Source organism: Cupressus sempervirens, chromosome 8, assembly GCF_028749045.1.
Source record: "Cupressus sempervirens isolate cs-2001-9-10 chromosome 8, ASM2874904v1, whole genome shotgun sequence".
NCBI lineage: Eukaryota > Viridiplantae > Streptophyta > Pinopsida > Cupressales > Cupressaceae > Cupressus > Cupressus sempervirens.
The window spans coordinates 86,209,870-86,354,048 of NC_143125.1; the positions used below are offsets into that span (position 1 = coordinate 86,209,870).

Genomic DNA, 144,179 nt, shown 5'->3' on the forward strand with positions numbered 1-144,179 from the left:
GATATACCTCTACTTGAGACAAAAAATATAGCCCTTTACGAAGGCTTCCGAATAATGTTTCTCTCAGTTGTATTATTTTTGGTGAATTTGAAGGTTATGAATGGTTTATGCAACATAACAATGGCATGTATGCTAAGGTTTATATATATATATATATAGATAGATAGATAGATAGATAGATAGATAGATAGATAGATATATGTATATGTATATACATATACATATATGTATATACATATACATATACATATATGTATATGTATATGCATATGTATATACATATCTATATGTACATAAATATGTATATATATACATATGTATCTACATACATATTTATATACATATGTATGTACATACATATATATATACATATGTATGTACATACATACATATATATATATATACATATGTATATATATATATAATCAATAAAGGATGAAACATGTACCATTAATATTATTTATATTAACAACTTATACTTTTTGTTGTAGATTGATTGGTGGATTTCTGTTACCACTGTCAAATATTCTCCCTTGCTCATACAAGGAATTATGTGCCACTATGAAATATATTGGAATGGAGTATCAAGCAATAGATGCTTGTCCCAATGACCATATTATTTACCATAAAGAACATGAATTTGCAACAAAAATCCCTAAATGTCATATAAGGAGGTATTGACCAAATAAAGTAACAAAAAATGTGTCTCGCAAGGTTCTTCAATACATCCCCATTATTCCATGTTTGCAACAATTATTTAGGTGTAGTAGCTTGACACAATTTAAGGATTATCATGCACGCAATAGAAGTCAAGATGACATTATTTGAATTCCTATGGATGGTTCAACATTTATAAACATAGAGGAAAAGTGGCTGCAATTTAAAGAAGAACCTCAAAATATCAGGCTTTCATTGGCAGCAGATGATGTCAATCCTTTTGGAGAGACAAGATTTGTTTGCTAAATGTGGCCTATTTTATTATCAACAATAATATTCCTCCATGGATGTTAATAAAGAGGGAGAACATTGTGTTGAAAATCATTCTTCCAAGTATTTTATCATTTTATATTTTTCTACATGTAATTGTAAGTCTTGCAGCAAAATGATCACAATAATTATATAATATTTTTATTTTTTATTGAACTAGGTAAGTACCAGGTTAAAGATTTGAATGTATACATTGAGCCTCTTATAAATGAGTTGCTAGAGTTATAGAATGGTGTCACTATGTATGATATTTCTAAACCAATTGGACAGAGACATATTTTTAATTCCATGCAATGCTTGTATGGACAATACATGATGTCTTTGGGCTAACACGTTTTTGTGGTATGTTATGGTGAATTCAAGTTGTACATGATAATTAATCCAATTGTATCAATATCTTGTAGATCTTCAAACAAAGGGAAGTCCATTTTGTGGTCTCGTCATTCAAAAAGTTTAGGGAAACAGGTGTTTAATGAGTATAGGCACTTCCTCCACAGAAGTCATAAGTATCAAACTACCAAAAAACATATTTTCAATGGGAAAGAAGAGACAACATCAAAGTCATGAATAATGAAACCTCACTTATGGAAGTTGGAATACAATAGAATAAATTCTTGAGGTAATGTCATTTCATTTGATGATTTTTGTTTGTAATTTATATTTTGATATTGCCTTTTGTTTACTAATGATGTAATTGATGCTCATGAAGGTCGTCAAGGTATTACTATGAACCTTCCAAAGGGACTAAAAAACTTATCCTAGATAATTTGGAAGGTTTCCCTATTACAAGGACCTGCAAATCATGCATTTGTTTGATACAATGCATATTAGAAAGAATATAATAGAGACACTATGGAAAATATTGGATGAAAGGTGTGACAGAAAAAATTGTCAAAATTTGTAATGACATTCATGAATCCAATCATGCACTGAAAATTTTCATTTAATCAAATAGCAATGGAGATTGGATTAATATTAGTGCCATTCCTTGGTCATTAATGGAGCAAAAAATTGATTCCACGAAAGAAGTTATATGAAAAACTCAACTTTCCGTAGGATTTTCTACAAACATTAGTAGTCTCATATCAAAGAAAGGCAATTTTGGGTCAGGGTTGAAAATTCATGATTGACATACCTTCATCAAGGTAACTCATGTTCTTTTCTATTTACAATATATTTATAAAAATGTGTACTTTTTATTGTATTATGTTATAAAAAAATGAAAGCACCAAATCCCTTGAAAGATTGCATAGACCACATAATCAGAAAAGATAAAAGTAAAATGTTTGTAAAACATGGTAGAGACATATAATATCAATCGTCAGAAGTAATAAAAGAAATCATCTTTCAACAGTTGCCTGACATTAATCTTTATGACATCGCTCAAAAGATGAAGGACCTAAAAACTTAGTAAATTGTTGTTAAAAGATTAATAAATTATTGCAAGTGACCTCCTCCACTATGATCAAAGACCAAATTGATATATATGAAAATGACATCAGAAAACACCGTGCATTAAAAAAAATTAAGTGGCACGGAGAGATATAACTGACGGAATAAAAATAGCAAACGAAGCAAGAATCTGGACATAACTACCAACAAGGTTAGAAATTAATAACCACACAAATTCATAATCATTATAGCTGCAAAAAAAAAAAAAAATGATGTATATAATAAATATACAAGCATAAATAATAAAGGAAGCCCTCGAAGAAAAGAAACGGTGAACGATGGATGCCAAGTCATAATTTAAAATAAATAAAATAATCACCGCTACCACATTACCATATGCAAAGAACATAGAAGGAATGACAGCATCCAAGTTTCTATGAATCCTTTTAATGGGACGATTGTCACTGGAGGAAAAAAAAAAGACCTCTACTTTGAGACACGTGACTCCACTAGCTGAAGGAGAGATGCCACAATATTATCAAAACCAAGAATAATAGAGCATGAGATATTGTCTAGTTGAGCCAATCTTATGCCAAAAAGCCCATCAAGACTCACTTTGATAACTTCAAAAGATGCCTAAAATCTAGATAGAAGGATAACTAATATAGTTTGTTTCTAGAATCATCACAAGAGAAGGCAATGATCGGGTGTTTATCCTGGTGATGTCATCTGATTTATTCATTACTAGCAACAATAATCTCAAGAAAATAAAACACATACATCAGTGGCACAATATAAAACAGTGAAGTTTTAGACAAAGATTAATTATTGGGAAGCCCGATAAAGGACAAAAACACCATATAAGTGAACAATTGAAAATATTCCACATCATTGTCGAAAAGAATAGTCAATGATCATTTTCAGCATTTATACGAAGCACTATCGCAAGAGATATGATATGAATACATGTATATTTTGAAGCATCGTTGACAAAAGAGTCTTATATATCCTATGGAAAACACAAGTACCTCAAAAAAGAGAGACAACAATGAGAAACAAAACATTATTGGGAGTATTGAGTCACAATGAGAATGTTTTATCATATGTGCATAAAAATTAGATATAACGGCAGCAAACAAATCATTACAAGATATATTTGAAAAGGAAAAACACCCCAACATATCATTGTATGTGGAAGATGACCCATTGAAATGCAACGATCAAGTCTACATATTCATTTCAACAAGTGGAAGGCATTACTAGTATCTTCATTGAAGGAGCTTTCAAATCTTGTAGATGTTATCGAGAGGATTTTTTGACATACGCATGATCTAAAGAAATATTGATTCATTCGTAAGGATACTACATTAATCACTAGCATATCAAGAGGAAGGAAAATAGGCAAAAACATGATCTTCATTAAAAATAGACCCACTAACAAGAACAATCTCACATACAAAAAACATATAATATCCTAATTGATATTATCAACCAAGCTTTGACACCATGTTAAAACTTGAGCCTAGAAATTAGTGATGATCAACAGCAACAAGAAAAGAGCTCAAATCTAAAACAACAAACACTAGAAATATCTTGGGAAAGCCCTTTGAGAGTGAAGGGAAAAACCCAGCCACATGACAAAAGTCATTTTATTGAGAATAAAATTCAAGTGTACAATACCTATTGCTTGATGTGATATAAATAACTTAAGAAGAGACTATTCACATTCCAACTGAAGGTCTCTCCAAATTTCCCAAAATGTGACTTTTAATTACAATTACAACTCTTTGTATTTCCATGCCTTAACGCATTTTGAATGACACATCATTATACTTTAATATTATAATTTAAACATAAGTGTCCTTTTTAGCTAAAGGTAACTATAACAGTAATAACATCCATATTTCTAGAGATAAAGATCTCTATGGAAACTATCATCTTCAATAGGGAAAGGTAGAGTAATGAGACTGAGAGGTAGTAAATTATAAGATTTTATTATTGTTAATTATTTCTTAATCTTCTAAATAAATCGGTTATAAGTCATATACTTATTGTTTTGTATAGTTTCTCGAGAGTGGGATGCACTACATTTGTATATTGTAAACAATCAAAATTAGATGATGGTATGGATTGAATGATGTTGATAATTTTTTTCCATATAAATATGGGAATGTGTGTGCTCATTGGTTAAAGAAGCTCATTGTAATGGAGATTCCATTGTTACACAAAGAAAAATAGATTTAGCAAATGGTTTAAGAGATTTGTAGTTATGTTAAAATTTGTTAATCACATGCATGTTTGTCAACTCATAATACACTAATTTTAAGATGATTGACATATTATTGCAGGTGAAATGCCACAAGGCTATGTTATGCAAAGGTTATAAATTTTGCATCAAGAAGTTGGATGACACTAAGAAAACATGTGATTCTGTGATAAGTGTAGTATTTCAGGTCACTAATATTTCTTCTAGAAATGACTTACATCCTACCGAGTCTAAAAATTGATACTAAGGCATCTTGGATGATATACTTGAGTGTGACTTTAATTCTTTCAAATTAGTTCTTTTCATTGTCAAATGGTAAAGGTTGTGACTTAATCAAAATGATCCTGATAGAATTGTTGTTGAACATGACAATGGATTTCCAATGATTACTACAAGGTTGTTTAAGAAAGTTGGGGATTAGCTCTATGTTATTCCAAGTCAATGTGAGCATGTATTTTACTCAGAGGTTCGACATAAACTGGGTTGGTCATTTGTTGTTAGGCATGAATTAAGAGGAAGGTCGATAAAGTATAATGTGATGGAAGAAGAAGATGTCAAAGAAGAAGGAGGAGATGCTGTAGATGATGGTCACGATCGAGAGTTAGTCACTCATGATCTTCTTGATGCAAATTTTCTTGAAGATGATGATGATGATGATGATGTTGCACTTGTTGATTACGAGGATATTGATGGTAATGGCGATGGTGATGACGATGGTCATGGTCATGGTCATGTTGATGATGACGATGATGATGATGATGTTGTTGATGATGATGAGATGGATGAAGATGATCAATGCTTATGTGATTTAATATTGATTTCTTTATAGAAATGAATAGTTATGTGATCAGTACTTAATCTAATTAATTTGTGATGTACCTTTTATTTTTTTTAATTCATATGTGACTCTTATGGTAGATGTGATACATTTGGACTTATTGTTGGTGTTGATTTCATGTTTATGTTTTGTATGATGATTCCACCCTCAATCGAAACAAGTAATGGACTACAAACATTGTCAAACCAACTTCTCTTGAGAGTCCTTTACACACATCATAAAGTAAAGGTAAGGAATACAAAAAAAATACATAATGATTATGTTGACCACATATTGTACTTCATGTTGTCTACTATGCATTTTTGAGTATATGTATCATGAATTTTTTTGTTTAAAAGAATATAGTTGAATTACATATGTAGGAACTTGAACCATTTTGATCACGAGCATCCCACAGTCTCATGGATCATCAAGTATAATTCAACACAACCTATACAAATTGATGTATTTTATCATTTCAAAATATCTCTCTCATAGCTAGATATCTCTCTCATTTCATTGAGTGTAGATACTAGAAAACAGGTATTTGTTAGATGCGTCTTCCTCGAGTGAGGGAAATATAAGACTGGAAGAAGAAAGTGACACATTTAGTACATCTAAATTAAAGAGATCAACTAGAGGCAAAAAGATCAAAACTAAATTCAATGAATGCATTAAATATTTCCTTTCTCAAGGGGGCTCATGTTCTTTTGATGATAAGCGGAAAAAGCAACTCGGAGGTGCCCTTTAGGTACCAATATCTATGGAGACAGTGGATCCCCAAGGAACTTCCTCCAATAAACACTGATCTTTGTATTGGAGAGAGAATATATCGCATAGCACCGTCATCATTACATGATTTGGGACTATTTTCCATGAATGACATAAAGGTCTCTTACAACAAAATTTGTCAAATTAATGAAGTATGTTAAACCTTCTTACAATTATAGTAGTTCGATGCAGATTGTTAGATATTAAAAAAAGTGTGTAGGTATGCACTCTCAGCAAATTGTATACAATAGAAAGAGAATGGACAAAGTAAAAAATATCTATATAAATTGACGGAAGGCCAAAAGCATCAAGGAATATTCCAAGTTTTATAAATAGTATGTGACTTGTGTCAACTATTAAGCAACCCAATTGCATATTTGAGGCGCGCGAGGGAAATCTTGTATTTCTATGTGCAATAAAATCAATACGTGTGAGAAAAGAGTTTCTTGTTGATTAAAATTTGAATTGCATATATACAAACAAATCCACTATCATGGTCAAGGTGGTACATACTATGCACCATTTAAATTAACCTCGAATCATTGACTTCAACGCACCATTAAATTATTATTTTGTTGCTAACGTTTGTACTAATATATGTCATTGGCTTTCTAGATGTAAACTATTAGTACTATTCAAGATAGTTGAGCATAATTATCACCATTGTTTTCATAAATAATTGGATTTGTTTATAGACTCACATTTTGGTATTAATTTAATTGTAAGATGAACTTGTGCATGATTTAAGATCTTTAAAAAAAAAATTAAAATGAGTTATAAAGAATTATTGTGTTGTCTAATTATATCTTCTTGTAATTGAAGCTCTCTTATAATTGATAATCATTCAACATAAGTTAGAATAAAAAACATGTGTTTTAACATTTCTTAATGAATCTTTGTTGAAATACAGTACTACATTACGGATCAACAGCCACATAGACATCATGATGATGATCCTCATGGCACTTCTTCTTCCTAATAGGTAAAACTCATTGTTATTTGTTATCATGTTTTTTTCGTCACTACTATTTTGGAGTAATTTTAAATATAGTGTTAATTTTATTGTTGTCACAAACGAGTGTGATCGTAGTAAGGGAAAGGAACATGCAGTCCCTGAGGACTCAGTCCACTTATCAGTAGGACCCATTTTCTATTGATTTTACATCAGCCCCTAATATTGTGGTTGTTGTTCAAAAGGTCTTCCATTCTATTTAAATGATCTAGATTTTGGGACCCTTTAGACCAATTCAATGATCTAGATTTGGTTCCTCACACTTGGAATAATCCTCAGACTATTGTTCTATTTTCTTTACCACCTTCTCAACATGTGCTTCCTCAAGTACCTCAATTACTTGCTTTTTCTAAGGAATATGATTTAGTTGAACTTTGTGAGCTACTCCTTCTAAGATCTCTCTTTGGGAACTACTTCAAACCTCACCTACCTATCATGAAGATTTGTAAAAGACTTTGTCTACTCTTCCCATTGATTTGCCTAATTTGGATATTATTAAATCCTTCTTCTAATTTATGCATACTATGTCATTTGTTCCTCCTATTTTTTCACTCATGGTAGCATTTTCTATTAATATGATCTTCCCTCTCCTGAAGTTAACAATAGATATAATGGTCTCATGGTAGCATTGTCTATTAATAATAATACCATACACAACTTTGACTGATAATAGATCGGGATTGAACGTTTTTAGTATGGATATGTTAAAGGCTATAAATGATGATGTTTATACTATTTAGCCAAATAATATTCCTATTCATAGATTTGATAATTGAATCTCCAACACATGAGTATAATCAACCATGCAAAATGACATCTCAAGTGAAGTGTGAGACTTAGTCAATTATAAGTAGACATGGTACTTTCAAAATTTAGTCTCATTTTGGCCTATTGGGTACCTATACTTTATAGATCCTTTAGAGATCTTGTGTCCTAATTGTATTGAATTTGATATAGCTTCCTTCTTCTTGTTATACTAATCAAAATTACAAGTCCACTTTGGCCAAATTGAGCTAGTTACAATTGTACTTGCACTACATATAAAGTTCCAAAATCACATATTTAGGTGGGGTTTCTTTAATTCATTGTATTTTTGGGGTAGATTATTAAGGCAATCATGAAACATCCTGCTATCATATAATTAACTAGGGATAATTATGCATCATGGGCAAAAGGCATCATTACACTTTGTAGATGGCTTAATATTTTGCCTAATTTGTATGGACTCATACCTAAACCAAAAACATATTGGAAGAGATATGCTTGGGAGATTAAAAATGAACATATTAGAGGTGTCATTGGATAGAGCCTCCAATCCTTTAGATATCATAAAATCTATTGTTTCACATTGCTACATTTGGACCCGAATTGCGACGAGGGACTATTGCAATTACGACGTCCACCCATCGCCCAAGCGATAGAACCATGAATTGGCTCTCGTTGGCTATGCATCAAACTTTTGTTGTCGCAAATTGTGATAGCAAGAGTATTTTTCGTAATAGCGATGAACAAAACTATTGTAACTTGGAAGAAGGAAGGGACAAGATTTCATCCTCGTGACATCGATGCGACAGTTGTGTTGTGGAAGTGACATCCATTTGTCAGGACTAAGCATCGTAGTTGTGACACAGTTGCCACAGTTGTGTTGTACAAGTGACAACTAGTCGTCAGAACAGGTCATTGCAATTGCGACGGCTAGTTGTAGTTAGTAAGAAGCTAATTACGCATTTAATTATTTAATAAACTAATAAATTTTAATAGCAAAAAAAGAAAAATTTATGAGATACAATGGGTGAAATTTTGAAATATAACATAAGGGTTGTTATAAACTAACCCTATTACTAAAACCAAAGAAAATAAATAGAAATTCCTTAAGGAAAACAAATTTAGGATTTGTAAAACTACAAGAAATTTTTTACTAGTAAGAGCTTGAGGCTAGAAAAAAATTCTTCTACACTGTGTTATGTTTGCTTGTGTCTTTGTGATTTTCGTTGTCATGTTCACTGGTGCAAACATTTCTATTGTGTTTTTAGTTAATCTCTTGTTAATATTCATATTGCAAAGTAATACAAGAACTTCAAATTTTATTTTACCTCTCTAATAAAAAAACATAATGTTGATAAATCTCCATTAGCTTTCAATCTCATAGCCTAATTATTCACAACATGTAATATCAATTAGAAGCAACTCAAAACTTCTTGTTTTATGTACTCCAACGATTGCGACTTTGATGCATTCACATTAGAAAAACATAATCTTTAATGAAAGACTGGGGACCCAAATGGTCTCAATGAATCTTAAGTTTCTTGTCAAAGCATTACCTATCGTGTTTAGATAAATATTGATGTCTTATGGACCCGTGTCTATCCAATTTGAATGGATGTGTGTCTCATATAAACAAGACACACTAAGTAAGAAGCTAATTGCACACATAATTGTTTAATAAACTAATAAATTTGAATAGTAACAAAAGACGATTTTATGAGATACAATGGGTGAAATTCTGTAATGGGCACCCTTGGATGTCCCAAAAAAACTAAACCAAATTGCTGAAAGGAATTATGTCAAACAGTTTGCATTCAACTTCTTAAAACCCCTTATAACTCTGGAAATCAAACGTTTTTATGGAATTGGTATCATATAACATAAACAAGAAAGAAACTATAATAATATGCAAAGTGGAAATGAATTGCTGCTAATAAAATTTTATTTTCAGAATTCATAAAACCAAATACATGGCAGATTTATCAACTCACTAATTACTTCAGCAATATTGTCATAACACTCCAGCCCATGCTTACGAACTTGCTGCTACAATACTTTGTCCTCCAATCAGTCCACTACCTTCATAATACCATTCCCTCCAAGCGGCATAAGCGACGGACAAGTAGTGAAGAAGATATGAGCAAAATATCAAATCTGCCTGTAGCCGGAAATGCAACTAAACTGCCTGATAATGAAGCCAATAAGAAAGAATTCCAAAGGCCAAACCCCAAGGGAATGACGTCTAGAATGCTACAAGAGAGGATAGACGTCCTCAAATGCCAAGAACGGAGCTGCAACTCACACACCAATTTCTTCTCATATTCAACTTGTCTAATGAAGCCACAAATGCTTCCTTTTATTCTATTCCCACGGGTCCCCTCAACTCATATGGGCAATGTGGGATAAAAGATGTGTAATATAAAACATATATTAAAATACCCCTTATGTCTCCCTTGGGTACACATCACCATAAAATATATATTAAAGTAACACTTTAATATTTTACAATTAAATTAGACGTTACTTTAATAAAACTTCAGGCATTAAAATGTATTAGCAATCGGACTCCGAATAATGCGAGTGATAGCTCATCGGAAAGCTCTCACCGAGGAGTATCGAGTCCAATCACCAAAATTGACCTGCACTGTGTCCTGCCGACTTACTAAAAATAGTAAGTATGCCTGAAACTAAGTAAATCAACTTCGTTTTGGCCCAAACTGGAAATGACTAGGCCAAAACACTCCAAGATCCCATTAAACCCTTCGTTAGCCCTCGGGACCATGTAGAACAAGGCTAACGCGCACACACTTGGTCAACTGCTAAAATGGGAACATTACAAATTCTAAAATACAACATAAGGGTTGTTATATACCGGCCCTATTACTAAAACCTAAGAAAATAAATAGAAATTCCTCGAGGAAAACAAATAAAGGATTTGTAAAATTGCAAGAAAAATTTTACTAGTAAGGGCTTGGGGCTAGAAAAACCTTCTTCTACATTGTGTTATGTTTGCTTGTGTCTTTGTGTTTGTCGTTGTCAGGTCTGTTGCGTTTTTAATTAATCTCTTGTTGTTAATATTCATATTGCAAAGTATTACAAGAACATTAAAACTTGTTTTACCTCTAATAAAAAAACATAATATTGATAAATCTCCATTAGCTTTTAGTCTCATGGCCTATTTACATTTCCATTTTCGTCATACAAAGCAAATATTAGCTATTTGGTTCATGATCTCCAACTTATTATTATAATAAGAGTTCTAAGAGAACTTGGGTCCCTACCTTGCGCATAAGTCAAGAAGTAAATGAAATAGATGGTAGTTGCAATTCAATAATCAAAAGACTATTTTTGGGTATAATAGGCTTCATCCCTGTATAAATTGTATCATTGCCAAATATATTTTATCAAAGGAAACTATATTAGTAATATAATAATATATATATATATATATATATATATATATATATATATATATATATATATATATATATATATATATATATATATATATATATATATATGATTTTTTCTTTGTTAATATACTTTGAGATTGTATATTTGATGAGGATTGTCAATTGTGTAAATAATTTGTTGGGGTCTTTAATTTTTGTGTGGAGGTTCAAAATTCAACTTTTTGTTAGGATATTTTAGTATGGTAAAGTATGTTGAATAGAGTCTTGGTATTTAACATATACAAGTACATGTTATCGTGATAAGGTGAATTGAATAGAATGTTTGTAGACAAACATTTTCTAAAATGTTCAATATTTTTGAACTTTATGAGAAAATTTAGTCTAGAATCATTACTCTTTTTACAACTAAAAACTTCAAAAAAAAATGATATAAACATGATTTAGGTATGACTTTAAGCTCTCCATAAAAGTATTACTAAATAAAGATAATATATACAAGATTTGTAAATTATTATTAATAGTATTTTACAAAGAAAAATAAATTAGATAACAATATACAATTTATTGTAGGCTAAAAATTATTAAAAATAGATGTTACAAAAATATAATATCAAATGATCACTTTCAATATAAATAAATAATAATAAAGAAACACAATGGTAATTTGTGAACCTCTCATCTCAAAAGTCTTGGATTTGAATTTATTTGAATTTAACACATCATAATAATTAACTTTAACAAATAATAATAATTAATCTAGACTTCAGCACATTACCTATCAAAAAATAACAATAAAGAATAATAAATTATATAAATAGCAAAAAATTGAAACTTAAAAAGTTAGTCATCAACTTCTATACTTTTGAAATTTTTAATGATTGAAATATTTGTTCTCTACTTTATAAAGTTTTTAAAGTAAATAATTATTGAATTAAAAATATTTATTTTAATTTATTTTAAAATTTAAAATCATTAATTTATATAATTTTCAAAATTTTAAAAGATTAAGTATTTATTGTCAAAGTTTTTAAAACAAATAATTGTTGAATTAAAAATCTTGAATATAATTTCATTTCAAATAATATTGTAATAATTAATAATTTATATTTTGTGAACTAGTTAAAGTAAATAAATAAATAAATTTCTAAGCAAGTCATAAATTTTAAAAGAATGGGAGAAATAAAAATATTTGAAATTGTTAATTTTTATACTTAAAATTTTGAAAATTAATAATTTAGTTTAATTTCAAATAATTTATTAATATCTAATTAATTTTATTGTTGTCAAATATTGTACTACATATATATTATTTTCTAATCAAACTTTTTTTTTTTAAAAACAATAATAAAATTCTAAACAAATTACAAATTTTCATGGAAATTGTTAGAATTTGGAATATCTATCATTTGCGGAAATGAACATTTTATCAAATTTGCAAAACTGCTTGAACAAACTTGCTACCCAAGTTTTTAGGAGCACAACAAGGTCCCGTGAGAATTTTTTGAGGGGCCTAAAGGTTTATTTGGAATCTTCCCCTACAAAATAAGAGCTTCACTTTTTAACCCTCACAATTTGAACCGGTGAAAATAGGATGGGGCAGAAAATAGCCCCACCAACTTGGAGGAAATTTGTAGCAATTTGTTGCACATGTCACCAACTAATGTGTTTCAAAATAAATCACACCATAAATAATGACAACATAAATTTAAAAATTTAAGTTGATTTCCAATAAACAACTTCCTTAAATTTAGGAGCTAAAATTTGTAAACTGAAACATATTATAAAATTCATGGAACTGCTCATCTTTAAATACTCTTAAAATATCGAAGTAGTCGCCCCCTCTATTTTTTAGGAAGCCCCCTCCATTAGACCCAGCCTGGAACACAGAAAACAAAGAGTGGCCCAACACAAGGAGATCGGAAATCAAAATAGTCCTCAACTTTAATTGCTCACATGGGAAATCCAGGGGGATTTAACAGAAAATATACCACCCCGGGGCTTAATAGGTACACGGAAACAGCAGGTGGGAGAATGCACAATAAGGATTGGAGGATGATCTTCCCAAAATCGTCATTCTGCAAAACTTTAGGGATTTGTCTGACGAAGTCATGCGAAAAATATTGATAATTTTTTCCCATTTGATGGAGAAATTCCTGAAACCCTTGCTTGCTTTTTGGGAAGGATTTGATTTTAGTGCATTGGAGCTCGCCAAGCTAATAAGCTCACGGTCTGCAGTACTCTTCTTTGATGCAGGAGAAAGCATTTGAGAGGAGTGTGATCAAGAGAGATGGGAAAAGATAACTGCAAAAGGTACTGGAAAAAATGCAATAGAAATAAAAAATCATCATGAACTTGTGATTGAAGATGTCGAGTCTATTGATTTTGGAATGGTGTTTCTGAAATCTGATTAAGGATTTGAAGGCTCGAGCCTAGTGTGCCACTACAATCTTTGTTCACTGTGCTCCTCGTGCTTCTGAAGATGTGATGCAGACCCGCCCCAGAGTTTACTGAAACTTTTCAGAAATTATAGATATTTTACTTTTGATATTTTTGAATTAGAAAAACAATAATATCCCTAGAAAAAATAAGACGAGCCAATTGAAAAAGAGAAATTATTGATTAAAAATTAATATAAAAATAAATCTATTAAAAATTAATTGAGGCAACTCAAACATTTATTCCCTGCCTGAGAAATTATTGATTAAAAATTAATATAAAAAATTAATCTATTAAAAATTAATTGAGGCAACTCAAATATTTATTCCCTGCCTAGGCAGGGCCTAATAATGTAAAATTATAATTAGATCGTTCGACTAAAATTATAGATATAGTATTTTTTAATTGATTTGCAAATATTTTAATTTCTGAATTCTCATTGGCCCAAGGCCAATTTCCTGGGCTTAAATCATATTTTTTGGAATTTAAAAAAATTGAAAAAGAATGTATTAAATATCTGATAAGCATCTTAAAAAAATGTCAAACATATTGCACATCACATTAAAACCAAATAATTTTCCCACATAGGACAAGCATGCTACCATTGCCTACGGTTACTCTGCTCACAAGTGCACGCCCAATTACCTACGAGATTATGGATAAAGTTTAAGTCAAATAGTTTAAATGACACTTCACTTTTTTTTTAAAGAGGGGTAAACACTTTGACCTAGAGCTATGAACCAGTGAGGCCACAAACGGGGACCTCATCCCCATTGGATTTGAACCTTGATGGCAAAGATAACAACTTAACAACTTAACCATCACAACATGCCACTATTAGCAATGACACTTTACTTTTATTACATAAGACAAGAATTGATTTGATAAACTCATATTCAAATTTCTAAATATATTATTATTATTATATTTGATATCTTTATTCTAGACAATTGAAGCTTCTTTGATAATAATTAGAATAATATTTATTGTATCTATCTTTAAATTAAAATTTCAATAAAATAATATTAACTTCACAAACCTTTTTTAACTTTTAGAAAAAATATTAAGAATATTTTTATTAAGTTTTACTAATAATTTATTTAATTTTCAATGTCATAATGAATTAATCTATTAGTAGTAATTATATCTTTAAAAGCTATTTATATGTATTATCTTTTCAATTTTAACTATTTTAATAAACATAATATTTAAATACACAATAATACTAATCATATCTAATTAAACTTTTAGTAATTTTTAATTAAACTTCTATACAACAAAAAAATTGAACTATAGCACAACATAACTAATTTGATAGATAATTGATTAGAGGTCAATATTTTTTTTTTAAATAATCAAATCTAAACTTCATATTTTAACAATAATATATTTTAGTTTTTTAATTATTATTTTTTGAAGTTTGTGTATTATATTATAAGTTTGAAAAATAACTCAACAATTAAATCATAATTATATTGAAACCAACAAAGACTCAATTTACACATTTAAAAATTGAATCCATCTCAATTTGCACCATATGCTTGCCGAGCTGATTTCATTTTTGAAAAACACATGCACCTGTCTAATCTGTCTAATCTCTTTCCCAAAAGGCAGGGACTTTAGCTTGAATAGAGCTCTTGTTTAACTTAAACTATGGTTTTACCAACTTCTAAAATGATCTAAAATGATGTTACATACTCTTGCATGATCCATTTGAAAAGCTGTCACGTTTATTAGCTGCTACAATCTCTAACGTGTATTTTCTTTTGGTAAGTTGTAATCAATGATCATAGCTAGTTTTAGCTATAATTTAAGCTACATGTTTCCTCCTCCACAAGAATATACAAAATAAATATGCTATAAATGTTTTCCTTGTAACAAGAGACCTGCAGAAAATCAAACCCCGTATTTTCTTCTTTTTTAATTAACATAAACTATCATGAACGACATTTTTGGAGATTACTGGAGTTACCGAAATCCCAAATGGTAGCCTTTTAATAAATAAATTATGCAATTGGACCCTCACCCTTTATATTAAAATAATAATATCAACAAGCCATCGTTATCAGCAAAAGGTAATGGAAAGTTTTAAATGAACCCATACGCCCCAGTCTAACTGATCGAAACTACCTGTAGTAATTGGTTCCATCCATTCATTTTCAGGACAATTGACTTGTACACAACCTTACAAATTCTTTCTTTCTGAAGTTTTTGTTTGATATCAAAATTGGTACATCTGATTCTACAGATGAAAAATTAGTGGTTGCAGATAAACAAATAACATGCATCAATCGCCATTACTAAAATAAATTAACACTATTTTTTAATGTCTGTTCAATCAAAAGTCTCACCTCACCATAAGATATGGCTGAGAACAATGCTTTTACTGCTTCAAAAAGAGAACCTACCAGTAGCACTTGCTATAGCTCAACCTGCACCAAGGATGATATAACAGAAATAACTGTTGAACTCTCACTCCTCTCTTCCAGGAAGCAAGGAGGACAATAGTACCATTCAAAAGCCCTATCAACAATCTTCATGGAGAAAAACAGTAACATTAGTTAGGACTGTAATGTTCCAACTTTTCGCTTGACTGATTTAATTAGCGATGAAAGTTCAGTTTTCCTCTTTTTAGTTGAAGCATCGTCAACTATAGATTCCTTTTGTACAGAAGGCTTTAAATCATCCGTTGTTTTATCTGCAAACTTCTTCTGCTGCTTTTGAACTATGCTACGACTGTAAGTTGCTGACCTGCAAGAATAAGTTAACAAAGAAACTGTTTAGTATTATTTGCTTGGGATACCGTATAAGAGACCACCTATTTTTATACAATACAGTAAGAACATTAAATTATGGCCATAAGCTTTCAAATCATTCAATCTTAAGTCAATATATTCCTATTATTCTCAAAACATACCTCTTAAACTGTGGATTTGTTGGATCTATGGCAAAATGGTGAGATGTGAATAGAGCTGAAAATCTTGGATCATCAGTATCAACAGTGGGTAGTTTGTCCTCAATTGCAGATTCCTTGACCTTTTGGAATTTGGATTTATTTGATTTTAAATTATATCCTCGAACAGAATTTTCTAAACCGTGATCATCAGCAAGCAATAGCTCTAGCTCAGCTTTACTTGCATCTTCTTCACTTTTTATTTCACTTGACGAAGCTTTTGATTTTGAATGCTTTTTAGAAGCCTTCCCTACCTTGGACCCAGAAATAATCTTCTCTCCATTATCTCCAGAGTCATCATCTAAAAAGAAATCATCAGACTGATTATCCCGATCTATATTACTTGCATCCTCTCCATCAGAACTACCAGTTTCTTCTTCCAAAGATTTTGTTGTGATGTTTTTCCTTGCCTTTCTCTTTTCACTTCTCTTTCTCAAATAAGCCTCCCAAACTGTCTCTTCTGAGCTGTTTTTCTTATTCCTTTCAAGAATCTGCTTGCTTAGTTTCTCTAGACCAGTGTTGAAAGTTATTTCCATATCTTTGTCATCGTTATCTTCCCTGCCTTCTGAAGGATCTCCAGAATCAAGAAGCAGGGATCTATACTTTTCTCTCACATCTTTCTTCTTCTCATCATCTGCTCCATCCTCTCCCTCTTCATCCTCGTCACTGTCAGATACATCATCATCTGATGCCAGATACGCCTTAAAGTCCATTTCATTTAGCTACAAAACAAAAGTAAACAAAAAACAAACCAAAATGATTACCCATCTTTCTTTTCATCCCGACCCTATACCACAGTAAATTTAACCTTCAGACTTCATCTAAAACCATAAGAGGACATCTACAAGAACATTGATAGTGACATGAAGATTTTATTTGTGCATACTTGTGGGCCCTTACTTTCTTCTGGAGGGAACAGATACACGTTTTTTTGAGAGCAGGTGCACTTTTAATATGCCATAAGTACTTTAATATGAAATTGCATTCAGTAATTTTACTTGGTTATGAATCATTTGATAAAAGATCACATATATATACACTCTCAAAGGAGCTTACTATTCCAAATATTTTATGTTTTTATTGAAATGGTTAAATCAACCGAATCCCTTCTCATATAGGGTATTTCAATCAGTTTGATAAATTATGTTGAATGATCTTTCCTTATTTATTTGCATGCCCTTTCCTTCAACCATTGGGATTGCAAGTTGACTGAACTACCTTCCTATGAAGGTCACTATGGCCATTGACTAACCAGGCGACCAATATAATGGCATCCTTCACAAAAACCAAAGGGTCATATTAACTATGGACATGCATATTACAATTAGGTAGAAGTAGATAAAAGGTTACAAGGATCGCCTTTGCAAGCTTACATTTATAAATAGGTTTGTGCATCAGATTCAATCGTATTCTATAAATTGGACTAGTAAAGCTTCCAAATAAATAGTCCAGAATAGATTCATTCGATATAAAATTATACGAGTCATTTTACTTGGTAAAGAATCATTTAATACAAGATCCTTATTTATACTCTCAAAGGAGTTCAATATTTTATTTTTCTATTGTACAGGTTGAATCAACCAAATCCCATCTCATAAAGGTGTTTTGTGTCTTGATCATGTAGATATGTCACATTGAATGATCTTTATTTATGTATTTAAGTCCACATTCCTTCCACTTTGGGATGGTGACTTGTAAATTAAGTAGCTTCCTAGAAGGATCCTTGCTGACATTACCTATCCTCTGAGGCCTATATGATGAAATTCTTTGCAAAACCAAAATGTTTAACTTACCTAAGCAAATCCATCTTACAATAAGTTATAAGTAAATAAAAAGGTTACAAGGCCCTCTCTATCAGTCATATCCATAAATAGGGAATGAATGCATCACACACCATTTTCATTCTTGAAATTGGACTAATAAAGCTTCCAAATAAACAGTCCAGAATGGAAAACCCTATACAACGAAATCCTTTGCAAAACCAAATTGTTGTACTTACCTAAGGAAAGCCATCCTACAATTAGGTATAAGTAGATGAAAGGTCATGAGGCCCTCTCTATCAGCTCATATCCATTAATGGGGGATGATGCATCATATGCCATTTTCATTCTTGAAATTGGACTAATAAAGCTTCCAAATAAACAGTTCAGAATGACAAAGCCTTCCAACTAACCAAAAAATAATGTTAAAAGTAAATGTTTCCCAACCTGTTTTGGACCATACTTCCGATTTAATGTCTTAACACGAAGTGGTTCATCATCATCCCAAGAAATATTCACTCTGCTATGCTGCAATGCACGAGTGTGGAAGTCTGGAGCTTCATACCCAATTGGAACCTGAAACGCAAAATAAAAGAGCATAAAAATTGAACTTTGCAGAAACAATAACGAGTACAAAAATGAATATTTTTCATCCCTATTTAATCATTGCTTCCAAAAAACCAACATAGTTAACTCAGAAGATAAGGCTTTAGCTGAGGCCTCTGAGATACTTCTAATGCTAGCATCATATAAAATTAGAGATACGCATATTAGTTGATTCCATGTAAGAATTTATATTTGTATTATCGTCCAATAAGAATTACTTTGAAGAGCTCAATTGCTACATCATTTGCATTCAAGAAGTTAAATTTTAATAGATCTTCCGATAAAAAACTAATGCAAGTTCCTAAGTGATTATCAGTGAATCACATCACAAATCTGAGTTAAGTCCAACATTCGAGGGAACCTTGGGTCTGTCTTGATTGATCACACACTGTCATAAGTTTAGCATCTAAGGTTCCTTATTCAAGAAAGGATTCAATATTTGGTGTTCTATCTTAGGATACTAAGTGTTTCATCCTGCATGTTAGTGTAGTTGCAAAACACGCATCAACAATACTCAAGAATAAAAAGTCCTCCCTAAGATAATTGAAGGATATCTGGTCATTCCTGGCAATCCCAGAGATGGCTAACATACCCAGAGGTCCCCTAAAATTATTTTTACATCCTAGGAATGTTTTGGATTTTTTGTTTGCAAAATAGGGGCATGTGTGGATGTTTCGTACTTGTCCCATAGTGTCCCAAAGACATCCCCTATGAGAGCAAGGGTCATTTTTGGCAAAGGGCAAATCCCTGGGTAGCATATAATTTTCCATAATCTTGGGTTTGAACTCATAAACATTAGACAATATGCATTTCACATTGAAGATAAAATGTTCACACAAACAAGAGACAATTTTGAAAAATGACATCAAGTGTTCTATTACAGAGATTCCTTAAAAAGATTTTCAAATTTAACAAACAATATTTGAGATATTTGTTCCTGAACACAACATTGACATTCAAAGTAAAGACTATTTGACCATATTGCACTTGGCTATATTTTAAAAAAGTGAATAGCATTCCTTTGGATAAAGAATCACCTCAGTTGCAACATCTCGAGGACGATGACTGAATTCCATATCATCCGGAATGAAACGCAAGTCCATAACATTTGATGTTCTTTCAAACTCTGCTCCATCACATGCTTTGTAAAGATAATCTGCCGTTGCTGAGCTATCACAATTAATAACAGCATAATAATATCTGTCAACACAGCATACAACATAGGTCGCTGTAAGTTCTAAGCACTTTAATTTTAATATAAAATGCACTGGCAAAATGCAGTGCCCTATCTTCACAACTACAAATAATTATTCTTAGAAGTTTTTTTATAGAAGAATGAAATCCTGAACTAGGGGACATGCCACAATGTTCACAAACTACCTGTAAATTAGAAACACAAAAATTGTATCAAACAATAATGAACACAAGCTAGACAAGATTTGCGAGGTATTACTCTTAAACCAATAGCAATGTTAGAAACTCAAAGAATGCTAACACATCAACCCAAAGAATTTCACCCCAAAGCTATGCTTCCGTCTTGGTGATAACTATGGTGTCAATAATGCACTACAGACATCATCTTTCCTACAACTATAATACATGCAATATAACTGATACACCCAACCATTGCAAATTTTGAATTTGGAGTAGTGTACCTAAACGGAATCCTCAACTAGTGGGATATGCCCACTTTGTGTGGTGAGCCATAATCTTATAACTCAGACTGCAGAAACTCAGTAACAATTCATTAAATGAAGTCAAATAACATGCAAAAAATATTGAAAAAAAGAAAACTGAGTTTAGAGAATGCATGGGTATATTTTCAATTAATTTTGGAACAAAATGGAGTGTAATGCACATGATTGATCCTTGTCATAGAAAATTACAAATAGGAATGCAATGCACATGGTGTCATATCATGATTGATCCTCATCGTAGAAAATTAAAACCATAAAATAGCATTTAAATCTCTCCTCTCACTAAAGTTCATCATTGACTGCAGCTTTTAACTGGATGCTAAAGATTCCTCCTCTTATGCTTCCAGATTTCTATTTCCAATAGTGCTCCACTGGGATGCGTCCCCCAGAAAAAGTAAAAAAACCTTGCATCCCCTGTTCACTAATGTTTTTGAGACTTGAGCACTTGGTGGAAACATCCCCCACAAGATAGTAACCTTTGCCACCTCCACCAAGGATGCTAGTGGGTCACCTACTATGTGGCACATGCCATTGTATACTGATTGCAACCTTTATCTTTGTGCAAAGTAGTCATTGGGATCTTGCTCTTTCTCATTTATGATGGTTCTACTTCTAATATCCTCAATCATGGAGTCTGCCATTATATACCTCACCCAAGCAAGGCCTATCCATGTCAGTGTATCGGATCATGCCAAATATACACTCAGTGAACATCAGATGGTACTCAACACAATCCCACCAAGCATCTTTTAGTATCCTTGCCTTAATGACAATTGCCTTTTCACTATTAGATTGCCTCCATATGCTCCAATTAGCACCAGTTACCATTCTAGACAATGCCTCTTTAACTTTGACAATGTCATGTCCCCTTTCTAGCGACATAATTCCCCCATAGTAGATTTGCCTATATCATTGACTCTCGTAGGCAAATGATTTTGGAGAGAGAGTCGTAATTGAGCCTACATCCAGTAAAGTGGGGCCTACATGTTCTAATTTTGAATTGAGATTGCACTTTTAATTTTATAAAGTTATTTAATAATAAAGTGCATTATAATAAGATTTTATAAAAGATGTTTCTAGAAGTTCCTAGTGACTTCTTAGAAAGGTGAATAAATAGAGGGCGGGAGGCATCCATTTGAGCAAGCGATTTTGTGGATTCAACTTCTATTCATATTGGAGCAATTTGTAGTCTTTGGTCTGCAAATTTCCATTAGGTCTTTGGGAACGAAAACTCCCTTGAATCTGCATAACTGAGGAAGTGAGATATCTTCTGAAGGGTTGCTCATTGGAGATGGTATTTAGCCATTTCATGATGGATTATTCTGAGAATTGATTGTAAGGATTGAAAGCTATTTGCAAGGATTTGAAAATTCATTATTTTTTTTGCAGAAGCAGTGCATTTTCTGATAGTTCATACAGGGCCTAAACTCACATTTGTACTCATTACTTCCCACTCCATTGGAATTGGAATTCTTGCATTGAAGGGGTTATATATTAACCCTAGGCGGTTCAGAATATATAATTTGTGCATCCAATACCAAGCAGGATTAATTTATAACAGGGCCGTACTAGGGCTCGAATCACAAATTTGCTTATATCTCCCAAAATATTCAGCGGCTCATTTAATGCTTTTAAGGGACTACCAAGCAACCCTAGGCGTCCCTGTTTGGGGTAATTTCGGTTGCCATCACTGAGTATAATTTTCAGTACAGGTGCCGTACTGTACGGCCTGTATCAGGAGACTGTACAACAAGGTGCAGAGGTGTAAATTTTGGGGTGCAGATTGCCAACAGTGCTTCATACAGGTGTCAACAGCAGAGGCAACGAATTTCAGGTTCTTGATATTAATTTGGGTGCAAAAATTAAGTACAAATTATAGATGTTCAGTCCAAGTGATAACAGTCCAGTTTATGTTTGAATCAGATGTTGTTATTCATTAACTTCAATTGGATTGTTATACAATTTTGTGAAAGCTAGCTATTACCATAAGTACTTATATTAGAAATTGTAACAGCTCAATCTGATTTCCTGAATATTGTGGTACTGTTATTATTATATTGTATCCATTGCATTTGTTACATAAATCATATGTGGTGAATTTGTTGCTACAACCCTGAAACACTTCATCTCTACCCAATAAGCAGTTGCTTCAAAGCGTTTGACGAAATGTCAAACAACTGAAGTATAAAAAATTTTGGTATTTAACCTATTGGAGGTTATTACAGACAAGGCATCTCAAAACAATAGTGTTGGAGGCAAAGTGGGTCTCAGCAACCTATTTTAAGATCAAAACAATAGTAGATAAAAAATTTAAAATCAAGCATTCTATTTATTTTAAAAACATTAGAAGTTTACTAAACTAATGTGACTAGATTTCTAAACAAGTTTAAATTTTAAACAATTTAACTTACCTCCATCTTGAAATGAAACTGGATTTGAATTCTGAGTTTTTCCTGTGTTTAAACTTGTGACTTTCAAGTAATGCAATGGTTGGGGCTCTCAAGGTCCACAGTTGGGTGGCAGAGGAAGGCCGTCTTCTTTTTTCTGGAACCTCCTTGGAAAGGCTGCCACTGAGTCATCACTGAGAAGATTCCTCCTTGCAGCAGAATCACATCTTTTGGTGTTATCTTCCAAAGACTATGAAGAGTCTTCTTCATCTGTAGATGAAAACTCTTGGCATAACTTGTGAAGTGTTGGACAGTGGAAGCTTTTTCACTTCTTGTATTGACAGGCAAATTGCTAAGTGTCTTTCTTTCTTATCAATATTTAGAATTGAAGGTATTTATTTTTGGGTAGCATTTAAAGTTCGAAGAGTTTCATGTTGGTTGTCAAAGAGATATTTTTGTGTATCTGAAAAGTCATTATGTGACTGCTTGACTCAATTTAGGTAATGAATCATGTCCACCTTATAACTGGCAAGTTTTCTGGTTGTATTGTGCATTCTGTTCCTTTACAGCTAACTCACATTTATTTGGTAACCACTGTGAAATCTGTATGTCTCTTCAATTCATGCTTAGTGTATGCCATTTAAATTTCTGGGTGGTTGAGTTGGTACCTGTCTATCATTTATGATCACATGCTCGTGATGGTAGAAGGTAAAATATTTTCAATGTGCCATGTCACTTCTTAGCGCACGATGAAGTGTTCTTCAGTTACGATTGCTTGTAATTTTATACCAGTGTTGAGGCCTGTGTATGAGGCAATTCTATAGTTAAAGTGTTTAATTATTCAAAAGATGATTTTGATAAGTTACTAATTCAAGCGCCACGAAGCGAAGTTTATCAAACTGTTATTTTTCTTGAGGACTTTTGTCTCTATGTAAGTTCATTAAAGCACATTTCCTTGTGTCAAGCGATTGATATCTTTCTCCTTGACCATCATTGTTTGGGAGCAGATAGGATCTTCAGTGCATCTGGAAGTATTCATTATTGTGATATTGTCGTGTATGTTGGGGCTGTAACAAGTCACAGATATTGGGTGTTCATGGTAGAGCGTCTTTGGTGTGTATTGAGAATATCTATTTCTAAGTCATTCTGGAAGGTTTTGAAAGCGTGAGAGAGCTACAATACCTCTAACTAAAACCGATTTTCAATTGGAAAAGGACATATAGATGCTTCTATCCATGCAAGCATGCTGTTGCAGCCTTCAATTACATCAGAATTAAGGACAGCTATTTTGTTCCTTGTCTTCTATAAATTCATTCTTCATTCTTACAAGTTGGGTTTGCTGCAAAGGAATATTTTTAAAGAGCTGCATGGAAATTTCTGAAGCTATTTACTGCTGCACTCAACTCAAGTTTGGACCTGTGCAGTGGAAGTTATTAGGCCTGGGATCTTGGTCTTATTATTGAGCAAACATCAATGAAATCTCAGCTATCCAATTCGGTATTCAGGGCTGGCATTTTTGGGTGTATGGAATGCCCTCACTTCTGTTGGAGATATTTGTGACTTCCTGATTGAATCTAGTGTTCTACAGCAGGGGTGAGGGTGATCATTTGTTCTTCCCGGGACTGCAATTGCATTTACAGGCAATATAGTATTCACTGAAGAATTTGGTTTAGTTTACTGGGAAGCATCCTGAGGAACAGAAGGCTCCTCAGGATATGGACATTCAAGAAGTTGCCCCTGCTGAGAGGGAGTCTTACTGAGATGGAGTCTTAGCATTCAGCTGTTCTTTCTGAGCTTAATGCATTCTTCTCTGTTACAGAAGTTTGAGGTGCAAGCCCTTCTTAATGCATTCTGCTCTACAGCAGGGGTAAGGGTGATCATTTGTTCTTCCCGGGACTGCAATTGCATTTACAGGCAATATAGTATTCACTGAAGAATTTGGTTTAGTTTACTGGGAAGCATCCTGAGGAACAGAAGGCTCCTCAGGATATGGACATTCAAGAAGTTGCCCCTGCTGAGAGGGAGTCTTACTGAGATGGAGTCTTAGCATTCAGCTGTTCTTTCTGAGCTTAATGCATTCTTCTCTGTTACAGAAGTTTGAGGTGCAAGCCCTTGTTAATGCATTCTTCTCTGCAAGAGAAATTTGAGGTGCAGGCCCTTGTTTATGCATTCTTCTCTATGACAAAAGTTTGAGGTGCAAGCCCTTGTTAATGCATTCTTCTCTGCAAGAGAAGTATGAGCTGAAAGCCTTTGTTTCACCCTCTAAGAGTAACATTCTATCCATATTGGAGTCATGTATATCAGGCTGTAATGTCCCATTTTTGGGACATTAGAAAAATTAAAAGACACATTTATATGATACTAAAATTGACTTTGAAAGCATGGACTCGCATTATAAAAGGTTAATTTAATATTCAAAGTGGGCTAAAGATGACAAGGAGAGATAAGACGAAAAGCCAGGAGAAGAGTCAAAGAGTCACAGCTGTGAGGATAAAAAGAGAAGAGACTCTTTCATTTGGTATGCTTGATTTATGATCCAGATTTCAATTTCTCCCTTGCAAGAGTTATTTAGAAAGCTTCAACATTCAGCCAGTGTAAGGACATAGCCCCTCGTACCAGCAGACAGTGGATGCAAACCCATTATCAATGGAGAAGTCACTTCAGGTGTCTCGTATGTGCTTACAGGTTCTTCTCTTAGTGTTCCAATATGACTATAAAACTGTGTTTAAGATTGGATTTTGAATGCTGGTTATTGTATTACTGTTGTATAGTGCAATAACATGTTTTAGGAAATTTTATGAGAGTTTACTGGTTTTTGTAACACATTTTCATATGCTTGAATCTTGAATATTATTTTGAAAAGAACGGGTTAATATCTTTTGGAGAATCTACTGGTTTTCTATTGTTGTTTTGTAATACATCTGCCTATGGTTTGAGTCTGAATATCAGTTTTCAGAAAACAACCACGTAAATATCTACTGGGGATCTTTCCTAGGGTTTATATTACTGGTTTTGTAATGCAACTTCACATGTTTATGTTCTGAATGTTATCTAGAGAACGAAAACTCAGGTCAATATCCGTTTGGGATATTTCAGTTGTATCAGAGCTGGTGTATTTCTGCCAGCCTGTGACGCTTAAAGAATAACATTAATCAAGGGTTTTGTGATCTTGAAGTAATCATCAAACTTGAAGAAATTTTAGTCTGATAATATCAGTTCTGAGTTGAATAGCCGTGGGGGAATAAAAGATTTCTTTTAAGTAACAAAGTGAAGTATTATGTACTGTTTTGTTGTCAGAAGCAGAATTATTATCGGGAATGTATTGATTCATCTCCAGGGATAAACTTTGCTGAGGAATTGCAGTGTTTTGAAAGGCAAGTAGCTAGGCAACTGAATATAACATTCTATATGCTGGGTGCACCAAAATTCAAACACGGTATATTTGATCAAATGTATTAGCCAAGATTGTTATCGGGCCCTCTTTATTAGCAGAGGAAAAATGAATTTACTTTGATAGAAGTATTTATTGTAATGAGTGATTACTATGGTGAAATAATTTTGGCCACACGAAAACAAGATTCAGAGTAGCTATAATTTTTTGACAGGAGCGAGAAACTTTCATTGCAAATGGAATGGTGAATTGTGGAGTTGGGAATTCTAGAATAGACAAATGGAGAGCACAGCATCAGAAATAGGCATCGAGAAAGTCCAAGGATTTGGACATAAGGTTGGATCTGAGATCAGTTTCCATGTTGGCCTTTAGGACAGAATTGAAAAATTAGCTTCAGTGTGGCTTAGGAGGCTTATGCTTTTAGATAGCCTTGGAAATGCTCTCTGATTGTGTGCATCCATAGAATATTGTGTGCAAGCCAGACACCCCGCACTCTTGCTATGAACCGCATTCAACCAATCGCACGAGCATACAACTTGGTATTTAACGAGCCCACGCCGTCCGTATTAGTTAAGGACCTTCAAATATCAGCAGAGCCACCGGTAACAGTGGAGACTGCCAGCAACAACGACTCCTAACGCGGGCTTGGGAGATGTCATTGTTACACACCCTCACCACAGAGCATATTCTCCTACGTGGGTAGAAATGCTTATTGAGTATTCTACTTTTGCAAGCACGGGGGACAAACCCATCAAAGATTATTATGATGGAAGTATTTGGTGTTATCAAAAAAGCCATCACATTTTGGGTAGCATTAGAAATAACTAAAGCTACACATCGATAGAGATAATCAGGAGGATTGAAGGAGTTTGGAACAGGTCTTTGGAAGGTGGTACAACTAACTAAGGCAACATCAACCCCAGCTTATCACCTTGCGGTCACTCACTAATCACGTTAGTTGGGTTAATCAAACGCAGACATAACAGAGGGCAGATTTAATTTTTGTTATCGGGTTGTTTTGAAGGATCCAAAACTTTAGTCGAGCGGAATATTTGTGTTCATTTGGTGGATAGTATTTTGTTGACGTTAGAGGTGCATGGTTTAATCTATTCTCGAAAGGAAAATGTTTAATTTTACCATCAGCAGCCTTTAAATTGGAAACCCAAACATTACATGGTACCAGGAGTCACAGTCTAAGGGACTAGCTATAGTCGGAAGCAGGAACTCAGCCAACTAATCATTCGTATTGGGGAGTTGCTGGTTTTATGTTAACAACATTTGAGTCAAAGGGAATCCAACATATAGAGGCGACAAGGAAGAAGTGATGGCTTTTGAGTTGGATATTCAGTAACATTTAAGTTTTCCCTATCTTGTCATTCTAAGAACATTTATCGCACAATACGACTATCTTTGAAAGATGTGGATGTTGAGATGCACGATATTCATTTTCTAAAGGCTGTAATAGAGAATAATTTGACAAAAAACATGACCAATACGAGGAATGCAGCTCGTAGGAATGCAGCTCATCATGGATCACAGAGGAAGAATAGAGGAAGATAGACTAAGAAGCGAATATTAACGCATATCAATTCCATTATTTAGAATCTATAATTGAGCAGTGGGAGACAATTGAATGTATAGCTGGAATCGTAAACAATTAATTCTGAGCATTACCATCAGATTCAAGGAAAGAATATTTCCACTAGAGGACTAAATGATTTTCAATCAGTCCCACATCACAGTTTAAAAGGAAACGACAAAATCAAGGTTGGTACATTCACTTTCGTCAATTTCTAGGCGCTTCAAAAGCTCTTGCGGTTCGGAATTTGGCAGCCATTTCATATTTCCCTTTGATAGTTGGTGACATCTAGCCATGGGACAAATAATGAAACCGATACATTTTTGCATATTTCAGAAAGACAATTCATATGGTTCTCTTTTTTTGACATTTCATAGAGAAAACAACAACATTTGAATAATGGTTGGAAATTTTGTATGCCTACTCTTTGGGATAGTGTTGTTACTCTGACCTACAATGTTAATTTTGGCATACCATTGGGGTATCGTGTGACTTACTGGTGCTAGTCCAGGAGCATCTACTAGTAGTTATAATTTTCTAAGGTCTTTTGAAAGTGAGTACAACCAAAAGTCAACACTTGAAGTCTCTCAAGTAGCCTCCAAGAGCAAGAGTGAACAGTTCAATTTGCAGTAGGAGGATAGTGTTGTGGGCTTTCATCTTGAACCTCCAAGGGCAATGAATCTTTCAGTTAAAGCTTGTAGTAATGCTCAAACCCACATCCTGCAAAATGGAATCCGCTCTTCTAACTCAATGTGAAATCCAAGAGAAAGTATTTTGCTACAGGCAAAGAATCAAAATGAGGATGATGCTCAGATGGATTCTATGTGGGCACCAAGTAGGGCTGCAAAGTCATTAACCAAACATGAGCCGAGATTGCAGAGTGCACACAGATCACTAGCGAGAGGAAATTTGTCAAATATTTCAATTTCATTGGCAGCCACATTTACTCACAAAAATGGCAAAAATTTGCAGCAATGTGATGATGGTGATAAAATAGGGAAGGTAGGAAAAGAAAAGCATCAACTATCACAACTTCCTGAGCATTCAACAATAAAGGAATCAATTCCTTTTCAGCCACCAGTGTCAGATTATTTGAATAAATTTCTATTGCAAGATGTCTCTGAGTAATTACAAAAGGCATGAAATGCGAGTCAATAGGCAACTCTTCATGGGTTATAGCCATCCTGATGAAAGTTGAAAATTCTGGATCGTGGGTGACACAATGAGCAAATATAAGAACAGAAATACTCTTGACATTTATAGAGAGTATAACAAACTTTCTACCTGAGTTCAGAATAACTTACCATTCGGTGATTACATGGATTTTCATCCAAAGCAGCAAAATAAGACTGATATGGAAAAAAGGAAGTATTTAGAATAGGTTCAAGATCTCCTTGCAAAGAACCAAGGCAAAAATGTGTATGAGGAATTTCCAGCAAACCAAAATCATCGAATAGAGGTTCTTCAAAAAGAAGAGCAGTCAACTACCATTGATTTGCAACCTCCTAGCGATCACGTAAAGACATTACATAGGGTGCAAGTTTCTATGTTGGTGAATTGGAGGTTAGTTTTGACAAGTAGGTTGATGAGGTCGATTGCACACAAGGTAATAACAGGTGGGGATCTTTGTATGATGAGCCTTGCTATACAAACGATAACATGGCAACACTTTGGTCTTTGCATAGAAATCAAGAGAATAGGGGAAAGAAGGCCTATGATTTTGAGAGGAGTGATGAACCACATATCTCTACTGCCCGTGACTTGAATTCAGAGGAACAATCCAAGGTGACACTGCAAGACAATGAACCACTTCAACATGTCAACAATGAAATGCATACCTTAGAGAACCAACTGAATGTTAGTAGAGACATGGTTGTGGGATCCTTGGTACGTCATGACAGCACTCAAAGGATGGTTGAGGATCTCTATAGGAAGGCTCAAAAGGGAGTGGAAAGAGATTGGCTTGTTGCTGATTTGCAAGTGATCAAAACAGCTCTTGAAACTATGAAATCAGATTATTTACGTTTGTTTTCCTACAGAGATTACATTCTTAAGGTTGCTGGAATATATATTGATTAGACAAATAAAGAAAAGAATAAGATTATGGAGCTCAACAGTGAGCTTAGGATGTGCATAAGGCATTGGATGATACTCAATTTTCTCTTTTGCAAGCAGAAAATCAGATCAGGATCACGAATCATTTTCAGGAATATGAGGGAAAAAGGGAGGCAAGAGTTCTTCCAAGAGGTAATTAATGAACTTGATAGCACTCAACAAACTTACGACTTGGACAGCTGTCCCAAAAGACCAAGTACCAAATCATCAGATCACATTCAGCTTATAGAAAACCCCATGTTTAAAGTGGATGCTGATTGGACTTTCGATAATCCCCTTTTTAAGATAAACGAGGACAATCCTTTTGATTGTCATGAAGAAGATGATTTTGATTTCAGGATATGGAATCCTGGTACAGTTCTTAGCAGTGAATCTTGGTCACAGGATGGCAGTAGTGATTTGACTATTGTCGCTTGTCACTAGATTAGTCCAAATATGGTTTCCTATTTCACCCCATACAGGAGTTGGATGGATTTCCTACATCAGGCATTGGATAGATTTTGGTAGAGTATTGATGAGATTTATGTTTCAATCACAAGGAACAGTTTTTTAGCTTCACACTTATTCATAGTACCTATGTACCCGGAGGTTCTCCAGATTGATGATGACAATATGGTATTTGATGCACCCATGGTGTTATTTTCAGTTTTTGAACAGCTTGTTTCTTACATATCTATTTAGGTCAAGCTGTCACCATCTACTAGGTTATGCATAGCTCATTGATACATTTCTACCTCATTATATCAGTTGGTTATGACAACAGGGTTTGGGATCCAGGTGTTGACCGTATGTATCTATGGCTTGTTGAGGACTTTGTTGTAGTTCTATTCAGTTTGAGGCTGGATCCAATAATGATCAGAGTTGTACAGTTTACGGGTGCAACGTTATTTCATAGATTTATATGGGATCCAAGGATCCGATTAAGATTGCAGAGTTACACCTTGCTTCACAATATGGCCGAATTTGTTTTCAAAGTGGGTTGCAAAGCTACTTGTAGATTCATATGGGATCCTGGAACTAATTACTTGAGGACAAGCAATTTCAAAAGGGGGAGATTTGTAATGTCCCCTTTCTGGGACATTAGAAAAAATAAAGGACACATTTATATGATATTAAAATTGACTTTGAAAGTGTGGACTCACATTTTAAAAAGTCAATTTAATATTCAAAGTGGGCTAATGATGACAAGTAGAGATGAGACGAAAAGCTAGGAGAGGAGTCGAAGAGTCACAGCTATGAGGAGAAAAGGAGAAGAGACTCTTTCATTTGGTATGCTTGATTTATGATTCAGATTTCAGTTTCTCTCTTGCGAGAGTTATTTGGAAAGCTTCAGCTTTCAGCCAGTGTGAGGACATAGCCCCTCGTGCCGGCAGATAGTGGACACAAACCCATTGTTCGTAGAGACATCACTTTAAGTGTCTCGTATGCGCTTACAGGTTCTTCTCTCAGTGTTCCAATCTAACTATATAGCTATGTATAAGATTGGATTTTGAATATTCGTTATTATATTGCTATTGTATAATGCAATAACATATTTTAGGGAATTTTATGAGAGTTTACTGGTTTTATACTGTAGTTTGTAACCCATTTTCATATGTTTGAATCTTGAATATTATTTTGGAAAGAACGAGTTAATATCTTTTGGAAAATCTACTGGTTTTCTATTGTTGTTGCATAATACATCTGCCTATGGTTTAAGTTTGAATATCAGTTTTGAGGAAACAACCGCATAAATATCTATTGGAAATATTTCCTAAGGTTTATATTACTGGTTTTATAATGCAACTTCACATGTTTATGTTATGAATGTTATCTAGAGAAAGAAAAATCAGGTCAATATCCGTTTGAGATATTTCACAAGCCATATCATTAAACAGTTTACTAGTTAGTATTTAATATTTAATATTTAATTGTTTAATGATTTAGTTTTACTTTAAGTTATATTATTTTATATTTAAGTTTTGACTCAAATTTTTGTTTTATTTTATATGCAGGTCACTAAGCCCCTTGTATCTCTCCTACGATATGCTAATGAGGAGAAGCCCTATATGGGCTACATTTATGAGGGCATAGATAGGGGCAAAGAGACCATTATAGCCCAGTAAGCAGGGGTGCAAGAGAAGTATGCCCCTATTTGAGATATCATTGACAAGAGATGGCAGAATCAACACCACCGACCCATCTATGCAGCAGCTTGCTTTTTGAATCTGGCATTTTGTTTCCGTCCTGACTTCAAGGTGGATGAAGAGGTTCTCACCAGCTTATATACAATGATCCAGAGGTTGAGTAGTGATGAGGATAGCACAGCTACAATCATTGAGCTCGACAAGTTCAATAATAAAGAAGGGCCACTTTTCTCTAACAGGATAGCCATAGATGCTCAGACAACAATACAGCCAGATAAAAATTAAATAACATATTCATGAATCTAAAGTTTGACTTATAAATTGTGCATTTTAAATTTTAATTGTTGTTTATGTAATTTTAAAGTTGTAAATGAGACTAATTGTTTTTGTTTTCCCTTATTTTAGAGAGATGGTGGCAAATGTTTGGGCCCACAACCCCAAAACTTCAAAAATTTGCCATCTGTATTCTGGGTCAGCCAAGCAGCTCTTATGGATGTGAGCACAGTTGGTACATGTCCAAGCACATCCACTCGAAGAGGAGAAATAGGTTGACTATGCAAAGGTTGAATGATCTTGTCTTTGTTCATTACAACCTTCTGGATGTGAGCATAGTTGGTCCATGTCCAAGCACATCCACTCGAAGAGGAGAAATAGGTTGACTATGCAAAGATTGAATGATCTTGTCTTTGTTCATTACAACCTTTGTCTTAGGATCAAACAGATTTTCGGCGCTAACTCCTCTTCGATCATTCTGGAGGAGATTCATCCAAAATCAGATTGGCTCACTGAGGCTGTGGATCCAGTTTTCACTGAGGAAGACCATAAGTCAGTTGACCAGGTGGATATAGAGGCTGATGCTATGGCCATGGTAGAGGAGGCAGCTAGAGCACGTTCAGGCACTGGTAGACACACATGCGCACACACAAACACAAGTCGTAGTCATGTTGTTCGTGAGCCCATCTTACATGCTGGGGATATGGCTCGGCGGTCCTTTAGGACCTACCTTAGACGCCTTTCTAATAGGTAGATTGGATACTCAGAGGCTGAGGTTGAGGTTGCAACCGAGCTTAAGGATGATGATGAGGCTTGAGCTGGAGCCTTTTTTTTTCATTTTGTTTACAGATATTGATACTGATAGACATACGTTTCATGGATCTTCATCTTAGATTCTTACATATATTTATGATTTGATGTCTTATGCATCTTCATCTTACATACATTCTATGATTTGAATCATTATGAATTTATGATCATGTGATTTATATTTACTTCAGCTAGCCTACAATTTACATTTTACATGTAACATAGTTATGTATGTGATGGATTTATCATTTATGTTCCATGTTTACGTATGTTAAGTTTTAAATTCTATTTGATGATGTTATAGTGTGTTTCAATTATATTCAATAAAGGGTGCATGAAATACATTTTAAATTGTTAAAATCTCTAAATTTAAAGGGTTTTTTTAAATTTGTCGATTCATAGCCGATTCATGGCCGATTCACGATTCGATTCAGTCTTGCCGATTCTGATTCTCATTACTTTGATCCTAACTAACTCGCTCTCTCTCCTAGATGTATTTCCTCCTACCTGAGACACTGGTAATGACTCCTAATCGTCCTCCTCCTCAATGTCATCCACTATGAAATCCAATCCAGCCCCCTCCTCCATGGCATGCCTCTCCATTTCAGCAATGTCATCCTTTGAAAACAATGGACTTGGCTCTAGTGCCATCCAATCAAAATAAGATTGCAATCACCTAACAAGGGCTTGGAAGCCTTTTTTTCTCCACTAGTCCAAGTACACGAAGTATCAACCGAACTGGTAATAAAAGGCTCTTTTCTGCCTTTAAATGCAGATGCTGATGAGCAAAAAAAAGTTGATCAAGCTGACAGAAAGGCAAAATTGGTCATTTTGTTTAGCATGTCTGATGAAGTTTGGCCCTTTATCCCTGACTCGTCCATAGCCAAAGATGCATGAGACAAGCTCAAATGGTGTATGAGACAAAGAATCATAATCAAATCCTGAATTTTCAGAATCAGTGACTCAGCTTGAAGATGAAGAATGGAGAACAGTTAAAATCCATTCTCAAAAGGATTGTTGAGTTGAGGGCTTCCCTACAAACATAGGGGAAAACAATTGATTGTGCATTATTAGTGTCCATTGTTCTAGGGCACTATCATCCAAATACAAGATATTTGTGACAACTTTGAATGTAACTAAGGCAACACACACATTTGAGAAGCTAGTTAAATCTCCTCTAAACAGAGAGTCTATAAGCCAGGAACATGGTGAGGAGGATCATGCCATGACTACACATCATAAAGGAAAAAAGCCTATGAAGCAGTTCAATGGACCTTGCAGATCTGGTAATTCATCCAGACCACAGAAGAAGTGTCCAATCTGTGACAGAGTTGAACGTGATGTGAAAAATTGTTGGTACAACTCCTTCAACAAAGGCTTATCCAAGAAACCACCTTCAAAGAAGCCATTTCAAAGTGACAAACCACAATTGTAGCAAAAAGACAAGCAGAAACAACAAAGCAATGTTACTAAACAAGAAGATTCTTTGGATGAGTAATATGTACTTTCACCTCATAATTCAGAAGATGGTTCACAATCCAACTCTATATAGTATGTGGACTCAAGTGCTACAAAGCACATGACTAGACAAAAGCAGTGGTTTCCGATATTGAAACATCGTCGTGGTATAGTCACTCTTGGAAATGATACCATCCACAACATCAAAGGTATTTATGACATATCTTTGCAGTTTGGCATACATCATTGTAGGCTTAATGGAGATTTTTATGTTGCGGGACTTGCAAAAAATCTGCTTTCTATTAAGTAGTTTCTTGATCATTACCTTAGAATTGAATTTGATACAAACTAGGATAAAAAAATGTCTTGTTATTAGTGCTATTGCGATTGGTAGAATGTTTAGGCTTGATATAGTTACTAATCATTAGGCCTTAATCGACTAAGGACAATAATCTTGCTATGCTTTGGCATCCTAGATTTGGTCATTTGACCAATACTTATTTGTAATAATGTAATCAAAAACACATAGTCGAAGCGATTCCATCACTTGAGAAGTCCATTGTTGTTTGTTCTAGTTGTCTTACAAGAAAACAACATAGAGCACCCTTCTATTCCAATGAGCATTGTGCCAACCAACCTTTGTAGATGATGCATACCTATATGTGTGGCCCTATAACACCTCGTCATAAAGGATTCAGGTATTTTCAATTGTTTGTTGATGATCACACTCGGAAAATGTGGGCATATAATTTGCGACACAAAGATGAAGCCTTCTACTTCAAAGACTTTTACACTCTTGTGGGGAAAGACATAAATCATCACATTTGTGTATTCTGCTCAAATTGAGGGGAGGAATACACTAACAAAGAATTCTCCACGTGCTTGAAAGAAAATGGAATTCGGTTCCAATTGACTGCAGCATACACACCTCAGCAAAATGGAGTTGTTGAATGGAGAAATTGCATCATCATGGAGATGGTCCGACGAATGTCGAAAGATTCCCAACTAGAGCATGCATACTGGTCTGAAGCTATTCACACAGTAGTTTATCTTTTGAACCATGCACCAACCAAAGCCCTTGATGGCATCACTCAAGAAGAAGCATAGAAAGGAATAAAGCCTTCTATCTTACATCAAGTATTTAGATTTACTGCCTATATGCATATTCCTGAGCAAAACAGAAAAATCTAGATGAAAAATCATTGCAATGTAATGCTATTCTTCTTAGCTATAGTAATGAATCTAAGGCATATCACCTTAAGTTCTAAGACAAAGAAAACCAACACTAGTAGAGATGTAATTTTTTACTGCAAGAGTGAGCCAGGTTCTCATCCCAAATCATCATCTATTTCAAATAGTGCTCCTCTATTCAACATGGATGGTAAAAATGATGGGAATGTTGATAGTTAGTCAAACCCACCAATGTCACAAAACCATTACCAAAGTGGCATACTAGTACCATCCGAGATGCAAAACTTGATGGAGTTTCAAAAACTTTCACTTCAGGTCCAAGGAGTCACAGCATGGCTGCTGATGAGGTAAACTCTGCACTAATGACTTTAGTTGTTGATAACTTTGACCCATGCACTGTTCAGGAAGCACTAGAGTCAAAGCCTTGGAAAGAGGGTATGGATGCAGAGTATCACTCTATGATAAAGAACAACACTTGGGAACTTGTTTATCTACCACCTGATAAGAAAGAAATTGGTGTAAACAGATATTTAAGACTAAGCATAAAGCATATGGTAGCATAGATGAACATAAAACAAGACTTGTAGCCAAGGGTTATGCACGAAAAGAGGGAATTGACTATGAAAAAACATTTGCTCCCACTGCAAAAAGTAAAACCATTAGAATGATATTTGTTTTAGCTAACCCAATTTGGCTGGAAACTTTACCAAATTGATGTAAAATGTGCTTTTCTCAAAGTAGGCCTTAAGAGATCTATATAACACAACCAAAGAGATATGTTGCACTTGGAAAAGATGAAAAGGTATGCAATCTAGTCAAGTCCTTGTATGGTCTCAAACAAGCTCCTAGACTTTGGAATATAAAATTTGATGAAAATTTGCTACAACATGGCTTTACTAGGCATCCTTATGAGCCCAATCTCTATCTCAAGGATCAAAGGAGGGATATAGTGATCATTAATGCATATGTTAATGACTTGGTTATCACAAGCAGTTCAGAGGCATTGGTTGAAACAACCAAAAATGATCTCAAGAAAGCTTTTGATATGACAGATCTCAGGCTATTGCACTATTGTCTAGGCTTAGAGGTATAGCAAATAAATCACCATATCTTTGTATCTCAAAGAAAATATGACAAGACATTGCTCGAGAAGTTCAGAATGATGGATTCCAAACCTATGTCTACTCCTATGGAATCAGGATTACAATTATCTACCTTTGGTACATCTCCCATGTGAATGTAACTCTCTATTGACAAATGATTGGAGGTTTGATAAATCTGAAATATACTAGACCAGATATTAGTTTTGTTGTTAATTATCTTTCAAGATACCTTGATAAATCTGAAATATACTAGACCAGATATTAGTTTTGTTGTTAATTATCTTTCAAGATTCATGCAGGAACCAATAATGTCTCATTAGAAAGCAGAAAAACGAGTACTAAGGTATATCCAGGGTACCGTACATCATGGTTTGGAATATCAAAGGAGTGATCAAATCTTCTTGACAGGATATACAGAATGCTATACCAAGTTTTTGGATTAGTTTGTGTCAAAAAAATGCCATCAACGTTTCAAATCACACTACGCGATCCATCTTCTTAGGCTCTCTTGCATTCTGATGATGGATCACATAGTGTGATTCAAAACATTGATGGAAAACAATTTGACACAATCTAATCCAGAATCTTGTATAGCATTCTAATGGATTGTGGAAATCTGATAGTTCTAAAGGATATGCAAATTCATATTATGCAGGTTCAATTGATGATATGAAATCCACATCTGAATTTGTTTTCTTCCTAGGTTCAGGAAAAATTCCTTGCGGAAGTAAGAAGCAAGCCACAATTGCCCATTCCTCAATAGAAGCAAAGCATCGTGCAGAAAGTGCAACAGCTTGCAAAGCAGTTTAGTTATGGCGCATATTGGAAGGATTAGGGGTACCTCAAAACCAACCTACAGTCCTCTATTGTGATAATCAGAGTATTCTCAAGCTTGTTTGTAATCCAGCGTTTCATGAACAGACCAAGCATATTGAGGTTGATTGTCACTTCATACAAGAACATGTTCAACAAAACAATATTCAGCTTCAATTCTGCTCTACACAGGATCAACATGCACCTATCTTTACCAAGCCTCTTGCACGTGTAAAGTTTGAAAGTTTCAGAATTCTCTTATTAATACTTGAAAGAAATGAAAAAGGGGGGAATATTGAGCATTCCATCATTCTTTCCAAGTAGATAGGCTGTTGAGATTGATTGTTAGTTTGTTTATGTTTTGCTATGATTTTAGTTTGATAGCTTATTTAAGCTAATTGTTGCACACGTGTATAAACAGTTGATCACTGCTTCCATGTATAAATATGCTCCATAATGTAAATCAATTCAAGTGATTGCTTCACAAAATCTGATAATTTCAGAAAGAGGACATTACAAAACAGTAATTTTCTCCCAATGTTTCTGCAATTTTTAAAAATCAGATTTTCTCAATTAAATTCAAAACTTTTGCAAAAAAAAAAAAAAAACCCTTTGGTTTCTGATTGATTCCCAATAATATATTTTGTTGCAATGGTACATGGTATATAAAACCTCTAAAGAAATATCCTTCAAGACAATTTAAACTAGAAGATCAAACCAGCCCAAGCATTTCTAGGGAAAAGTAGTTACCAATTAATAGAGTACTTTATGAAAATTCATTTCGATCGCTGAGTTCGAGAAAAACTAGACTATATCTACTTATTAGAGGAAAAATAGTGAATGGATTCAAGCAAAATAATCCTGAATACAAGGATTCTATCTGGAATCAGCATATATAAAATATACAATTGCAACATTCAAGGGTTGCAAAACTTAACTTATTGTTGACATATTTTGCATATTGTCTCCTTTCAACTTAAGGGATCTGCCGGCAAATGGAATACTTGCTGTGAAAAAAATTGTGCAGAGGAGAAAAGTACCAATTGTGAAGGATAGTTTCTAAAACTTCTTTTCTCTAAACAGAAGTGTATGAATGGGCAGGCTTGAAATATAGAAGATGGTACTAATAAATCTCTTGCAACGAGCAAATTCATAAGGCATATCTGATTGCAATAATGGTCCCAAACCTCCTAAGAAGCCAAAAAGGTTACCCAAATCTTTTAACTCTGATTATATTGCAAGAAACCCGGAATAAATAAGATGCAATGGATGATTAACTTCAGTGACTTCATCATATTGAAGATATTCGGTGTTACATGGGGATGCTTCCCTGCCCCTGGACCCCTCTGTTTCCAGGAAGAGAGGACCCCATTCCCACGGACATCCCCAGGAAGAGGGGACCCCATTCCCACATTCCCCACCGCCAGAACATGGGAATGCCCAGGAGTTTCCCAAAGACTTCTGGAAGTCCCCTGTCCCTAGACATTTAAAAAGAATATTTTTTAATATTTATTTTTATATTCGCAAGCAAATCAGCTATATATTTATACATATATTTTTTGCTGATTGAAGATCATTTTTAGATCCTCTGTAAACCTAAGATATTTAAACGATAAGCTGATTGAACGAAATTTTGTACTTGTTTTTATATCATGCTAGTCATTGTAATCAATAATATATTTTGTTGCTACAGTACATAGTATATAAAACCTCTAAACAAAAATCCTTCAAGACAATTTAAACAAGATCAAACCAGCCCAAGCACTTCTAGGGAAAAGTAGACGCCAATTAATGGAGTACTTTATGAAAATTCATTTCAATTGCTGAGTTTGAGAAAAACAAGACTATATCTACTTATTAAAGGAAAAATGGTGAATGGATTCGAGCAAAATAATCCTGAATACAAGGATTCTATCTGGAATCAGCATATTTAAAATATGCAATTGAAATATTCAAGGGTTGCAAAACTTAACTTATTGTTGACATATTTTGCATATAGTCTCCTTTCAACTTAAGGGATCTGCCAGCAAATGGAATACGTGCTGTGAAAAAAATTGTGCAAAGGAGAAAAGTACCAATTGTGAAGGATAGCTTCTAAAACTTATTTTATTTAAACAGAAGTGTATGAATGGGCAGGCTTGAAATATAGAAGATGGTACTAATAAATCTCTTGCAACAAATTCATAAGGCATATTTGATTGCAATAATGGTCCCAAACCTCCTAAGAATCCAAAGAGTTTACCCAAAACTTTTACCTCTAATTATATTGCAAGAAACCCGGAATAAATAAGATGCAATGGATGATTAACTTCAGTGACTTGCATCATATTGAAGATGTTCAGTGTTACATGGGGATGCTTCCCCACCCCTGGACCCCTCTTTTCCCAGGACAGGGACATCCCCAGGAAGAGGGGACCCCATTCCCACATTCCCCACCGACAGAATGTGGGAATGCCCAGGAGTTTCCCAAAGACTTCTGGAAGTCTCCTGTCCTAAGACATTTAAAAATAATAATTTTTAAAATTTATGTTTATATTTGCAAGAAAACAGCTATTCATAAGGCATATCTGATTGCAATAATGGTCCCAAACCTCCTAAGAATCCAAAAAGTTTACCCAAAACTTTTACCTCTAATTATATTGCAAGAAACCCGGAATAAATAAGATGCAATGGATGATTAACTTCAGTGACTTGCATCATATTGAAGATGTTCAGTGTTACATGGGGATGCTTCCCCGCCCCTGGACCCCTCTTTTCCCAGGACAGGGACATCCCCAGGAAGAGGGGACCCCATTCCCACATTCCCCACCGACAGAACGTGGGAATGCCCAGGAGTTTCCCAAAGACTTCTGGAAGTCTCCTGTCCTAAGACATTTAAAAAGAATAATTTTTAAAATTTATGTTTATATTTGCAAGCAAACAGCTATATATTTATACATATATTTTTGGCTGATTGAAGATCATTTTTAGATCCTCTGCCAACCTAAGACATTTAAATGATAACCTGATTGAAGGAAATTTTGTACTTGTTTTTATATCATGCTAGTCATTGTAATCAATAATATATTTTGCTGCTACGGTACATAGTATATAAAACCTCTAAAGAAATATCCTTCAAGACAAATTTAAACAAGAAGATCAAACCAGCCCAAGCACTTCTAGAGAGAAGTAGATACCAATTAATGGAGTACTTTATGAAAATTCATTTCGATTGCTGAGTTTGAGAAAAACAAGGCTATATCTACTTATTAGAGGATAAATAGTGAATGGATTCAAGCAAAATAATCCTGAATACAAGGATTCTATCTGGAATCAGCATATATAAAATATGCAATTGCAACATTCAAGGGTTGCAAAACTTAACTTATTGTTGACATATTTTGCATATTGTCTCCTTTCAACTTAAGGGATCTGCCAGCAAATGCAATACTTTCTGTGAAAAAAATCGTGCGAAGGAGAAAAGTACCAATTGTGAAGGATATCTTCTAAAACTTCTTTTCTTTAAACAGAAGTGTATGAATGGGCAGGCTTGAAATATAGAAGATGGTACTAATAAATCTCTTGCAACAAATTCATAAGGTATATCTGATTGCAATAATGGTCCCAAACCTCCTAAGATGCCAAAGAGGCTACCCAAATCTTCTACCTCTAATTATATTGCAAGAAACCTGAAATAAATAAGATGCAATGGATGACTAACTTCAGTGACTTGCATCATATTGAAGATGTTCGGTGTTACATGGGGATGCTTCCCCGCCCCTGGACCCCTCTGTTCCCAGGAAAGGGGCATCGCCAAGAAGAGGGGACTCCATTCCCACATTCCCCACCACCAGAACGTGGGAATGCCCAGGAGTTTCCCAAAGACTTCTGGAAGTCTCCTGTCCCTGGACATTTAAAAAGAATGTTTTTTTTTTAAAAAAATTATTTGCAAGCAAATCAGCTATATATTTATTAATTTATACATATATTTTTGGCTGATTGAAAATCATTTTCAGATCCTCTGCAAACCTAAGACATTTAAACAATAAGCTGATTGAAGGAAATTTTGTACTTCTTTTAATATAATGCTAGTCATTGTAATCATCTTTATGATATTTTTGATAAAACAGAAATCTTTTGTTTGCCAAATGCTAGTCCCTCTAATCATCTTTATAATATTTTTGATAAAATAGAAATCATTGGTTTGCCAATTTGAAAATTTATTTAGTTTTATAATTTCTAATTAGAAATTTGATATTCAATATTCATTGTTCAAGTATTTAATATTGAGCATTTGCAGTTTTGCTATTTTACTTTATACATCTTTTCATAACTAGCATTTTAAGTACTATATCAATATGTATAGTCTATACAACACCCCGCCCCCCACCGGGCATCCCCAAATCCCCCCGTCCCACTATCCCCAACAAGTGGGGTAACTGTGAATATACTTTAATCCAATAACGAATTCTCTCTCAATAAGGAAACCCATTTGGTTGCAGGCATAGTTATTGAAAATTAGAATTGAAAATAGGAATGAGAATTGGAATGGGGAATGGGAATAGAAAATTGTAATTCCAATCATGTTTGGTTCACCTGGAATTTGATTGGAAATACGTTAATCTCTTGTTTGGTTGTATAAAATTAGAATTGAAATTGGAATAGGAATGAAAAAATAGTTAGATTCAGATTCAGATTCAGATGAAGACCTTCTGAATATGAAATGAAAACTTATGATATTGATGTAGGAAATCAATGATCATTGATATCAGATGTTTGACAGAGAGACATGTTTGAATGCGAGGCAAGAACTGAAGTTTTGGCATCATTCTCCACCTACGAACTCCTCTGTAAAAGGAATGTTGGATATTAAAAACACTGGAGGTGTCTACTTGTTCGCAGGGACCACTTTTGACTTGGCATCTGAGGGGAAAATAGGCCAATCACTGACCACAAACTGCAAGGAAATCAAGGAAATTATTTCTGTTTTCTTCCTGGACATCAGTTAGAAGCATTGACTGTATGTGCCGCTTTCCAAATCATTATGGCTCCACCCATCTCTGCAGATTCAAAGCTCTACTACCCATGCAGGCCTGATTCGAAACTCATATGGAGGCTCACTCACAAAACCGCTGCTGCCACATCATCCAGCAGCGCTAGCAGCCCCTTGGAGAGTCATCCAAGCATGTGAACGCAGAGGGATTTGGTCAACATTGCAGCATACAGATTGAATGAGAATCACAGCATTGTGACAGACCCTTGGCAGCTTACTTAAAATCCCCATTGTGCAAAGCGCTGAAAATAAAGTCCAAAAGTGACACATTACAAAATATTCATCGGAAAGTCTCTCGTTGTTAGGTTTTACACTAATACTGGTGCAGATGATGTATAATACACCTGCTATGCATTCTGTGACCCAAATGAGCTTATAGGATACCTATTTCCATGGATTTTCTGAAATACTGCCCCTCTTATTGCCTGTGGAGCATGCCACATACATTTCAGCAGCAGATCGAATCCTCAAGGCAGCTACAACATTGGCCCAACAATGAGGCTGAGAATGGGCAGTAAAGGTGAAGAGGACTTGCACAAGAGATAAAGAATGGCAGATTCCACTCACCAATCTGCACATTCACAAGAGCTACCCACACAGCAAAGAACAAGACCCCATTGATAGTCTTCCCATTGACAACTCAATCATGGACAGCCACGGACATCAAAATAGAATGCAATATGAGACAGTTAGATTGGGAACAGGAATGGCCTATTCCAATAACAGATATTTTTTGGCATAGAGATATGCTCATTTTAGGGATAAAATGGGAAATGTCTTCCTATACTCGATTCTGATTTGGTGCACCAAACAAAGAATATAAAACATATTCTAATTTTCTCTTCATATTCCGATTGTATTCCAGCAACCAAACAGACCCTAAAAGTAAAACCTCAAATATGGAAAACATACAGTTCATCTTGTCCGTCTGAATCCTTTTTACTGCTATATCTAAATGTGCTTGTAATTTGCTTGGCCTTTGAACGTAGTCAACCAACCAAAATTCCAATTTGTAAAATTATGCTTTTCAATGAATATATTTATCCAAAAAAATTAACAAAGTTATGAGAAAACTCCAAGCATCTATATAATATCCCAACAAAAATTAAAAAGCATTTAAACACATTTGCAAGCTTATACCTAAGCCTTGCCTTCTCATACTGGCGTAGTTTCTCATCGTCAATCTCAGAATCATCATCTTCATTAGATTCATCATCACTTCCAAAAAGAGCGGGACCATGAACAGCTTCTTCTTCCATCTGCTTCAACCCAAATTCTGATGGATAAACAGCTACAGACAAGATATGACCACCTTTAGGGACAAATGAATTCATCGTCACTAGCAAATCAACAGCCTGCAAAATAATGTGAAAAAATTATAATCTACAAAATGATCAACCTATGTATGGAAGCATACCAATATAGCACAAATAAGTCACTAAAATGTTCCAGAAAAGATTCTTATCAACATATTGAAATATTGATGTGGAATGATAAAATTTGCATAGAAAGGCCTAAATTTGTACCATAACGGATGGATCTTATCTGGAGATCTCTTAGTTAAACTGAGAGTGGGGAAGGTGAATGGTATAATACAGTCTTTTAATGATTTCAAAACATAACAATCAGAATATCATCAACTGCACAATATCGATGACAAGAACAACACAAGATGAACACATGATATACGTGAAACCCTTGTGGAAGTAAACCACAGTAAAACATTGTTCAAAATTAAACAACTCTTACAAATTTTTTAGGTACCAACCCACTGGAGACACCAATACCGATCTCCTATTGATGATTTGCAGACACCAGCCCACTAGAGACACCATTCCCGCCACTGAGCGCTGACTCAGCAGGAGAAACCAATTTCTTCTGATAGGAGGCATCAACCTCAATCACAAAGAAGTTTGTCTTCCTTAACCAAACGGCTCAAATCTTCCTTGAAATCTGATATAACACACTTTGAAAGGTCTGCCATAATTCTGCCCTTAATCACCTTCAGAATCTACTATAAATCGTTCAGAAATCTGCACATAAGATATTCATACATCTCCACGTAGGGTCATCATAAATCTGTCCATAAAGTCTTCACAAAGTCTTCATGCACCTGCTCTATCATCCTCCTTAAATCTGCTCAGATATTCTTGCCAATATGCTTCAATCCTGCTCCAAAATCTGCTCTTGGGCCTCCTCTAAACTTTCTCTAAATCACTTCTGAAAATATGCTATTAGATAGCTCTCAAGTCTGCTCCAAATCTGCTCTACATCTGAATGATATTTCATTATATTGTTTTTTAAGTATTTACCTCGCCCTTTCACCCAAGGGGTCAGGCTCAAATAAAAATGATAGTTTTAATTCGATTTTCACCAAGGTGGCTGGCCAACTTTACACATAAATAAATTTACTTTTATGGCACAAGTATTTGTTTTACCAAGGACATCACCAAACTTTTGCACATAATAAAATTTATTTTATTACTAATACACATGTCAATCAACCATTAAAATTCAAGTATTTATCTTTGAAACACTATTTTCTAATTACGCCTCCTTCAACATCAACAATAAATCATCTTGACATTAATTTCCCTTTGATATCAATGACAACAATATTTCCAACTTTAACTATAAATTTTTGGATCATTATTTGATTTACATATAATGATCAGCACAAATTCACTGATTACACAGCTTTCTTGGGGTTGAATACATCTCTTTTGTGCCTAATTCTGAAATACTTCTGCCACAAAGTCACAGAAAATCTCATTGCAATATCATGAAACAATTGATTGGTCTGCTCTTAAACATTCAACTTGTTAGATCCTAAAACACTCAATAAACTGCACACTTAAATAACAGGACCTACAATTGGTAACACTGGAGAATATGAAATATTACACTTGAATACAAATATCCCTTCAAACTTTACTGATATTTTATCATTTTCTAGAACATATTTTAACCCAAGCTTGACATAGTACTGTAGCTACTACCTCAATATGTTCTGATCGCTATTAAATCATATATTGGTAGCAAAGAATAAAACTGCCTTTCTTTCAAAGCTTATCAAGCACTTCCCAAGCTGCTATTATAAATATCAACAGAAGATATATGTAATAAAATATGCAAATAACAAAACGCTACATCAACATTTGTCAGTGTTTGTCCCCTAGAAAATTGGAACACAAAATAAAGTAATACCTTCAAGACTTCAGCATATTAGAATAGATACAACAGTCCTAGAATATGAAGTGGCTGGGATAAAAACGTAACAAATGATATATTGAATTCGCTAAACATCTCTTTGAAAAAATAACCTTCTTCTGTGTTGTATGGCAGAAATTACCACAGACAACTCATATTTCTGAAAATGAGGCAGCTTCAACTGAATTAATCAAATCTGCACAATGGTGATATCCGTGTAAAATAACTCTAAAGAACTGTGGATCTTCATCCTATAATTCCAGACCTAGAGGATTTTCATCCTCAGGTTAGTTGAACTAAAGTCCAATGCTTCAACGAAGAGTGGAAATTCGAAAATAGAAAGGTTGATCAATATGTCTCCTGCTCCTTGCTTAGCCTTTCTTAAGTAGAGTTTCTCTCAAAAAGACCTTAGTCTTCAACATTCCTTTTTGAGCCTTGACTTTGTATTTGAGATAAAGATAATGTATTAATGTCCAACAAGAGACCACGAAAAGAGTCTAAGGGACTGAAAGCGTACAGCCAAGGAGGCTAACAACAGGCTCACCACACGGTGTCCGAAAAGAGTAGAGCAAAAGAAAACAACAAAGCAAGAGAGAAGTAAGATAAGATAAGATAATGATATTAATGTCCAACAAGAGACAAACAAGGGTCTAAGGGACTAAAAGATACAACAGTACAATGAAGAAAAGTAACCAGCAAGAGCACCCAACGGCGACCGGGAAAAAAAAAGCGTTGCAAAAAGGGAAAAGAAACGAACAGAAGAAAGAGAGAAGGACCATCAGTCCTTTCTCGGTACAAAGAAATCTCATATAGAGGGATAAGGACCAAGTCGAGCAAGGGTTTGGGTCACCTCAATATTCCATCCGGTCTCATTTTGTACAATAACCCTTCAATTAGCTGGAATGTGCTGCTTTTTAAGGCAATTTTTCTCCTCTTGACTACAGGCAGTTCTCTTGGGAAGGTTGCTATTGATAAGTACTATCCAATTTTTTCGTATCATTGAGGTAACACAGCAATCTAGTATAGGTGTGCATCTACAAAGTCCTCGCACACACCACTTCCAGAGGCTTCTCCTGACTTGATTCTCGACAATTGATCAGCAATTACATGAGTTTTTCCTAGCTGGACTATGATTTTGAATGTAAACTCTTGTAGCAGAATTAGGCACCTACTTACTCCCCCTTGGATCACCGGCTTGTTTACTAAGTACATTGGTGCTTGGTGGTCAACAAAAAATGTAAAGGATGTAGCTAATAAGTAATGTCTAAATTTCTGCACTATATACACCATACCTAATGCTTCCTTCTTCGTGGTACCATAGTTACGCTCTGCTTTAGATAAAAGCTTGCTTGCAAAATATGCAGAATGATCAAGCCCTTCCTTCCCTGTTTGTGCCAAGGTGGCACCTATTGCATAATTGAATGCATCCACATATTGCATAATTGAATGCGTCCACATGGACACAGAATTCTTTGTCCCAGTCGAGATATATGAGAATAGGGGCCCCGACAAATCTTTTCTTCAATTCTTGGAACGCGCCCTCCTGTTCTTCCTTCCACCCAAACTGCTCTCCTTTCCTAGTTTATTTCTCTAGTGGCATTGAAACTTCAGCAAATCCTTTTATAAACCTTCTACAGTATCCTACATGGCCCAGGAATGATTTGACACCTGTTACATTCGACGGGGCATCCATTTCCAAAATCACCTTGATCTTATCAGGATCTGTCTTCAATCCTTCACAAACAATATGTCCAACAAGTTTGTCATGTGGAACCATAAACCTGCATTTTTTCGCATTGAGGGTGAGTCTTGCTCTTCGACATTTCTCCATGCATTCTCTAAGAATTTTAAGGCGTTGCTCCTTCCCACTAAACTGACTAGTTATCCAAGAAGGCTTTGAAATTCCCCACTGACATGCCATCAAAGATATGTAGTATGATCCTCTGGAACGTGGCTGGTGCATTGCATAGTCTGTAGGGCATCCTATTATAGGCATATACCCCGTCTTCAACCACAACTGTAGTTTTTAGCTTATCTTCCTCCACAATGCTAATCCAATTGTACCCTAAGAATCCGTCCATGAAGGAATACATCTCATGGCCGGCTACCTCCTCCAAAATACTATCAGTAAACGGAATGGGGAATGGGTCTTTTATTGTCACTACAATCAAACATCTGAAGTCTACACATCCGAATTTGAGTTTCATCCTTCTTGAGGGATATGACTATAGGAGATACTCATTCACTTGTTTGTACTTTGAATATTATCCATGCTTCTCACATCTTTGTGATTTCTTCCCCAACCCTTTCTGTGTAGTTCTTATTCATTCTATAAGATCGTTTTCGCACTGGTCTTGCTCCGAGTACCAATGGAATTCGATGGACACACAGCTCCGGGGGTACGCCCTTCAAGTCCTATGTCCAAGAAAAGAAATCCTTATACTCCAAGAAGATTCTAAGGGTTGTCGCCTTCAACATTGGGTCCCAATCATCCCCTATCCAGATTTTTTTGGGTTGATCCACTTCTCCCAGGTTTAAAGTTTGGAGTTTGGCCTCCTTATATTCCACTTCTTTTTCAAAAATGTGTGTAGGTGTCTTGTTGAGGGTTGTCACACCTTCCTTATACTCTGTGTACCCTTTCGAGTATCATTCTTACAACTCCAAATCTTGTACTTCCAACATATTATATTCTGCATGGAAAACTTCATAGTCTCCCATTTGCCAGTGAAATAATCCATTAAGGGAACTTGTGTTGTCCTCTGAGCATTCCCTTAATCTAAGCGCTCCTTCCTCATTTGGTTCCATCCTTTCATAGTCTTCTCCTTCAGAGTCTGATGCCAAGTCCTGACTTACTAACTGGTTCTTGATGTCTATGATGTACTTTCTTCTCTCAAACTCAATAGATAGAGTGTTTAGTTTCTAGTTATGGGTAGCTTTTGCTGTGACCAAGCATCCTCTTCCCAATAAAGCATTGCACCCTTTCTTCTCTAAAGTGATAACCCCAAAGTCCAAAAAAATTTGTTGCGTACCAACTATGACTTTTTGTCCCATCAAGGTTCCTATACTCTTGATTTCATGTTGGTCGGCTCCCACTAGTTGAAATGTCGGTGGCCAAAGTGTAGGTCTTCCTATTTCCTTCTATGTTTCTTCTAATAAAACATTTACGCTAGAACCTCCATCAACAATAGTTTTTGAAAGCTTGCACCCTAATATCTCCATCTCTACTACCACTGGTGTTCTCCCCGTTCCTATAGTGAATAAGGTATTATCTTTTGTTCGTACTTCTCCTTCCTCTTTCTTTGAGGTTGTCCCTTTTAGGTTTGCCCCCTGTGTTAGCACTACCTGCAATTGGGGTAGTGTTTCTAATAAATCAGCGATTTTTACTAGGATAGTGGTTTCTAGTACTTGCCTCACAATATTCGGTACACCCCTACTCAAAGTAGGTTTTTCTGGCCTTTCCTTCCTCTCCCATGCTATCTTGAATGTCCTTCTTTGCTTCTTGAAATCTTTTTGTCTCCATAGTAGCATCTAGATAAGGCGCAAGAATTTCGCCTTCTGGGTCTTCAATGTCTAACATATTTACCCCCCTCTGTCTCGGGCAATTCGCATCCTCATGATTGCCTAGCCCACACCATTTATAGAGCATCCCTCCATTTTGTCCTCTTTGCATTGGCAATCTCATGCAAAATGTCCCCATTCATTGCATCTCCTACATTGGATCATAGGCCTCCCCTTGGAATCATACTGGATTGGACGTCGAGGTGTGTTGTTATTGTTGTTGTTATTATTATTACTTCCTCTTCTGTTATTTTTGTATCCTCCTAGTGAGGCTTTTGTATTTGTATTCTTCGGAGGGGTGGAGGGTAGTGTAGATTGCTCCCCTAGTGTAAGGAATACTTGAGTGCTCTGTGTTTTTAAATTGTAGGGACAATCTTTAAATGCGTGCCCCAGTACTTGACAAATCTCACAAAATGCTTTCTTTGGGCATGCTCCTCTTGTATGGCCTTCTTTTTCATAGCCAGTGCACCAAAGTTGCCTCCCTTCTTTCTTTCCTTCCTTACTCCCTACCACTTCATCAATTGCCTCACGTCTTTTCTCAGGGCTTGGATGGTTTTGGATTCTTCTTCACTTTCTTTGGAACTTACACTCGCGCTTCCATGCCTTCTTGCCTTGGAAGTTTTTCTCTCGCTTTCTATATCCATGGCACAAGTACACACATCCCCAAAGGTTGATGATGGGACTATCTTCATCTTTTTCCTAAGGGACAATGTTAATCCTTCAATGAACCATCTTTTCTTTAGTCCATCTACGAGCTTGTTGTCTAGTTTCCCTATCAGCTCTTTCAGTCTTCTAATGTAGGCTTTGATGGATTCACTCTTCCCTTGCCTTGTGTTATAAATCTTCGTTACTATTTCATCATCATCCCTCAGGAGTCTGAATTCTTCCTCAAAGGTTGTGCGGATATTATTCCGTGTGTTTTTCTTTGCTGCCTCCAAATCGGGATACCAATCAATGGCAATACCCCTTAGTGTGGCCGAGAAAGCTTTTAGCCATTCCGTTGTGTCATTTTCTCCATCTGCTTTTCATATGATTATGCATGTTTTACAGTGGCAGGCGGGGTCCTCCGAGTCGTCCCCTATGAACCTTGGCAATTTTTGTTTGTCTATTGGCATTATGTGGGTCTTTTTTCCTCCTGGAGAAACACTTCTTCCCGATGAAACAACTCCTCCCAATGAAACACCTCCTCTGAATGGAACAACTCCTCCCGATGGAACACTTCCTCCTAATTGGAAGTTCGCTCTCAACAAGGAGCCTGATTCTTGATTAATGAAAGTATCCTCTTCTTTTGGCCTTGCCCCTGTCGGAGATCTCTTCATGCAAGTGTCTCTGGATTTCTGTATCCTAACTTCCTTCCTGGTGTCTCCTAGATGACCAAATTTGCTATACCTTCAATTGTATGATCGATCAACCCTTCTTGGATTCTAGTGGAATCCCCTTGTCCTCCCCTCAAGTTACGATATCTCTCCTCCTGTTGTTCGAGACATAGTGTCCTCAAGGCAACTTCTTCCTCAGTTTCTTCTGCTCGTACCCGCCTCAAATATATGTTTGGAATCGGGGGCATGAATCAATTTTAGTGCCTATTTCCTTTTTTGGAATTTTCACGTTCCTCCCCGTCGAGTTCCCTAGTCCTCCTTTCAGCAAACTGTTGGAGTACTTTTTGTCTCCTTTGTTCCCATTGTGTCTCAACTCTTTCCTCTTCTACCCGTAACAAATTGCATGCTAACAAGCAAGGAATCTCTCCCAGGAGATCATACACTGCTAGTGGCACAGAAATTTCGTTGTGTACCGTACCTTTAGGGACCATTCTCTCACGGGCTTCCCTTTGTACATACTGATCAACCGCAACTTCCCAAGCTATCACCAGATCACGTGTCAACTGATCTTCCCTGGTTATTTCCTCCTCTTCTCCGTCACTATTTGTTACTTGTATGAGTGGTAAAAAAGGCCTTCCCATTACTCCATCTTGTCGACCTCCAAGTTCGAACTTAAGCAACGGCACCAAAAATGTAGAGTGGAAATATGGCTCAAGTTCACAAATATATACAAATGATACAGAATAAAGCAATTGAGATACACAAAGTAAAACATAGAATGTACCTTTAATACCAAAATACCAATAGGTGAGGAAATGGTTTCTTTATTAATACCAAAAACATCATATGTACATTGACAGTATTCCAAGTACTTATAGAAGGGTCGGTTGGTTGGGAGAACCAACCAACGCATTCCCTCACCTCCTAACTACCCAGCCCAATTAAGTTTTAACAAGTACTAAGCACAATAGTTACTTTATTCCGACTACAACATTTTCTTGATATTTCTATAAATTATTACTTTAAGTTGTGTGGGACATTCTTAAACTCTAGATAATGGTTGTGTTGTGGTCCTCTTTAAGATTAACATTCTGTGTTTTGTGAAGCTTGTGGAATATTTGATGTGTTGTAGGAAGCTTTTGGAGAGCATATTCTAACAAGAACAGGAAGGTTTGGTAATTTAGATGAGTATATTTCCCCTTGATCTTAATAATTCGCAAAAAATGATATGAATAACCCATTATCAGAGTGACATGAACTTCCAAAAAATGATGAACAAAATTAACGAAACTGCTTTGTTTTGTGATTGGGTGATGGGTTTGTGCTTTGTTTTGTGATACAATGAACATCACTGAATGAGAGATACAATGCACGAAACCTGATGTTCCCAATTACAAACAACTGCAACTCAAACTCCTAGTTGTCTTCATTACAATCTTTGACAAAAACAACAGTGTGCAAGAATATTGTTACATTGTCCAGTCTTTTGTTATATAAGTGGCATTCCTTTGAATGTTAAACCTCTGTGTAGAACAAGAGAAAACAAAATTTTAAAAAATCTGTTGATCTAATCTAAGGCTTATCCAATCATTGCAGTAGATAGAATCTGGAATTAGAAAAACCTTTTATTCAACATCATGGTTTCTTGTCCTTCTGAAACATATTTCATAGGGTCTATTGGTTGCACAGTTCAAGCCATTTTTAGTCAATAATTGCATGAAGCAACTGAGGTTGTTAACCCCTGTAGTGCTTTAGGGGCCAAACAGGTATGCAGCTCTACAAAATAAAGCTCATGTTGTTGCTGGAACCAATATTTTCTAAACTATGCCTTGGTGGGCACCAAAGCATCCAATGATGATCAGTGAAGCTGTTTTCATGGGACTTATGCAAAGTTAATTCCCCCTACAAGAATCCTCTTCTTTTGGCAACTTTTTGAGAGCTATTTCCTAGAACTTTCTGTAAAGGAAACTAATTTATATCATGAGGACATGGTTCAACTTTAGACCCTTCCTCACCTCTGCCTGCATGCATTGTTTTTCATGCTTGCATCACATTTTTTGTGCATGTTTTTTATTTTTACATGCATGTATATGAACAGATTGCATCCGTCCTCAAGCACATGTGCTGTGTAATGTCCACAGCTAGGACTTTACTTGATTTACCCTGAAATCCTCAACTAAGTTTTGGATTGTACATCGAAATCAAATTAATTTTCTTAAATCAATGAATAATTTGCAATATATTTTCCATTTGATAGTTAACATATTCAAATCTACTCCGAGTGCCAAATCTACTCATAGGGCACTCAAATACCAACTACAAGTGGTTTCCTTCAATGTTTCCAGAACTCATATTCATTCCCATCTTGGGACTATGCCCTCAAGGTTTTCTGAAATATGTGCTTTAGCTTCTCTTGGGATTCATCCACTCTGTGGGCAATTATTCCAGCCATTCCTTATAACCTACCTTCCTCAGAAGGGGTTATAGCAAGAGACAAAAAGATAGGATGTGAATATACTAACTTTAATGAAGAAGTAATCATGTAATCAATTATATAAACAAGAATTACTAATGTGAATCTTATTACTTCAACAATTATATATAATGTATATACGTGTGTGTGTTTCATTGTTCCTGGCAATGCACACGTGGCCTAAAAACCCCATCCACTTTTTTTGATATTTATCTTCCATTAAGGGTTGTGACCATAGTTGCCGGAAACTCCTTTGTCCCTCCTTGGAAACACGTATCCCCGTATCCAATTTGGAAACGTATCCAATACTCCCTGGATACACGTTGAATATTGCACCCATGTCAGCCTAAAAAAAGTTGATTTCCAACCGCACCAAATACTACATAATTTGATGTTTTTTAAGATTAGGCGTAAATCCTACCAAATTTAATGTAAAAATAATAATAATACAACTGTTTTAAAAAATGTTATAAACAAAACTCGCACCAAATGAGAAAGACAACTAAAATGTTGTTCTATTCAGCAACCTGTTTTGTTGGGTTATCTTCTAATGCAACTCTACTATTTCTGCATATTGTGAAGTGTAAAAATAACTTATAAATATTTATGTAGCATTTATATGTCCATATTGTTTCTGAGCTAATGGAAAACTCATCTAATAACTTAGAAAATTGTGTTAAATATGTGTATATGATATATATTGATGTCGTATCCAACCGTATCCATATTAAGGATCTTAAAAAATGGCCGTATCCATACCCAAGACCGTATCCGTATTTCTATCCGTATCCATGCAATTTTGGTTGTGACTCTTCAATCGATGAAGAGTTTCATCTTCATAATAATTGCACCTCTTTGGCTTAAAGCACTACTGATTATTTGTTATTTCTAAACACTTTTTTAGTTAATAACTTAATAATGATAATCACTGGCATCTCTACTAATCAGTCGGTGGTGGCGAAGGCATCACTATCCTTTCTCTGAATATCTTCTGACACATGGTTTCACTCTTTGTGCAAGATAAATCAATGAGTCAAACTAACCATTGATGCCTTCACTTGATTATTTAGGCATACAAAATCGATTATTAAAAGATCTTAGAACTCTCGCCTATTACTTATAGTTCAAACTTTACTTATAGTTTAAACTTTAGACTTACATGTCTTTTAAATTAAATATATTGTAAAATGCTATATCTTCATATATTGGCTACCACTTTCACATGTTTGATTGTTCTCCTTGTGTTGTCACTACTGATTAATTTAGTCAGATTGATGGTAATTGGCTGTTCATGAGCTTTCTGTCTGTATAACAATTTCTCTTAAGAGTCAGAAGGAAGTCTTTAATTAGAAAGCATGCTTTTATTAAACGCAGAGACTTCTGTATGAATGAGGCAACAAGGTAGATTTTCCGTGATAGAGCCTTTCTCTGTTGACGATTAATAATTGTCATTCATGCATGCCTCCTACTTGTGCATTATTTGGAGACTTAGACCATTGAGTCATCTCTTAGCCTCTTGACACTGTTGACCAGAGCATATAAACTCAAGTGATAGATAATCCTCTCATCCTGTTAATGCTTGGCTATTGATGTTTATCCTTTATTGTCATTACTCATAGTATCACAGACTTCTTTCCGAATCACCATACTTGAATTATGTATTCTTCTTGCAAATTTGTCTCTCTTAGATACCTCACAAAATTGATGAATCATGTGATGTGATATCAAGGATGGGGACATGACATGCTGTTAGCATTTTCAGCATGCTGAATTTATTGCTAACTTTTTTGAGAGTTTCCTTTGCCTTTCACATAGCATTACGCAGACCTGTTTTAGGTAGTTGTTTTAGAAGGTGGCTGCTTCTCTACATGTTTGGTTTCGTCTCGAATCACATTTGTAATTTTAGAACTTCTTCCCTTTTTCTGATAATAGTTCTTTTTATAAAATTCAAAAATTATATTATTCTGAAAATGAACACATCCAGAAAAGCAATCACAGATTGAAAGACAAAGACAGCAACCATGTCCATGAGAATAGTTCAGCTTATTAACTACAGAGTTTTGTCTCTTTCATTGGACTAGCATCACATGGGGAGAAACTTAAACTGAACAAAAGACAGTAGAATATTTGAAAAATAAATCCTGATGCTTATGATAGCATTTGGCAAGTTTGGCAAGAATTATCCATTGCAAATCTCCATTTCCATTAAGTCTGGTCAATTTGCCAGATGCATACGCTACCATAAATGATGTATTCCATTCAAATCTTGAGTTGTCAAACATATAAAACATTTGAAATTTTGTTTTCAGATCAAATAGTCAAAATGCACTGTCTGAACAGTTGACAAAAAAGCATGGTTATATCATCATTTCCAAGCAAATAATAAATAGAACACTCGAAATACCCTCTGGTATAATATGATTTCGAACCATGTTGAAAAAGATCCAGCAGTATTCTAGTGGAGATGAGAACATACCTTAATATGATTCCAATCCATGTTGACAACAGCTAATCTTCGTGTCTCACTATCCACAGTTGGCACTTTTTCCTATACCAAAAGAGATGAAGTTGAGAGGTAGGCCTTTGGCTCAACTGCTCCAATTAATGAACAAACATTGTATTCCAAGAGCAAAGACAAAAGAAAATAATGTACCAGAACAGCCTATTGAAAGTTTACTGTACTAACTTCTGAAATTTAGAAAATGAATTCAAATATCAACTCAGACAAGCAATTCAAAAATCAAAAAAGGTAATCGCTTCAAATAAAAGGGAGCTGAGATCAGATTTTATTAAGCAGTCTGGCTACAGTTAACCTACTTATGTAAGGGAGGCCTACCATCCTCAAAGATTTTCATTTGCCTTTTATAGTTTTCATTCCATTCAAGATTATTGGTGTAAGATAAAAGAACAAAACACATCATAATTATTGAAGAACACCAAAATGAGTTTTATTTTCCCTTGTATTCAAAATATAATACAAAGCCAAAATAAAGTAAGCAATAAGGAATTGATTCTCACTGTTAGATCTTGTATAATTTTGAATTTACTTTTCATTGTATACCATTGGCCCCAAAGGTCACCTACAATGAAGTATAAAACTAATTGGACTAAGGTGGTCTCAGCATGCATCAATGACTTGAATATGTATACATACCAACCTCATTGACAATTAACAAGTTAATTCAGATAGATAAATAAAGTTGACAGGTCCTGTCACATCAAATGTCTCTCTTGCGCATGATCATTTTCATATTCAACTCAAATTCATATCAATTCGATATAATTGTAGTCTTCAGTTTCCACATGCAAGTCACCACAAGGCCTCTGTATGAATTGACACTTTCAAGGCAACAAAATTTGTGTGATGTTTGTTCAAGAAATTACATCTGCCTATATATAAGCTCACCAAAAATCTGTTTTTTTTGGGTTTGGGGGCGGTGCGGGGAGCCGACAAGCTTGTACCTTTGCACCAGAAAGGGAATTGCTCTTTCATCCCTTAAAACCAAGTCACAGAGCAGAGCGGGTCCGTAACATGTTACTGCAGCTGTACTGGCATTGTCTCCCACAGATCAGGATAAGTAGTTTAAAGCTTGCCCAAGGAATGATCATTCCTTACAAGAGAGCTGAATCCCCCTTGTATTGAGCTATTGTCACAAGTGTCGCCTGCTCAAGTGGCTAGCAAGCCAAACCATAACTCATTCCTCTGTCAAGCTACAGTTTGATTTCAAAGGATGGCAATTTTTGTCCTATTTAGGAAAGATCAACCAATCATGTTCACACTCTAATACTGAGAATAATTGTCCAGCCAGGAAGCACATCAACAAATCTAACTTGAAAAAGACATCACCACAAGAAGCACATCAGCATGCAGGTGGCATTTTTTTTGTTACAGGTTAAACTGGTGCAAATTTCCTATTCTGGACTGAAATTTCTCAATGCCCTCTCTTCACCATATGGGATTGTTTTGAACCCTATTTTTTTCCACTGCATGTAATTTTCATCCTCTACACATCGATATAGGTTTTGTAAGATTTGGATCAATAACAAGTTAACAACATATTCAATCAAGTTTAGTTTTACACTAGACAATCTCTGCAGATCAATCTATGCTTATGGAAGGATCCGGGTGGAGGTATCTGAGGGGCTCTGGAAGTATGTCCTGCAGGACAACCTAGCCCCTACGGACACAGCTGAGTTGAAGATCAGAGCAGGGAATGTCAGGAAGGGATCCATGGATTAATCACATTTTGCCACCAATGATAGGTTTCACCACCAATGGATCAAAGAGAAAGACCCAAACGAGTTCAAAAGCTCGTTTAGAACCAAAAACAGTTCCTACATATGTTCAGTCCATGCATTGAATAGGCTGTCAGCTTGGTGCACAACATCCATTGAATATCAAATAAAGGTTGCCAAACTCAAAGTCAACAAAACACATAACCATCGTGTTTCTTGCATATATTTGTCTTCATTGCCATCTTCCAAATGACATTTTCTTCACAAATCTTCTTCAAATGGCTCACCCATGTAGTTTATGCACAAATAACCTTTCAAGGGGCCATTAGTCAATCAATCATCTCACTTTTTCAATTGGCCTTTTCCTACCAGACTGGGGCATATTATTTTGTTCATCTTTTCTGAATTTTCATCTCAACTACTTGTGTTGTCTTTGAAACAATGTCACTTCAAACGTTGCTTCAAAGAGAGGCAAAATGTAGACATTGAAACTATCCCCCCGATTATTGAGTCCGACTTATCATCATATCATTCCTAATCATTGACCACATTAGTTTATCATAAGTATTTTTCAACCGTGTCATTTACCATTTATTAACCATTCTATTTATTATTTTTTAGTTATCCATTTAATTAAATGAGCTAAATATTCACTTTCAAATGAAATTTTCATTTTTATCTCGTCATTCAACTCTCCACTTAACTTTGCCTTGATTTATAAATTCCATCATTGACCAATTGACTCCATCTTCAAATGGAATTTTTTTCCTCATATTCATCTTATTAATCAAATTTAAAAAATCATTATTATCTTTTCATGGATTTGAAATTGTAGATTTCTATTTCATTTGAGTTGACCGCACAATCCCTTTAGTTAACTCGGGGCTTGATCTCATCCTCATTTTCCGTTTGATTTTTCATTAGTAAGTCTAAAAATTGGATCATTCTTTTATCATTTTCATACCTCACATCTTAATGCAAATCAACTTTGTCAAAACCAGTTATCATCCAAATATAGTGTCATGTTGTTGAATTGCATCCACATTCCAACAAGTGAATTGATTCTTAAATAGGAATTTGTAACTTGTTTGGTTAATCCCAGAGTACGTTTTGTTTTCAATTTATCATTTTCTCATTTATCATTTCACTGTGTACAGATACATCGAGCTCTCATAGCTCAACATAACAATCCCACTGCCAATAAACAAGCCAAGAAGTAAATTGATTGAGAAAATGCCATGCATGTTGACTATGATGCCCTCATGCAAAATTGTACTTCTGAGCTTGTTGCTCAATCTAATCATGCAAACAGTGTAAGATGCAAATGAGTTGACAAAACAAAATAAAATGCTAAATGGTAATGCTGACAAACTCAAGTCCATCTTTGTTCTTGTTGCTCACGTTGATAACAGCCACAAGATATTCTCTTCTTCCCTCCTTTACATGGGAGGATCTTCAAATGGTTGTGAAGAGGATGTTTCTTCATGATGATTTACATGACAAGGCCTTCATGGAGCAACCTCCCAATCTTCAGCAGCAAGGTGATATTCCTTTTGTTTATAGCTCTTATGGATTCAAGTAAGTTCCCTGATCATGACAGGAGAAAAAATCACATATTTTTCATTTCTTTTAATTTGCAGGTCATGGGAGGAATTACCATTTCTATAGACGACACAAGGATTGTACCATATGCTGACAATATGATCATTGCCAAAGAATTGTCCTCAGTCTTTTGTGGGATGAGAATCAGACTCCATGATTCCTTTGAGGTTATACACATGGGCCTTCCCTATTAATTTGTTAGAATCAAAATCCCTCAAACTCCAATTGTTATTATGCCAATAAACCTTGAGCTGTCTTTAGTTATTTGGTCTTCCAATCTGCAATATCACTCTTACACCTCTTCCTATAAGCATGCAACTTCAATAATTTTAGTCCTAAATATACCTTGTTGGATCCTGTACGGTTTTTTTTAAATGACTCACACTTGCCCCAATATTTTATAAAGACATCGCATGCATCACATGCAAGCTGCCAGGTATATCCTTGCTGGATCCTCTTCATATAAGCTTGCCATTTGTCAGACAAGTATAAGCCTCCTATTGCTTTGGTAAAGTGATACATATTGCAAAAACATTGACTGTGATTTGGAAAACTGAATGAGTACATCAAGAAACATGTATTTTTCTTTCGTCAAGGCCTATTTGTTTAAAGAGCTCCATGGGTCGCAATAATAGTGTGAGTGCCATTTGGATGACACAAAATCCTATTTACAATCAATGCACATTACACACTGAGATTTACATGTGAAGAGCATACAAAAAATACTGAGAGGGGGAGAGGCAGGGTGATTCAATATTTTAAAATTTTAAAGTCATGAAAACACATAAAACATAAAGAGAGGAACCATCAAGATGCAAACACAAAATATCTCATGGAGAATCCTTTCGGGCAAAAAAATATTATACATGTATTGAACAAAGAAGATGAAAACTCCTTCTATAGATTTACAAAGAGGATGTTTCTATTATGACACAATCGTGAACGAAAGATGAAAATAGAAACTACAAACTAAACTAAAGATTAACTAAGATGACCATTAAAGAATCATTACAATATTCTAATAAAAAAAACCACACACAATAACTTTCATTGCCAAAATGGGCACCAACCCAAATTACATTAGTGAACACCAACTCTCTTCGAAGTGCCAACTCTAATCAATTGAGGCACCAAGCTTAATTTGAGCACTAAAACTTAAAGTAGTTCTTCGCTAGTTCTCTTTAAACCATTATCACTTGAATCACCAGCTCAAACATTATACTCCACCTGCTGCAATTCATTTCAAGCATTTCCTGCTATAGAGAAAGTAATGCCTAGCTCCTACAATCTTCATCTCTTCTTTTTACGTGCAGCTGGTATAAACTCGTGCCCACCTGTTCTCATTTACTTTCACTGGTTATATATTATCTGCAAATAATACTTCGTCACGTTTAGCATTAGGGAAGCTAAACTAAATAAAAATTACCACAACCCTAGCCACACGTCCAGTCTATAAAAGATTGATTTAAATTCCAACATCATACTCAACTATTTTTATCGTCTAGTACAAAAAGATAACAGCTCTGTAATAAATATTTTTCAGGATGCAAAAACACATTGCAGTTGCACCTCCGTTGAATTTCTCTCACCCTCAAATAAATTCTTCATGCTCAAATACATTGCACAATACAAAAACCACTTCCCAGATATAATAACGAAGAATAACGCAGCTTATAATAAAAACATGTATCGCCTCAATATGATCATTGCTCTCAAGAACACCTGCTAGTCATGACACTGATAATATCACTACTAATAATAAAATACTTTGCACCACTTCAGAGCCACCAGACTCAAAAATGTTACAAAGACTCTGAAGCAGTCACTGACTGGGATAACACCAGACACAGGGCCCATAGTTCTATTTCACAATAAATTAATTCATTCATCCTCACACACACTTGTAGCAAGTAGCAACCTTCCTAGCTATAATTGGGTTGCAATATCTAATCATAAAGCAATAAGAAATCGAAAGCCAGGAAAACTTTCATCTCCCAGACACAACATTTACTATTTTATTTAATTGAAACTCAAAGGCTTGAGACACCAATATTGATGTCATGGAAATTAGTCTGATTTGGAACATGTCAGCAGGTGAAGTAGACAAGTAGGCAACTTAAGCAGGCACCCAACTAGCTCAAGAAAACAACTAAGCAACCCAAGCATGCAACCAAGTAGCTAAACCAGACAACCAACTAGCTAAAGAAGACAACCAAGAAGCTCAATCATACAACCAAACAGCTCAAGCAAACAACCAAGCAGCTCAACCACATAACCAAACAGCTCAAGCAGACAACCAAGCAGTTCATTCTAATTCTCTCTACTTTGAGTAATCCTCTGAAATTTATACAACCTTGATCATAAACCTTTGACATCAATGACAACATATTCAAAAATCTCCCCATTTGTCGTTGATGGCAACTCCATCTGAAACCAAATTGAAACTAACAAGCTCTTAAATAATACTAGACAAGTAGGCAACTTAAGCAGGCACCCAACTAGCTCAAGAAAACAACTAAGTAACCCAAGCATGCAACCAAGTAGCTAAACTAGACAACCAACTAGCTAAAGAAGACAACCAAGAAGCTCAAGCATGCAACCAAGTAACTCATGCAAACAATCAAGCAGCTCAACCTCATAAACCAAACAGCTCAAGCAGACAACCAAGCAGTTCATTCTAATTCTCTCTACTTTGAGTAATCCTTCGAAATTTATACGACCTTGATCATAAACCTTTGACATCAATGACAACATATTAAAAAATCTCCCCATTTGTCACTATGGCAACTCCGTCTGAAACCAAATTGAAACAAACAAGCTCTTAAATAATACTACTCTTCATGACTTACCTAACTTACCATGAAATAAATTTGCTCCTCGTGACATTTATCCCCCATGGACATCAATGACAAAAACCAATTTGCATGACTGAAATGGGGCTAATAGAATGTTAAGTCCAATGAATGGAATCACTCCCAGCTTCTCACTTGTTAGCAATAGCAGCCATACTTGCATCAACAATATGTTTGCCATCGTTTCTAAAATGACAACCATCTGAATTGAAAACTAAACAATGTTCTTGATCACACAATTGACCCACACCTAATAGGTTGTAATTCAGTCCTTTGACATATAAAGCATTTTCAACTGTTGAATGACCATCATGCAAAACAAGTGTACCTGTACCTTTGATTTTTGCCTTAGTTGCCGATTTGGGCACGTGAATCGGATGTGTGTTCGGGATTTTTTTTCCACAATTATGATTCGTGGAGGACTCATGTGCATATATATATATATATATATATATATATATATATATATATACGTGAATCGGATGTGTGTCCGGAATTTTATTTTCCCCAATTATGATTCGTGGAGGACTCATGTGCATATATATATATATATATATATATATATATATATATATATATATATATATATATATATATATATATATAAGCGAAATATACATAATTCTATAACTAAATCGTTTCATATTATGAATCTATGAATCTAGTATACTTGATAATTGATCTATTTTCATGATTATAAAAAAAATCAACACATTCACATTGAATTCCTAATTTAACTAGGGCCCACCATTTTATGTTTTTGTGCCTTATATTTCTGTGGATCAGCGCTGAATTCTCGAGTTATGGCTTTGGATTCTTGACAATTTGGGCAAGATCCTCGATTCTACCTGTGAATCCGTCAAAATCCACGAGTTGTGGAGGATCCACAAGCAGAATCAAGAATCATGCCCGGATCCTCAAGGATCCATGCCCGAATCCAAATCCGGATCCGATTTGTCTAGGACGAATCCGGCAATTAAGATTTTTGCAGATAATAGTGATAAACTTGCTCGTCTCTAGTAATATGCCTAGAACAACCACATTTAATATGCTATGTCTTTTCTATTTTGTGCAAGAGATATTTGCACAGTCAGAAATTCGACCAATACTTCTTTCTCCTTCCTTCGAACCTTTGCAAGCTCTTTTGCTTTGCCCTCTTTCTCAATTCTTCTTGTTCTACTTGGAAAAATCTTTCATACCACTTCTACAAACTTTTGCAAAATCACTATAGTATACCACATTGTAGCTCCTTAGAGGAGCAAAAGAATTCCTATCCATAAGTCTGAAATTATTTCTTTCAAGCATTCTACAGTTGATTGCCTTGTACTTAAAATAATTGCAATAGAAACGATAAACACGAAATAAAGATTATTAGACTTGTTCATGCATCATTGTCTTGAGATAGGAGGCTTCTTGAAAACATCATTTCTGATTTTTGAAGATGAATTCTTTGTGCTACCAACATTGATCTTTTGCTGTTCTTCCTTTGTAGTCTTCGAGCTTTTTGACCTTCTTCGAGACCAACTCCACCTTTATCAGTAGATGATCTTTGTAAGCCAATGACCTTGTCCAAAGACAAAAAAACTTTACTAATTTATCTTCTCAATGATATCACTATGTCAACGATTTTTCTAACTTTCTAAGTGAAACAATTTCAGCTTCATCACAGTTTTCTTCCTTGAGCTTAAGCTGATTTCTGATTTCTTCATCACGTTTTAGGGGATGGGGACATGTTTCTGATACAGGTACATTTTAGGGCCAATTTTCAGTGGATGGCAATTTTAAAAATTGGGAAATTTTTATATGGAGGGAGAGATTTCAAATATGCATATTGTAAGATTGATCAACAATTCACCATAAACATTTTTTAAGTTCATTATATAGCACATTAAAGAAATTCAAATACTTTCGTTGTAAAAATATGGCATACATGCAGAAAAAAAAACAAAGGCTCCACGTTTCATGCATGAAATGACATTAAATATTAAAATGTAAACAATAGATATGATTGTGATATTGGTATCAGGATTTAACTATGTAGTTTTTGAGTCAAACTCATTGACCACAGTTAAATCCTGATAGCAATATCACAATTTGACTTGTTATGGAAATTATCTCCTACTTATCAATTGATGAGCTTAATGGGCTTTCTAATGAATGGTTCATAAGGCACAACACTTGGTGAAGGTTTTGCAAATGGGGTTGCAAGCAAAGTGGGTTTGACTAGGGAGGACACTCCGTAGTTAAGCGTGCTCAAGCTAGAGTAGTACTAGGATGGGTGACCTCACGAGAAGTCTTGATGCTTCACCTCTGTGAGCATCACCTAGATCCAATGAGTGCTTTAAGTGTTCCATTTATTCTCATGAGAGATGAGTTCTTGTTGAATCGCTACTCATGAAACATGGGTCAATTTGACTCAAAAACAACACAATTAAATCCTGATAGCAATATCACAATATGACTTGGTGTGGAAATTATCTCCTACTTATCAATTGATGAGCTTAAGGAGCTTTCTAATGAATGGTTCATAAGGCACAACACTTGGTGAAGGTTTTGCAAATGGGGTTGCAAGCAGAGTGGATTTAACCATGGAGGAAAATCCGTAGTTAAGCACGCTCAAGCTGGAGTAGTATTGGGATGGGTGGCCTCCTAGGAAGTCCCGGTGCTTCACCTCTGTGAGCATCACCTAGATCCAATGTATGCTAAGTGTGCTAACTATTCTATTTATTCTCGTCAAAGATGGATTCTTGTTGAAATGCTACTCATGAAACATGGGTCAATGAGTTTGACTCAAAAACTACACAATTAAATCCTGATAGCAATATCACAATTTGACTTGTTGTGGAAATTATCTCCTACTTATCAATAGATATGATGTTATAAGTCTAAAACTAAAATACAAAACAGTAAACAATAACATAGAAGTCCAACTCCATAACCAATTATCCATACTAATGAAAATCAATAATGTATCTAAATCCAAATCATTCTTAGAGTCAACGTCTAAGTCAATGGTAGGATGAGGGTCTTCCTTGTCCATGGAAACCCAAATAATCCTGTAAGTGCCATCCTCCTCCACCTGCATTGCATCCTCGAGATTGACATCCCAACGTAAGGCTGGACTTTGACGATACTCAATACTCTATCGATCATGAAACCACAATGCACTGTGAATAGCCACTAACTTCACTAATTATCAAGATGTAAGATTAGTCCTCTTGGCTGATTGGATGAAGCTATATGTGGACTAATCCCTCATAGTAGTCGAGGAATTGGCAACTTGTGAAAGAAGATAAACGACAAATATTCTCAGCTCAGGTGCATCTCTATCATGCCACGTCCACCATCCAATAGGGTCGGTTTGAGCTAATTTAGCTCTATCCCTCCTCTTCTCTCATTTGCCAAAGATGGACCATGAAGATTGGAGAATGCAAGCCACAGACCCCAAAGTTTAGTAGCGTCATCTCCATTGTACATTTTAGCAAGGACCTTACAAAAACCCTCCACCTAAGTTAAACACACAAAAAAACATACTAAATAATATTAAATCAAAATGAAGAGATAATCATAAGAGATCTACTTTGCTATTTGAAATTTAAATTGGAAACTTGAGATTTCAGAATTGAGACTCACCTCCTCATCAGCAAATGGAGCCACTATCCCAGGTCTCGGTTGATACCATTTTGGGTTGAGAGCATAGACTGCCATGTGAATGCTTACAATGTTCTATTGTCACATCACAATGGGCCTAAGATGCTCCTCATAAAATGTCAAAGTAGGGTCCCTGCTATGAGTAGTTTGCTTGATCTAACCAAGCATGCTATCAAAGGTCTCATTAATTTCTCCAAGGTTAGGAGAGATTGTATTAGCATATCTAATCACCCACACAATAGGTTCAATGAAGGAGCAAATGTATTTGCAAGAGAAAGAAAGTTACAAGTTACAAACATCTTAGAGTTTAGAATTTTCAATTCTTTAATTATAAAATCAGCAAATGTCAAAAACAGGAATAATTTTATTAAATCGGCAATAACATTTTTCTTATGTCATTATGGACCACTAGTCATCATCAAGGACTCTTTGTGTCACACTTCTAACCTCATGTGTACTGGACTTGTACCATCTACTCCACTCTACATTGATCACCGTGTTTTGTAGGCTATCTTGAACCTCAAGCATCCTCTCCAACAATGTAAAGGTTAGCATATCTAATCTCAACCGGCTTGAGGAATTTCTTTTTCAAAAATGTCTTAAATAATGCAAAAAATGTGTGATGGTTGCAAATAAGCATTTGCACATCTCTAGCCTCCCACTCCATTGCCTTTATCCAAACAATTTCCCTAGTGTCCATCAAGGTGTTGTTCAATGCATGTACACAACATGGAGTCCAAAAAATGTGCTTATAAGCACCATCCACCATCATGCCAATTAACATACACACCCAAGCCAAATTAATAACTACTTGCACAACATTAGTGAGTCCAACCTCTTTTATAGCATCTTTCAATATCTGAAATTGGAAGGATGCATTCTTTTTTGTCCCTGAACAATCTATATCTCTAAGAAAATATGAGTCCATTGTGTTGGTGACAAAAAGATTGATGAGTGGCTAATGCTTGATATCGGTCCACCCATCCATGATGATGGAGCATTCATCCCTCAACCATGTCTATCTCATATCCTCCATCAAAATGCTCACTTTTGAGTACTATCTATCAAGAAGGGCGGTGCATAGTTTTGTTTCTTGAGATGGTACAAATGAGGCACCAGCAACATAGATATCTTTTCACGTTTGTTTAAAATATAAGAAATGTGACACATGGAATGGTATAGCATGAGAAATAAGAAATTTGACAATGGATGATTTGGCAACCTCTTTTGCTTCAAAATCAAACAAATCAACAATACTGGTATCTCTTTTAGTCGTTTTTCCCTTCCCTTCAGTACAAGTAGGAGTAAGCGTGCTACTTTCTTCCCTATGAGAAGGATGAGTCAAAGGTATACTAGCCTACACGTTCTCTATTGAAGTTCTAGATTTTAATGCCTCCCCCACCATGTGCAATCTAATCACCTCAATTTTCTGTTCTTGTGTTAGTTTTTTTGCAAACTTTGACCCCTTGACCACCTATCCACAAAAGATGGCAATGGACTTTAGCATAGCTCCCAAAATAATGTTTGTGGCACAAATGGTGCTCCCATTCCCTACTATCCTTAGAAAAAAAAATTGTATCCTTATCTCCTATTGTGGCAAATTGTAGAAGAGGTTTATTGGGGTTCAATGGACCGAATTGCAAATTTTTTGAGGGTTTGAGAAGGGCACTCAAATGGATTAGAGGTTGTTGCCTTTGCTATATCTACATCAGTTGAAGAACCCCCTACACTTGCCCTAGTACTATGTCTTTTTCTTTAAGATGTTTGAGTTTCTTGCATGACAACATTCATCCGACCACTACTCCCCTCACTCTCATTATTGCTCGTAATTATGCAATGTAATATAGTGCTGCAAGTTTTTTTTAAATACATTTCACTCAAAGTGCCCTTTCTGTGTGTTGCAAAACATATAAAAAAGAGAAAAAAAATGGCCACAAAGTTGAAATAAACAAATGAAACATGAAAAACATACTTGGAATGAAGAAGATTTGATAGAAATACCTCATCTTGCAACTCGAAAAGGGAGAATTTCTTCACTATTGCTGTTGCTCTATCTTCTTCTTGGCAATTATGGTTTAAAATGATTGTGTTAACCTTTTTGGTCTTTTTATGGCCCAAATAGGGTTTCATTTTTTTTAATGTCTTTTTCAACCCACAAGTCCCACATGGTGAGCAAAAGAGTTTAAATAAACTTATTTTATGTTTCAATGTTGGCTTTTTTGTTGGGCTATCTATGACAAACGAGGATCAACTAGCAGGTATCGTTGTTCCCGAGTTTCCACCTAGCTTCAAAATGACATTTTGGGAACAATACCCAATTTGGCAAAAATGGGATGGCTTTTACGGGCAGTAAATTCTCATCCTCATGTACCATTGACAGGTGCAGGTGTAATTTTCTAAGGGATGCGTACACATGGAGCATCGATTTTCTTAGCTTCTTCAACTTGACCCTTCATTTCATCTATCAACTTTTTTACATCTCCAAGAGCATGAGATGTCTTGTTTTTTGCCTCATTCCCTCTTGTAGCCGCAACTTCAAGTTCTGATATTTCTTTCTAAGTCCCCTGATTTCATTTAAAATATTTTATAACTCCTCTTCAAGATCTTCTTCTTCTTCCTAAGTATGATCTTCATGAGAACCCATGTGTGCAATCAAGATCAACCTCCAAGCAGTTACAATCTTTTCAAATGGAGATCTTCTCTAATAGAAATAAAAGTGCACACAGAAAACACTAGGGAGGGGGGGAGATGGGGTGGTGTATCAATATTTTAAACTTTTAAAGTAATAAAACCACATAAAACATAAAGAGAGCAACCATCAACCCAAACACAAAATTTCTCAAGGAAACCCCTTTCAAGAAAAAAACCACAACACACAAAAGCTTTCATTAATGAAATGGCCACCAACTTCGATCAGTTGAAGCACCAACGTCAATTGGAGCACCAACTCAAAAATAAACTAAAGCTTAGTCCAATTCTTGATTAGTTCTCTTTAAACTTAAGTTACAAGTTCGGATGCGAGTATTAAAATTGTTAAAAACGGGGCAATGATTGTAATATCATGAACTCTAATAGCATTTATAGACACTAATTACAATGTAGTCTAAAAATAGACTAAAGTGAGAAAAAATAAAAAATAAAGCCTAGATAACTATTAACTAAGATTCTAGAAGATCGAGCTAAATCTAGCAAGAACCAAGGATACTTGAAATAAATTAATACCCTCCCTCAATGATCATTCTATCAACTAACCTGTAGAAGACAATACATGTCTTGTAATCACAAATTCTTCAAGACATTCTGCTATTGTAGAGACTCCTCCTTGCATCTATAGAATGTTAATGACCAAGATTAGCCAAAAAACAGAGAAGGTAATACCCTTCTTCAAAATGATTTGTTATCATGAGAGTAGAACCTACCACATACTCTTCCCACTAACTGGAAATCATCATTAAAACATCCAATTTGATGTTGGATAACCGAATTGTCCTTCCCTGAATGGAAAAGTCGACAAACCCTCCAAACTTTGCAAATGTGGAAGATGCTTTGGAACACGCTGCAAAATACCATGATTTGAAGATTACAAAGCATCGCTTTGCGGAAAAAAAAAAAAAAAACTAAAATAACATCCCATGCGAATATATTACAGAAACCAGAGATAATTTTTGAGGAGAAAAACTTATCAAAACCAAAAAGAATTTTAAGTTGAAAAATCGATCAAAACCAAATAGAAGCAAAGATACATATTAGAAAATACTGAACTCCCTTTTTTAGCAAAAACTGTAAAACCAAACTGATTTTTTTTTTTTTACGAAAAAAATTATGAAAACCCAACTGAATTTATTTCAAGGGCAAAAAGTATGAATAAATACCCAACTAAATTTTTTTTAAGGGAAAAATTTGTGAAAACCCAACTAAATTTTTTGCAAGGAAAACAACTATTAAAACCCACCAAATAAATTGAGGATAAAATTGTTAAAACCCTCCTAGAGTTTTTTGAGGGAAAAATTAATAAACCCATCATATTTTTAATTTTTTAAAGCACAAAAAACCCAGAAAATTGAAACCTAAAATTTTTGGATTAGGGTTTAAAGCGAAAAATTCCAAAAAATATATCAAAAGTTGCAAATTAAGAAAATTCTAAAATTAACGCAGGTGTTTACTTATTCAAAACATCCCTGTCGCTAACTACATCTACTGAGTAAATAAGATTGGGTGTAATGGCAGAACAAACACCACTATTCGCTAAGGAATTCCCTCCTGCTAAAAGCCAAAACCAAAGTAACAAGACTCCTCGCAAGTCAAGCGAATCAGCTGAGTCAACGAGTCAAGTAGCCTCAGCCAAGTCAAAATGGCCCGTAAACTTGGCTCGTTGGGTCACCTTGGGTGACTTTCCTGACTCTCCTAACCAGCAGGTTGACCACATGACTCACAAGTCACAATGTACTTGCCCTGGCCACAGCTACGCAAAAACGAATGTCAAAAAACAATAAAATTTAGTTTGTTTGTTTTTTCTGATAAATGGAGGCAAATGTTTAGGCCTTTAGCCAAAAACCTTCAACAAATCGCCATCCACATATTGAGCCAGCCATGTAGTGCTTCTAGATGTAAGCGCAACTAAAGCGTGTTCGAGCACATCCACTCAAAGAAGAGTAACAGGTTGTCTGTGGTGAGAATGAATAATCTAGTCTTTTGCATTACAACCTGCGCCATAGGACCAAGGAGATTTTGGATAGTGACACCTCTCTGATTACTCTAGAGGAGGTTGACCCAAAGTCTAAGTGGCTCACTGAGGCTACTGATCCTGTCTTCGATGATGGGGACCTAGAGTGGGTTGACCAAGTAGAGAGAGAGGCTGAGGTCGTGGCTATGGCAGCAGAGGAGTAGAGAGCTACAATTGATCCTAGTAGCACTTCAGGCAGAGACTACAATTGATCCTAGTAGCACTTCACAGGCAAAGACTATGTCTAATCAATCATCCAGGACCTACCTTATATGCCTTACTAGGAGGCATAATTTAGATTATTCTAAGGATGAGGACTAGGAGCCATAGCTAGACTTGTTTTAACTTTACATATGTTTGGAACATTTGATGATGACTATTGATGTGATGATTTCATGGATTTGATATACATTTTGATGGATTTCATGGATTTTATATATATATATGTTTGTTATTTACTTCAGCTACAATTTACCTTGGTACTTATGTAACCGATGTATGTTTATGTATGTGATCAAATTACCTTTGATTTCATGATATTATTATGTCTTTCAGCTTTATTTAATAATGGGTGCATGGAATGCTCTTTAAATCTTTAAAAACCTTTAAATGTGAAGAGTTTTGTCACTTAGCCAAGTCACTATCGAGTCATGAGCGAATCCGAGCCGGTTCACGAGTTGAGTTACCCTTGCTGAGTCAAGGCTGAGTCTAAATCTCAGTTCTATGGCCAAAACATTCATAGGTCAAAAATGGAGACTGCATGCCAAGATTAACATTGAATATGTAGAGAAATTTGTTGATGGCATGGCTGAAAGGAAACGCAAGGTGTGGTTTGGAATTGTCGCCGAAAACTTCCATAGAATCAGCTAAAACCGACTATCTAACAAAGTGGACTGTCAGTTGAAAACACAAGTCAAAACATGTCTCCTCTACCCATCAAAAGCTTGATCTTTGTGTTTTAATGTTTAAACCCAAAATCCAAAAAGCGCAGGTCCAAACTAAGAAAACACAACCTTTCAACATGTCATTGACAGAATTTTGATGAAAAACAGAAATCACTAGCCTCAAAGGGCCAAATCACCCAGAAAGAAATGCCAAAAATAGGGGAAAATATGCTACTGACAAAGACATGGGCTTAGCTTCTACTTTTTTCCATGATTGGATTAGTTAAAAGTGTTAAAAACCCTTGACAAGTCCATCAAAACTAGGCCTTGTTGCAGTAAATCCTAGATGGGTTTAAATCATATTGCAACAAAGTTTTCTTATTAGTCCCTTCCTTATAGGCAGGAGACTATAGTTTTTGCCCTATTTATACTATTACTATTTTTTTCAAAAATCTAAAAACATTACCAAATGTTAAATGTCTGTCAATATTATTATTAAAATACATATTTTTCATACTTAAATGCTATTTTTTATTGGTTATTACTATTTTTGCTAGTGGTTTAAACATTTTTATAAATCCATTGAAATTCTTTTATTGCTATGTGAAAGGAAAGTGGCTTAAATAAAGGACACACATTTAATTTGGCCTTAGTGGTTGCATTATATTCATTAAGCTTCCGCCATATGTGCATTTTATTGAGAGGCCATATATGCATTTTATTGTGCGTGAAATACATTAAATGAAGGATACATCCATCTAAATAAATGTTGTCATCCACCCACTATTTTCTCCACCTCCTTTATAATATGTGGTGTAGCATATAACTTGCCTTTTCTATTCAACATTAGTTTCCCCAACAATTTCAACTACGAATATATATTGAAATAAGTATATACAAGTATTTTATTATTGTCTATCTTAAAATAAGTTTATTTACAATAACTAGTATTAAGTTTGTTGCCATAAAATTGTTTGCAAGAAATACATTGGATCTTATCTACACTATATATTTGTACATTATGTTCTAATTACATACTTACAGATTAATATTTTTTAAAATATATATGATTAACACAAAATTTGACAAATCAATCACTAAAAAAATCATCTTGCAGAGCCCTTGTTTTCATTAAAAAATCAAAAAAATTGATTTCTAGAAAAAAATTGAAATCAAAAGAGACAACAAATTTTTAAACCCCATCGACCTACTTTGATACCATTAAATTGTTAAATAGAAGGACAATAATTGTATAATCAATGAACTCTTAAATAGAGTTTACAGACATTAATTATAGTATAGTCTAAAACTAGACTATATTGAGAAAAACTAAAAAAGGGAGCCTAAATGACCATTAACTAAGATCCTAGAAAATTGAGCTAAATTTAGTAAGTACACCACTACATGAATGCATGGGAAACAAAATTAGGGGTTGGATGTGTTTGGGTACGTGTGTATATATATAATAAAAGAAATATGATAATTCATAAATATAATTATTAAATTCTATTTTAGAAACATTATTAAAAAAAACACTAAACTTTCGTTTAAAGAAAAAAAATTATTAACCAATATGCATCCAAGCACATGGGCGCACACAGTTGCCTTTGATGCAAAGGTCTCTAAGATGCATACAATAACTCTGCTTTAAACCATTATCACTTAAATTGCCATCTGAAACAATATACTTCACCTACCGTAATTCATTCAAGTGTTTCCTGCTATAGAGAAAGTAATGTCCAATGCCTCCAATCTTCATTTCTTCTACATACACACAGCCGGTACAAACTCATACACACCTGTCTTCATTCCCTTTCACTAGTTATAGATTCTCTGCAAACAATACTTCGTCACTTTTAGCTTTTTGGAAGGTCAACTAAGTAAAAACTACAACATTAGCCACACTTCCAATCTATGAATAGATCGATTTGAATTCTAACATCATGCTTGATTATTTATATCTAGCCCAAGAAAAAAACAGTGGTAGAAATAAGTTTTTATCAAAATATAAAAATACATTGCAGTGACACCTCCCATGATTTCTTTCACCTTCAAATTAAAGCTTCCCACTCAAAAACATTGCATGATATGAAAGCACTTCCCAAAAATAGTAATGAAAAATAACACAACTTACAATAAAAACATGCGTCAACTCAATATGATCATCCATTGCTATACATAATACTAATAATATCCAATGTTACCCGAGGATATCCCCAACATAAAATCCCATCCTCTAACCGAAAATGTTTTTGAGACTTGCAGATAGCTAGGGATGTTCCCACCCTCATCCCCTTTTTTTTTAAATTCCCAGAAACTTGGTACTTTTGGAAAAAAAAAATTGGGGACGCTCATATGTTCAATGGCCAATTAGGGACGCCTTGGATGTTCCCGAGACGTATGGGCATCCTCGATGGGATAGACGATATCAGCACTTTAAAAAAAAACATATTTTTCCTTTATAAAACTTCCTTTTTTAATTTTAAAATGACCCCTTCTTCCAAGTTCACCTTTACATGCTTATTACTATTTGGTAGTTATTTCCTACTATTTGGTGTCCTCTAATTAGCATGTGGCAACATGAATTATAAATTGTGAAATTAAGAATGTTGTTATTGTCATGTTACGTGCTTGGAATCACATGGCAAACTATTTGCAAAACTGCAAGGTGTTGGGAAAGTTTGAAAAGTGCAATACACATGTTGAACATGCATTTTTATGTCATTTCGTGCAATACACAATACACACCTTGAACATGCATTTTTATGTCATTTCGGGGCAATACATTAGTGTTAGGTTGGTTTTGGGTTCATTTAGGTCTTTAGTGGAAGATTTGGTGAATATTAGAGGTTGCATTAAGGTACCATCTTACAGTAACAAACTAGTATCACAATTGGAATTGTATAGAAGACCTATTCCTATTAAGATGAGTTGGAGGTGTAGTTTTAGGTGAAGTTTCAGAATTAAATGATAGTAGTGAGTATAGTATTGCGGTTATTGGTATTGAAAATGAATCCCGAATTGTGTTCTTGGGTGTATTTCATTTTTGTATGTTATTACTTTAATATTGCATGCATATTGACAATAATTCCAAATTTTGAATGCATATTGACAATAATTCCAAATTGTGAATGCATATTGAACATTGAGTTTGACTATTGAAATGTTGTATGTTAAGATTCAATGATGTTTAAATGGCATACTTTATCTATGTTTTCATACAAATGTAATGTATATGTGCAAATTTCCCTATTTATCCAAACTCGGCAAAACAAAAGCCATCTCAGAGACTTGTCCTCTATAATCTCCATTCCGCAAAACTTGGTGTAATACTAATAATATCAATACCAATTGTAAGAACCCCTTTTTCCCAGCTTTAACTAAAACTATCATATCCTTGAACATTGTTACTTTTCCATGAGAGGGCAGTTATAACAGTTATTTTACATGTTCATATGAAAGACATCAAGGGTTATACTGGATTAACTAAATTGTCTTAACCAATAATTGAAAGTGCATTTAAACAACAAATGCAATACATATAGTTGTCATCATAACTAACCATTACTTAATGGAAGGAGAGATCATTCTCTATAATATAGATACATTACTTTTTATAAACATGGGAAGACAATTTTACAACTACCTTACATATTCAGATGGAAGAGAACCAATGGCTATAACTAAATAACTGAAAAGAAAATAATTGATTAAACAATGTTAACTATCTAACATATCTTCAATTTGAAATTGCAAATTCATAAAAGTAAAATACCCGTTACTAGAAGATATTTGAATGCAGATCATATCTCTATCTTATGCAAGTCTTGGCATTTGGTGTTGAGGAGAAGCATTATCAAGGGCTTAACCTCCCAACCACGAACCCTTCGTTCCCCCTAACAATCTCTACTGAGAAAGGCCCTTCCTACCCTGGGATTAGGCTTGGGACATCATTGTCCAGCCACTGAGCATCCTGGTGTTAGAGGATCAACCCACCGCTCAACTAGACAACAAGACCTATACAATGGACTACCATTAGTTGACTTAGTTAAAAACTCTTTTATTACTTGTTTATTTGTTATTGATTGTTCTTTCTCTTATCATGCGGGGATATACCCATGGTTCAATGAATATCAATACACACCCTTCATCTCAACCATGTTGGTCCTCCTCGATGAACGTCTAGGGTGATTGCCTAACATTATATATTCACAACCAACGCATTATGCCCAACCTGGGCCTATGCTTAGTAAAAGTTATATGTTTTGTAAAAATTACTTCTTGGCTCTTCCTGAGAGTGTTGTCGCTTATCTCAGAGGCATATGAGAAATGCTATTGTATAATTTTGCATGGAAAGGAATTCTTCTTAAATAAATTTTGTTGATGTTTTGTAGATTCACTCGAATAAATTGTAGCATATTAGAGATCATAGATATATAATTAATTATAAGATTGCAATTATGTTAACGAACAAACATGTCCCATGAAAGGACATGTCTATTCTTTACTTACTTTCTTATATATATAAGAGGTCACTGCCATTTGGAAAACATATACCAAAAACATGGCAATGCGAATACATTTGTAGCAGACCTCTAAAAACTAACATGATATCAGAGCAAAAAGATTCTTGCCTATTGAGAGGAGTTCATTATCGAATCAATTAAGAACAGATTGTGATTAATATATCCAATAAAATGCTTCAAATCATCAGCTATGCCCATCATGATGTTCTCAAACCTGCTATGATGGAGGAAATAAAGGGTCTATTTTAAGACCTGGTATCATCGATTGATGCACACATATTTTGAGACAATTTGGATCTAATCAATAGCATTATGTTCAGATCCTTGCAATAGATAATTAATATCACTGATGATCATGATGTCACAGAGGTTTGTGCAAGCATGTCGATGGCACATACAAGCAAGATGAAAAAATTTGCACTCTAACTCACTCTCTTGCTCCAAGCCTTAGAAAGTGATCAATGTTGGCCTTAGCTATAGGCCCCAAGCCCATTGTCCAATGAAAATCAGATCAGCACCCACCTATACCACTGGGAAAGTTACGGCTAAAACCCCTGCATCATAATTATAAGTTTATTGTAAAATTTGTTATTTGCAAATAGAGTTTCAGAGAACATGACAGAATGGGCTCTTGCACATGCTTAGGTTGGAACATTCATTGATCAATCATCAACTCTATCCATCTGATGGCAAGCAAAAATGAACTTTTTTTTTTTTTTTTTTCTAAAAGAGGGGTAAAGGTTTATTCAATCAAAACCAAGTTACAGAGCAAAAGGCCGAAGGCCCAAAACAACACTACAAACTCCTGTCCTCCAGTAATATCTTATCAATGATCTCACAATACTCGGAAGGTAACTCATCCCTACCATTAATATCCCATCTACCCTCATTCTCTGAAGCCCACTTTGCCAGACAATCCGCCACTCTGTTCCATTCGCGAGGGATATGACGAAAGGAGACAGAGACCAAGGAACTACAGAGACTAAGAATTTGTCTAGCCAAAGAGGCAAGTTGCCAACTAACATCTTCCAACCTCTTGTTATTCAACATATCCACAACAATCTGAGAGTCAGACTCATAGATGATCCTCCGCCACCCTTACGAGCAGCCACGCTCAATAGCAACCTTAATAGCCAAGGCCTCCATCAGATTATTAGAATGTTGACCCTTGTAAACAGAGAGGAGAAAAACTGCACTACCATCATCGCCTCTGCCAATAGCCCCAATACTAGCATGTCCAGGGTTCCCCCGAGAAGACCCATTCGTATTGATCTTCAAGAACCCAGTCCGAGAGGAGCCCACCTCCCATCTCTACATACATGTTGCTTGCCATGACTCGATCTTCTTCCGAGAATGCCTCCCCGACCGTTATCTCCCAGGTTCAAATTCCTCACAATAACTTGATCCCTAGGATCTATATTAACAAACATATCACACTTTGCATAAATCATCTCCTGGAGCCTACTAAGAATGATCTTCCATGGTTGGAATCACAAAAAATTATGTGATTCCTTTCCAGCCAAACGTTCCAGAGAATGAAGACTGGACCAACCAACCAGGCAACCTGTAAGAAAGAAGTCTTTGCTGGAGGTCTACCCAAGTTGTCCCAAAAATCAATAAGAGAATCAGCATGAATACAACCATGACACCAAGCCTCCCACCATCTATGCCATAACTCCCTCGAAAAGGGGTAGAGAAAAAACAAGTGGGAGACACACTACTCACTATGCAAACAAAGAACACAAACCGAGGGACCCTGAAAACCTCATTTGCGAAGATTCTCCCAAGTGAGGCATTTCTTCTAAGCCAACACCCATAAGAAAAAGTTACACTTGGGCCACGAAAAGCTGCTCCAAACCTTCATCCACCAATGCACTTTAGCCAGACTGTGAAGGTTCCTGTCGAGAATAGCATAGCCCTGAGCCACAATAAATTTACCTTTTGGACTTGGACTCCAAGCCAAGTTGTCCCTCCCACTGAGAGAGCTGCAAAACCTATCCTCCAGAACACGAGAGAGAAGGGCACGATCCTCATCAAAGCCACCCATCAGCCACTCCTGAGAATCCTTCCAACAAGTCATCTCAACCTGCCCCAGCCACTTAACGGTCTTAATATGTTCCACCTTAAGCCAGCCAGCATTAGTAAAAGTTTGTGAGAGGGGCAGAAGCTGGGGAAAACTAGAAAGAATGGGAGGATAGCCATCCCACGAGTGCTACCAAAACAGAGTATCCGAGCCTCTACTACAAATCCAGAAGAGCCCCTCCTTAATTAGTTGTGCTCCTCTCTTAAGAGTATCCCAAATACGAGAGCCTTTACCCTCCAAGGGAAATTGTGGCACCTCAGAGCAATCTGCACCAAGAAAGTACTTATGGGTGAGAATCTTGGCCCACTCTTGATCTTGACTGTTACACCATCACCAGTACAATTTGGCAGCCAATGCTGTGACAACAAGAGCCATCGAGCGAAGCCCAAGGCCACCCACATGCTTTGGCCAACACACATACTCCCATTTGACCAGGCTCCACTTCGAGGATAGAAGACTACCAAACCATAGGAATTGTCGAGATAAAGCATCAAAGTCTCTCACAAAATTAGAAGGGGGAATCTGAAGACAGCACCTGTAAATGGGTAGAGACTGCACCACAGTCTTTAACAAAACCAATTTCCCAGCAAAAGATAACCATCTACAAGTCCAGTGACTAACCTTACTCCTAAATTTATCCAAAATCCCCTGCCAGTAATCCTTCCGTTGAGCACCCAAGGACAAAGGGACCCCAAGACACATTAGAGGAAGAGAGCCAATTTGGAACCTAAGAATTCTAGCAATCTTGTTTTGAATATGCCGAGGAGTGTTGAAGAAATAAATAGAAGACTTATCATCATTAATTTTCTGACCTGAGGCTTTCAAATAGATATCCAAAGCTTTCCTGATATTTACTGCCTCACTGTTTCTAGCCATGCCCATCAATCCGGTATCATACACAAACTGAAGATGAGAATACGAAGGAAGGTTACTACTCCAACTCCAACCTTGGATAATCCCCTGCCGCACCTGAGCTTTTAAAAATCTGCCAAGAGCCTCTACCATAATAATGAACAAGTAGGGAGATAGTGGGTTACCTTGCCGAAGTCCCCGAGAGGCACCAAACAACTCAGAAGGTTCTCTATTAATAAGAACTAAGAAGGAGGACGAAGTCACACAGCTTAGAACCCAATCGACCCATTCCACAACAAACCCAAAAGTCAAAAGGATTTTCTGTAAGAACTCCCAACTCGCCCGATCATAAGCCTTGGCTATGTCAAGTTTTATGAACATGGCTTTCTCCCTAGAAGTGGCCATAGAGTGAACAGCCTCCATTGCTATCACAACTCCATCCAAAATTTGTCTTTCGTCAACAAAGCCACCCTGTTCAGCAGAGATCAAAGAACCAAGGAATGGCTTGAGCCTCTCAGCAATCAATTTGGTGATGATCTTATAGACTACATTACATAATGTTATAGGCCTGAATTGATCCAACCGATTAGGCCCTTCCTTCTTAGGTATGAGAGCCAAGAAGGTAGAATTCAAAGACTTCAGCATCTGTTTATTCCTATATGATTCCTGGACCACATCTAGGAGATCATACTTTATTATCTCCCAGAATTCTTGGAAAAATTCAATCAGAAACCCGTCTAGACCAGGGACCTTACCTTTCTTCATATTAAACACAATTTTCTGCAATTCTAGAAGCAAGATAGGGCTTAAGAGGGAGTCATTCATTTCTACTGAGACTAGGTGAGGGATACAATCCAAAATGACACGCTCCTCAGGCCCAGCTCTAGGATCCTTCCTAGAAAAGAGATCAAAGAAGTAATTGACTGCTTCCCTAGAGATATCTTCACAAGAAAAGATCTAAGTTTCATCCATTAAGACAAGAGAGGAGAGGGAGTTCCCATGCCTTTGTGCCTTAACAGAGTTGTGGAAAAAAGCAGTGTTCCTATCCCCCTCCTGAAGCCAATCAATACGAGATTTTTGCTTCCAGAAAATCTCCTCCTGAAGCTCCCATTCTTCCAACTCCTTAAGAGCTCGGGACTCAGCTTCACTCATCTCAAAGATCAACCCATGGTCACGAATCTGATGGGCAGCAATCTTCTAAACATATAGATAACCAAAACCCAGTTTATTCCATCTCTTAAGCCTGAACTTCACATGTTGAAGCCTCTTACTGAAAGTAGACATGGCCGTACCATGATCAAGCATCCCCTCATACCACCAATCCACCATAATATCAGATAAAGACAAGTCTCTGAGCCACATCAACTGGAATTTAAAAGAGGGATTCTTGGTGATCCTGAATGAAGTGATGGAAAGCCTAACGGGCCAATGATCCAATCCCCTCCAGTCAAGAATTTCAGAACTGGTGGTCCACCTGTTGTCCATCCAATAGCATGAAACCAAAAATCTATCAAGCCTTTCCAAGATAGCTTCACCACCACATCTTCGATTATTCCATGTAAAGACGCCATTAGTCGGCTTCACATCAATGAGAAACAATGAGCCAATCATATCTATAAGCAGATTAGAAGATTGGTCCAGTCTAGCTAGCCCTCCTCTTTTTTCCTCCAAACTAATGACTGCATTAAAATCTCCCGCCATAATCCATGAAAGAAATGGTTTCAGGGATCGGATGAATCTAACATGGGCCCATAATTGGAATTTACCTGCAAAGTTCGTAGGAGCATAAATGTTGGAAAAGAAGCACCTTTCTCCATTCTCAAAGCTAGAGGCAATCAAAGAAATGGAAGACCGACTGGAGATCCACCATAATGGGGAGACTTTCCTTGGGTCCCAGAAGCAAGCCACCCTACCAGAACTATTCAAGGCACCCACCCCCTGCCAAGAGCCTTGGGGCTAGATATATGCAACACACTTAACCAATCCATCCAATGAAAGCTTGGTTTCCTAAATAAAGACCATATCAGGAGACTAAGACTAAATTAATCTGCGAACAGCCTTTTGTCTGGGGATGTTGTTCAACCCCCTTACATTCCATGATAGCACTATCATTTATGGGGGGGAGAGAAATGAGAATCAATGGGTCTCATAGACCCAAACTCAACCAAATTTTCACTCATTATCTTCACTTTCTCCTGATCAGTCTTCCTACCACTTTTTAAAGGTTTATCTAAAGGCCCCTTTTTGAAGGGTTTCTGTTGAATGCCTAAAACAAGAGGAGCCCTATTATTCTTAACAGAATCAGAAGTCCCCTTAGACCTAAGGGGGTCAGTGGCCACCAAGGCTGGGCCCTGCGAACCCTGTGCTCCACGAAGATCCCCGATATCCTGAACAAGAGGGGGCACATCAATTTCCAACTGCTAGGCCTGAAGGTCTCCTATATCAAGAATCTAATCCTCTCTCTGCATATCCCCTACTTGAATCTCATGCTGACTTTTGGCCTCAGAAGAGAGCTCGACTAGGATACCTTCCTCTTGGACCATGTCTCTGAGAGCCTCAAACCTGTTAAAGGTGTCGTCAGTCCGCCTACCCATCCAAGTTCTTTTCTTGCCTTTGCCCTTGTTACTAGATTTAACCTGAGTAAATCCCTCACTGTCAACAGGTCCATTAGATACTGTATCCTTTCCCTTGTCCTCCCTAGGGGGACCTGGAGGATCCAAGGAGGGATTCTTATACCTGTGGCATCTGCGCAATAGATGCCCATATTCATGGCAGATTCTGCATCTAAATGGTAGGGTCTCGTAATCCAACTGATTGAACTAGGAAACTGAGCCCATACAAATCTCTATAGAATCTGGCAATGGATTATTCAAATCAACTTCAACACAAATACGAGCAAAAGAAATTACCTTACGATCTTGAGTCTGTGTAGCCGATCCCACAGGTTTTCCCAGAAGCATAGAAATTGAGTGGAGAATATCTTCCCTCCAGAATTCCAAAGGAAGTCTCGACAACCGAACCCACACTGGAACCCGAGAGAGGATTTCCTCAACAGAGTTAAAGCCCGCATGCCAAGGCTTGATGAATAGCCCCACCTGGTTAAAGAAATAAGGGCCACCTTCAAAAGCCTTATTCCTATCCGACATGCAAGAGAAGATAACCATAAAATAATTATTAGCTACTAACAGAATCTCCATATCTCCTTCCGAGTTCCATACCCAACGAGCCCAGGAATCCAACACCAACAATGAAAGATGAAGGCCCAAAAATTTGCAGACAAGGGCATGATTACTCCAGTACTCGACATCCTCCGAACCCTGTTTAGGTTGAATGACTAGAATAAGTTGGACCTCCACTTTCTGCAAACATCCATTAATTTTTTGTAGTCGGAGCTTTCCATTCGAAGAGGATTCTCCTTCCCCAATTGACATTTTCCCTTTAGCACCCTACTACTAGCATGCACCCCCGAAATCGGCTCAACCATCTCCAAATCTTCATCGGAAGGCCGAGGAGAGGCGACACCAAGATCCCCCATTCACCCCGAGCCCAGACTTAGCAAGCCTACAAGGAAAAGACGAGGCAAAAGCCCCTCAACCACACACTGCCATAGACTCCTACCCACAGTGCAGCCGAAAACACACAAAACCGGCAACAGGCAAACACCCACGGCCAAGGGGGAGCCAGACGTCCAAAGCACCAACAAAACCCCTCTGCAGCAACACGCAAATAACCAGTCGGCACAACATCTCAGGGAGTATGAGAAAGCACAGGTCGGGCTAGGGCATGCAGGCCCTAGCAGACCAGGAATCACCATCCATTGCCATCACCAGGTTCACCAATCTAATTCAAAAGGAAGATTGTTCCAATAATAAATTCAAAAAAAAAAAAATGAACGACTTTTATGTTTTGCATTCACACTGAATTTGATTCACCACAAGTTCCTTGAAAGTTGCCTAGGTTTGGTTCATTGCCAGCTATATTTAGAAACCAGATCTGGATCCTACTTCTCTATTTCCTATCCACAACTAGTGTCACGGCTATGATGATTTTTCTAGTTTAATACAAGATGCATTGGTTGTAAAGAGGCTCACACCTAGCAGATTGTTCTTGTGATAGAATTTTTGATGGAAGGGAAAGCTTATTTGAGTTAGGCACTTCTGAATACACGTCTTGCAAAGCCTTTGAAATGATGTACGGGTAAAAAGCGGATCATGATCCGCTTACTATTGAGGTGCATCTATATGAATGTTAAATTGATACCTATAAAGGAGTAACGCACAAATTCAACTTGACAGTGAGGATATCACGCAGTTTTAATAGAAAATACATATACTTTAAGGCGCTAAGTACATGTCGATAATATTAGGGACCCACCACCTACCAAGTAGGTCTAAAGGTAATACTTGATATGTTTATATTTTGTTGAGAATATTTTCTAATATATATTTTATATTAAAGAGTAGCATTGTTTAAAATTTCTTAATATATATTATGAAGAGTTAAGATATAATTGATTATAATGGATATAAAAGATTTTATAAATTTTTTATGTTATTATTATTATGAATAATTACCAAAGATGATATGTACTATAAGAGTTATTTATTTTGATTTTTTCATCTAAGTATGTTCTTGTAGGCATAGGGTGATAGATTGTGATTCAGAGGGATCCTGACATTTCATTAGAAGCAACCTTGATAGAGAGGGAGCATAAAGAAAATATGATTCAGTCAACCTTCAGTGATTGTGATCGTATTGATTCAGAGGGAGTAAACCATGCTACAATGGATTCTCCAATGATCAATAAAGTATGGTAATCAAGAGGACTATGATTCATGAATATACATTGTGACCATGTGATTTTAATGGGTCTACCCCTTGTGTACACCATGAGGAAGTGACGACTTCCAAATGATGTCACTTATATTTGCAGGAGTTATTGTAAGGTGCCGATCTTACAATAGCTTGTATTATGAGATCAATTAAATTGAGTAAATGGTGAATGTCTTGTATCTCAACATTTTGGGAGACCATTACTCGGAGTATTTGGAGAATATCTTTGATATTCTGGAAGGCAAAAACTCTTGATATCATATGTGATATCAAACCTTATTTTGAGTAATTGGTGAATATCTTATGATATTCTGGGAGACCAATACTTGTGATGTCAAATGTGATATCACACCTGATTTGAGTACTTGGTGAATATCGAATGTCGATATTCTATGAGGCCAGTACTCTTAATACCACGTGATATCAAAACCTTTTGAGTACTTGGTGAATATCTTTGACATTCTAGGAGGCCAATACTCGTAATATCAATTGTGATATCAGAATGATAGATATCATTTGATCAAAGATATATTTTTTGTCATACTTAATATTATCAATGGTGTAATACATGTCCTGTGTTTATCCTCCCTAACTAAGAGGGAGTGTTGATGTTTTGTAGATTCACTTGGATAAATTGTAGCATATATATATATATATGAGATCATAGATATATAATTAATTATAAGATTGAAATTATGTTAATGAACAGACATGTCCCATGAAAGGACATGTCTATTCTTTACTTACTTTCTTATATATATAAGAGGTCACTGCCATTTGGAAAACATATACCAAAAACATGGCAATGCAAATACATTTGTAGCAAACCTGTAAAAATTACTTGATGACTCTTCCTAAGAGTGTTGTCGCTTATCTCAGAGGCATATGAGAAATGCTATTGTATAAACTTGCATGGAAAGGAATTCTTTTGAAATAAATTTTGATAAAGATTACAAAGGAGAAATGTTCCTTGAGTCTTATATTTGAACTCAATCATGAATAAGCAAATGGATTCATATCAAAGTTAGACTCTTTATGTGTTAGTATCATTATCTTTTCCCAGCAGTAAATTTGAGAAGCTCATGCATCGAATTGAGAGAGATTGAGTATTAAAAGGAAAAATGTATATAACCTAAATAAATATTGCTCCTTACGGCAGCGAAGCGCTGCTATGTCTGACTTTTAACACTTGCATAGAATAAGGTAGAAAACATATACTCGCAAAGCTCCAACTTGGCTCACAGCACAGTGTGCAGATTGTATTCACAAAATATATAGCTGAAGATAGCAATTCCTCGCAAAGGTATAGACTATGCAGTAAACCGGTTGTATAAAAATGTGATTGTAAAACAATGATCTTGTGGGGTGAGAATTGCTGAGCTAAGTGGTTGTATGGAGAGACGATTGTAGAGAAAATAGGTGGCTTGAGAAAAAAATGTATGAACAATATATTCAAAATGAAACAAGACCATCTTGTATATGGATGCTCCCTTGCATGCTTGGTTACGAGCAAGAGCAAGATTGAAGGTTGTAGGAGAGTTACAAAGAAAAGAAGGGTCATCAGAAAATACTTGGCAACAATCTTTTAAGAATGAAAAAGGCCACTGATGGTTATAAGGCCCGATGAAGAAATGACAAAAGATGGCTGCTCAAAAAATAATATTAAGACCATAGCCAAGGTTGGATGATAATAATAATATTGAAACGTTGCCCAAAAGTTGGAAATAATATAAGGGTCGATGGAAAAAAAAAAATTTATAAAAACATTGGCATAGAATGGGAATAATAATTTTTACACCTTCTATTTTATTATAATGATCATTCACTTTATTATTATATATTACAATTGTTCTTAGTTCATTTCATGCTCAAGTGAATGCTTTATTATCTCATTAAAGGTGTCGATAGCTCATGGTAGTCCCCTGGTATACCCTTGCTTGCCTAGTCATTTTCCCTTAGCCATGGTGGTTAAGACTCATACCTGTTGGCCCAATGGTAGGTGGTGCCCTCATGCCTAATTCCTTCTCTGGCAATGCTTCCCCCCCTTCATCGCATTCCTGCAAGAGAAACTTATCATGGTAATGACATATTTCTCATCATTTTATGGATTCAAAATTATCATACCATATGATCATATTAGCCAACCTTTTCCAACTCATATATCATCATAACGATTTAACCAATATTCCAATTGCCCATGAGATCATAACAAATAACCAACATTTGATTTTCACATGAAACCATAATGAATAACTGATTTAATCAATCACTCAACTTCTCATGAAGCCTCAACAGCTATAAAGGAACATTTAAAATTGGACCAAATTTTGGGATGTAACACCAATAATAAAAAGCCTTTCGCCAATTTAGGGCCACCACACTCAAAAATGTTACAAATTATCTGAAGTCGGCAATAACTGAGATAAGGAATAACATCACACATAGAGCCACCTTCGAAATAATAATTAGGTTGTATATTAATAAGAAATTGAAAGCCAAGAACATTTTTACCTCCCAAACATAACACTTAAATAGTTTATTTAATAGGAACTAAAAAACTTGAGACACCAATATTGGAGTCTAACTTGATACAGGTCACCAAGTGAAGTAGAGAAAGTAGGCAGCTTCAGCAGACACCCAACCAGTTCAAGCAGGTAACTAAGCAGCTCAAGCACGCAACCAAGTAGCTCAACCAGACAATCAACCAACTCAACCATGCAACCAAGTAGCTCAAGTAGACAAGCAAGTAGCTTAACCACACCAAACAGCTCAAGCAGCTCACGTAGACAACCAAGCAGCTCATTCCAATTCTCTATCACTTTAAGTAATCCTCTGAAATTTATATGACCTGATCATCAACCTTTGGTATCAATGACAACACATTCAACATGCACTATGCAAAACAGTTTTTCCTAGGGAGAATTGATTTCATGCATGTTTTGTCACTACGCTAGCAAATATCTGCACTAAAGCTCTCTCCAAAGATATGTTCAACTTTAAAATTGCATTGGTCTTCTGAAGCCACACTGAAAGGATTTTGAGTGGTAGAATTAAGACTGAAAAGTTCAACAGTTTACCTAAAGGGGGGATATTGACACTCGCATTATCTTAACTTTGCTTTGGTGATTTTATGTTGTCACTGTCAAGACTGTCTATATTATATTATGTCAAATTGAACTCATGTATTGATGACTTGGATGTGTATATACCATACCAATCTCACTATTAATCATCTTTTTTATTCATATATACAAAAAAAATCTACATTCGCTTTTGTTGTGGGATTTTCACACCATTGCCCCATTGCAAATGGGGGGCAAATGGGGGGCCCCCTTTTGTCTCTTGGTCTTGTCCTTTTGGCTTTAGTTCTTGGTAGTATTGGGCTTAATCTTCTAAAGTTCCTCTTTCAAATGAGAATTGGTAAAATTGGCCAGATGTGGAAAGTGTTGTCCATGTGGCTCTGAGAAAGGAAATTATTTGCTTGTTTGAGAATTGAATGTCTTGACTTACTATTTTTAGAAAGTCTATTTTTAGTAAATTTCATTGCCTCTCATATTGGCCTTATTTTGACTTTGGGACAACTTACTATTTTTAGAATGTCTATTTTTGGCAAGTCTATTTCTGCAACAAGTGAGCTATGGTTGATAAAAAGCAAAAAGGGTACATGTGTCTATATCCAAAAGAATGAGCAAGCACGACAGTCAATCAAGAAAAAAATGGTTAAGTCTGGAATCACCCATGAAACATCCAAAAGTAGAAAGGCATGAAAATAATAGGAAAAATGGTTGTCACGAAATTCTTCCATCGTGGACAAAATCCAAGATCACTAAAAAATCCCACCTTGGAGAAAAATGGTTGTTGCGAAATTCTTCCATCATGGACAAAATCCACGATCTCTCAAAAAATTCAACCTTCGAGAAAAATGGTTGTTGCAAAATTCTTCCATCATGGACAAAATCAATGATCACTCAAAAAGTCCCGCTTTGGAGAAAAATGGTTGTTACGAAATTCTTCCATCATGGACAAAATCCACGATCACTCAAAAAATCCCACCTTGGAGAAAAATGGTTGTTGTGGAATTCTTCCGTCATGGACAAAATCCATGACCACTCAAAATTTCCACGAGCAAGAGAATTAGAAATCATGGAAGCAAAAACGGCTAAGTGTTGGAGATTTGTCCTTCATACAAGCAAAAATGCCGAAGTGTTAGAAATTCCTCCTTCATGGAAGAATAAATGGCTAAGTGTTGGAAACTTTCTCCTTCATGGAAAAATGAAAAAGGATTAAGTGCTGGAAATTTCTCCTCCGGATCTTGAATTTCACCCTCTTCAAGTGTGTACTCAAGACTGGAAAAATGATTGATGATGATTAAAAAAGGGGGAATTCTTCAAAATGTAAGAAAAGGCATAACAGTGAATTGAAAGCATTTGAAGAAAAAGGAGGAGAAAGCTCTAGCTCTAGAAATTCACGAAAGACGCTCAAATCCAAAATTCTAGTACCAAGATCAAAGTACTAAGTGATCCGGTCCCAAACATTCAAGGTTCAAAGATCAAAGTTCAAATCCAAAAATCCAAGAACATGGCGAAGGAAGTTCAATATGAAGAAATTCTAGAGTAACATAATCATCACCAAGGGATTCCAATCCATTTTAGGGAGATAAATTTCCAAGCAAGTACATGGAAGACGAGAATGTTCGAAGAGAGATTTTCAGAAAAGTCAGTCAAAGTTGGATCTTAGTTAAAATGATGCAGTTGGAAAAGACTCGAGCTTACATGGCCTCCATCATCATTTCATGGCATCCAATTATCTTTGATGAAGAACTGAGGTCTCCAAGTCAAACTTCTATGCATTCAGAGAATGGAATCAAGAATAATTTATTCAAGGAAGACTGAGCATTTATTGAGTAATGGACATGCATGGTGGATATTTATTGCACCCCACTCCTTCCTAAATGAGCATGCATAGTGGGCATTCATTACCCACTACAGTAGTGGATTCCTTGTTGCATTAATGTAGATTCCTTTCCTTTGCCCTAACCCTAATTAGGGCTGATGTGGCACGATCTTGGCCATCAGTTATTGTGATCATCCGAGCCACCTGTTGTAATTGAGGACCTATATAAAGGCCTCATTTCTCATTTGTAAAGGGAGATTTTTATGAGATTGTTGCTATGAGTTACTGAGATAATAAAGTTTTCATTGGAGTTTGGTGAATACTTGACGTGTCTTAGTGCTTGCTTTTTCTCTTAAATTTCTTCAATTCGATTAAGTTTAGCCTAGTTAATGTGTGGTGATTGCAATGAAGAATATGATGGTGTATTGATGAATTCCTTTGGTTCATACTTTTGACGTTTTAGTGATTCTAACTCGTTGTGCAAAGTTAGCATGAACCCCTTTCATGCATATGCTTAACTTCTATCATTTGTATACATTGTTCTTTATGATGGTGTAGCGGTGATATGAAATTCTTTGGCATAACCCTTGAAGATTGCACCAGTTCACGCTTAGTTGTAGTATAACTTGGCGAAGCGGAATTCGGTAAATTGAGGAATTTGTCCACTAGAGTACTATTTGTTGTTATCACTACCCTTAGGATTAGAATAGAGTTCCTGAACCCTATCTTATTGAATTTCTGCATCTTTTGTGAAAACTCCAAAAAAAGCACCTCATTGCAAAACCTTAAGATAGCTCCCACATCCAATATGGCTTGAAATGAATCTAACTAAACACGTAAGGCCCCTTGTGATCATCAGCAAATCACATCAACCACCAATCTTATCCACAGTCAAGACCTAGCATTAAAGGAACCTTGAAGTCATTATATGATCTTCTAGCAATCTTAGCATACACAAGACTTTATTCAAGAGAGGATAAGATATTTCGGTATTTTGTTCTACTGTTTGGTGAGTCATAAAACACACATCAACAACGTTCACATTTCGTATCTCTTGTACGGAAAAAAAAATTGTATTTGCTTCAAATACATATCATTTCAATCTCAAGGAAAACCTCAATTTCCACACCAACACCACCAAAACTATCTAAGCTATTTGCAGATTCATAATTAACTGGAACTTTTTTTCCCAAGTGGTCTTTTCAGCTGTTGGTGTAATTAAATATTCAGCAATTACACTTAAGCCTACTTAAGAATAATGCATTGCATAGTAGTTTGACATTGAGACACCTAGGAGTTTACACCTCAATTAAGCACATGGTGTAGGAGATTTCCACTCTAGGTGGTGATAGTTGTTATGTCATTCCACCTTTAGTGAACATATCACATCATCATCATCATTGCACATACTTCATTGCATAATGGAGGTTGATCCACCTTTGATGAACATGTGATTCGACCTTTTGTAGGTCATAGGTTATCTTCTCCTTACCATTGACGCTTATCGTCTTTCCTATATAAGGAAGCCTATTGTGTACATTTCATAATGTCCATCTAATTCATCGATGTTCATTATCAATAATATCATTCTTGCATCTTAATGCAATTGTCTTGCCAATCTCATGTAACTTATCTTGGTCTTTCATTTGATCTTGTAGGTGTTGTAGAGTCAGCTAAAACTCTAACATTAGCAATGCCTAATTTTGTTCAAGGTTTCTACAATCAGCTGTATTTGTAAATCACTTATCAAAGTTTCAGATTCTTCTCTTGGATCTTCAAAGAATTTTAACATAAGCCAAAGCTTAAGTTGTGCAAAGTCCTTTTCAATCCATTACTAAATAGTATCATAATACTGCAAAGGAGAGGGAAGGATGGAAGGGATTGGGCCTGATGGAACCCAAAAAAATTTCAATCAATTTAAACAATAATAGTCTTGAAGAGAGTGTTTTATAGAGCCGAGAAAATGATAAACGAGGCTATATATGAGAAATGTCATTACCAACGTTCAGAGCTTGATAAAAAAGTATTGAATTGGCTGCCATCAGAGACCCAGGCTTCTACACAGTTTTCTGGAAGATATCATGGTGCTCAGCATGCCTTTAATAGTGAAGAGATGAATCCTACAGTTATCACAAGAAATTATCATCACCGTTTGCCAACAACTGAAGAACAGGTCGAGGATCATGTCTGATGTAGCCTGTACACTTCCTTGTATTGCTGATGGTGTACTATAAGTATTGAAGGCAGGACTTTTAATCTTTGGAGTCAGAAAATACATATAACCACATCTGGCTGTAGACTAAGCAATACTATAATCAGAATGTTCATCAAGCTATACAGGTACATCAGTGATTCTCTATGAGGCTGATAAATGAGAATTTGTATTCAGAAATACATATGAAAGGGCCTCACTGGATAACAAGCGAATGTGTAATATACAGCAGATGAATTGATGAATACATGAATACAACAAATAATGCACAGTTGCAGTCATAGCCAAAATAGTGCAATGAAGTCAAAATCTCAATAACAAATTTATCTTTTGAAGTATTGGATTCCATTGGCAACAAATTTTATGCACAGATTCTGTCAATTGATTCAGAAACCAAAAGAGTAGTGCTGTATAGTATCAAGAGACATTGTAATGATGAACGAACGGTGTCAAGACCCTGTTCTGGGAGTATCCTGAGGCGTGTCTGAAGGTCAACACTGGAACATAAGATGACATTTATTGCCGGCTATAAAGATGTATTGCATTTACATGGTGGAGGTTAATGTTTCAATTAGTGTCTCCAATCTTGGAAGGTTTATCTTCCACAATGAATGTAGGACGGTTGCAATTAGAATCTACCAGCAGTTGCAGGTTGGATGTGTGGCCCAGATGGTGTCAACGTGACTGCTGGACAACAACTGAATCAAGCAGCACGATAGATTTTTTCTCAGGAGACTTTGCCGCCCATTTCTGTAGAAGCCAGCGGATTTTTGCATATTGATTAATGTTTGATGGACTTATATCTAACATTTTTCTGTATTTGTTGCAGGTTTAATGCACCGTCACGGCAGGAGGAGCACACAAAGCTGATATCGATCATTTGTATAAAGCCATATGCATGTGGAGGAGGTATTGTCTTGAGCGGATAAGGAGTAGGAGTTGCATTTGAAGAAACTCGAGCCGCATAGACCTCTCGATGTACACCATTTGTGATGTGTAGAAGTTGTGAGCCGACGATAATGGTTTAAGAAGATTAAATACAGTCGAGTTACTCCTAGACTGATGTATTCTGGGTTGCATCAGGTTCAGCGCTTGTGAGGTGCACATCTATACGGAAGGGGGAGAGTTCGAATGGCAGGAGTTTTTGTTTGTCTTATAACTTAATTCAGGCCCGAATTTAAGTTTATCTTTATGCAAAAAAATGTGTCAGTTATCAATTGGTTATTTGTTATGAAAAGACGCACTGTCTTAGAAAGGCATAGTGCCTTTTCGCGTTGTATAAATAACAGGATGTAAAATCAAAATGGGACAGACAGCATTTATTATTGAAAACTCCCTGCATATTTATTGAAAAGCATACATATTATCAAATTTCTTTCAAGGGGAATTTTGAGGACTTGAACAAAGCCAAGGAAACAGTGATTTTTGAGTTTAAATCTGGATATTGTGAGGACTAATATGTATTAAATTGAATATTACAGGCCTGAAGTCTTCAGTACAATCTGTCCTACAAATAAACCAGTAAGAGATTTATTTGTTGTAAAGTTAAATTGCATGTATTCCCGTCCTTTATGGTTCATCTAATTATTTGTCTTTAATTTATTAATTTGATTGGAACATTAAATTGTTTGATGCTGTTCAAATTCGATTAATACAAATAATACAGAATATCATCTCTTCTCTATTATTTGTATCTACTGCGTCCACATGATGGTTAAAAACGTAATAGACTAATTTGAATATGCTGAACTCTAACAGTTTGTGGCATCGAATTAATTAAATTATTAGCAAATATTATACCATCATTACTGTAAAGTTGTATGTAAGAAACGTATGTTGACTCTATTACCCAACTAGAATCAGGCACTGGTCATAACCCTGCTCTTAAATTCTGAATCTAACGCTGGCATTTCCTCATCTTTTTTCTTAAAGAATCTAATTTCACTTTGTAATTCATTTTTATTTTTATTTCAGCAAAATATAATTCTAATAAGCAGTCCAAATTTGAAGTTATTTACAAATATAGAAGTTTTGTCTAACGCTTGCCAGTTGAAGAAATTTGTTTTGCAATCCGCTATAATACATCTTGCATCCGAGTTTTGAATTGGGTAAACAAGCCTTGGTCTAGCGGAACCTAAAGCGCAGAGGTTTTTCCTGTTACGTTGGCCAAAATCAGTTAGATACCCAGCATCAAGCAAGCAAGGCTCGTAGGTTTCTAACCAATGATTTTGATAACCAACAGGGCCGTCTAAGTAAAATACAAAAGACGTGAATCAAGTAGACAGCTAATTACTTCAGAAATTAACCAAATTGAATATTAAACAAGTGATATAAAAGTTGGGATATTATGTATCCCAAGTCCCTAATAACACTTCATTATTTTAAAAATATATATATATCTGAACTTCTCAAATTTGGTTCGAGAAAATGATCTGGCAAATCCATCTGCAAGATGATCCAGAGTTGACCTGTATAAAACTCACTTTATATTAGATGAAGAGGATGAATTTGGTTTAAGCATGCAATAATGGGTTCTTCATTGGCTTCAAGGACTCTAATTATCAAATTGATCTAACAATATACCTCTGACTTTTTTGTGCTCTACCTCAATGAAATAAATATCAACTGCTTCTTAATACACCCAAGCAACAGCTTCTAAGCACATGAAGAACATGCTTGCAGAAGTCCACTTGAGATCATCAATCAACTCTGCCTAATCATTTTTGTATCAGAAGCACCACACATGTACCCCAGCTAATTACTTCAGAAATTAACCAAATTGAATATTAAACAAGTGATATAAAAGTTGGGATATTATGTATCCCAAGTCCCTAATAACACTTCATTATTTTAAAAATATATATATATCTGAACTTCTCAAATTTGGTTCGAGAAAATGATCTGGCAAATCCATCTGCAAGATGATCCAGAGTTAACCTGTATAAAACTCACTTTATATTAGATGAAGAGGATGAATTTGGTTTAGCCATGCAATAATGGGTTCTTCATTGGCTTCAAGGACTCTAATTATCAAATTGATCTAACAATATACCTCTGACTTTTCTGTGCTCTACCTCAATGAAATAAATATCAACTGCTTCTTAATACACCCAAGCAACAGCTTCTAAGCACATGACGAACATGCTTGCAGAAGTCCACTTGAGATCATCAATCAACTCTGCCTAATCATTTTTGTATCAGAAGCACCACACGTACCCCAGCACCCACTTGCTTGCCTGCATTAAGCTTGGGACATATTTGAGATTATGGCAAACAAATGAGACTCCCAACACACTTTCTTTAGGAAATAAATTCACCTTGTTCAGTCTTGCATATGTGGAAAAGCTTCAAAATTAGTTCCCCTATTGATTTAAACTCAACCATCATTTATTTGTGAAGCAGATCCTTGGCATACTTCTTCACTGATAAAGAAAAATTTAATCCTTTGCCATTCCCCCAAGCCAATGACATACAAAATCATCAGAATATAGCATAAAGTGATACACAAATGGGATGACAATATTTCCCTTATTCTTTCAGAAAACAATTCATAATCAAATGTCACCCAACAAAATCCATGTGTGCATAAATGTCCATCAATCTCAATGTACAAAACACAAGTGCCTTACTTTTAATCAATCCAAGGATATGATCAATCTACACACTTGGCCTGCTATCCCCCACCTAAGCAATATTCCTCACAAAATCCTGATTTTATTGATTTTAAAAAATTGCTGACCAAAATGATTTTTCTCAAAATCCCAATTTAATCAGCTGCAATTTTCAATTTTTTTTGAAGGTTTAAAATCACAATATAATTGTGGAAAAATTGCTCAGAAAATGCATTTACTATCCACCAAGCTGTTGTCATACCCTAACTGGGCAAAATCGCTATTTAACCAGGTGTTTGTTGATTTTTAGCACAGAACTAAGTGCTGGCTGCTCGAAGGTCTTTCACTATCAAAGATTCATAGTATTTCATCACATTGCTGAGGCAAACCAGTGGTAGGAAACCTTGAATAGACGTACATTTCTAATAGATATTAAGGACATTATAATGGAGACATTTTTTTAGTATGCTTTGGTATTTGATATGAAGGACATTAACATGGAATAGTTAAGAGGTGCTGTTTTTTTCTCAATATTCCACACAACAGTCACATGCCTTAGACTTGTCCTAAATACTTTCCATTTATATAAAATCCAAATAAACAAATTAGAGGGAAATAGTCGACAATATCATAAATAGTAAAGCCTTCTGTCTGATATTTTTACATATATAGGAACCTTACAAGAGTACTTGTGAAAAGTAAACATTGAAAGCCATACCAAATTGAAACAAAACTCTATTGGCTTGATATCAATCTAAAGAGGTTCTTTTCCTATGAATTCTTGTGTGCTTGACTATTCAAAAGAATTTTAACATTTCAATTGTCAACATTAAGGGCACACAACCCAGAGATTCCCAAAAGGAGAACCAAGGGGCCACTTGGTTCCCTGAATCAAGGAAACCATAGGAAAGAAAGATGTGATCAACTGAACCTGATCCTAATGTAAACCAATGTGATCCGTGTACCCGAAGGAGGGGAGAGAGTGAGACTCTCTGAATAAACAATAGTACCTCCCTCTAATCTCATAGTATATTGGACAGCAGAAAATAAGGTGAGCCTCAGTCTCAACAACCCCCAAATCACACAACTTGCAGATCCTAACAACTCTTTGCAAGTTATGATCACACACAATGCGGAGCATATGGGATCCAACTCTAAAGTACCCAAGGGAAAAACGGAGTGCATGTGACCAGCTACAAGAAAGGTAAGAGGGGAAAACAGTGATCTTGTCCTAAACCTCTTGAAAATGCTCAGCATAGAAGGCCATCCTTGGGCTCAGACCCCCCAGGGAATTAACCCAAGTAGTGAGAGCGTATTGTCAACAAATATCCATCCTGATGTGTTCATTCAGCTCATGGCAAGGTGGTAACAAATGGATCGAGGCATCTAAAGAGTATTGAAAACGAGGGAGATGGTCTACATCAATCCCAAATGATCTCATGAGAGCAAAAGCCTGAGCATACCAACAACAAGACCTCCCTACAGGGTCCAACCATGCAATATCAGCCGAGGAACAATAAGCTTGGTAGGTGTACCTGTGGTGACCCTGCAAAGAATTTGTGAAACAATGTACACGATGCAGGAACCAAACTAGGTCAAAGATGGTACCAAGCCTAAAAGGATGGACCCCAAACTCCACCTAGACAATACTATGTGGAGTCGTCTGGCAACAACAAATGATGCACCAAAGAAAAAGTGTTTGAAACCATTTGATCGAAGCCCAATAGGACTCATGTAAGGAGGGCCCCCACAACACAAATCCATAGAGGATCATCGATCTAATCAAGGAATCCATAAAAGTCAACTTGGATGCCATCTCCTGAAAGTGATACCTGAAACATTGTCTCTCAACAAGGGCCAAAGAGTCATACCCTTTGTTGATGCGAGAATGATGCACATGTCTCATACTAAAACAAGGACCAAAGAACATGACACCTAGATAAGTGTAAGAAGATGAAATCTCAATCACTGAGCCCTAGAAGAAGAAATGAGGACCCTACTACTACTCAAACTCCTGACCGCCTCATGGATACTGCTAGCCATAAAAAGATGGCAATGAGAAGGAGAGGTGACAGTAATAGATGGCTGCCCGAGAATGTCATAAAGGGTAGAGGTGTGGGAGATCAGCGAACCGAGATCTAAGATTGTCATGGGGAAAAAGGGTGCACCAAGAAGCCTTAGGGGAGAGGAGGGAATGACTACGGTGCGAGATGAAGGCACACTTTTTACAGCGAAGGAAGAGGCGATGGAATGCTTCAGTTGCGCGAAGGAGGTTGGATGAAGGGTTGGGTGTGGTGGAAGGATTTACAATCATCATCAAACCAAAGGTTATAGGGACAAATGGAAGTATGGATAAGTGGACCCGAGTCAGGCTTTGGACGGTGGGGATGGAGAAGTGAGCAGGCTCCCAAATGCATGCAAATATGAGATCGAACAAGGAAGAAGCACTACCACCAACAGCAAACAAGAAAGGGAGAAGGCAACTGAGATGCATACTGAAGAGGTCATGATCCCCACTATCGAAGTCAACGGAGGTGTGGTGGGGAAGCAAGGAAGAGGGGGGAGGAGGGAAAATTACGCTGCAAGGCAGGGGGAACGAGGGGCTAGGAGGGGGTCGCAAGGTGAGACTCAGGAGAGCGTGGTCAATAAAGGGAAGGCGGGTGAAGGGGAGACCGTTAACCTCAAGAATGAGGGAGGAGCAAGAGAGGGTGTAATCAATGACGCTCGAACCACTGGAATGGGACCAGCAAGTGAAGCCGAGAAAATGGGGGAGGTCGTTGTTTATCACTAGACTCAAGGAATCGCATTGTTGCAGCAGGTAGCACCCATACCTTGTGAGAGGGCCTGCAAAATCATCAAAGGAATGTTGAAGACCAAGCGAGGCAAGGTTTGCCTTTGAAGTGCACATCGCATCAAAGACCTTGTCATGAAGAGTCTATCTCTAGTTCATGCTTTGAAGTCACCCAAAATGAAGACTTCACCCAATGCAAAGAACCTAGTTATATTGTTATGCAAGTTAGAGAGAGGGTCCCCCTCGGACCCACTATGAATAGCATAGTGAGTGGAGGCTAGCAAAAAGTAGCAAACAGCAATATAGATATGAGCGGTATGAGTCACCGATTGGGAAACTTAAATCCACATAAATCTAGCAAGGTAGTGAAGTCGATCACTGACAAAGGAGAGGCGTAGGGAGCTTGATCATAAAGACCTGCAACCCTCTAGCATAGCTCTATTTGTAATAGCAAGAGTCATCCACTGCATATAGTCAGTTATAGGATTCTATAATGGTCGACTCAAGGAAATATAATGGATGTCACATCTAATCTTGGGGCCAATTGTCTAACATTTTTTGGCAAACAAGGGTTGTTCTTTTTGAAGACCATTAGTGAAATCCATATCAAATGAAGACGTGTCACACCTAACATAATCCATTTGCAGGCAAATGTCAACCAAATGTGAGTGGATGTTGACAATGTATCCAAACTGAAAGACACAGTTTAGTAAAATGGTAACTCAAAAGCTCAATATAGACAATCCTTTAGCTATTGGAGATCCATTGCTTATCTCCATAGACATGCAGTGGAGAATAGGACGGAATCTTCCAAAACCCTCCCATGTTTGATTTGTATAAAATTCTCCACATGGATGAATGTTGCTTCCATTAAGATGGCAATCCTTTGGTAAATCAAAAAGTTCATTGATACATGAAACTATGCGTTCCAACAAGTCTAGGAAACCTATTGGAAGACATTGTTGCATGTAGCAATGGGCTTCCCAATTCACCACTCCATCGCCTTTTTTCTGAAAACCGTTTTCATCCATGTTAAAAATTTCATACAACTCAAATATTGTGGGATTCTTCAAGATTACATTATATTCTCCATTACTCTACATGGAAATCAATAGTAGATCTTTGATAGCTATAGGATGTCTATATCAAGCTTTCAATTAAAATCAAGTATACTGCATCTTTCAATTCACTGTCAACATCCACCTAGGTTCAATTGACATTTACCTACAAATGGATAATGTCAAGTGTAATGCATCTTCATTTGATATGGATGCTACAGATGGTCTTCAAAATGAACAACACTTTCCTACCAAATTTTGTTTGACAATTAGCCCCCAAGAGCAAATGTGATGTCCATTCTATTTCCTTGAGTCTATCATCACAGAAACCCATCACAAACATTGGTAAGTGGAAAACCTATGAGACCGCATTCCAACCACTCAAGTATGTGGGTCTCAAGGCTTCCAACTGCAAATATGTCCACAATAAAGATCAACATTTGTTTTAAGCAATCAATCATCAACTGTATTCTTAGGAATCACACCAATAGAAATAATCAGCCACCTATCTCTAGATAAAATCAACCTTACAATTACTGAAAGATTCTGGGCATCACACCCAACAACATCCCTCACAAGTATTTGTGCCTCTCACATGCACAACTTCAATCTTTGAAATGTTGAATATTTTAGCTTTATATGAAATTTTGTATATTAAATGACTATTCAATTTTATATTAATGCAATTTTTGTCTAGCGGAATTTGTTTGTGTTTTAACATGTAATGCAGATTTCACCAAGATTCATATTACATGGCAATTCAATGAGATTCTAGACCCACACGTCATTATTATTGGGCATTCTCCTGCCGGTTTCAATTCCGATTATCTCATCAGCGGTGAATATTATCATCAATCGACATTGTGTCATTCTGGTCGATGAGCACTATAATATCATTAAAGATACCAATTGTCGGCTCCAGCATAATTGTTTTTGGCATCTTTCGATTTCTTCTTGGACGTTTTATCATTCAATGGCTGAGCTTAATGTTTTATTTTTAGGCAAAGGTTGTATATATTATTAAGTCGTGAGTCCTTATTTGTATACGATTCTTCTTGAATCGGTTTCAAGATACTTTCTGAGCACATGTCGTCTTGTTAATTTGATTATTTTAGTATAAGAATGTCTGTCGTATATTTGATCAAACAAGGGAGTTTATTTTCATATGAAGCAGATGTAAGTTGTAAATATCTCTGATATTACTCTGACATATAAGAGATATATATATATTTGATTGTAAGCAGACAAGCTGTAAGTCTGAACTCTGTATTTAAAGTTTTATATCAATAAAGGTATCACTTTTGGAGGCTGGGTTGTTTCCCTCAGAGAAGAGGGTTTTTTCCCAGGATATATGATTGTTTTTATATGTTATTTCTAGCCTAGTTTCAACATGGTATCAGAGCAAGGTTCATAATTTTGAAGACTGGACTAGATTTCTTTTCATTTGCAATCATGGTGCCTGGATTGAAGGTAGAAGATCGTCTGGAAGGGGCTTCAAATTTCATCTTATGGAAATCCAAAATCTTGCTAGTTCTGGAAGAAAATGATCTTCTTTCTTTTGTAGATTTTGAAGTTTCAGAACCCTTTGATCCTAAAGAAAAGGCAGCTTGGAAGAAGAACATGATTCTGGCCAAAAGAATTATTATTGATTCCATGAAGGATCATTTAGTTCCTACTGTTTCAAAGCTGAAATCTGGCAAAGAAATGTTTGATTCACTTCATAGTGTCTATGAGATAAACAATATCAGCAAGACTTTGGCTCTTCGTATGCAGCTTCTTCACATCAAGATGGGCAAAGGTGACTCTATTGTCTCTTTCTTCTTGAAGACTTCTAAACTTAAAGATCAGTTAAGCTCTATTGGAGAATCTGTCAATGACAAAGAACTTGTTATGCTTGCAATGAATGGTCTTCCTCATTCTTGGGAATCTTTTATTCAAGGAATTAGTAGTAGAAGTGACTTTCCAACTTTTGAAAGGCTGAGAACTGATTGTATTCAAGAGGAATGTCGTCCGAAGGCTAGAGGGAGTTCTCGTAAATCTATTCAAGTAGAAGACCAAGTGCTTACTTCTCAAACTTCTAAAAAAAGAGGAAGGAAGAAATTTTTCAAAAGGTTTGAAGATAAAAATCTTTCCTCATCTTCTGAATCTAAAAGAAAGATAGACTTCTCCAAGATTAAATGTTTTAGGTGTGAAAAACTTGGTTGCTAAGCATTGCACTATCAAACTGAATTTTCATGATGTGACTATATCTGATTCAAAAGTTTCTTCTCCTTCAAAGGATTCCTCAGAAGGTCTTGTTCTTATATCAGCTTTGTCTAGTCACGTGCAAGCAGATCGTAACACTTGGTTAATCGATAGTGGTGCATCTCGTCATATCTTTGGGTTCAAGCATCATATTTCAAATCTTATTGAATCAGATCCTCATCTTCAAGTGATTATTGGTGATGATGCATCTTATTCTGTTAAAGGGGCAGGTAATACATTATTAAAATTAAAATCTGGTATTCCTCTTTATCTAAGTGATGTTTTATTTGTCCCTTGTATTAAGAGGAATTTAATTTCCATATCAGCTTTGGAAGATAAAGGTCTTAATATTGCTTTTTCTAATGGAAGTGTAATGGCTTGGAAGAAAGATTCTAATTTTAATTCTGCTCAAATTATTGGTGAACGTCATGGAAGTCTTTATAAGCTTGCAGCAAATCAAGTTCATGTTTCATTCTACTTCCAATATCAACTTATTATGGCACAAGAGATTTGGTCACCTTAATTTCAAATCTCTTTCTTCTTTAGGGAAGTTTGTTGTAGGTCTTCCTTCTCTAAGCTCCTCTTTTGATGGCATTTGCAAAGGTTGCTCATTGGGAAAATTTTCTAAAAGTCCTTTTCATTCAAGTGAAAATAGATCTAAGTATGTTTTAGAGCTGATCCATTCAGATTTATGTGGACCAATGTCATCGGCTTCTTTAAGTGGTTTTTGGTACTATGTTACTTTCATCGATGATTGTTCTCGTAAAACATGAATCTATTTTCTTAAAACCAAAGAATCTGATGAAGTTTTATCTAGGTTCAAGGAATTTAATGTAATGTCCCCCACTTAGCCAGTTTGGAGGTATGTTGTCGTTAGCCCATTCTTGTATGGTCCTGAGGGCAAACCAGGACTTCAAAAGGGATCCTGAGGTTATTTGGCCTAGTCAAATTTAATTACAGGCCAAACGGAGTTCGTTTGTTGGGTTTTCGAGAAGACTTACTATTTTTAGTAAGCCAATAGGGGGATGCAGTGCCTTCAATTTTCAATGACAGGATGAGATGCATTTTGTTGGGCTCTTTCTGATGAGCTATTATGTGTGGGATTTCGAGTTTATTTGGTATATTATTTTAATGTTCGAAGTTACAACGGTAAAGTGACTATTTAAATTAAATATTATAATGTTTCATAAAGTCACTTTATAAAAAAATCAAGAGTCCCCCTTTTGAGTACATACATGGACTTTATAAAAGGAAAAAAAGAAGTAATATTAAAACTCATGTACTATCCCACATTGGCAAGACGGAAGCGTGGAGCAAGTGAGGAAGGGATTAAAAGGAAGAGGATAGCTCTCATTTATTCAGGCTTGGAAATATCAAAGAAAATTGGGAAATTTTCTGGAGATTATGTCTCAATAATTTGAAGGACGAAATCCCTTCGAGCTGGAACTCTTGATGCCATTGAAAGATATGGTCTTGAGATTCAACAAGGTAGCAGTCTGAAAAAGAAGATACGAAAAAGCAGTCCGAAAAAGCGGAACCGAAAAAGTTGGCCAAAAAAGCAATCCGAAAAAGCGGAACCGAAAAAGCAGTCCGAAAAAGCAGTTCGAAAAAGCAAATCAGAAAAGCAAAGCAGAAGGGGCAACATTGAAGAAAATTATTACAGCCATCTACAACCAGGTTCCTTTATTAGTATTGTTTTTTTAGGGTGTTATAAGTTTCAGCTGTAAGTGTGCATTATACCAGCATTATCATTTTGTAATCCATGTAAATGCCAAAAGTCTTGACCATATTTCCTGAGCATTGTATTAGAAATTTCATTGCAAATTTAGAAGATAATAGTTGTTGGTGTCATTTAAGCAATTCAATATCATTATTTACCAGCTAGTTAGTTTGCACACCAACTGTTTGTAAAAATGCCAGTTGGCTGTAGGTGTTCATTTCTCATGTTTAGATCATATATATGCACTGAATATTGTGAAAATTAGTAGCACACTCATGTTAGGCCATTGTGTAGTCCATTTGGAGTCTTCTAGCACAAGATTCTCATTGATGCAAATTGAAAAAAGAGTCATTTAAAGCTAGCTGAAATACTATATCAGTCATACGTCCCTTGCATGTGAATTGTTTGATGAAATTCCTTGAGCTTTCATCAGCATTTTTTGAGAGCAGATTTGAGGAGGGTCATTACAGTGGTATCAGAGCTATAAGTCCTGCCATCCTGTGGAGGTGTTATAGGGAATTTGGAACAGCCGGATAGAAGGGAAAGTGTTTGACGAAATGTCAAAACACTAAAATCAGAGCATTTATGTTTGAGCATGCGACAAGGGCCTTATAATTTTTGGAATACCAGAGCAAGACAAAATAGGATTTCAGACCTGCAGAGCGAACAGTCTAGTTCATCCGTGCAGGTGGACATAGAATCCAGTCGTACAAACACAGAGGAGGTATTCTTTCATCAAGACATCAATATGGGTGACCGAGATGACAGGAATGCTCGGGATACTGGAGAGGAAAGATTCTTACAATTATTAGAGACCTTGGCACAGGGACAGCAATTAGCAGGATAGAGGGCACAGGAACAAAATCAGAGAATGGAGCTTATGATGTAGATGATGGCTCGTCAAATGGGTTTGAACGCTAACATAGGTGGAGGAAACAATCAGAATGAGAATAATCAAGATGGGACACATAATGGAGGTGAACAAGTTGGGAACAATTTCAGTCATGCACCCCAGCAAGCTCAGACAGTGAGTTCGAGGCCCATGATTCCCACATTTCCTCCTAGAGCTCCAGAGCAGCCCGTACCAGAGTCCCAAATCACTGATATACAGGACCAGTTGAGGAGAGATTGGGAAGCCGGAGGTCTAGATTTTACTGCTGCAATTACCTTTAGAGAGTATATGGATGTGCGGATGAAACATATGCCACGTGGACATAACAGGAACCAGAGCTATGAGCTAAGGAAGAAAGTAGGGAAACTTCAGTTACCATATTATGATGGCTCGGGGAAGTCTACAACAAGAGCTTGAGTTCAAAAGCTTGACACATACTTTCAATTGAACCCTATGCCTGAGGAAGAAGCTATTAAGTATGCAGCAATTCATCTGGATGGGTTAGCACACGAGTGGTGGCATCATGGTATGGTCAATATGGGTCATGCACACATTACCTCATATGTGGAGTTTACGGAGAGACTGATTGAAAGTTTTGACAGGAAGGATCCAGAACTCCATTTCAAGGAGTTAGCTCAACTTAAACAATGGGGATCATTGGAAACATACTTTCAGAATTTCAAAAACTTGCAGTGTTAGTAACAGATGTATCTGAACAGAGGATACTAGTTCTATTTATGGATGGGTTAGCTGATCCGTTGAGAGGGTGGATTAAAGCTCTCAACCCTCCCACTTTGCAGGAGGCCATTAAGAAAGCTCGTGACATGGATTCCTCTTCAGCTTCTAAAAATAAATTCCAGGCAAAGAGTTTCCCTTCGAGGAAAGATAAGGACAATAAACCTTTTCATAGAGAGGCTCAGCCACCTAAGGAGGAAAGCAAGAGGTTGGACAATGAGACACTTAATGATCTTAGGAAGAAGAAGCTTTGTTTTCATTGCAGGGAACCTTGGGATTTGTCACATAAGTGTCCATTGAAAGCAAAAGCTAAGCAGATGGAGTACTTTTCAGCCGAAGAGTCAGTGGATGGAGATTCAGAGCAATCATCAGAATCAGATGGAGATGATAATTCTTCACATGAGAAAGCACACAGTGATAGCACGATAGCTCAGTTGTCCAGTATACAGGAGGCCGTCACTTTTAGAGTTAGGGGAACTTTGGATGGACAAAGATTTGTGGCACTCATTGATACAGGGGCAACACATAACTTCATTGATGAAAAGTTTGTGTCACGCAGAGGGCTACATACAGAAGAGCATAAGGGATTTAGGGTGATGGTTGCCAATGGCTTCAAAATTGACTGTACCAAGAAAATCTCCAACTTGCAACTTCGTTTGGGAGATTATGACATGGTGGGAGATTTCTTTGTTGTCAACATTGGTGATCAGGATATGGTGCTTGGGATGAATTGGATGAAATCTCTGGAAGAGTTTACATTTAACCTCCAGAAAATGGAAATGAGGTTTGAGGCAAATGATAAGAAGATAGTGCTTAGAGGTTTGTCAGATGGGAGACTTCGAGTGGTGTCACTCAAGCGGATGCAAAGTTTCTTCAGACACGACCAGGTGCAGTGGACAGCAGAGTTCAAAGTAATGCCTGAGGTGACAGAGCAACATAAACAGGAGTATCCACCTGATGTACAAAAAATAATAACCAAACATACTAAGGTGTTTGGTGAGATACCTCCAGGGAGACCCCCGGATAGGGGAATCGAGCATGTTATTGATTTAGAGGAAGGGGCTAAGCCAGTCATCATCACACCCTACCGCCATCCAAAGAGATATAAGGATGACATAGAAAAGGCAATCAAGGAGTTGATTGACATGGGGCACATACGGCCAAGCAAGAGTCCTTTCGCTTCTTCAGTAGTATTGGTAAAGAAGAAGGATGGTACAATGAGGATGTGTATTGATTATAGGGAGCTAAACAAGAAGACAATCAAAAACCGATACCCTATCGCATTGATGAGCTTATTGATGAATTGCAAGTGCATGCTACTTCTCTAAGATTGATTTGAGATCCGGCTACCACCAGATACGGGTTAGAGAGGTGGATGTGGAGAAGACAGCTTTTAGATGCCACTACGAACATTTTGAGTTCTTAGTCATGCCCTTTGGGTTGACTAATGCCCCCGCCACTTTCTAGTCCTGTATGAATAGAGTATTCAGAGATCAGTTGAGGAAGTTTGTGTTGATCTTTTTTGATGATATACTGATATACAGTCGTACTTGGGTGGAACATTTGAAGCATATTGATGCAGTGCTCAGCATTCTAGAGAGGGAGTCATTATATGCCAAGATGAGTAAATGCGAGTTCGGATGACAGAGTTGCTTTATCTAGGGCATATTATTAGTGCAGGAAGTGTTCGGGTTGACCCAGACAAGATCAGGGCCATTCTGGATTGGCCACCACCGAGGAACACTTCACAACTCAACGGATTTCTTGGGCTTTGTGGGTTCTACCGCAGATTTGTGAAGGGATTTTCACAGATAGCAGCACCACTTACAGATTTGACACGAAGAGACTGTTTCAAATGGTCAGAGAGGACTCAGGATTGTTTTGACAGGTTCAAGGAGCTGATGAGTACATGTCCTATTTTAGCCATTCCAGATTTCACCAGGCCTTTTGAGCTACAGTGTGATGCCTCAGGAGAGGGCGTAGGAGCTGTCCTCATGCAAGACAAACATCCCATCGCATATGAGAGCAGGAAATTACGAGGTGTTGAGAGAACTTACAGCATCTATGACAAGGAAATGCTAGCAATCATGCACGCGCTCGCTAAGTTCAGGCAATACTTAGCAGGGAGCCGATTCACAGTAAAAACAAATCATAACAACTTGAAACATTTCCTTGAATAGAAGGATCTTAATGACAGGCAACAAAAATGGGTAAGTTACAGGCTTATGATTTTGACATAGTCTATGTCAAAGGGAAGAAAAATATTGTCGCAGATGCTTTATCCAGAAGGCCTCATTTGCTTGTTGTTGGGATAGTCATGGATGATTGGAGAGAGTTGATCTTGGCAAAGTATGCCAAGGATAGTTGGGCATCTAGTGTTATTGAAGGAACTATTCAAGATAGTCGATACACTGTTGTAAATGATCTGATCATCTACAAGGAAAGGATTTATTTAGTACCCGAGTCTGCTATGAAGCAGAAGATTTTGAAAGCATTTCATGATTCACCATTGGCAGGACATCCTGGATTATTTAAGACATATCGGCAGGTGAGAGAGCGCTTCACTTGGAAAGGACTCAAAACAGAAGTGCTTCAGTTTGTTAGGGAGTGCCAAGTATGTCAGCAGAACAAACAGGAAAATTCCTTTCCAGGTGGTTTACTACAGCCCCTACCCATACCAGAGAAGAAGTGGGATAACATTTCCATGGATTTCATCACAGGCCCCCCCAAGGCACAGGGTCGGGATTGTATTTTTGTTGTGGTAGACAGATTGACGAAATTTGCACATTTCTTTGCAATTTCGTCTACATATTCAGCAGCACAAATAGCAGAACTATTTTTTCGAGAGGTATTCAGACTAAATGGGATACCACGAAGCATAGTCAGTGACAAAGATAGCAGATTTATGAGCCACTTTTGGCAGGAGTTGTTCAAGTTATGTGGAACAGAGCTCACTCCGAGTACCAGTTACCACCCCCAAACCGATGGGCAAACAGAGATAGTGAACAAGTGGGTTGAGGGATATCTCCGAAACTACATTGCAGAGCAGCAGAGGGCTTGGGTGAAGTGGCTACATCTAGGGGAGTATTGCTATAATACCTCTTTCCATATGTTTATTCAAATGTCCCCTTTCATGGAACTGTACGGGTATGATGCTCCTAATTTTCTGGATTTGTTATTTGGGGACAGTAGGATGCCTAAGGCCAAGGATATTTTGCAGGAGTGTTAGGACATTATGCGATCCTTGAAGGAAAATTTGCAAAAGGCACAAAATCAGTAGAAGCAATATGCTGATCAGCACAAGGTTGAAAGGTCTTTTGAGGTAGGAGACATGGTGTACCTCATGTTACAACCGTATAGACAGTCCTCTCTCAAGAAGAGTGGAGCAGAGAAATTGAAACCACGCTACTATGGACTGTTCAAAGTAATCAGAAGAGTGGGCGAAGTAGCTTATGAGTTGGAGTTGCCTGCAGATAATAAAGTGCATAATGTGTTGTTCCATGTGTTACGCCTTAAGAAGGCATTGGGCCACAATGTGGTGCCTTCAGTAGTATTGCCACCTCTTGATGATGAGGGAAAGCTTATCTTGGTTCTGAGGCTATACTTGACTCTAGGGAGAGGGTGCTTCGCAGGCGGACTATCAGGGAGTACCTAGTAAAGTGGAAGAACCTACCAGTTGAGGATGCGACATGGGAGGCAGAGGAGATTATTCAGCATCCTGAGTTGAGATTGCTTGGGGACAAGCAATTTCAAGAGGGGTGGACTGTAATGTCCCCCACTTAGCCAGTTTGGAGGTATGTTGTCGTTAGCCCATTCTTGTATGGTCCCGAGGGCTAACCAGGACTTCAAAAGGGATCCTAAGGTTATTTGGCCTAGTCAAATTTAATTACAGGCCAAACGGAGTTTGTTTGTTGGGTTTTCGGGAAGACTTACTATTTTTAGTAAGCCAATAGGGGGATGCAGTGCCTTCAATTTTCAATGACAGGATGAGATGTGTTTTGTTGGGCTCTTTCTGATGAGCTATTATATGTGGGATTTCGAGTTTATTTGGTATATTATTTTAATGTTCGAAGTTACAACGGTAAAGTGACTATTTAAATTAAATATTATAATGTTTCATAAAGTCACTTTATAAAAAAATCAAGAGTCCCCCTTTTGAGTACATATATGGACTTTGTAAAAAGAAAAAAAGAAGTAATATTAAAACTCATATATTATCCCACATTGGCAAGACAGAAGCGTAGAGCAAATGAGGAAGGGATTAAAAGGAAGAGGATAGCTCTCATTTATTCAGGCTTGGAAATATCAAAGAAAATTGAAAAATTTTCTGGAGATTATGTCTCAATAGTTTGAAGGACGAAATCCCTTCAAGCTGGAAATATTGACGCCATTGAAAGATATGGTCTTGAGATTCAACAACGTAGCAGACTGAAAAAGCAGATACGAAAAAGCAGTCCAAAAAAGCGGAACTGAAAAAGCTGGCCAAAAAAGCAGTCCGAAAAAGTGGAACCGAAAAAGCAGGCCGAAAAAGCAGTCCGAAAAATTAGTTCGAAAAAGCAAATCGGAAAAGCAAAGCAGAAGGGGCAGCATTGAAGAAAATTATTACAACCATCTACAACCAGGTTCTTTTATTAGTATTGTTTTTTTAGGGTGTTATAAGTTTCAGCTGTAGGTGTGCATTATACCAGCATTATCATTTTGTAATCCATGTAAATGCCAAAAGTCTTGGCCATATTTCCTGAGCATTGTATTAGAAATTTCATTGCAAATTTAGAAGATAATAGTTGCTGGTGTCATTTAAGCAATTCAATATCATTATTTATCAGCTAGTTAGTTTGGACACCAACTGTTTGTAAAAATGCCAGTTGGCTGTAGGTGTTCATTTCTCATGTTTAGATCATATATATGCACTGAATATTGTCAAAATTAGTAGCACACTCATGTTAAGCCATTATGTAGTCCATTTGGAGTCTTCTAGCACAAGATTCTCATTGATGCAAATTGAAAAAAGAGTCATTTAAAGCCAGCTGAAATACTATATCAGTCATACGTCCCTTGCATGTGAATTGTTTGATGAAATTCCTTGAGCTTTCATCAGCATTTTTTGAGAGCAGATTTGAAGAGGGTTATTACATTTAAAGCTTCAGTTGAGAATTTCTCTAAAAAGAAAATCAAGACTCTCAGATCTGATAATGGTGGTGAATTTATATCAGGTTCTTTTCAGTCTTTTTGTGTTGAAGCAGGAATTAAGAGGAAGTATTGTGTTCCCTATAATCCTCAGCAAAATGGAGTTGCTGAAAGGAAAAACAGATCTATTGTTGAGGCTGCTAAAGCTATGATTCATGACAAAAATCTGCAAATTTTTCTTTGGGCAGAGGCCTGCAGGACAGCAGTTTATGTTCAAAATAGAAGCCCACATCGTATTCTTAATAATATGACTCCGAAAGAAGCTTTTACCGGTTCTAAACCTGATGTAAGTCATTTGAAAATTTTTGGTTCATCAGTTTATATTCATATTCCCAAAGACAAGAGATCAAAATTAGATCCTAAAAGTAAAAAGGGATTTTTTGTTGGTTATAGAGAATCTACAAAAGCGTATAGGATTTACATTCCAGGACAAAAATCTATTGACCTTAGTAGAGATGTTTCTTTTGAAGAGAATTCTTATTGCTTCAAATCTGTTGATTCTTCTCTTGATATGGATTTGGATGTTCCTCAAGTTCCTGAAAATTCTTCTTTTGATCCCTCTAATTCAGAAATCTTCTCTGAGAGGGAGGATTCTCTTTCTTCTCCTAAGATTCAAGATATGTCTGAGGCTGAACCTAGTAGTCGTTTGAATGAGAAAAAGAGACCTTTGTGGGCAAGGAATATTATGCAAGAAGCTGAAAATTTTTCAGCTCCTAAAGGAACTTTTAGAGAATGTAAAAGTCCTCAAATGTTTGATCATGATTCTGCTCTAATGTGTAATCTTATTGACTCTAAACCTTCATGTGTTGAATCAGCTTTAAGTCAGCAGGTTTGGAAGGATGCAATGTTAGAAGAATACGAGTCTATTCTAAAAAATAAAGTTTGGGAGGTTGTTCCTCGTGCTAAAGATAAATCAGTCATTTCCTCTAAATGGTTATTCAAAATAAAACATGTTGCAAATGGGAGTGTGGACAAATTCAAAGCCAGATTTGTAGCCAGAGGTTTCAGTCAAAAAGAAGGTATAGATTATGATGAAATTTTTGATCCTGTAGCAAGGTACACATCTATCATAACCATTATTGCTATTGCTGCAAGTAAAAAATGGAAAATTCATCATATGGATGTTAAAACGGCTTTTCTCAATGGTTTTATTAATGAAGAAGTTTATGTAGAACAACCTGATGGGTTTATTATACATAACAAAGAATCTCATGGGTGCAAACTTCGTAAGGCATTGTATTGTCTTAAGCAAGCACCCCGAGCCTGGTATGAGCGCATTGATGGTTACCTTTGAGTTTGGGTTTTTCAAATAATGAGGCTGATCCAAATATCTATCTCAAAAGGTATAAAGCTCTCATACTGATTCTTGTTCTTTATGTTGATGATCTATTTATCATAGGAGATGATGAAATGATAGTCAAATGCAAAAAGGAGTTATCTTCTGAATTTGAAATGAAAGATCTGAGTTTAATGCATTACTTTCTTGTTCTAGAAATTTGGCAACAATTTAATGAAATCATTATTAGTCAAGGTAAATATGCTCTTGATATTCTGAAGAGATTTGGTATGCTTGACTGCAAGCCAACTATGACTCCTATGGAATCTAATTTGAAAAGAATTCAAGTAAATGCAGCTGATTTAGAATTAATTGATTGTACCATTTATAGACAACTAATTGGTTCTCTCATTTATCTCGTGAATACAAGGCCTGATATTTGTTTTGCTGTTAATACTTTAAGTTAATTCATGAGTGAACCTCGTAAATATCATTTCATTGCAGCTAAGCATATTCTGCGATATGTCAAAGGAACTTTACAGTATGGAGTGAGTTTCACTTGTTCTGATGACCTGCAACTTCATGGATTCTTAGATTCTAATTGGGCTGGTTGTATTGTGGACAGAAAAAGTACTTCAAGTTTTTGTTTCAGCCTTGGTTAAGGAATGATTGCTTGGTGTAGCAGGAAGCAAAAATGTGTAGCTCAAAGTACTGCTGAAGCTGAATATGTGGCAGCCCACTCAGCAGCACGTGAAGCTATTTGGCTTCGAAAACTCATAAGTGGATTATTTGAAAAATCTTCTGAACCTACTACAATTTACTGTGATAACCAGAGCTGAATAAAAATCTCTATAAATCCAGTTTTCCATGACAAGTCAAAGCATATAGAGATTAAGTACCATTATTTAAGGGGCATGGTTCTTCGAAAGGCTGTGGAGCTGAAATATATCAGCACTGAAGATCAAACTGCTGATATTTTTACCAAGCCTCTAAGGTGAAATTTCATTTTTTCAGAGATAAATTAGGAATGGTAAATCTTAAGACTTAAATGGAACTAAGTCTAAGTTTATTTAGATTTATCTATTATTTTTGGTGTGTGATCTAATAAATATTGTAAGATCAGCTATTACAAATCTTTCACCATGCGATAGTGAATATCATGTAGAGAGAGTCCATGATATTATCATGCTGAGTAATTCCATGATAAGAGTTCTAAGTTATGTTGAGAGATTCCATAACTATTCACGTTGAGAGAGTCCGTGAATGAAGGCTTAGCTGTGAGTCTTACAAATTTGTCATGTTGATCAAATTCAGTTATGAATAAATGATTTTGTCTTATATGAGATATTCCATGATTTTAATCTAATTGGATCTTTGTGCTGTTTTTACAAATGTCATATACGCTAAGAGGGAGTGTTGAATATTTTAGCTTTATATGAAATTTTGTATATTAAATGACTATTCAATTTTATATTGATGCAATTTTTGTCTAGCGGAATTTGTTTGTGTTTTAACATGTAATGCAGATTTCACCAAGATTCATATTACATGGCAATTCGATGAGATTCTGGGACCCACACGTTATTATTATTGGGCATTCTCCTGCCGGTTTCGATTCCTATTATCTCATCAGCAGTAAATATTATCATCAATCGACATTGTGTTATTTTGGTCGGTGAGCACTACAATATCATTAAAGATACCAATAGTCAGCTCCAGCATAATTGTTTTTGGCATCTTTCGATTTCTTCTTGGACGTTTTATCATTCAACGGCTGAGCTTAATGTTTTATTTTTAGGCAAAGGTTGTATATATTATTAAGTCGTGAGTGCTTATTTGTATATGATTCTTCTTGAATCAGTTTCAAGATACTTTCTGAGCACATGCCATCTTGTTAATTTGATTATTTTAGTATAAGAATGTCTGTTGTATATTTGATCAGACAAGGGGAATGTCTGTTGTATATTTGATCAGACAAGGGAGTTCATTTTCGTATGAAGCAGATGTAAGTTGTAAATATCTCTGATATTACTCTGACATATAAGAGATATATATATTTGATTGTAATCAGACAAGCTGTAACTCTGAACTCTGTATTTAAAGTTTTATATCAATAAAGGTATCACTTTTGGAGGCTGGATTGTTTCCCTCAGAGAAGAGGGTTTTTACCCAGGATATATGATTGTTTTTATATGTTATTTCTAGCCTAGTTTCAACATGAAACTCGTGCACGCATTATATCCTCAAAACCCTTGGAAGATTTCACATTCTCCGCTCCTATACCATGTTAAAATTCAGCACGTGGTATGCAGATTCTGCACTTGTTTTGACATATATTGTTTATTCAAACCTATAATTTTGAATGCTAAATATAAAGCTAAAAGTGAATGTAGAATTCTGCAGTTGCAAGGAAGGGACATCCTTTGAGGGGTGGGGGTGGGGGGCAATCCCAAAATTCTAAAAATAGTGGGGCAAGGAGGGGACATCCCCACCAAGTTCAGAAGTCCCCGGGACATCCAGAACATTCAAAATATCCCCTAACTCATGGAGTCACATTGTTAAGGAACACTGGCAATACAGTTAGCAGTTTGTTGTGCTTTTAGTTCACCAGTCCAAAGAGGTTGTAATCCAGTATCTGGCAACATTACCAAGGTTTGACAATTTCCATGTGTAAACAGAAAGAAAAATGTAATTCAACTATAGAGATCACTAGAATAAAAATCCTGGGAATCAGTTTGCCAAACCTGAGGTCAGAGAAAGTACCAGAGAAAAGAAGCCTACCGTTCTGTTTGGGTTCAAAGAGATTGAAGTGAGGCTCCTTGGACCTCCATTAGGAACTGGTGATAGTGTTCCTAGTGTTCGGGCTGACTTTAATAGCAGAGCTATAGACTCCTATCACTAGATATGGTTCCTGTGATGACATAGCTATCCTAGGAAATACATACTCATTTATATTTGCCTCAGTTTGTGGTGATTATCTTTGTTAGTAACTGGAATTGCAGCTCTACATGTACTTCTGATTTTTGTGAACTAATTCCAATAGAAAAATTAAACCTCAGAATCAAACTTAATTGCAAGTCATATAAGCTTGGGATAAGAATTGTGGAAAACCGACAATATAGATACTGAATGCATACAAAATAGCAAAGAATTTGCAATACCTCCTCTGGGTAATCAGTCTCTATTTGGTAGTCATCTTCATCTTCATCATCATCAGAGGATGTAGATGCTTCACTTTCTTCACTCTCTGAAATATCCACATCCTTACCTGAAGAAGATGTGGATTCACTTAATTCTTCGTCCTCCTGATGCTTTTGTAAAAACTCTCCCACTGTATTATTTCCCTTCTTCCCTGATTCAAACATAGAACTTGGCTTCTCTATCTGCTTCTCACCATCCTCGTTCTCTGTCTTTGTTTGTGATTGTTTAACAAAATTTGACACGCCTATGGCATTCAAATCCTCTCTACTGCCCTTAAGCCTGCCTTTAGACTTGAGTTTCTCAGATAAATTACTGTTAGCCTTATGTCCGCCTAATGCCACAGAAACCTCTGGCTGTGTTTTCACTTGCTCGTGATGCCCTTTAAACTGCTCGAAACCTTGAATTCCTAAACCATTTTTGAAAGAGTATTTTTTTCTGTCCAGATCATCAAGATCATTATTGGCATTCTTCTTTTTCTTTTTATTCTTCAATTTTGCATCTCTATTATTCTCCTGAGCCTCCTCTATAAACATGTTTTCATCCGACCCACTGCTAATCTCCTTTGTGTCATCCTTAATGGACCGAACTGACCGTTCATCAGTAACTCCTTCATCTGTGTACAGATTCTCATCCAAATCAATCAGCTTTGACTTATTTCTCTTCTTTTTCTTCTTCTTAATTGACCCAAGTCCTCGTTTACCAGCACACGTTTCTGCATGTAAAACTTCATTTGAATCAAACAGTTTGTCAGTCGTCGTATTTTCCTCCTTGGCTATTGTCTTCGTCAACTGAATCACTTGGATTTCTTTTTTCTTTTTTCTTTCCATCTTCATCAACTGCATGTCCTGGATTTTATCATCACCACCGTGTGAGCAATCATCCATTGTCTTACCTAAGGAGCCATAATTCTCAACCGTTTCACACTCCTTTTTCTTATTCTTTTTCTTTAAACGGGAATTGGAAATGGTGGTTACGTTGCTCAAATTACAATCCTCTGAAACAACATGATCATCCTCACATATAGTATAAAATTTTCCATGCTTCTCATCGCGTTTATTCTTTTTCTTCTGGATTTTATCAAATGAATTGGCACGGGACACTCTACCCGTTTCACCAATATTTTCATCAGTATCATCTCCGTTATTCTTTAGGTTATGTTTATTCACATGTTCTTCCTCCTCCTCCTCCTGATCTTGACGATAATAATACTCAAGTAACGCATTCTTATCTTTCTTTTTCTTCGGTTTGCCTCTCTTGTCAACAGCTGAAGATTCAGAGAACTTTTTATCAGAGAACATACGCTGAAACCTGGAGTCAATTTGTACCTTAAATTTGTTCCTAGGGAGACGCATAAAACGAGGGTCTGAATGAAGACGCGAAAATCGCTTGTCTGTAATGACACCATCCATGCTCTCTTTTGCCGGATTATCCTTCGCCATATTCTCGTTCTTCTGCAGAACGCTTATCCTTTTGCCGGAAACTGTGGAACTTCTACGCCCTTCTAAAATCCTTAGCCTGTTAAAACCCTAATCTACGTTAAAACATCAACGCCATCAGCTCTTGCATAGTTAGTAGCAGTTCGAGCTTTTTCGTTTCTTTAAATAGGTTAAAAAATACATGGCTTATTTTATTTTAGCTGGCAGCTGCCGTTCCATATTTTTAACATTAATTTGTGGAGTTGATGGCCTCATTGAACTTTGCTGCTCATTAAGCATCACTCAAAAATAAGGTTTATAGGATATTTATGGTGAATAAATATCTTAAAAGAAATTTTAGTCAAATATAGAAGAAGAGAAATAAATGTAGTGAAGACATTTGACATTTTTCCAATAAATAGTAGCTACTTATTTTCAGCCCCACTTCACTTTTTTTTCAAAGCTTATTTTAAGATTTTTAGCAGTTTATTGTTTTAGGAAAAGATTCTAATTTATCCTTTCCTCGAAACTTAAAAATTTCATGGGAACACTATAGCTCCTTAATTTTAAGCATAAATTGTCTAAACCAGTTGCATGGGTACATGGGGTAACAGTAAAGCTGGGTCCATGAGCACCCGCTTCCTTAAAAATAGAACATGTGTTGCGGAGATTTTTTAGGAATATTTAGAGGAAGTAGTCCCGTGAATTTTTTAATTGAATCCTCTTTAAAAAATCAGCTTCTAAAATAAAGCAATCTAGTTGTCTCACAACTTTTAAGAATAAAGAGATTAATTCATTTTGGTGGGAAGTTGAAGCACTTTTTGACAAATGGCAAAATCTTTCCCTAAGCTGGTGGGGCTAATTCCAGCCCCACCCCATTTTCATCCCCTTAAACTAAGAGGAATTAAAAGTTGGGGCTCTTATTATATAGAAAAGGATTCTAAATAAACCTTTAGGTTGGGGTCCCATGAGCACCCGCTTCCTAAAAAATAGAGCAGATGCTGCTGAGATTTTTTAGGGATATTTAAAAAGGAAAGCGGTCATATGGATTTATATGTAAACTGACTTCAAAAAATTAGCTCCTAAATTCAAGGAAATTGGTTGTCTCATAATTTTTTTTTAAAAAAATTATATTACTTCATTAACTTGTTTGGTGGGATTATTTCATTATGGTGGGAAAATGAAGAGCAAATTGTTGACACTGGCAAAATTCTTTTCTAAGTTGGTGGGGCTAAATCCAATCCCACCCTATTTTCACCCACTCAAATTAAGAGGGCTAAAATTTTAGAGCTCCTATTTGGTAGGAAAAGATTCCAATTAAACCTTTAGCCCCCTAAAAAATAATCATGGAGCCACCCACTTCACAAAAATAGAGCCCAAGCCCCTCCCATGGAACCCCTGCCTTAGCCCCCCTTAAAATGTTATCATGGGGTCACCAGCTCCACAAAAATAGAGCACAAGCCCTTCCCATGGGACCTCTACCTAAATCCAACAGAGGAACTCAAATATTTGACCCCTTTCCAGTTTTCAGTTTGTAGGGGAAGCCTAAAGTAACCCACCTGGTTGCCTAATTCGTACGTCAAAATTTGGCCCTTTTTTGGTTGGGGAACCTTCATAGCTAACTAAAGCACATATTGTTGATAAACCAACGAATCAGAAATAGGAACTTAGGGCCCATGAGGAGAGCATCTAGACATGGAGAGTTGGAATTGTAGAGGTTATCCATGGAGAAGAGGACCAAGGGCAGGGCCCATAGCTGAGGGACAAGACATTATTTGTCTCGTAGAAATACATGAACATGAAAGGTGTAGGATTCCAGATTTTTAAGGGTACAATAAAGTTTCTATGTGGAATAAAGAAAACAAAGATAAGCAAAGGTCATGGAGGGATTACTATCTTGGTAAAAGATACATGGAACAAACACATAAAATTGGAGAAAGAGAACCCAAATAAACAATTTATATGGTTGAAGATTGAGGATGATGAAGAGATCACGTGGTTGGCAGCATGTTATTTCATACCAAAAAGCTCTAAATTCTACAAAAAAGGAAACCTAGACAATGAAGATCCATTTGCAACCTTAAAGAAAGATGTGCTTTCTTTTAATCATACTAGTAACACAATCCTTATAGGAGATTTTAATGTCATGACTGCAAGTAACCAAGCTATCCTGCTGGGCAATGACTTAACAGAGGACAGCAACCCCTTGTGGCTAAAAGAAGATGATGAAAGTATCAATAAATGGACCTCACAAGATGAAAAGGTGGTGTGTCTCACTTTGGGGCTAAACTCTTAGGGCTATGTAGCCTCCACGGGTTGGTTGTTTATAATGGTATTAAAATGTGACCAAAATCAAACAAAATTACTTGTAAAATGTATAACGGACAAAGTGTGGTGGACTATTTGATATGTTCACAATCAACCATCACCAAGGTAGTTGATTTCATAATTAAACAATGTCTTATGGAGCTAAATTCAAACCATATGCCCCTCTATATTAAATACAATATGAAGGTCGAAAGGTTGAAAAGTGATCACGTCCTAGATTGAAAAGTGATCACGTCCTAGATGGCAGCACAAAGGACATAAAAAGGCCAAGATTCTTATAAACAATAAAAATAAAAAAATATTGTGCACCACTCTTTAATAGTAGATTCAAGTGCTCCATGACATCACGAATATCAAGGAAAATAATGATAAGAAAAGCTACATCAATAGTAGCTCATTGATTCCACTAATTCAAAAAGCGCTAAAGGGTTGTAAGAGAACAAAGATAGAGAAGAGCATCTCAAACACCTTTCTAGCAAACCCATGGTATGATGAAGAATGCAAGGCCGCAAAAAGAAAATCTAAAGGGAGAAAGGAAAACAAAACAATCATAAAAGAATACAAACAACTAATCAAATCCAAAAAAGAAGAATATGTGATTAATTGAAGGAAGGAGCTAATCATGTTAGGAAAGCACAATCCTAAAAAATTTTGGAGGAAGTTACAACAAGCTAGAAAATAGGTTAAAAATAAAATTATTGATTCCCAATGGCTAAAATATGCAAAGACTCTTTATGAGACACTGGAGGATGAAGTTTCACTCCTCGCAATCAACAACTTGGATGAACTATTTTCTGATGATGACATTGCTCTAGGGATAAGGAGATTAGTGAGTGGAAAAGCTCAAGATATTGATAGGTTGTAGGCTAAATTTCTAAAGTGGGGATAGATTTGTTGACTCCGCATATCAAGAACATTTTTAATAAGGTCACGCAAGGCTACTTTCCCACGGAATGGACCACTAGTGTAATTATTCCTCTCCATAAAAGTGGGGATTTCAACAACCCTTCCAACTACTGCACCATCATGGTGAACCCCCTATTAATAAAGATCTATGGGAGTATGGTAGAGAAAAGAATCAGTGGATGGGCAAAAAAAAAGGAAAAAGAGCAATGGGTCAGGCAGGTTTCAGTCCAAAACACATTGATCACTACATTACCCTGAGGTACCTCATTGAAAAAGAATGGGATAAACAAGGGGGAGAGACTTTTTGTTGCTTTGTTGACTTTAAGAAAGCTTTTGACACTGTTCCTAGGGATAAGCTATGGAATAGGATGGAAGAATTGGAGGTCCCAATAGAGTATAGGGATGTTGTTTATAAGCTTTATGAATAGGTTAAAGTGAAAATCAGAACCAAAGAGGCCATGTCATAATGTTTTGGTAGTAACAAAGGGGTTAAACAAGGGTGCCTGTTATCTCCTACCTTGTTTGGTCTCTATATTGACAAGTTAGAGGAATGGCTAAACAAAGCCAATGGAGAGGGAATTCAATTGGCTGAATATGTGATCAGATTACTTCTTTATGCTGATGACCTCATTCGCATTGCTAAAATAGCACAGGGGTTGAGGGAACATTTGAAGAACTTGGAAACCTTTTGCACAAAGTTAGGTATGGAGGTCAACACATCTAAGACCAAGATCATGGTCTTTTCCTTAACGAAAAGAAAACAACAATACACTTTCATATTTAATAGCAAGGCACTAGAGATTGTAGAAGAATACAAGTAGTTGGGGATAGATTTCCATTACCGGCTAAGTTGGGAAACATGCAGATCAAAAAGGATATAGGGGGGATGGAAGGCACCTTATCTTCTTTAGAACAGGTGCAAGACAGCGAAATTATGGGACTGGAAGACTAAGAAAACCCTCTTTGGGTTGTTGGTGATACTGGTTATTTTATATGGCAATTAGATACGGGGGAGTAGTGTATCAAACCATTAATGGTAGCAAATTGAAAGAATTTAGGAACACTTCATCGTGCAACTAATCTCAAAATTAAATTAACAGTTCCTTACGAGATTATTTTGGTAGAGGTGGGCATGCTCCCAATGGAGGCCTCAACAATTGTTAGATTATTGAGCTATCTAAAAAAAGTGGGTAAAATGGATGCATCTGACCTAGTAAGGTGGTTGACAGAGAATTGGCTTGTCGGAAGAAGACATGGAAGAAACAAAATGATAAATGGTTCAATAAGTAGAACATTAACTACCAAGAGTGCCTGGAAAACAATTTTGAAACAAAAGCATGGGTGGCAAAAAAATCAGATCTTCCATGTGGGCAAATCAATTAGGTAGATAAAAAGCATATTATGTTAAAGAATTTCATCTCACATGCGAACATGATGACAAAGAGTATTTAGGAGTCGAGATCAAAGGAAAGGCAAAAATCCCAATCGTCCAACTAAGATTTGGTTCACATTGTTTGAGATGTGACAACGACAGATGGAAGGTCCCTACGGAAGAGTGGGAGGACAAAATTTGTAGATTTTACAATGATGGGGTGGTGGAAACAAAGTGGCACTATCTAAAGGATTGCATCGCATATGAGGACATTTGCAACTAACACAAAGAAACTTTTGAAATGAATAGCATAAAAGACCTCTTTGAAGGACCAAGACTCCTCAAGGGGGTCATCTTACTTATATAGATCCACAACAAAAGGGACAGCCTGGAGAAATCACATCAGACTGACTAGGAGTTTCGTGGGTCCCTTAGGTTTATGGCCTCGCAGACGTCATTAAAAATCTTTCATTTCATTTCATTCACTGAAGAGTTAAAGCCGAGGACTTATGGAACTCCTGAAGAAGTCATAGTGTGCAAAGTGGCCAAAAAAGTATCATTACAGAACATTGTCTAGAATCTATTATGCTCACCTCCTAATAGCTGCTCACCAAAAAAATTGGTACCTTTTGTAAAAATTTACCAAGAAAGCTAAAAAATGATCAACTATTTATACATGTATGGTCAACCATTAGTACATTTGTTATTAGCTATTAGTACATGTTTTATCAATTTTTGGAGGTTTTTAAAAGTGACAATTGGGTAGGATCTATAACGATACCGATCATTGCACCCCTGTACAGCACGAGGCCTCTTCCCCTACCTAGTTTTGGTCATCTTAGCCTTGTTTTATTTTTGCTTGAACTTCTTCAGGTAATGCTATGGGGCCATATACTAAATTCATTATTGGGGATGACCTTCAGTGGTCTAGGATTAATACTTAAATTGCTATGATGGAGGCTTAATTGGGCATGGTCTAGGATTAACACTTACATTGCCATGATGGATGCTTAATTGGACATTAGTATTTTTCCTCACCCTCTTGTTAATGACTATTACTTTGGATATGGTTGTCAAGATTAATTTTAGTAATACGATAATTGTTGATTTCATCTTATTGTTCTTAAAAATATTTGGAAAAACAACTATATTGCTATGTTTCCCAATAATTATCATCATGCAACTAGTACTTTATGACTTTACTCTAATTTATCTCTAGGTGGCTTTTCTTCTTTTGCAGTGTCAAAAGTTATGCAAAAAGAATAAAGAGGTTGAGCATCAACTTCAACAAATTAAAGAACAAATTATGAAGTTTCAATCTTGTAATAAGTCTTCCTTGTAGAAATGTCATTTAGTTCATGGTCTTTGGCAAGTCATGATGTGGTAGTTGCCCTTGTGGCTAGATTCATCTTGTTTCATTAGCTACTTTTGAAGATTCTATTTACTTTGTTCAATATATATAGTGATAGATTTAATTCAAATATGCATCCATTTAGAAGGATCCAATCATAATAGAAACAAAACATTAAAATTATGAAGATGATCAATTTATATTACCAATTGAATCATGTTATGTTTGTAATCGAATGAAAGGAAGTGTGTGTGTGTGTGTGTGTGTGTGTGTGTGTGTGTGTGTGTGTGTGTGTGTGTGTGTGTGTGTGTGTGTGTTTTATAGAGGGGGAGATAGAAAGATAGAGATGATAAGTGATATATAGAGAGAGGGGGGAGAGATATAATGGTAGAGAGAAAATAATATAGGGATAAAATTATACTTTTCCCTATTTAACTGTTAAATGACTGCATAAATAAATTAGAGTTAGCTTTAGCAAAACCACAATCTTATCAAGAAGAAATTGCACAAGGAGCAGAGGCATGAGGAGCGTCACTACAAAGAATAGAAGGGAGATAAGTATATCAATAGGGAATTTGAGGAGAATAATTTCATATGGTAGCAAGGATCCCATAAGCAATAAAGATGGGCATGAAACTGGATTGACAAGCAAGGTTTGGAAAAATGGGGCGATGAGGTTGACCGCATGGTTCCCATGGATGAATATTGGGCACATATCAATAATCAATGAAGAGCATACAAAGACAACTCGAATCCCAAAAACTTTAGGGCATCCACATAATGGTTGCAAAGGGTCTTTGACAATGGAGCATGAGTGGACAAATGTTGCTTCCAATCCTTGGAAGATTGGTGCTTCAAGAAACATTGTCCATCGCAAAAATGGGGAGCTTGACATAGAAGATTCCTAAATACATTTTTTTTCAAATAAACAAGGTTCTCACAACACAATACCAAAGTCAAACATCTTAAATTCAGAAATTGTGAGTATGGGAAATGTGGGCAAAATGTGAACACATCAGCTAATTAGCAAACTATAACCCTAGCAACATGGAGATACATACTAGCAGTGTGCACAAAAGGAAATCTCCAACACTGCCACTAAAGGTAGAGCAGGAAAAGGCAAAAAAAATGTCATGTAAGTTGTCAACTAACTTTAGCATCCCTATTAAAATTCAAGAGGAGTGAATTAAACAATGAATTAAAAAAATATCAAGAGGTTAGTCTAATTATGGTGGCAAATTAGAAACAAAGAAAGCTTACAATTGGTTATTTTCAAAATGGGTTATAAACTTCCAGTCACAAAATTTTCCAAATGATTTCTTTATGGTGATCCTATCCTTGGCACATGATAGGAATTACATCATGGGATAAGGCACTCAAATGATCAATGGACAAAGATTGATCCTAGAAAAATGGATTCCACACTTTGATCCACGGGATTATAAAATCAAAAGGCACTCAATATGGATTATTAGATTTTATAATCTTCCAATTGAGTTTGGGGATTATATCATAGTAAAAGACATCGATTTGGAGTTGGGTGATTTCTAGGAATCAAAAGGAAGTATAGTAAATGAAGTTAAGGGGAACTATACTAAATTGTATTTAAGACTTTAATTGTTTTAGATAATCCCATAGGAGATTGAATTCCACATCATGGATATGGGAGTTTGGAAGCAAGGAAGTGGTGAAGGAGGAGGATGAGGATTCATCCATCTACAGATGCAATGTTGGGCCTCATTCACCCACACAGATCAGCGAGTGATCAAGAATAATGGGATCTCAACCTAGCAAATATAAAGGAAGATATTAAACTTGAATACAAAAATAAGTAAGGAATTACAACAAGGTAACCTAATGAACACTATCCCAGAGTCACAAACTAAGGCTCCTAAGCAAGAAGTAATAGAGAAGATTCTAAAGATGGTAATTTATGAAGTACCATAGGAGGAAGGTCATATTTTGGGGATGAATCTTGATGTAAATTCATGAAATGGAGCAAAATGGTTTTTCAAATAATCAAGTAGCTCAGGAGGGTGAGGACATATAAGAGAAATTCGAGGAGGTCATAGGAACAATGGATGGGAGATTGATGACACTAACCAACCAAAATGAGGAATAGTGACTAGATGGAAGAGAAGGATGTTGTTGAAGGATTAGACTCAGATGGGTAAGAGGAGTTGGATGATGAGAAAATGAATATTATGAAATAATTTAGCACCAAATAAACCCTCTCTCATCTGAAGAAGTATTTTATATTGGCAAAAAATAAGGGAGAAGCCAAGACCAACATAGTAAAATTAGCTACAGCTACCAATGTTGTGTGACAAATGGAACTTAGGAATGAAAAGGGACATGCCCTTCCCAAATTATGATGAGGGAACAACTCAACACAAAAGTAAACACCACAAGAAAAGGAAATTCTATTATTTGAAATAAGAAGCTACTACATGCATTACAGTAAAAATAGACCCAACTATATGTCATGTAGGTTATAATATTATTAGATTCTATAAAAAGACCTTCTCATAGTACCTTCTCCCAAAGTCAACAAAAAAATGCCTTTACACCTCAAGGATGGCCCTTAAATAGCCAATCTTAGGTTTAGGGCTAGGAATTGAATTTACATATTTACATTTGGTGGTTGATGCCAAAACAGAGGTTCTAGAATTCAAATTAGAAGTTGATGCAAAAACATAAGGTTCCAAAAAAAGTTGTCTGACTTCTTAGAGGTGTAACTTTTAATCTGAGACTATGATTGATGAACCATTTACACTTTTCGAAAGAACTTTCACTGCTCTATAGCTTCTAGATGGCTAATGGCCAACCCCATTTTTTGGAGTCATATGAGGTCATTTAGTGCCTCAAATCCAACTCTAAAGCATTTCTAGGAGGCATTCAAGCAACTTAAAAATGTAATAACTTTCAAATCATGAAACCTTTTAACTTGATTCTTTTTCTTAATGCTCAAAATTTTAATTACAACCTTCTTTCCAACTCACACCCTCTAATTCTTCATAAATTGTCTTTCCAACAAAATAACCTATGTTCTATATTTACATGTATCCCGAGGTGTGCCAAAATATCAACCCAAAAATATAACAATGGAAATCTGTGAGTTGGAATATCTATTTTGCTCAAATAAGTATCTAGAAATGCAAAGACATAAAATATAAATATCTCTAAACATATTTGGGTGATACAAGATTGCCCTTACACCGTTGGATGACAACTAGTGTGATTTGAGAGGTGACCTCAATACGTCTCAAGTAGTTCAAGAAAATCCCAAGCGGTCAATATCTACCTTATATAACTAGGTTTATTCTTCAATAGGTCATCATTTCCACTTTACAAGATACTCCTCATACTACATATTTCTAGTACTCCTTCCCACATTGCTATCCATGATTTCTTCAATCTCCTCCTCCCTAGAGGTAGGAATTAGAGATCTTTCGAGTGTTGATTCCTCCTCTATACCACCTTATTGATACTTTATTAAATCTACAATATTGAAAATAGGAAAAATGTGGATTCTATTTGACAACTTCACATTGTACACATTTTCTGAGTCATATTTCTTCAAAATCTTGTGGGGACCAAATTTCTTCATCTTTAGCTTTTTGTAGGTGCCCAATGAAAACTATTATTTTCTCAAGTACACCATAACCTAATCCCTAACATGGAACTCCTTATGCCTCCTCTTTTGACCTACCCTAGCCTTGTATTGCATGTTCATCCTGGTGATATGCTCGCGCACTTCCTCATGTAGGTTCTTGACATGTTCAACAAAGTCATATGCCTTAGAACTAGTCCTACCTCATTGCTCCATCTTCCTCAATTCTGGTGCAATCTTTGAACTACTCCCATATAGAATTTGGAATGGTAACCTACCAGTAATCTTAATCACAAATCGTAACCAAATTTTTCTTGTGGTAGAATCAAATCCCACCCCTTGGGCTTATCACCTGCTAAACAACTCAACAGATTACCCTGAGTTTTGCTCACTACTTCAATTTTCCCATCAATTTTTGGGTGATGTGCAGAACTAAATTTCAACTTTTTCCTCAACTTCTTCCATGAGGTTCTCCAAAAATACCCAACAAACTTTGTATACGAGTCTGAATCTATACTCTTCAAAAGACCATGTAACCTCACCACCTCTCTAAAGAAAAAATCTACAATGTGAACCACATCATGGGTCTTGTGGCAAGGAATGAAATGAGTTGTCTTTGAAAATTGATCAACCACCACAAATACTAAATCATTCCCTCTTTGTGTCCTTAGTAACCAAAGAACAAAATACATACTTATGTTTTCCCATGGCCTTGATGGAATAAGAAATGGCTGATAGAATCTTGTATTTTGACTAACTCCTTTAGTTGTCTGACACACTCAACAACTCTACACAATTTTCTTCACATTCAGTGATAATTGAGGCCAAAAATAATGCTCACTGACAATGCAATGTTCTTATCTCAACCAAAGTGTCCTGTCATTCCTTTTTTATGTTTCTCTTTGATCAAGTTCTCCCTCAAGGAACTCCTTGGAATGCATAGCTATCTCCCTTTAAATAACATACCATCTTGGATCATGTAGTCTAGCTACCTTGTCCTATCTAGAGTAATTGGTTCCTTGCAAGCCTTCCAAGCCTCTGCAAAGCCAGGATCCTTAGGGCACATAGTCTTGAGTTCATTAAACCCAACCACCTCAACTTTCATTTACATTAATAATATTTGTCTCCTACTTAATGCACATGCAATCCTATTAGATCATCCACTTTTGTGCTTTAATACAAATGTATAGCTCTGTAAGAACTCCACCCATTTCCAGTGGCTCGGATTTAACTTACCTTAGTTATTTAGGCGTTTTAATGCCTAATAATCAATATATAAAAAAAAATATTTTAGAAATAGATAATGCCTCTATTTCTTTGATGCCTGAAGTATTGCATATAACTCCTGATTGTAAATAGAGTACTTTTGCTTTACATCTTTTAATTTCTCACTAAAATGTGCAATAGGCTTACCTTCTTGGCTCAATTAAACTCTAATGGCACAAATATTAGCATCACAATCCACTTATAAAACCTTTTTGAAATTAGGGAGTGCTAACATAGGTTGCTCTAACACCTTCTTCAGTATTTAAAAACTCCTTGCAGCTCCTGCAGTCCACTTGAACTCTTTTCTACCCCCTCGTTGTTTTAATTAGGGGTGCATAGATACTATTGAAATTGCTAATGAACTTCCTATAGAAACTAGCCAAACCATGGAAAGACCTCACCTTAGTGGAATACTTTGGGGTGGGTCATTCTAGGATGACCTTTACCTTCTCTAGGTCCATTTTTAGTCCACTAGGTGAGACAACAAACTCCAAATAGACTAACTCCCTTTTGACAAAGCTACATTTCTTCAAAGTAATCAACATTCTATCTTCCCTTAGCTTCTCAAAGACTCTATGAATATGAAACAAATGTTCATCTAGAGGCTTTCTAATATCAAAATATCATCTAAATAAACTATTGGAGCTGATGAAATCTTAACCCACAACTCCAAGATCACTGCATCCAAACACATGTGATAGAAAGAGAGGAGTAAAGCTATGGAGACTAGAATTCATAGCTCCACAAAAGATGAAAAATTCTTGATATGCAAAAAATAATTTGCAATTGTATTGAATGAATAAATATTATAAAGGCATATGAATCCTTATAAAAGGAGATCAAAACCCTAAAGGTAAATAACCTAGGTTGCATGATAATAATTAATAAATAAATAAATTATTATATGCCTAAATTCTAGCTTAAGTAAACTACAGATAATAAGTGACTTAATAATAAAATCAAAATGATTTAATTAATAACAAAATACTTTAATACTCTAACACCCCACCTTAAGATAATCTTGGGGAGTAAATAAAATACCTAGAAACTTACTACTAAATCTAAATTTGGGTCCCAACAACAACTCCCGACGAGGTACCCAATCACAACCAAATCTTTGTTAATAGGAGAAATAGAGAAAACCATGTGGGAAAAACCCTACTCCAAAAGGACATGGAAAGAATGTCCTAGAATATAGGAACAAAAGGATTATCATGAAGAACATCACTGAAGCATATATAAGTTGCAAAGCTCTGTCAAAAAGTAATTGTTGATCTAAAGAACCTCCACTGAAATAGAACTTGACTAGGTAGAGAAGACTACAATCCACATGAATGCTCTCAAAAGACACTACTCAACTCAGTAGGAAAAAAGGAAAATGACTAAACTCAAAGAAATAGATGGCATAAAACACCAAAGTCTAAATAGTTGATCAATTGAACATGGAAGGTTGCATCTGAAGTAGGAACAATAAGAAAAGTGTCTATATGGTAAATGATACATCTCACCAAAATGCACAGGTACCCAACCACTACATCCGCCAACTACATAGAAACAAATATTGAATACATAGCTCACTCCGTCGAAGCAAGTAAGCATAAGAACCAATAGAAGAACCCCCACTAATGCAAATAATGGTGAGGTGACAGGCAACTAGAAAAGTGAGCTAATAGAATTTCATGTCAATTAACCACAATCAAAATGCACAAAAGAATACATATGTGTGTACTGAGGTGATCAATCTCAAACACGTCATAAGAATAATGACATGGAAGGGAAACTTACTAGACAAAAGTAGATGACAAACAAAGGCAAAACATCAACCCCCCATGACATTTAATAAGAGTAGCATGTAACATCCCACCAGTGAACCCAAGATAAATTAACCTATAATGTCACCAAGTTTGCTAAAGATTTTTTTTAAAGACTAAAATAATCAAGAAATAATATAGCAAAAGCAATAACTCATATACATACATAAGCAATACAATAATAGTTACATCTCTCAAGGGTTCCATAATGTTGAATCACACACATAAGTTTTAATAAGATTAAATTTGATAAGTAAACAAAGTCAATGTCATAGAATAACCCCATGTACAAAAACACATGAAAGAATATACAAATACATAAGATGACACATGGCATAACTAGAATGCATAATCATCCTATGTACAAGTCATAGGGTATGAAATGCTAAAAGAATATACATCATGATAAGATACAACATCCCATAGGATCTCAAATAACCAATATAAAAAATGCTAGAATATGAACATAGAACATAATCACAAGATGAGAAGAATAGAACAACTACACAAGGTATATCCAGTATCAACATCCAACTATTGGATCTCAATGGTATAAGAAACACTACCACTCAACCTAGTGGAACCTAGATGGCCCACTCTTATTGTGCTAAGGAGATAATCTCAAGTCTCGGATGGATAACAATCCAAATGTCATAACAATAATCTAGGTCAAGGAATCCTGATAGAAATTTATCTCTGAGGTTCCAAGTACACAAGTAACATTTAATCCTAGATGCAAATGTTAATCTTAGATTGGTTTTGATGTATGAGTGACAACATACTTAAGTCATTTTACTTAGTTCATGCCAAACAAGTAATACATGTCGAGCATAAGTTGTCAGATAGTATATGTCGAGTGAAGGATATTTAGTATGTGTCGAGTAACTAGCAAGTGTCGAGTCACTCAAGTGCCAAGCCGATAGTATGTGTTGAGCTATTTAGATGTTGACTAATCAATGGATGTCAAGTCATTCAGAGGCTGAGTTACAACATTGAAGTTGTAATTGATGTCGAGCATCAGGGACTTCAAGTGTTGAGTTATACAATTTTGACATAGTTGTTTGTAATAGCACAAACTTCTATGTAAACCATTTTTGGGCTGACTTAAGAATTGTTTTACGATCTTAGATGATAAGGAATAATCTTAATTGTGAATCCCTATGCATTACATGCATCCAATCAAAAAAAGGGAAGGATTAAGCGACAATGTGGGTGAATCACAATCATTGATTCATACCTAACCCTAAGTCATCTAGATATTCTTAAGGAGGACAAACACTAAAAAATTTATGAATGTGTGAGGAGAGAGAGGAGAAGTTTGCATGCACAAATAGAGCATTCATGGTTACTAAGGAGTTGTGGTTTGAGATACATTGCATAATTAGTTAGAGGAGAATAGAGGAAAGGAATTAGAAGATAATAGAGATACATCTGATAAAAAAGGATCAAGTACACATCAAGAAAGAGGTGATCTAACATCAAACAACAGAGTACTAACCCAAGGATCATTGTTGAGACATTCTAATAGGTGAATTAGTTTAATCTCTTAATAGAATAATCTCAATAGGCTATTGTAAATCCTTTAATAGGGTGCTTACTTCATTGTACGTTAAAGTCCTTTTACTGGGCACACTTCTAATAGGGTGTTGAAATCATTTAATAGGGTAAGATCTAACAATCCTGTAAGCCTTTAACAAGGCAAACCTTTCACAGGGTAAATCATGTTTCATGATCAAAATATTGTAACCTTCATTGGATACACTTTATTATTGTAGTAGTGGAGATTTGTGGGTGTCATCCCCACCCTAGTTTTGCCTTCTCCTTGGAGGATTTCTGGGTAACGAAATATCTTGTGTCATACATGTGTTGAATGTTTTACTTTCATGCTATGGATGTATATGCTTAATTTGGTATTTTAGTTTATATGCATAGATTGTGAGATCAACATTTGGTGAATGTTTTTGAGGTTGAAAGTTTTAAGTGTTGATTCACCCCCCCTCTAAGAGTTTACTTCCTTATTGTATATCCAAAAATTGGTATCAGAGCTGAGTTCTCTGAAAGCAATGCTTTGTAACTTTGAGGAAAGATCTTGGAAAGACTATTGAGAACTAGAATATTGAAATAAAACTTGCCCTATATCAGCTCAATGAAGCAAGAAATGTATTAAAGAAATCATTGAAAAGAAGGAAGGAAATAGCTATTGAAGAGAATGATACGCACTACCAAGAGATTGACACTACTAAATTGTTTATAGATGGAAACACAAATGAATTCGATGCAACAGTTGCAGATCTGACGGAAAAGAATGGAGCCATAATTGAAGAGGTTAAAAATCTCAAGAGAGAACAAGAAGTCCAATTAGTATTGCTATGTGAGGTGACTGAGCAGAAAAAGAAAGCTGATGAGGACAAAGTCATGATTGAAGATGACAAAAGGATTTTGACCAATAGACTGGAAGAGAAAACATCAAGGGTAAATAAGATTGCTAACATGCAATTGGAAACATTGAGTCAAGCGATGATTACAAATCCTAAATTGAATGCAAAGGATATTGAGATCACAACATTGAAGTTGTAGAATGAACAACTGAAAAATGATCTAAAAAGAGAAAAAGAGTTTGCTAAAAGTTTTGACAAACCTAGTAAAGCCACCAAGTATTTTGAGCAATTGATGACATCCCCTAGATCCAACAATGACACTTCTGGATTGGATTACACTAGTATTAAAGAAGGAGAGTCATCCAAAAGTGGTAAAGAAAGAAGTAAAAAAGGTAAGAACTACAAACCTACTTGTCATAATTATGGTAAGTTAGGTCATATTGCCAATGTTTGTAGGAGCAAGACTACAAATCAAAATCCTAAGCAGAAGTTCATGGGTCATTGTCACAAATTCAACAAACAAGGACATTAGGCACATGATTGCAGAACCAAGACCATAAGCACACAAAGATTTTATGGATATTGCTATAACTATCAAAAGTATGGACATAGAGCATATGAGTGCAAATCTAAGCCTAAATGGTCATTAAATAAGCAGATAAAGTTAAAGCACAAAGGAAACTCTTATAATTGGGACTATAATACTAGCTATAGTTGTCACTATCGTCAAGATTATGGACATGTTGCTGAAAATTGCATAATAACACATTTTAGAAGTGACTACAAAAGATGGTTGAGTCAAACTACATGTTTTAGCTATTTGAAGATTGGTCACATAAGCATGAATTGTCCAACAAGGTCAAAGGCACCAAGCAATGAATTCAATAAAGACAAAGGAAAGGTAGATGTTGAAAATGTCAGAGATGAAATGAACAAGACATGGAAGAGAAAGGAAGATTACATCGCATCAAATTTAGATGGGGTCACTTCACCCAATGGGTCAGGTGATCACACCACCTCCAATTAAGCTATCAAGAGGTATGTATGGGACTAATATTTAAAAGACATACTATACATCAGTTCCAAGGATTTATTTCTAAAAAGATTATATATGCACGAAGAAAAATGCAAAGTGTTGTTAAGAATCTAGAAGAAATCTTTAAGTTTTGTTAGTTTTGATGTTATTGTCGAGCATGAAAAGTTTCACTATGATTGCCAAGTGAAATGTTAGTTGATGTTGAGCTATCAAAGGTGATAGTGTTGACCGAGCTCGTAGTGGTTTCCAAGTGTAAAGGAAACTTCATGGAAGCCGAGTGAGTTGAAATTTCTATTAAAGTCAAGCTTACAGTTGTGTAAGCACTAAGCATTAAATGTGAGGTTTTAAGGTCTATTTGATTGATTTCTACTCATTTGACATCATTTGAATTTGAAGAGGAGCACAAAGAGCTAAAGGAAAATTAAAGAGATCATTCCAACTATTTACAAATAGGATTCAATAGTTGCTTGACATCATCTCAACAAATTTACAAAGGTATTTATTGTGTGCTGAGGTACGCAATTTAAATTTTTGCAAACCCTAGGTATTCATAATGGCATCTAGTTCTTCAGCTCCTAAGGTTAAAGAAATTAAAGAAGGTTTGAATGTACAATTGATAAGAAATGAGATCAAACAACCAAACTATAAAGCTATTCCTGATATTGCTTACAAGCAAGATCCATCTAGTGCATTATCAATGATACCACCAAAAATTTTAATGATTCAAGATGTGAGATGTTGCTACACATGCAAGGTGGGTAGCATAGGTGACATGGAAATTAGAGAAACCTATGGAAAACTATGCAAAAATGGAGTATTGAAAGATGAGTTCAAAATTATAGAGAGAAAAGGGTTAACTCATGCCCTAGATTTCCCCAACGTCTTCAAAATAGAATGGATAAAGATAGTTATGAGTGTAATTCATGATAATTCTATATGGTTGGATAATGATCCAGTGAAGATCACAAAGAAGATTGTACACAAAGTAATAGGGTATCCAACCCTAGACCTACCTAAAACCATGAGGAGTGAAGAAAATAAAGTTATTAAGAAGAATACAGGAGTAGTGTGGAACAAAAGATGAATGACAATTGGCACTATCTCAAATCCCCTAATTGTTTTTGCAGTGAGGATTATACCAAATAAATTCTATCAATCTAGTAGGCTCAACAATGTACCTTGTATCACTGTTGACATGGGCTACAAAATAGTTAAGAAGGATCATATCTATGACCTTGCCAAGTTGGAGATGCAACAATTGTCAAAAAATTTGGGAGTAATAAGGAAGAGCAAGAGTGTACAATGCAAATTTGGTTCAAGCTGCAGTCCCAAGAATGAGATGGTTAAGACCACTAGGCTATGAAATTAATGTTAATGAAGCCTATGTAGCTATTACAACATTACTTGTATAAGAAATAGATAATAAGGCTACAACGTTTGGAAATTATGATGTGGCTAAATATAAAATTACAATGGATTTAAAGACTGCCTCAGTTATAAGAAAGAAGAACAAAATGGTCAAGAAATTCAAGGAGAAATTTGATGAGGGAGTAGAAGAAGAAGATGATGATGATGATAATGAAGATGAAGATGTGCCTGCTCAAGCACCATTGGCCATTACTCAAGGTCAAGGTGAAGACCAAGAAGAAGAGGTAGAAATTGAAGAAGGTGTCGAGGGAGAAGAAGCTAGTGAAGCACCTACAACCACTAAGAAGAAGAAGAAGAAAGTTAAGATTCTAGTAGTCAACAAGAAAAAGAAGGTTGCAAAACCTAAGCCTATAGTTCCTACTACTAGAGCAAGCACAAGAGCTACTACTAAAAAGGCTCAAGATGCAGAAAAGCCAAAAAAGAAGAGGGCTAGATCAACTAGCAAAGAAGAAGAACCTGAGAAGAGACCAAAGAGAAAGTATATAGCTCTAGTTGAATTTGATAAGGAGAGAACACAATCTGATGGCACCGGCCAATTCAAAGTGGTAAGTAACCATCCTTTTTCAAATTTAGACAATATATGTGAGAATATAAGGAATAATGTTGATTTATCCAATCTCACACATATTAAGTTTGATAAACTTGGAAAAGTTGAGATGAACCAAGTATAGGAGCCAATATATGCCATGATGGCAGGACTCAAACAAACTCCAATTGAGATTGACAACTCATTATCAAAAGATCTATATGACAAAGTTGAGTAAAAGTGGCAATATAGCCTCAATATAGAAAGACAAATCAGAGAGACTAGACTTGCACGAGTGATGCTAGAATTGGATAGGGAAACAATGGTAAAGGAAATAAAGAATCACATAGGGAAATTTGAACCTAAATATAGGGCATTCAACATATTGCAGAATAATATTGAGGATGTTGTACAGAAGACCACATAGTTGCAGAAGTCATTTTATGGTTTGACAAAACCCAAGGCAATAATGTAGACACCTATTGAGGTAGGTGAGAACAAAGATGAACAACAAGTAACTAAGGTTACCAAAGAAGACACTAAAATGATACAATTATGGTAGGCACAAAAATGAACATAGACACACAGACATTAACTCAGGATGAACAACAGATAGAACAAAGTGTATTAGATACACTAGTGCTAAGTTCTAGTCCTCAACATGAGTTGAATATAGACACTAATACTATAAAGATAAAGGATGTTTCTGATACTATCACTTAGAACATCAACCCCCTTACAGAAGAAGACTTGAAGAAGATATTGATAGAATCAACTGTTGGAAATATTCAAGACTATGCTAAGTTACTAAGAGGGGAGGAGTGAATCAATAACTTCTAAAACTTTAACAATTCCAATTCTTAATCCAATAAACCAATTAGCATCTAACTCATCACATCTAATCTAATTTCATGCATGAGAAACTGAAAACATGAAAGCATCCATAACACTTGAACACAAAGATTTGGTGACCCAAAAAACTTCCATATAGAAAGTAAATCTGGGGTGGGGATGATACCCACAAACTTTAGTATTGCAGATAAAGTTGGTCTGTTAAGGCTTACATTGATCACTTCTGATGATCTGCCCTGTTAGGAGCAAATAGGACTGCTAGGTCCACCTTATGAGAGGATTTATAACCATACAATTAAGTATGCACTCGGTAAAGAGATTTAGAAAAGATTTTTAGGTCTACCTTGTTAGAGGATTTTGACTAGTTCACCTATTAAGATGAAATAGTAGATCTTTGGTATGCAATTGAGTTTTCTGATAGAGATTCCTAAGTGTACTAATCACCTTTTGTCACTGCTACTCCTTGTACTGATATGGCCTTTACAATTATTTATCTAGTTGCATTCACAATACATATGCTTTCACAATCACATTCTTGCACTTTTTTGCTCTTGCTTATATTTTGATTACATATTACATTGGATATGATACAGTACATCACATATATATACCAATCCAATTTACAAAATGACAAATTTGGTCATGACACAAGTTAACACAAAAATTACAAAGTCAGCCCACATGAAGATACTCAAGTTTTGAAGACTGACTTGGTGAAGTTTTGATACTCAACATCCACTTTCACTGCTTAGCATTGTCATGCTCTTGGTAGATGTATAAGCTCAGTCCATACTGAAAACTTTCAAGTAGTCTTGAACTCGATCTACATTGGTGACTCGATAAATATTGTGCAACTTGGCAAACATTGAATCACTTGGTTACCATGAAGTAGCTTGATTAACACTGGCTTCACATCACCTGAACTACTAGCTTGGTAGATACTATAATGCTTGGTAAACATAGGCTTCACATCACATGAACTGCGAACTTAGTAACCATTGATAAACTTTGTATACACTAAAATGCTCAATTTGAACTATTGAACTTCACACTAACTAAATCTGCTCAGTAACCACTAAGATTAGTCCAAAAGACTCGGTAGTAACTGTAGAAGCTCGGTGGCTACTAAATTACATGACAAACACTATAAACTATTCAATGAGCTTGGCAGCTATACAAAATTTGAATAAGTGTGTGTCACTAATAACAAACTTGACTAATATGTCAACAATCTCCCCCTTTGGCATTAGTGACAAAACCACTTATTGGCCCAAAACTAAATACCTTATATTCATCACCATGTGCTACTAGCTTGGTCTATTTTGAATTTTTTCAAAATTGAACTTTGTAAGATATATACAAAGTATATCTACATCGTACCATATATCTCCCCATACTATGTAATCTATTATGTACATGTAACTTTTCTCTCATATATATATATCTCCCTATAACTCTTCTCTTCTCATATCTCATCTCTTTTTTCTCATTTCTTCTCTTCTCCCCCTTTTTGATAGTAATGCCAAAGATTTATTCAAGATATTTACATGGAGACACCAAAATGAGATAAGAATTCAGAGTGTACCTTGAGGGTAATTGCTAGAGTTTTATCCTAGTATTCTTGTAGTAACTTACATGTATGAATGGCAATTTGCACTTTGCTGATAATTCAATCATGTGATTAGCAATAGAGAAGTTTTTATCATGGATTAGGGTCTTTGCATATACAATGTGTTTCTACATAGAATCCACGACTGGAAGGATCATATTTTGTATATCAACTAGTGTTGAGTGGATCATTGCTTCTTCTCTTAACAACTATGCTTGCATGTCTGTCAAGAATCTGATTTTCTTAAAATGTGTAGAGCTTGAACTAGGGTCAAGTTGTAGCTGTTGAGCACTTGCCTTAAGATTAGTATCAATTTTGGACAATTTGTCCTTAACTTCCTTGGTATACTTAATGACATCACATAGCTTTGCAAAAGTGATGACACATTAGAATAGGACACCTCAAGATTGACCAAAATTGCTAAAAGCTCAACTTGATTAATAGTTATTTTCTTAGCAATGTGCTCCAACACTTTATTATTGAACTTCTTTTCAACCTTTTCAACCAGTTTCTCCTGTCCTTTAGTGTCCTCTTTAAAATTTTGGTCTGCCTCTCCAAGATGAAACAAAATAGGTTGAGAAGAATCAACCTCAATTCCAATAGCCTCAATCAAAATATTCTTTGCATCATCTATGACTTTGTATTCTCTAAAGATTGGTCTTTTTTTGGAGGAGTTGGCTAAATATGTGCATTTGATCTACAGAAAGATTGTAGATATCCCATTTGGGAATTTCTATTTCCTCATCCAAGTCTATATCTTCTTCTATCTCTTTTCCTTTCAAAAATTTTGTACTTAGTTGAACCTTAGGTTCAACTGTCCTTGTACTTATTGCCTTAGTACCCAAAATGGAAACAATAGTGGACATGCTTAGACTTGCAGTAAAAACTGATATAGTACTTACTAGTGGAATACTTACAGAGATGCTAGAAGAATCCAAAATTGATGAAGTCAAAATTGTGGAGTCCAAAACTAAAGTAGACAAAATTGGAGAGCTTACCATGGATGCACTCAAAACTGAAGAAGTCAAAATTGGAGAGGCGATGACTGAAGAACTTAACTCAGCAGATGAAGAGAGAGTATGTAGCTTAGTTGATGAAGTGGAAGCCACTTCTATCAATGATATGTTGAATTTTGTTGGGGCAAAGAGTGATTGGACATTTGATGTATCTGAAGTAGTCACAACCAAACTTGTGGAAGCTATCTCCATACTTGATGTAGTCAAAGGTTTGCTCAGGGAGTGAGGAAGTGAGGTAATGACTGTAGCTACTATCTTGATTGGGTCAATCTCTTCATCATCTTTCTTATCTTCCTTGGTGGCTTCTTCACCTTGATCCTCTTCATCTTCCTTTTCTTCAACTTCTTGCTCCTTGTACTCTTCATAATCAATAGTAACATAATGAGTTGATCCTTCATCATCCTCTTCATCCTTGCTTTCTTCTTCTTCATCATCCTTTACATCCACTGGGAAATCACTTGGTTTATGTCACAAATAAATATTCTTCCAAGTGTTAGTAGCATTCCTAACAACATGCTCTATATACTTAATCAAAACTAAACAAGTATTAAATCTTAGAGTCAAATTTTCTTCATTTTTCTTTAAGGACTCTTTAACCTTAGCATTTGTTATGCTCAATAGTAACTGCCTCAGTGTTTGTGCATAAATTTCTAGTACTATTTGCATGGAAAAATACCATCTTGGCTTTATTTTCTCTAGCAATTCATTAGAGATTTGAGAGGTGATTTGGTCTAGTGGGTACTTCAATTTTCCCATTTTGCTTAGCACCAGTTCTTCAACTTGTTTTTGCTCTACCTTTGTTCTAGTCTCATATTTCAAAGATTTGAAATTTTTTATTCCAGCTCATTCTTCCATTTTCTTCAAATTTTCTTGAAAGGTGGGAGGAGGTTTGTAGAGTACAATGTCACTTCTTTTCTTCTTTGACCTCCTTCTGAAGACTATAGTGGATAATTTTGGAGGCTCAACGATAATCACCTTGCCATTTTTCTTCAAGGGTTCTTCCTCTTTCTCCAATTCTTCTTCATCCTCTACTTGTTCCTCATCTTTACCTTTACCCTCGGTTAACATGAGAGGTGCACTAGATTTCAATTTGGCTATCCTCCTCTTTCCTTTGTTAACCACTCGAGGGAGTTTTATTTCCAGCTCTATTCTTGCCTTAGCCTCTTCATAAGTTCCAAAATAAGGGGCTTTGGGATCAACAGGTTCATTTACAAGGGCTTCAATGATATCCTTGATCTCATCAATGTTCACTTCACAACCAACAGGTTTGACCCACACAATTCTAGGCTTGACTATTTGGATGTATACCTTGTCACAATCAACCATGAAGCACACATCATCCTTGTAGTCTTCAACTAACTTCTTAGGTATCCTGAACCTATTGTTCATTTTGTCTTTAAACACATCAAAGTAGTTGTCCATGATGCTGCCATAGTTTTCTCCCATTTCTGTAATGTATTCAATTATTTGGTACAATATTGGCACATCCTTTCTCCATACTACAGTGCCTTTGAAAGGGAAAAAAATTTGAACATAAAAGAACAAACATGTTGACAAAGAACCGAATTTGCACGGGTTATTCTTGGAGGTTTTAATGCTTTCGATATTCTTGTTGAATTTTCTCAATAATAACTCATCAAGGTCATAAGATAAATTGTTCTTCACCACTTTATATGCCAAATCCATAGCTTCGTAAGATACACTGTTACGATGGCTTGAACTATATATATCTTATGAGCTATAACATGAATACCAAAATTTATTTCTACATCTGTAACATTACTTATTTTCATGCTTTTTCCATCCCACTTGGCTAGGGTTTTCTTTTCCAATTTTGCTCGACCTAGGCTTTGGGTCATTTTGGCTTTGGTGAGCATGGGAAGGCCAGTAATTCGATGAATCATTTTCTTGGTTATCAATATTGGCTACTCTAACCATAGTTGTTCATTATGCACCTGACTAAGGATATACCTAATCCATTTTATTTGAATCTCTTAGGGCATATGGGGGATGTGATTTAATCCTTTCACTTCCAAGTGTTGATGCTCAGGTTTCAGGGTTCCATCAACACACAATTGAGCTAGGGCATCACCCATTTCAAGAGTACCAATTTTTTGAATTGCACATTTAAAATGAGTTCGAATGTAATTGAGCTCCACTGGGGTCTAGGGTTTCTACCACCACGGGCACGAGCATGAAATCTGGTGCCTTCCACTCAACACCTAGAACCAACATGTCTGAACCTTTCTTCACCTTGTTGTTGCTGGATGCCATTTTCACTTGGTAGCTTGAGAGAACTTTGAAAATTTCTATAGAAAATTCATTTGAGTTGCTTGATCGCACAAAAAATAGCTCTTCGCAATATTACTTCAAAATTTCATAGTGAGAAATGAATTCGATTCCATGACTTTTCTTAAAAATTTTCCATTAATGCTTGGTACAGTGGTAGATGAGTTGACAAAATTCTTAATAGACTATCATCTAGTACTCTGTATTAATCACTCGGTGAAGTCTTCATGATTTGGTAAACATAAGTGCCTTCGTTACTCTCAACCTTGCTCAGTAGAGTCTATGACTGGACCTTACTTGGTAGAGAAGGTAACTCGGTAATAGTTGATGCAGATCTTGCTTAGTGATCCCTTTGTTTCTTGCATATGGATTTGGATCTTTGTCATATTTCAACTAGAACTGATTTTGATGTCTTCTTTGATAGCCTGGTTCTAGTTCTTCCTTAAGAACTTAATTAGAAGTGGTAGAGTCACCCAATTCTTGAGTGACTTGACCATCATTACTTAGATCAGTATCCTCGGTAGACTTAGGAATCCATTACTATCTCATTTTCTTTCAAATGTTATCAGCCTTTGCCTTCTTCTCATCTTCAATCTTACCAGTATTCATACAATTCTTGGCAAGATGACCAAGTTTCAAATGTACAAATGAAACATCTTATAATGGTATCTCTTTTCCTCATATGATTTTTAACACAATTCATACCAATGTGTCCATATTCTCCATAGTAATGACATCTACACTAGGTGTTGTAATCCCAACCAAATATTGCTTCACAATTTGCTCTGTAGGATTCAATGTCTTTGTTTTGCATTTTGATGCCTTGTGTCCATGTTTCTTACATTTATGATAGTTGCCTTCAAATTTAGGTTTCTCTTTGTATTCATTAGCCTTGTGACCATGTTGATTGTAATTGTAGCATTTTCTATTGAATTTTTCTTTTCCATTACTCCAACATTTGTTAGATGTATGACCTATCTTACCACAGTGATTGCAAGTAGGTCTTTTTTTCCTTTGAGCATCTTGTTTGGAGGATTCACTTTCTTCTTTGTATCCAATTCTTGCTTTTCCTTTTTGTCTACAGAGGTTTTGCTCATTCAGTCAATCCATGTCTACTTGAGATTTCATCATTCTTTCATTAATTTGCTTCTCAATATTCAAGTCATTTCTCAATCTTTAATTGATTTGCTTTTCAGATCTCAACTCATTTTTTATTCTTTCATTGATTTGTCTTTCAAAATTTAGATTATTCCTTATTCTTTCACTAATCTATCTTAGGCTCATGATTTTCTCATTTGCATTGGAGATTTGATCCGTAAAGTTTTCCTGCTAAAGGGATTGGTTCTAGGTTTCATTGTTCCTTCCATCCATTTCTTCTTTTATCTTGTTTCTCTATTCCAAGACTTCACATAACCTTACTAACTAAATTTCTTATTCTCTTATCAGCTTTCTTACTTCTTCTTGCAAGGAACCATTCTTCTCTAGAAGTTCTTTGATTGCATCAGTTGCTTCATCTAAATTTCTTGAAGGGTGAAAGTCTTCAATTCTTTCTTCAATGTAGAGATGATCATTCATTTGATTTGCAAGTTCTTTTCTTCTTTTCAGGGATTGGGAAAGTTGCTCCTTAGCTTTCTTGAGTTGGGCAATGGCCATTTCCAGATCCAATTTTTAATTGTCAATAGCTTTATCAAGTCTGAAAATCTCCATATCCTTGATCTTTGCTCAAGCTGTTAAACTTTCTCCTGAGAACTGCAAAGCTTTGATACCAATTGTTGGAAATATTCAAGACTATGCTAAGTTATTGAGAGGTGAGGGATGAATCAGTAAATTCTAAACCTTTAAGAATTTCAATTCTTAATCCAATAAACCAATTAGCATTTAACTCATCACATCTAATCTAATTGCATGCATGAGAAACTGAAAACATGAAAGCATCCATAACACTTGAACACAAAGGTTTGGTGACCCAGAAACCTTCCAAATAGAATTAAAATTGGGATGGGGATGATATCCACAAACTTTAGTACTACAACATAAAGTTGGCCTGTTAAGGTTTACATTGATCACTTCTGATGATCTACCCTATTAGGAGAAAATAGGACTACTAGGTCCACCTTGTGAGAGGATTTACAAACATACAATGAAGTATGCACTCGGTAAAGAGATTTAGAAAAGACTGTTAGGTCTACCTTGTTAGAGGATTTTGAGTGGTTCAAATGTTAGGATGAAACAATAGATCTCTGGTATGCAATTAAGTTTGCTGATAGAGATTCCCTAGTGTACCGATCACCTTCTGTGATAGATTTGTCACTACTACTCCTTGTACTACTATGGCCTTTACAATTCTTTATCTACTACATTCATAATACATATGCTTTCACAATCATTGTGATGTCCCCACTCCAACATATAATTTAAATAATAAATAAGAATTAAAGTAATATTATCACATTATAATAACAATATGGAAGTACAAAATTAATTAAATGATAATCTAATATTATTATAAATAAATAATAATATTATAATAAAGAATGATATTATAATAATTAAGATATGAAAACACTATTAATACAAAGTATTATAATATATATAGTTAATATATTATTAAAATAATATATATTATAATATAGCAATTACAATAGTATATATAATGATATTAATTAATTTAACTAAGTTTATTAATTTAAATATATAATTAATTATATTATCATTAATATGATTAATGTTAATGGAAGGACATGACTATTTGAAATGTACATACATATATATATATATATCAAATATGGAGATGGTTATCATATCAAAATTATTATCAAATTTTATACAGATAGGAGGATTATGAAGTTCATATAGAAGAAAAAAGGGAAAATATATGCGCAATTGGAATTAAAACCCTAATTTCCTAAATGGGGACATTACAAGTGGTATTAGAGCAGAAATCTTGCCAACCTGTGAAGGAATATCCAACTTTGGAGCGCACTTTTGAATTTTCACAGGCTACTTACTTGGAGGTGCTGTCAGATTCTATGCGAGGCATCACCTTGAACTTCATTATAAGGAAAAGGTGAGAGAACAAATAATCAAACACAACAAAGAACAACTGATAAGTGAAAAGGATGTGACTGATACATGTGACCTTTTATTCGATTTTTGAAATATTTGAAAGGAGTGATACTGCACATGTTTGATCAAAAATCTTGCGCAATGTCTAATGAACTCATTCAAACATCTGTAGAGGCTTATTGGGTAGCACATAGGAGTTTTTAGGTACTAGTCTAGGAAATGAGGAAGCGAAGGTACATGCTAGCTATGCTAGAGACGATTTCCATGATAGTAAAATGTTGTTGCATTTTCCTGACCTTGTAAAGTTGAAATCCAAAAGAGGTTGTGTATGAAGAAACTTACTATGCCTGAGATTTTGGCACTCTAGAATAGTTGAAGGAACTAAGTTCAAGGCGAAGAGCAGTTGAAGAATCTATCATGGTAGTGTTAATGCATTTGTAGCAGATCCTACAAAATCAACATGGTATCAATGGCAGTAGCTCTATCACAGTAGCAATTGCAAGAGAAGTGGTAGGTGGAACAACTTCTAGAGTACAACATGATATTCAAAAGTTGAAACAACATTTGCCTTTGTTGGAAAATTTGGTTTCAAGTATTGAATCGATTGGAGACAATGATCGCATTCTTCAGTGGACTACAAACCTTAGAATATGTTGAACCAGTGCTTTAAGCGTGTCTTCTCCATTTAATCTTGGGGGTCCCAAATTCTTCCGTTGGATAACTTACAATTTGAATTTGGAATGACCCTTTCTTTGTATGGTGCTCTCTTGAGGGAAAGGGCTTTAGAATTCCTGTCTTTAGATTTAGTTGAATCTGCAACTCTTTTTAGAAAGGCATTAGGTTTCATATTCTTGACGAAATTTTCATACAAAGAAATTGGCATATAAGAAGCAGTACTTAAACATCCAAACCCATATGAATTTAGCAGTTTATATCCGACAAAATTATCAAGACATGGGTGGGTATGTGCAAGATCATGGTGTACCAAACTATGGCCTTAAGTGGCAGTGAAAAATCAGCAAATCAGGTTTATGTCAACTTGACACATAATTTTTAAGTGGTTATGGACTTTATATCAAAAAGTTGTAAGAAAATAATTTGTAGAAAATTGAATGTAGTTTCTAAACTACTAGGCCTTATCAAGAGAAAAAAATAATTGATTGGTCAAAAGTTTGAATTTTAATGCAGTACTAAGAAAATTTCAGGGCGAAAATAAAAAGTAGGTGTATGTCTGACCACCTTAATAAAAATCAAATCATAATATTTTTTTAATATAATTATAGATATGAAAACTAGACTCATGCCCGGATGTGACGCATATTTTTTGATATTTTTATTCCAAATAAATAATTAAATATGAATTTTCTACCAAAACTTTTTCGGATTAAAAAAAGTCCCGTGTCTGACCACCTTAACTAATAGAAAATTTGATCAAATTTTTTTTTTTTTGTTTTTTTCTTATACTAGGCGAAGTATAGAATGTGACGCAACTTTTAGATTTAAAAAATGTTATACCGTTTGAAAGTTATAGCTATTTTTCATTCAGTATGTCAATCAGCACTTTACAATAATCTTCATTGATAATTAACTAATAAATACTTATCGAACTCAAAATTTGACAGAAATTATATTGATGGAATCAAGAGAGCGATATTAAAAAACCCATTTCGTTTCATTCAATTTCGATCAAAATAACATTGTCAGACGGCTATCCGAAGTCTGAGTATCACTAAAACTCTCTATAAACACGTCTTTGGGGTTGACCGGGCAGGCTTGGTAAATACCAAGCCTGATCGGATATCCGATATGGCTTAGTAGTCAAATTCCAAAAATTTTCAAATTTTAGAGGGAAATTCGATTTAAACATTCTAGTTTTTTATTTTTAAATTATTTCACTTATATTAATATGTAAAGGCATATTTTAATATATTATATATATATATAATAATGTAATGTAAACATAAAAGATATAATCTAGTAATATATAATAATATCTTATGTTAATCTTATTACAATCTATAAATATAATATATATTATTATTATTTTTACTAAATATAATAACGTAATTTATATATATATAAAATACGTATTATATATTATTATATTAATATGTATGTTATTAATATATACAATAACGTAATATT

The 144,179-nt window shown here is 35.7% G+C and overlaps 1 protein-coding gene across 1 annotated transcript; it reads right to left on the minus strand.

Annotated features, from left to right (window-relative positions):
* Positions 1–16,032: 16,032 nt before the first annotated feature.
* Positions 16,033–115,447, minus strand: LOC149541753 (pre-rRNA-processing ESF1-like protein). Its single transcript, XM_089796867.1, has 7 exons — positions 113,733–115,447; positions 56,187–56,258; positions 44,294–44,508; positions 20,216–20,378; positions 19,020–19,148; positions 16,777–17,534; positions 16,033–16,610 (listed from the first exon to the last, which is right to left on the minus strand). The coding sequence occupies exons 1-7, from the start codon at positions 115,209–115,211 to the stop codon at positions 16,421–16,423; spliced, it is 3,006 nt and encodes a 1,001-aa protein (XP_089652993.1). The 5' UTR covers positions 115,212–115,447; the 3' UTR covers positions 16,033–16,420.
* Positions 115,448–144,179: the final 28,732 nt, after the last annotated feature.

Bases quoted from the DNA above. Each gene is read 5' to 3' on its own strand.
- LOC149541753 (XM_089796867.1), bottom strand. From the start codon at position 115,211: ATGGCGAAGGATAATCCGGCAAAAGAGAGCATGGATGGTGTCATTACA. The intron at 56,259-113,732 runs GTATTGCAAATT...CTTTTGGTATAG, and splicing joins AGACTGATTACCCAGAGGAG to GAAAAAGTGCCAACTGTGGA. The intron at 19,149-20,215 runs GTGATTCTTTAT...TTTGCGTTTCAG, and splicing joins CTCGAGATGTTGCAACTGAG to GTTCCAATTGGGTATGAAGC.